General features: G+C 40.3%; 6 protein-coding genes and 2 long non-coding RNA genes across 33 annotated transcripts; 4 read left to right on the forward strand and 4 right to left on the reverse strand.

Moving 5' to 3' along the window:
* The first annotated feature begins 9,801 nt into the window (after window positions 1-9,801).
* Window positions 9,802-22,206, forward strand: LOC103722055 (heat shock 70 kDa protein, mitochondrial). 8 transcript variants are annotated; one of them, XM_008812484.5, is made up of 7 exons: window positions 9,802-10,016; window positions 11,218-11,297; window positions 11,406-11,484; window positions 11,571-12,137; window positions 12,238-12,858; window positions 13,704-14,334; window positions 19,193-20,163. In XM_008812484.5, the coding sequence occupies exons 1-6, from the start codon at window positions 9,963-9,965 to the stop codon at window positions 14,322-14,324; spliced, it is 2,022 nt and encodes a 673-aa protein (XP_008810706.3). In that variant the 5' UTR covers window positions 9,802-9,962; the 3' UTR covers window positions 14,325-14,334; window positions 19,193-20,163. The 8 variants fall into 8 exon arrangements, with proteins under 8 accessions (XP_008810706.3, XP_008810709.3, XP_088579865.1 ...); XM_008812487.5 differs by having other exon boundaries at window positions 19,451-20,163; XM_088723739.1 differs by lacking the exon at window positions 19,193-20,163 and adding an exon at window positions 21,792-22,206 and having other exon boundaries at window positions 9,805-10,016.
* LOC103722054 (protein SHOU4-like) lies at window positions 21,968-42,728 on the reverse strand. 7 transcript variants are annotated; one of them, XM_008812480.6, is made up of 5 exons: window positions 42,094-42,712; window positions 30,533-30,688; window positions 24,805-25,016; window positions 24,488-24,703; window positions 21,968-22,104 (listed from the first exon to the last, which is right to left on the reverse strand). In XM_008812480.6, the coding sequence occupies exons 1-4, from the start codon at window positions 42,394-42,396 to the stop codon at window positions 24,505-24,507; spliced, it is 870 nt and encodes a 289-aa protein (XP_008810702.3). In that variant the 5' UTR covers window positions 42,397-42,712; the 3' UTR covers window positions 21,968-22,104; window positions 24,488-24,504. The 7 variants fall into 7 exon arrangements, with proteins under 7 accessions (XP_008810702.3, XP_038982525.2, XP_008810699.3 ...); XM_039126597.3 differs by lacking the exon at window positions 21,968-22,104 and adding an exon at window positions 22,629-23,990; XM_008812477.6 differs by lacking the exon at window positions 21,968-22,104 and adding an exon at window positions 22,629-22,696 and having other exon boundaries at window positions 42,094-42,711.
* Window positions 42,729-45,676: 2,948 nt separating this feature from the next.
* Window positions 45,677-55,839, forward strand: LOC120110821 (uncharacterized). Its single transcript, XR_005511940.3, has 2 exons — window positions 45,677-46,028; window positions 54,317-55,839. It is a non-coding gene; the product is annotated as an uncharacterized LOC120110821 (long non-coding RNA).
* Window positions 54,658-55,853, reverse strand: LOC103722052 (homeobox-leucine zipper protein ATHB-12-like). The gene is made up of 2 exons (XM_008812475.5): window positions 55,274-55,853; window positions 54,658-55,183 (listed from the first exon to the last, which is right to left on the reverse strand). The coding sequence occupies exons 1-2, from the start codon at window positions 55,625-55,627 to the stop codon at window positions 54,905-54,907; spliced, it is 633 nt and encodes a 210-aa protein (XP_008810697.3). The 5' UTR covers window positions 55,628-55,853; the 3' UTR covers window positions 54,658-54,904.
* A 3,128-nt stretch (window positions 55,854-58,981) lies between these two features.
* LOC113463742 (uncharacterized) lies at window positions 58,982-72,870 on the reverse strand. Of its 3 annotated transcripts, none has more exons than XR_015988137.2 (3): window positions 61,854-72,870; window positions 59,707-60,059; window positions 58,982-59,520 (listed from the first exon to the last, which is right to left on the reverse strand). It is a non-coding gene; the product is annotated as an uncharacterized LOC113463742 (long non-coding RNA). The 3 variants fall into 3 exon arrangements; XR_003388528.4 differs by having other exon boundaries at window positions 59,707-59,842; window positions 63,089-66,806; XR_003388527.4 differs by having other exon boundaries at window positions 63,089-66,806.
* Window positions 72,871-76,578: 3,708 nt separating this feature from the next.
* On the forward strand, window positions 76,579-87,283 carry LOC120111463 (ethylene-responsive transcription factor ERF107-like). Its single transcript, XM_088723332.2, has 3 exons — window positions 76,579-77,399; window positions 87,048-87,150; window positions 87,263-87,283. Exons 1-3 carry the CDS (start codon window positions 76,618-76,620, stop codon window positions 87,281-87,283), a joined length of 906 nt encoding a protein of 301 aa, XP_088579458.1. The 5' UTR covers window positions 76,579-76,617.
* Window positions 87,284-90,320: 3,037 nt separating this feature from the next.
* On the reverse strand, window positions 90,321-106,602 carry LOC103722051 (sphingoid long-chain bases kinase 1-like). Of its 9 annotated transcripts, none has more exons than XM_088723746.1 (12): window positions 106,292-106,584; window positions 105,968-106,128; window positions 105,353-105,454; window positions 104,503-104,631; window positions 103,863-104,413; window positions 103,392-103,763; window positions 101,171-101,264; window positions 101,042-101,079; window positions 97,830-97,976; window positions 95,179-95,278; window positions 91,234-92,198; window positions 90,321-90,876 (listed from the first exon to the last, which is right to left on the reverse strand). In XM_088723746.1, exons 5-12 carry the CDS (start codon window positions 104,283-104,285, stop codon window positions 90,727-90,729), a joined length of 2,289 nt encoding a protein of 762 aa, XP_088579872.1. In that variant the 5' UTR covers window positions 104,286-104,413; window positions 104,503-104,631; window positions 105,353-105,454; window positions 105,968-106,128; window positions 106,292-106,584; the 3' UTR covers window positions 90,321-90,726. The 9 variants fall into 9 exon arrangements, with proteins under 9 accessions (XP_088579872.1, XP_088579871.1, XP_088579876.1 ...); XM_088723745.1 differs by having other exon boundaries at window positions 104,503-104,637; XM_088723750.2 differs by lacking the exon at window positions 106,292-106,584 and adding an exon at window positions 105,553-105,595 and having other exon boundaries at window positions 104,503-104,637; window positions 105,968-106,087.
* A 10,362-nt stretch (window positions 106,603-116,964) lies between these two features.
* LOC103722050 (uncharacterized) lies at window positions 116,965-129,472 on the forward strand. Of its 3 annotated transcripts, XR_015988142.2 has the most exons (5): window positions 116,965-118,072; window positions 118,686-119,237; window positions 119,326-119,457; window positions 119,558-119,621; window positions 119,919-120,124. XR_015988142.2 is itself a non-coding variant. In XM_039126592.3 (3 exons), the coding sequence occupies exons 1-3, from the start codon at window positions 117,098-117,100 to the stop codon at window positions 119,434-119,436; spliced, it is 1,638 nt and encodes a 545-aa protein (XP_038982520.2). In that variant the 5' UTR covers window positions 116,965-117,097; the 3' UTR covers window positions 119,437-119,847. The 3 variants fall into 3 exon arrangements, 1 of the variants encoding a protein (XP_038982520.2); XR_015988141.2 differs by lacking the exon at window positions 119,919-120,124 and adding an exon at window positions 129,259-129,472 and having other exon boundaries at window positions 119,326-119,621; XM_039126592.3 differs by lacking the exon at window positions 119,919-120,124 and having other exon boundaries at window positions 119,326-119,847.
* Window positions 129,473-144,179: the final 14,707 nt, after the last annotated feature.

Raw genomic sequence — 144,179 nt, forward strand, 5'->3', positions numbered from 1 at the left:
GTTGGCGCGCTCGGGCGGTTGCTTTCTGCGGCGCATGGCACGCGCGCGCGCTGGCCCTGGATGCCACGCGCCTGCGCGTGCCGTCGGTTGCCTCCCGTTGCTTCTGGCGCGTGCGCGCGCCGGTCTTGGGCGCCAAGGGCCCGCGCGCGCTGGCGGTTGCCGGCCGTTGCTCCTGGCCTGTGCGCGCGTTGGTCTTTGGCGCCTAGGGCCCGTGCGCACGGCGCTTCTTTGGCGTGCATCGGCGGTTGCCGCCCGTTGGTTCCCCCTTAACCGCGCGGCTGCTGTGCTTTGGCGCGCATGGCCTGTTGCCGTCCGTTGGCTGTCTTTGGCTTGCGCGTGCCTTGGCTTGTGCTGGGCTTGCCTTGGCCGCGCCTGTGCCTGTCCGGATATCTGTGGCCTGTTGGTGTGCGCGCGCAATGGTTTGGACCCAAGGCATCCAATCCTTGCGCGCGGCTGGAAATCTGGCTTGGCCCTCCTGGCCAATGGGTTTGCCTTGCGCTCGGTCCTTGTGGCCTGTCGGTTGGCTCGGTTGCAGTGGCACCCCGGCCGAAGGTCTGCGGCCTTGGGCGCGCCTCTGCTGTGCCCTGTCGGTGTTGCCAATGGTCCAGCCCTTGCTTGCCAAGGATGGCCGAACCTCGGTTGTGCCCCAAGGAATGATAGAAGGCCACTAGGCGGACATGAGCCTTGCTCTTGCTCCGCCTTGGCCTTCAGGATTTGGCTGATTTGGTGAGGTGAATTAGGGGGAACCTCACCACCATGGAGCCCTTACGTGGGAAAACACGACTCTTTAGCGATGCGAGACTCGACTCAATCATTCATGTCTGCGAACTTCGAATTGTGTGTGTGTGTGTATGTATGTATGTATGTATAAAATATGTTATTGGGGTAATGCAAGAACTCATAACTTGAGTATTTTTTATTATTATGTTAGAGAGAGAGAAGTAAGGGTTTGCACGTGCAGCTGAGCTAAGAATTCCTCTTCTGGTGATAGCTAAGAATTTTTCTTCTGATGAGTCCAAATTTAAATAAATTTGAAATTCAAATTTGAATGAATTTGAAATTTAAATTTGAATGAATTTGAAATTCAAATTTACAGCCGTTATGGCAGCTACGAATTTCTAGAATTGGGTTTCTCCTTCATTTGCGCAAAAGACTCGGACTCTTCTGATGAGTTTGTTCCAACAGAGAGTACCTCTCTATCCAAAAAAATCAAACGGAGCAATAGAAGGCAGAGTTGACGTAGAAATCAATATCTGCCTCCTAAAGATTTTAGCTTTTTGACTCTATTTTTACTAGTGATGTTTATTTTAGAAAAGAGAGTCCTAATAGAATTAGGAAGAGAAATCCAACTTGAATTATGCAAGGGTTGATCTCACTATTACAAATAGAAAATGTATACTATTTTTTTTATCATCAATAAAAAAAAAAGAGAACTTAGCCCTGCTTTCATAATTTTTTTATTATTTTTTTTTGAGAGATTCAAATTAAGCAAATTGAGGAAAATCTTTCTTCTTCTTGATCGGATCAGAAGTGATTGAATGAGCCTCCAAAATGAACCACAAACATTTGCCTGATCATCACTTTCTTCATAAAATTTTGAGGCATGACATTTGATAATGGAAAACTTCGAGTTCCACCATCAGATAGGAATTTGAAACTTCAAGTTTCTCTCCTCTTACATTAGTGACAATTATGAGTTCATAGATATTATTGGAGCTTCAAAAACTAAAGGAGAAGGTGCAAAAGTTCTTGGTGAAGAATTTAAAGGTTGGGATGTCACTACATGAATTTCTAACTTCAAATGTCTCCTCAATCGGTGCATTGCTCTTCAGTCAAGCTTGATCTCGATCTTGTGATGAAGCGACAACTTTGGAGAATGAGAGCATGCCATTTGAAGAAGTTCAAGATCTATCATGAGCTGAGAAGCATGGCTCGAAGTTGCTCAAACTTTTTGTCTTGTTCTTTGAAGCCTTCATGTACTAGCCTTCCTTCCATTCAAGCTAGCGAGATCCATGTGGTCCTCAAATCTTCCTTTGAAAATCAAATGCTTAATTTTTATACGGCTTGCTGCTCTCAACAAAGTAAACACCAGAGAAGTCATCTTTAAAAGATGTGGAAAGAGTCTGGATGCTGATCACTTAGAATCCTTAAGTCGTATCCTATCTGGCTGCTCTTTTATATCTTCTATCTAGGATTGTTTTGGTTCTATTTTGGGGGTCTCAATCCCCCTAGAAACTTGCAGCATCTGTGAACCAAATGAATTCCCTCTCATTTTCAGAAATGTATGCACAAAACCGTGTTAATGTGGGTGGCTACAATTCTTTGGAGTATTGGACCGAAAGGAACTCAAGAATTTTTCTCTACGAAGAGCAACCTGCCTCAGCCAACACTCTTAGAGGTGTCTCACCTCTGCTCATTTAAAGACCTTCCTAGGTTTGGTAGAGTATGGAACAAAATCAGATATATTTACTCTTGCTGCAAGTGCCTCTCGCCTCAGTCATGCTGGAATTTGCTTTCCTTAAAAGTCTTAATGAATGTTGCTGTGATGGATCGTGCTCATTTGGAATTCCAGTGGGATGGATTCGTCTGGCTGTTTTTTCTGAGCAAAAGGTGGTCCTTTGGGATCCCCCTTATCTTTCGTGCTACCTCATCATTCGGTTTTCGCTACCTTTTGCTGCATTTTGCGATGATGGAACCAATCTTCTTAAGCCTGTGCTGTGTTGGTCCTTTAGCCTTGTTGTTTCTGAGCTTAAAGCAGCCAAATCAGACTTTTCAGGGGGTGCTGGTTATGCATCTTCCGTCCCGAAATGCTTGGAGACTCGTAAGAGTGGTATTCAAGCCCTAGTGTTATCTCTCGTAACTCAATTCCATAGTCTCAAGGTAGTGGTTTTTCGATGAGAGCCTTCTACGATCTTTTTTTGGGGCATTTGGTATGAGGTGGTCATCCAAAGATCAAAGATGATGCGGATGGAGGTGATGAAAATACCATGTTTGGTTACACTACGGTGATCCTATATGGCAGTAATCTAAAATTATCTTCATTCTTTAAATCACCGCCTAACCAATAGTGGGATGCCTGTCCTTGAGACAGAAATGTAAGATTACCTTAGGGCGGCAATTTTAGGCTGAAAGTTGCGAATAAAAATGTCTCTCAGTTCAGTAAAAAAAAATGGTATATCAATAGTCATGGCTGTGCAGATAATCCTATTACAAGTCTCCTGGTATCGTAATTGAGCTTCTTTTTATAATGTAATAGATAGTCCAATATCTCATGTGCCTGCTCTTTATAACATAATTTTGGACTTGAGTCATATCTTTTACCGTTTGATCATTTTTCAATTCATGAAGTGTCATTGTTTACCAAAAATTTCTAGACTTTTAAGCATGTTGAACACGTACCCTCTCCGACCCGTGGGTTTTCCTCACTGGGATCCACGTCACCCTAGCGCCACCTCGGTACCAGCGGACTAGTAACGCTTCCACCGAAGGCATCCAAGAGTGGGGCATCCGATCCTCAAATGTAATCGACGCCCCCGTATTTCGAACCTGAACCACTCCGGTGGAAACAAAGCCCTGTTCCATCTATGCTGCTACCTTGGTTGCATTATATTTGCTTGTTCAATGGTAACAAGAAGGATATTATTTGGTAGAAAAGTATTAGGATCAAGAGAGAAGACAGAGGCAAGATCTTTCCATGGATTGAAGTTCTCTTAGCTTCTTAGGTGGTTTTCTTTACTCTAATTTTAATCTGTTGGAAGCGGCATGCTACACCTTGCTCATTGTTTTGTGAATGTCACACGGGATAATACAAAGTATCCGCTTATCTCCCTCCACGAAAAGCAGTCTTCTCGAAAGAAAGAACATCCAGTGAAGAAATAGAATAAATATAAAAGAAAAAGCGAAATAAATAGATTGCAACAAATACAAGTAATGTGGACTCTTTCAGTTTGGGCATTAAACATAAGGGAACAAGCAATAATAGTAATATACCTGTCATGTCATATATATTGTAATAAGCAGGAGGCAAACCACTTATTAAGTCAAACAACGAATGAATTCATTGACATTAGGGGTGGCAATCGGGTCGGGTCAGGCATAAACAGGTCGGGTCAAATACAGGTCCGGTCAGAAAACTATAAATCTGAACCCGACCTGTTTATTAAACGGGTCAGAAATTGCAAACCTGAACCTGACCTGTTTATTAAACAGGTAACCCGACCCGACCCGTTTAACCTGTTTAATAAAAAGGTAACCTGTTTACCGAACCCGACCCGACCTGTTTAACCTGTTTGCCCAACCTGACCCGTTTAACCTGTTTAGACCTGTTTAATCTGTCCAACCCAACCTATTTAACCTGCCCAACCCGACCTGTTTAGACCTGTTTAGACCCGTTTAACCTTTTTAGACCTGTTTAACCCGTTTAACCTGTTTAACCCGTTTAACCTGTTTAGACCTGTTTAATCTGCCCAACAGTTAAACGGGTTAAACGGTTTAAACGGGTCAGACATCTAAAATCCGTATCCGACCCAATTAATAAACAGGTTAAACGGGTCGACCTGTTTACGATCCGAACCTGTTTAGGCCAAATCCAAACCTGTTTATGGCGGGTCGAACACGGGTCGGATTGGCGGGTCGGGTCATATTTTGCCACCCCTAATTGACATGGATATAAACTAGAATTCCAATTTGTATGGCTTTTTAAAAGCATCCTTTTTGGACTTATTCTACGGCACAAACATAATTCTAACTCCACCATCGACTTACAGGGCTCCCCATGGATCTTCTTTGCAAATGTCATTTGTTTAGAACCAAAATTAGGTATGATGTGACCTAAAACTAATCCGAGATTGACACATAGTGTGCATTTTGAAAAGATGTAAATTCGAAAAAAATTGAACTCTTGACGGGATCCAAACAAAAAAGAAGATTACAGTAGATTTGAGTTTAGATAAGAAAGAAGGTTATGACAATCTCTTGATTGTTGCCTTTAAATCATAACGGATTCACACTCCCCCCTTTATATATACAAGGCCAAAGAACTCTAAAGAGAGAGAGGAATGGCCAGAGGCTCTCAAGTAGAACTGATCATGAGCCGGGTCTCGGGCCTAAACTACAATAATTTTTAGTTGGGCTTTGAGTTGGGCCTATTTAAAATTTGGCATTTTTTATGCCTAAGCCTGGCCCACAATCAACTGTATTCTCAAGTACAGATGGCAAGAAGCTCCCAAAGAGCTCTTATAGCATAAAGTTCCTAAAGAGAGACTCTCAAGCTCTCATGGGGACAAGCTCTCAAGTTCTCATAGCGAGAGGCTTCCAAAAAGAGCCTTTCATGAGAGAGAGGCTCTTATGGAGAGTAAGAGTGGCAATTTATGACCCGACCCGTCAACCCTACTCGCAAACGATCCGCTTTAAGCAAGTTTGGATTTGACATAAATGGGTTTGGGTCGTAAATAGGTCAACTCATGTAAACCTATTTATTAGATGAGTTGGGTTCAAGTTTAGATCTTTGATCCGTTTAACCCATTTTGACCTGTTTAATAATTGAGTCGGATATAACCAGACCCGTTTAACCTATTTTAAACTTGTTTAACTTGTTTCTGACTTGTTTAACCGGATCTGCTTAACTTGTTTAAATCTATTTAACCCGTTAAAAATCCATCTAATCTGTTTAACCCGTTTGATAAATAGGTTATGTGGGTTGGGTCAGGTTACCTATTTAATAAACAGGTTGGATCTAGATTTAAAATTTTGACCTATTTAATAAATATGTTAGATTTGGGTTGATGAATTTTTGACCCGACCTGCATCCAACCTAACCCGTATCTGACCTAACAGAGCCTTTCAAGCTCTCATGGCGAGAGGCTCCCACAGAGAGGCTCTCAAGCTCTTATGACTACTTCTACGTCCGACTCCTCCTCTATGATTGCCCCCAAGCTCGTCATCTCTTTGCACAGGATATGCGTCCTTAAAAACTAGGATGTGAGTTTCTGGAGACTACTTTTCGTGCCACCTTAGATACAGGCACCATGGATATGGGACGCACGATCACCGACCAGAACTAGAACGAGCTCCTAGGCCAAACTCTCATGCCAAGCACTTTAGACTGGTATCCCGTGCCAAGCACTTCAGGACAAACTCCCATGACTAGCCCTCTAGGCCAAGCTCCTATGCTAAGCATTCCAGGCTGAGCTCTTAGATCAAGGACTTCAAGTCGAGCTCCCTTGGCTAAGCTCCCATACTGAGCACTCCAAGCCAAACTCCTACATTGAGCACTTCAGGCTGAGCTCCTAGGTCGATCTCTAGTGCCGAATACTCCAGGCTAAGCATTTTAGGTCGAACTCCTACATCGAGCACTTCAGGCCGAGCTCCCATGTTGACCACTCGAGGTCGAGCTCCCAGGCCAAGTTCCTAAGCCTTACTCCCATGTTGAGCACTTCAGGCCAAGCTATCCAGGTTCAGCTCCCATACCGAGTATCCTAGGCCGAGCTGTCATGCCGAGCACTCCAAACCAAGCTCTCATGCCGAGCACTCCAGGCCGAGCTTCTAGGTTAAACTCTAATGTTGAGCACTCAAAGCCAAGCTCTCATACCAAGCACTATAAGCTGAGCACTCCACACCAAGCATTCTAGACCAAGCTCCTAGGCTGAACACTCCAAACCAAGCAGCCAAGCATTGTGCCAGCCGAGCACTCCAAGCTAAACACTCCCAGGCCGAGCCTTTTACATCCAAGCTACTAATAGCCAAGCCTCCAAGCTGAGCTCCCAAAAGCCAAGCACCCCAGGCCAAGCAATCAAAGCCTAATGATTCAAGGAGATCACTCTACTTTGATCCTACTTATTATATCTTCTCTTGCTATTTCTCACTGTTATTCTACAGCTCTACCCGACTTAAGCATTGGAGGAGGCTCGACCAAAGCCATTCCGGCAGGTTTTCTCTTTTCTTTGTACATAGATCCACGATTTTCTACGGCACATCGGCTTTCCGCCTTCCACCATCATGGACCAAGCGAATTGATTGGCGCTCTCCATACCTTCGTATCATCGGAACATGGTTGGATAGAATTTAGGCATCAATTAGGAAGAATTTTACTTAGTCATTTATCAAAATCCTGGCCAAGAAGTCACTTCTAGAAGATTTCCCGAATTGTAGCATGGTATTGTTTATGTTAGGGTACCATGATTGAGTCAATCAGTGGTCGCTTGGAGCAAGTTTGAAGTTTTTATTTCCCTTTTTCCCCTGTAGTCCTCTGAGGAGGACTGGGATTAGGCAGGGGAAGGGGGCTACATTTTGTTTATTCGATGAGGTCCTGACCGGCCATTTGTAGGCTATTCTACGGTGTTTTTCTTAGAAAAATAAAAAAAAACCCAAAAGATACGTCTGGCCCATATTTTCTTCTCTCTTATTCTTTTTTCTTTCACTCTTATATTTTAATTTCCTTCTTCTTTATTTATGTGCCGTCTCCTAAATCTGTTTTCTCTTTCATCATTTGCAACAAGAAAAATCTTTTTAATTTAAGTTTTGCATATAATTCATTCTTAAGACTTCTATTCTCAACTATGACTGTGAAATATATTCTAATTTCTTCTTTGCTGTTCACAAGTCATCAATTTCCACACTTAAAATTTCAGTTTTGTGCATCCCATCTGTTGTGTTACATGAACTCTCAATTCGAGTCAATAACTAATTGACTAACAGGAATTCACATACAATTATCCAGAAGTCTACTCCCGTATAAGTGTAAATTATTCTACTTCAGTCTTTATTGTTCATAATTGCAACTTTCTGTACTTATTGTTCATAAATTCTATCTGATTGCCTGATATGATTTCTTATGGTCCAAAAGTTTCAAATAGTTCATTTTTTTTTAACTTATGCATTGTGTATTTTTATCACGTTTCCAATTAGCAATGGCGAGTTAAGCACTTAACGATGTGCCCCATACATTTATCGGATATGAATCCTTCTCTGCTTTGTAGTTTTATTCACTTCATTTATGGAAGATCTTTGCCAAGTAGTTGATCATGTTTCGACACATTACCCTAAGTCGAATATCTTTGCTGTTGGGTTTCCACATGAAGCATGCAATTGGTAGAATATCAATTTCATTGTCGAACTTTTGGATAAATATACATAATCACTGAATAAGTATCTTAAATATCCAAAATGTATCGATACTAAATAAGTATTAATAATTTTCAAGTACATAAATAAACAAAAGACAAGTAGTGCGAACATATTCATCAATGCAAATGAAACTAATAAAAAAAATCATCAACAATCTGGTAAAATGTACAAAAATAGAAGAAGGATAAGGAAGAAATTGATACGATCTTTATTCTACTTTAGAATAGTCTCGGTGTTGTTTAAAGCCCTGCTAAATGAAGGTATGCTATTTCTTCAATTTGTGCTATAAGATATTGAAAGATTAGTAAATTGAAGATATATACTTTGAAGAAGCAGCAAGGATTTGGCATTGGAGGGAGAACATGTAGATTAACACCGATGAGCTGAATCATGGAGAGTACCCTAGGGCTCTATTACAATCTTATGTTTGGAAAGTTGATGGATGAGTCTGTTGATCTGTCTTTGTTCAAGCAGATTTTATGTGCAAAGATTTAAGATTCAAGTCCATCTACTACTACTACTACTACTACTACTATTATTCTATTTTTTCCTTCTATTTTTTTTTTCTTTTTGATGTTTTCTCCTTTGGACCATCTTGGCCTGTGGCCTGTACAAGCCCATATTTGGATATCTAAATAGTTGATGAGGTGTTGTAAAGAAGACATTATTAGCACATAAACTTTCTCAATGTACAAATGTATATTTGCTTGGACATTATGCACAAGAATTTTGCTAACAAATCGAATTGGAGGTTCCATAGAAATCATCTGATGAAGTTCACAGCTGTCCCATGTTAAACATTACATTGGTACATTTTGGATTTTAGCCGAAGTAGTCAATAATATGGATTAATTTTTATGAATAATTTTAATTAAAAGAATGCTACAAGTTTGGTAGATGCACTAGAAATTGTAACTTCACCATCATTTTGTAATATTTATTATACTTCTTTCCCATAATATGCAGGCTGCCATTGATCCAATTTCACAATCTATGGGAATTCCTTGTGAAGAAATCAAGGCATGCTTTTCCTACTGATAGGCTACTTCTCCTGTTCACTGATGCATGCTGAATATTATACAGTGATAAGGCATCATAAATCTGCACATTCCTCTATTTCTGTGGGTGGTTGCTATGGCATCTTAGTTAGATTTATTGTTTCTTTCGTCAAAGTGCCTCATAGGTTCTGTCATGTTCTTTGATTTCAGCTAAACATGCTATTACTATGTTCTTTGATTGAACTCAGCCCGATTCAATCATTTAGGCTCATTCCAAAATGACCTATTCAATACTCCAAAGTCTCCAATAGATTCATGGAGCTAGTGGGCCAATGGGCCTCAGAATATGTTTGGTTGGTTACCTGTTTCATTTGTTTTAAATTAACCTTAGTTTGACCGCTGAATATTAAATTGTAATTAATTTATTTTGGGTATCATTCATAGACGGTTTTTGTGGGGTTCGAGACAGCCCAGTTTTAGCCCAAACAAATAATTTGCAGCCCAGTTTTCGAAATATATGCAGGCGCCCGGTCCGAAGCCCGAAAAATATTGCGGACCGAGTTCGAATAAAGATGTGGCCCGGCCCAGCCCAGCCCGACCGTTTGTTTCCAGCCCTAGAAGCCGTAAGCATGTCCCAACCATGTCTTATATAAACACGGCTGCAGCCCGAGCCCGTCCGAGTCGGAAATATCGGACTCTCGGGAGGATTCCACAGTCGTCTAGAGAGCATTGCGGGCAACGTGTTAAAAAGGCCCTACCTTATCCTGGGGTTTTGCTTTCCAAAAACCCTAAAACCCGTAAAACCCTGATCGATTGTTCTACCCGCAGCGAGGCAAAGAAATGGCCACCGCGGTGGTTCTACGAGTCCTCCGCCGGCGAGATCTCTCCAGATCCGTAAGCTTCTCGATTCTTTTCTCTCTTTCTTTTAAAAGTTTTATGCTTTTTTTGTGACTATTTTCTTTTCCAAATCAAGGGTTTGAATTTGGAATTAGGCTCTGGAGTGATCTAATGAACTTGATGGAATTGTCATGTTGTCTGGGGTTTCTGATTCAATTCTTGGACATCGCGCATGTTCTTGGAAAAAACCCTCTAATTTTCCCTTTGTTCTTCTATTTTAACTCAGCGGTTTTTTATTTTTGTGGCTAACTAGCAAGTGTCGAGGTAACCATACTGTTACTTTGAAAACCCTTGGACTTTGGGACCTATATCATTTAAAATTTTATGTGAAGCGTAGTTTTTTTTTTTAAAAAGAAAATTTTTGAAGAATGTCTGATTCATGTTAAATAGAGTGATTGGGGTTGATTTTTATGCCCATTTATTTTTATTTATTTGATCCTATCATTCCTTTTGCTATTTAAATGTCGTGGTTTCTTCGTCAAGGAGAAAGCTGTAGCGCTCATCACATCTTTCAAAGCTATATTCTTTGTCTTTTGTGTCACAAGGCTCCTTCCATATAATAAACTTGGGTATCATTTATTTTTATTCCTACGAAAGTTTTCAATGATTTAAGGGCGGACACAATTCGTGTATTGGCTCTACACTTCTCTTTGAAGATGGATTATCATAGGTTACCTTATTTATCAGTGGGATTCTAAACTTGTTTTGATCTTCTGACGTGTGCTAATGGAGGGATTGGAAATGGAGGCGATATACTCCCACGGGCATGTCAAGGGTGTTATTTTATGTGGCCTTCTATTATTATAATTGTCATTATTTTTACTCTATGGATAGTTGGGCTGTTCGATACAAACCATGAGATGTGTTCTTTATAAAGATGTTCCATTTGCAAAATGTTGCTAATCACCACAAAAGATCAGAGTAAAAGAAAAAAAATTTAATGTTGTCATTGGCTGGCTATGTGCTTGTTGGACCTGTGTATTTTTTTTTATCTTGTTAGGTCTAATTTAGATATCAAAATTGATTATTCAAACTGAATTTTCTATATGACGGTATTGTTACTGATGTTTGCATTACTTGCTTAAAGTGAAAGACTCATGTTTTTATATGCATTTCCCTATTTTGTCGCATTTGGTAGTTATTTTTCACCTTATTCATGATGGATTTGATACCTTATTACTAGTGGTGTCCTATGCAGCTGTCTGGCCATGCAAAAACATGGGTTGGTTCCCATTCCCATTCAGGTTATAAGTGGGCAAGTTTGGCCAGGCCATTTAGGTAATATCTGAGATTCCGGAAACACTACTTTATGACTGTAGATGTTATCACCTGTGGTTTTGACTGTGTCTAATTTCTTTTGTCTTGGTTTTCCTGTTGTGAATACAGTTCAAAACCAGCTGGAAATGATGTAATTGGAATTGATTTAGGAACTACAAATTCATGCGTGGCTGTTATGGAGGGAAAGGTTACACTTACATTATTTTGAAAGACACAATAGTGGTTAAGCTTGTATTACTTAGCTCATTTTCTTACATACTATATTATATGCAGAATCCTAAGGTAATAGAGAATTCTGAAGGATCAAGGACCACACCTTCTGTGGTTGCTTTTAATCAGAAGGGGGAGCTACTTGTTGGAACTCCAGCAAAACGTCAAGCAGTGACCAACCCAACAAACACGCTTTTTGGGACCAAGCGACTGATAGGACGCCGCTTTGATGATCCTCAGACGCAGAAGGAGATGAAGATGGTTCCTTACAAGATAGTCCGAGCTCCCAATGGGGATGCATGGGTTGAAGCAAATGGACAGCAGTATTCTCCCAGCCAGATTGGTGCATTTGTTTTAAATAAGATGAGGGAAACTGCTGAATCTTACCTTGGGAAATCTGTTTCTAAGGCAGTGATTACAGTTCCTGCATATTTCAATGATGCTCAGCGACAAGCTACAAAAGATGCGGGAAGAATTTCTGGCCTTGATGTACAGAGAATCATTAATGAACCCACTGCTGCAGCATTATCTTATGGAATGAATAACAAAGAGGGCCTGATAGCAGTTTTTGATCTTGGAGGTGGAACATTTGATATCTCAATCTTAGAAATATCAAATGGTGTATTTGAGGTGTGCCCACTTCTTATTTGTTTCTTAGTCGTTGCAAAAATAGAAGCTCTCTTAGTGCCTTTAATTGCAATCTAACCTGATCTTTGTTTCTGTATTTAAGGTTAAAGCAACAAATGGTGACACTTTCTTGGGCGGAGAGGACTTTGACAATGCTTTGTTAGATTTCTTAGTGAGTGAATTTAAAAGAACCGAGGCAATAGATCTCTCAAAGGACAGGCTGGCTCTACAGAGGCTTCGAGAGGCAGCTGAGAAGGCCAAGATCGAGCTTTCATCGACATCCCAGACCGACATCAACCTTCCATTTATAACAGCTGATGCATCAGGAGCAAAGCATATGAATATTACGCTGACAAGATCAAAGTTTGAATCACTGGTGAATCACTTGATTGAGAGGACTAGAGCACCATGCAAGAACTGTTTGAAGGATGCTGGCATATCTACGAAGGAAGTTGATGAGGTTCTTCTAGTAGGTGGGATGACCAGGGTTCCTAAAGTTCAAGAAATAGTTGCTGAAATTTTCGGGAAGAACCCAAGCAAGGGAGTAAATCCAGATGAAGCTGTTGCGATGGGTGCTGCGATTCAGGGTGGCATCCTCCGTGGAGATGTTAAGGAGCTTCTTCTTTTAGATGTCACTCCCTTGTCACTTGGAATTGAGACTCTTGGTGGTATCTTTACCAGATTGATCAACAGGAACACAACCATTCCTACAAAGAAAAGTCAGGTGAGTTTAATGAATTATGGTTCTTTGAAAAATAGTAGTCCTTAAATATGCCACCTCGAAGATCTTGTTTGAAAAGTTAACCGTTGCTGTTCTATGATGCTAATTGGCACCAATCAGGTGAATGACAGCCAAGTCTGCCGATTCATGCATGATTTCTTGAATATTTACACGGTTTTTGCCTTTATGTGATTATTAAAGTGTGATTTTATTTTTTTTAATGGGGTATGAAAAACTATGTTTACTGCATTGCTTGGGTAGCCTTGCCAAGTCCACATTCTGGGTGTGCTTCATGTAGTTTTGTTTTTTTATAAAAGAAAAATGTAATATACTCTTGATATGGTGTAGAGCTGATCAAAACTCGGGCCGGGCCGGGCTCGGGTCGGGCTCTACAGAAGAAATTAGGCCCGATGGCTTTGCCCAGGCCCGGCCCGACTGTCGGGTTTTTGTCCAGGCCCGATCCGACTATAAATCTGGACCATCTTGTCCTAGGCCCGACCCGACAGGCCCGACCCAACAGGCTATTTTTAAAAGTTCCCAGGCCCGGCCCGATTTTTTGGTCGGGCCGCTTTTCTTGCCCAGGCCCGACCCATGAGCCTTTTTTTAATGCCCAAGCCCGAAAAATTTCGGGCCGGGCTGGGCGGGCCAGAAGGCCTGTGATCAGCTCTAATATGGTGCATGGCATGTGAGTAATTATTGTCGATTCCTTAGATGTGAGGATATATACTCTATTAGTATATCATTTCCTTTCTGTCAATCAATATTGATTTCTACTGACTCATGTTGGTAGGTATAAATACCACATACCTTGGCTTGCTTTTTATTCATCTATCAATGTCTATTTTCAGGTGTTTTCCACTGCTGCGGACAACCAGACGCAAGTGGGTATTCGTGTGCTTCAAGGAGAGCGTGAAATGGCTACAGACAACAAGCTCCTGGGCGAGTTTGAACTTGTGGGCATCCCACCAGCTCCCAGAGGCATGCCTCAGATTGAGGTCACATTTGATATTGATGCCAATGGAATTGTGACAGTCTCTGCTAAAGACAAGGCAACTGGAAAGGAGCAGCAGATTACTATTCGGTCTTCTGGTGGGCTTTCTGAGGAGGAGATTCAGAAAATGGTCAAGGAAGCTGAACTTCATGCACAGAAAGACCAGGAGAGGAAAGCTTTGATTGATATCAGGAATACTGCTGACACTACAATTTATAGCATTGAGAAAAGCTTGGGCGAGTATAGGGATAAGATCCCAGCCGAGGTTGCTTTGGAGATAGAGTCTGCAGTGGCAGACTTGCGCAAAGAAATGGCAGGAGATAATATTGACAACATAAAAGCAAAACTTGATGCTGCAAATAAGGCAGTTTCGAAGATTGGGCAGCACATGGCTGGAGGCTCCAGTGGGTCAGGTTCAAGTGGATCTCAGGGTGGTGATCAGGCTCCAGAGGCAGATTATGAGGAGGTGAAAAAGTGAAGCATGAAAGGTGATACTATCCTTACACTTAAAAACTAATTTTTGAGGCAAACATTAATACTGTAGTTATTATCTTATGCTTGATTCGGGTATGGTCCAAAATTAGTTTTGTTTCTTCTTACTGTAGAGGTGGATGATTAATTCTGGTCAGTGCCAGTAACACTTGATTATTGATCACTCAAGTCAATTCCCACCTAAAATAATATCAAATTTAGGAATTATGAAATAGGGATGTCTGACTTTATCTAATTGGTGTTTGTTTCATTACATCCTATAGTGCATTGGTTAACTATGTGAATGTTTTTAGTTGTTTGTTATTCTCATTTAATAGTAAAAGGAGTTCATTCATTGATGTAAGACATGCTGTAGTCATGTTGCATGCTTATGCAGATTTTCAAATGGCACCATAACATGATCAACCACTAGCAATTCTTTTATTTGGAGTTCAACTGTAGCAATTTTTCATTTGGATTAGTTTAACGCTTTCCCATGATCTCTTGTTTTTTTTTTTTTGTACTTTTTGAAACAAAATTTCTTTGATATATACATGTTGCATTTAGTATTGCTGTCAAATTATGAAAGTTCTTTTCTGCAACAAAAAAGCGGAAGCTTCTCACAGTTATTCTACATGGCCAGCTTCTCAGCTAGGCTCGTGAAGGAAGCTTAATATTGCTGTCAAATGTATGAAAGCTCTTTTTTGCAAAGGAAAGTTGTAGTCATCTTATAGTTGTTCTACATGGTTAACCATCTTATTCTAGGCTAGTGAGGGAAGCTTTACTTTTAGCTTCAAATTTAATATTGCTGTTAAATATATGAAAGCTCAATTTTTGCAAAGAAAAACCATAGTATCTTATATTCTTATAGTTATTCTACATGGTCAGCCATCTTATTCTAGGCTAATGAGGCAAGCTTTAGTTGCAGCTTCCAAGTGTAAAGCTCTATATATCATCCATGTGATGGCATCATATCATTGTTAGATTTCATCATCAGCCTTCATATCGCTCAACTACTAGTGAAGTTTTCCTTACCAGACTATTGCTCTAGAACACTGAAATGAACTTGTATGATGTTGTACAAATGAATTAGACAAACAAGAATTAGCTGAATTTTAGTTAATAATTGTTAAAACCTTATCAGGTGAGCACAAAATGCACCAATGTCAAAATGCGCTGGTGTGAATGAGTTGTATTATAAAATTGTGATGCCAGCCGTAACTAAGCGAGTGCATTTTATCAGTAACATGGCTAGAGTGTGGCGCATGCGTCACATGATTTTTCCATCTGAATAACTAATATATGTTAGACGAAAGACTTCAACATTTGACCTCAACTTATATATGTACATGGGTATCATGCAACCCGAAAAGAGAGTTGGGAATGTTGGGTACCTGCATGGCTGTTGGTGAAGTCATGCCAAGATTTCCCAATGTGGGGACTGAGGGAACGCTGAATGGAGAAGTTGCAAACATGGGCCCACACAGCCAAGTTATGATTCCAAGATTTCCTGAGGTAACATGTAAAGGATATTTTGGGAATAAAAAATGAAAACATATGAATTGGAGCTTCACTAGGGAAGGCGTCCAAGTTGGGAGAGTTTTGATTTTACAGTGGAATAGGGAAGGCGTCCATCTTGTAGCAAATGCCCTTTAATGTTTTGTGGGACAATGTGACCAATTTAATTGACTAGAACTTTTATTTACCATGCATTTTCATACAGTGGCCATTGGTTGGATTTGAGGCGGTGAAGAATTATTGAAGAATCTACAAATAATGTGGTGGTGATTCCACACACTTCAGTTTCCACGAAAGGGTTCAGGCTAATCCTGGTTGAGCAAAGAAGTTGACTTCTCGATAGCCATGCTATGCATATAGAAAAGTCTTAGGGTAGCTTCTGGATGGATCAAAAGTAAGACTTAGAGAATAGCTGGACAAAGCTTGAGAGGGATTTGGACATTTTCTTGCAACTGGTTATTCTTCGATATCTCTTATTGTTCTTAATCTTTGTTGCTTTATTCTTTATCCACTTGCAACATTTTAAGAGTCTCTAAAATTTTATGCTAAGGTGACATCCATAACTGCAATTTCTTGACCTTATACAGCCTTGGATATGATTGCAAGAAAAGAAGTGCATGTGGAAAACAGCACTGATTGTGGTGAATAGGTTTATGATTGACTAATTACTCAATATTGCTCAAGAAATCGTAGAAGATACTTGCAATTATAACAAAATTTCCAATAAAATCATTAAATGACTGTTGAGATTTAACCAAAGCAAGGCGATTTAAAGAATTGTCAAGATTTTGCTCTGCTGACTGATCATTTCTTGTTCTATGAATTATCGGATCAAGGCAAAAGGGACAGAAGCAAGGTGATTCAAGGATTTGTTGATGCTATTCTCTCTGCTGACTGATAACTCTTATTCTGCGCAATACTTTGTTTTATTGAAGGGAAATTGAGGAATATCTACAGCGGGTGCTTGATGGAAATTGTTCCTAATTTGATTGAAGCACTTGATCAGAAAATAAATGTTAAAACACGTGCGTGCTGAAACTGCATTTCTGCATACGCACATGGAGGTTCAAACAGATGCAAGGGAAGCCTTTGTCCTATCTAGAAGTCCTCCGATTATGTTTACTTAATGACAAGATGCGATATAAGAGAATTTTTTATAGCTACATGAAACAAATTGATGAAGACTTCAGGTTTCCTTCCTATCCTTCATGTGCTAGCATTTCTGTCATAGCAGTCCGTCTGAGACAATTTAGGGGGTTTGCACCAACACATACCAGAATTATGGTGCTTGGATTGGATAGAGATTAAGTTTTGACCAGTTTCATGCAATGAAATTACAAATTTTACTGTGACTGTTAGTAATATGATTGTAGTTTGAGTCTTATAACCTTCTTTTCTATCTTATCATTCAATTTAGTTCAGAGTGCTGGAGCGATCTGGAGACAAGTCAAGATGCAAGTCAAGCATTTGAGGCGTATGTCCGAAGTATTTTGTCAAGCCCTCACACAATCAAAATTCAGTTTAAGATAAATTTATTTTGTATAAATTGCAGTCATGCACCAAACTTGAAAGTGAGCTTTTCAGGACATACAGAAGTTCTCAGGTGAAGTCGAAATTTGGCTCTTGAGATGGTAGCTGAATTTGATCGTCCGGGTCTGAATCATGGGTGTTGTGCCTTTGAAGTTGAGTACTTGTCTGCAAGGATGTTTAGAATTAGTTATGGTCATTTTGATTGTGTGTTTCATATAAAATTAAGTATAAGTTCTTTGACCATGTAAGATTTATGTGGAGAGCATGGGTTTGGGATATGAAAATCATAATATGGAATCATTGGAAGCTTAGTTATTGGTTTATGTGCACTTCTTCTCCCTTTGACTTCCATTCATCATCTTCACATTGTTTTATTATGTTGGTGAACATGCAATCTCCCTTTCAGTACAAGTTTGGAATCGAGGCCCAAGATGCAAGGAAAACCTTCTTCCTTTCTTGAAGTCCTCAGATTATGTTATTAATGACAAGCCATGGGATATAAGAGAGAGACGTTTTTACCTACATGTACCAAATTGATGAAGGCTTCAGGTTTGATCCCAACCTTAGGATATCTAGGATATCAGTCAACCGGGGATAATCAGGGGGCATGGAACCCTATGGTTGCTGGAATTAGAAATAGAATAACTGACAAGAGTAGTTCCATGCAGTGAAAGTACAATTTAGGTTTTGAGTAGGAAACTATTCCTGTGCATGACTAATCAAATCAGGCGCATGAACAATTTTGGTTTAGCTGTGGGATAAATATGCATGTGCACCGTACAGGCTGATGGTACTACTCTGATGCATGGATGGCTGAGGTGAAATGGCAAGATAAATGGGCATGTCTGTCATCAGTAAGTTGATTAGTGCGTGAACAGTTGCTGTGTAGGCAAATGTGCAACACATGCGACTCATAATTAGGTGCGCACGTCGGTGTGAGAAAGAATCTATAAATGCTGTTTATAGTCTCCCTTTAGATACTTATGGAAGAGGGTGTGACTGCACCTAGAGGTCAAATTACCAATGTTGTTGTGATGATGAGGCAATAAGGAATCACTAGATCTATGAAGTGCATGATACAACTGACTTCCACATTATCTGACATTTTTGTTACGTGTGAATTATTTTAATATATGAAAAAAGAGTATATCATGTATAGGTTAAATTTTTATATGTCCCAGCATTATCCGGTGTTTAGCTTTAACCCATAATGACAAATTTTTGAAGGATCTATTTTGTCTTGGCGAGATAGGAGGATAACCATTCTGATCAAAGTTTTCTTGTGTATATAGCACCCTGGGCTTGATGGTGGCTTGTTGATCATTTTTGGAGTGATGGATAGCAAACCCATTCCTTGGTATTGCTAGGCCCTGAGTTTGCTTATTCCTTCAATATGATCATTTTTCTAGTGATGGATAGCAAACCCATACCTTGGAATTGCTTGGCTCTGAGTTTGCTTATTTCTCCAACCGGCTTCTCCATTAGAATTGGTTTCTGGTCACTACTAATGAGGCATGAACGATTAGATAGATGCAAGCGGCAGCATAGTTCAACTAGGACCTGTTTTACCAGTCCTATTTGATCAACTGAATCATATTAGTAATATTTTCAGACGAAAGGCAACAGATTGGTTTGTTTCAGTATTTGTTTTTATTTTTTATCTTGTTCTGATGCTGATTCACTTGTGCGATTCTGTGTGACATTTATCTACTTGCAACACAACATCTCATTTCTTTCCAGGTTAAAACAAACTACTATATGTTTGTGTGATTACATTTATGCTCGTTGAGTTCAGTCTCAGGAGATTATTGTTTTCCTGCCTCGCAGAGTTGGCGTAATGTGCTCATGCGATGCAGCATCCATGAGAGCTAGGACATAGAAATGGAGTTTCTATACCATTTTGTTGTCTACGAGCAGCAGTTTATTAAACTGCTGGAAACAGAAATTTTCCTTCTACCGTTTAGCATTTTTGTTGAAAAAACCCTGCCAATTAGCTAGGTTTTTGTTTTTCGGCATATCGATGCTGAACAAATTATGTTCTATTGCTTATACCGTTACTCTTCTTTTACCCTTCTATTTCAGCAGTGAATTATCACATCTCTAATCCAGTATTGCTGTTGAATAAAGAATGATGCTTGCAAAGTTCTTGCTTGATATCACGAGTAGGGGAGCATGACGTGCTCGAAGTCAGAAAAAGATGATACCTGTTCTAATTATTTGAGCTTCACTCAAGTGTGTGTGGTTTTCTGGTGCGATCAAATTTTGCTTGTTTCCGTGCAATATTTTCTAATGTCATGTTGTAAGATTGCAATTTCTTTAGCCTGCTGGAAGTCAGAAGATAGACCGATCATTAATCCATCAAATTTGATAGATCGGGATGTGAAAATCTGAGGAATCAAAAATTCCTAGTTTGAGAGTAGCAATGTTGGGAAGGCCTTATCACAAGGTACAAATGCGGGAACAAATATTTGAATAGGGAAGATGCAGAGATGCATAGGAAGCTATGAAGTTGTTTCTGCTAAAAGAATATTGAAGTATGGCTTTGCTGAGAGAGGTATGGCGGCTTTCCTTCATGGAGCCCAAAGACAATGCAGAGTTGTGAGGTCTTTCTTCCCACTGGTTTTTCTCAGAAATTGGCACATCTTGAGATCGTTAGTTATTACTTCCATTAGGTTCTCTTTCGCCTTCTCATCTTTCCGGAATTTGGATCTGTGCCTGGCATGGACATTTGACATGTTTGAACATATTACTGTTGTGCTTGCTTTAATATTTGAAGGTGTATCCTTGGCTTTGTCTTTGATGCTTCTCTACAAGATTTTGCTTTCTGCAGAGCTTGGCCGTAGGCCGGGTGCCGAGGAGGCCACTCCTTATGAAGAGAGGAGGGCGCAGGACCTGCAAACCGGTTGGTCCTTGATTTAGCAGAGTTATCCTCCTCCACCCTATTGGGTTCGCTTCTCGTTGCCCTCTCCTCTTATTAAAACACTTTGACCTGGTTATCTATATTTTTAGCCCATTAACTGGATAAAGTTATTCACGTCTTTCTTGATGATGTGTGGCTGGCTTGTTGCATGACTTTCATATCCAGAATCCAAGATTAGTCTTCGTGAATAAGGCCCCAAATATCTGAGGTTTAGGTGGGAGCCGAATTTAATGTGGCTGTATATGATCCGTCCATTCCCAAAATACAAGGATCTTGAGTTTTTCTGGAGAGTTGGAATAAAAATTTTGATGATGGGAAAGAAAATCTTCCTTACCGATATAAGGCTATCGACCAGGATCTCAAGTTTTCTTATTTATGATATTGGGTGAGATAAAACGAGATATCGGCCAATCTTGATCTCGACCACGTAAATAATATAATTAATGGATCAAGATTTAATGTTAAATGGATGGTCGATGCCGGTAAAGATGTTAACACGAGGTAGCCGGACGCGGCCGGTGGTGATGTCTCTCCTTTTCCCTTTATTACTGCATCGCGTCGTTTCTCTTTATTTCTAATTGCATTTTAGCTTATATTGCTTATTCTTCCTCTCCATTGAGGGAAATCAATTAAAATATTGTAGTGGATTAATACTGTAAATAAACATGTTACTGGTTCAATTTTATGGGCATCTACCAATTTTCCCAATTGGGCATGTATCTTGGATGAAGAGCTAGCAATCTTACAAGTGCACTTAAAGCTTGGCATAGGCTACCCAGTAAATTATACCAAGATTTCTAGCTAGCTAGGCGGTAAGGGAAGAGGGAGCTAGCTTGGTACAATAAAATACCTTTTTGTAGTTTCATTCAGTGATACATTGTTCATACTTCTTATTTAATATCCGGTAAGAGAGCTTTGATTGCTATATCTTTGGTGTTTTTCCGCTACTAATGTGCCATAAAAGGAAGAGGGCTCTCTGCAGCAAGGCGAGAAACTGTGCCAATCACGGAAAACCTTTTATCACAGTATTCGGGCACTTCCTTTTTTTCATTTGTGGTGATTTTGGGTTAGACCTAATTTTGTCCGAGGCTTTGAATAAGATTTGCCGAAAATGACTATTATTACGTATTAATTACAATCTATGCAAATCTTGGTTGGTTCCCCTTGTGCGCAAAATGCCCAACTTTTATCAAGTGTGGAAGCCCTGGAAACTGGGAAATGTCATTGTACGACAAACACATTACATTTCTTACACAAGATACGTCTACCTACATTTTTCTTCCTGCTTTGTATCTCTTGCAATACTAGCAATATATGTGTACACAAGAGGCAGTGTCTTACCATTAAGATCAAGAGTCCATCAATTAATGTAGTTCATTTTTCTATGATGAAATTAATGTTTGGTTCTTCAATTTCTCTTTCTTTTATGCTATTAAAATTCGGTTCTTAGCGATAAAACAAAGTAAATTTTGCACGTAGACTAAAATAAGGTTTCATAACATGCAGCAAATTCAACATGCTCTCTTTTTTTATCCGTAATTTCCGATTGATCCGTCCACGTCCCAACGGGTATAATTATCAAATGTTCTCTCTTACGCGCCCCCTCTGCAACTCCTGGGGTGGAGAACGTCTCTCTAGCGTTGGCCCGGCATGGAAAACGGGAAGAAGGATTCATCTTTTCTTTGCCTTCTACCATGGGCACCAGGTTGCGATCTCTTTATCTTCTTTAAACAATGATGGGAGTCCTTCCCACTCCGATCATTTTCTTTTGGTTTTCTTCATGACACGAGACTCGTGAAGGGGGCAGCTCAAAGGACTTCTGCATTGTAATAGTATATATTTTTATACCACACATTTAAGCAGGAGGACCTACTGTCATGTAAATAATTGACATTAGTTTCTTTTCTTTTTTAGACCATTAAACCTGTATTCAAAACCCTTCCTCACTTTATTTTACGTCCAAAACATTTCCAAACAACATTAGCTCACTTTATATTCCAATAACAACATTAACTATATTCATCAAGAAAAGGACAATAACACAGTAATCTGGAGCAATGCCTTCTGCAAATAGAGACTACTCTAAATCTGTGTAATGATATTAGCTTCCTTTTACCACAGATAAGCTTTTGTAAGTTTACATAATTGCTGAGCTTACCTCTAAATCCCTACAACGATGCTTGTAAGAAGCAAGTATAACTCAACCTCCCTCAAGGGATGGAGCTCTACCGGGAGATATTGCTTCAATTATGGAAACCTAAAAGTCATTAACTAAAATGAGAAATTAGAGGAAGTCTCGAATGAGATCTACAAAAATATCCAAGATGCGTTCCACCTGCTTGAATAAGTCCAATGCCGCCAGGCCATATTCCCACCAACACACCACGTCTTGCCCAGCCAGCACCATTTACCTGTTAGTGCCTTTAATTAGAATTTGTCAGTTGAACCTGGTCCTACAGATTGCAAGAAAACAATGTTAAAAAAGAGAAGTCCATTGCAGCTTGTTCAGAATTCTTTACACGCTTGTCCTGATCGTTATAATTTCATTTAAGACATTCTGATCCACTACTTGTACGCTGCAGCAACCTTTTCTTTTCAATCCAAGTATATAAGCCCACAGATCGTGTAGTTTAACAATGCCATACTTCATGCAGTACATTTACAAATATTTGGCATGATAGATGCATCAATTTAAAAAGAAAAACAATGTTATATCAACAAAGAGTCTCTCTTTTTAGTCAGCCTGATTGACAACTCGATCATCCTTAAGATATTTCCACAGAAAACACTACACCATCTTTTTGGGCACAACTTAGCGGGACAGCCAGGATTTGATCAAAGTTTGCTGAAATTTACCGTCAAGCTGTATCCAACTCTATATAATTGAAATTTTTCATATCATTTTTTTTCTCACTAATTCAGTCCAATTGTATTTTTGCTGCCCCACTTTTGTTGAGTGTTTCAATCTAAAGTTGAAAACTTCACCTCACTGGTCATCCATATCCTTTCATTATATATTGGCTTCTAGGATGCTCAAGTTCTTCTCCAGGACCAGCAGTAAACGGGATTCCAACATTCCTGTCCAACTTGCTTCAACATAAATTCGTATTTGAGACCAAATCTTCCAAATATGAATGTGTGCATGCGGACCCACATACACATACACACGCGTGCACATGCCACACACACACATTCATGTGCACGCGCGCATGTGCACATGGTCGGGCCGACCGAATTCAAAGTCATATCCGATTAGGTGAAATCAGAAGAAGGGGATCTGACAAGGATGATCCGTACCTCTAAACTACTTGCAAACCAAAATCACGTAATTTAGAGACTCATAACCTCTGCATCAAGTGGTCATAAAGGGGCACTATATCATGTTTCCCTTATATATGAGACAAGCTACCAAAAAGTAAGATGTTCGGAAAATGATCTGCTTTATCATCCATCATGTCTTGATTATATATGATAATTTTACCTCTCCCCTATCCATATACAAAACAAGCTACCAAAAATAATATGTCTGGGAAATGGTCTGCTTTAAATTCTAATTACATCCCTGAATCCGCATGCAAGTTGTGCTCAACACATCATAATGGGATTAAGTAACTTCTGCACCTTTGTTCTGTAAATTTTCCTTCCACAATTCCCAACACAATGTCCAACCCTTCTGTAGTTCTGACAATGGATACTATATCTTTTCTGCAAACAGATACACTAATGGACCATACCTCAAACATCGGCAATAATTGCATTACACAAGAAGTAAAAAGTGATAAAGGCAACAAATTGGTCTACTGCTGAAACTATTGGATGCAGGTGGCAATGCTTAGCTATTTAACCTGTTTAACTTGATTCAACCCAATTATTGATAGATTAGGTTACCTATTTAATGAAATAATCAGATTCAAGTTTGGATGTTTGACTTATTTAATAAATAGGGTCGAGTTTGGGTTGACAAATTTTTTATCTGTCTTGTATCCGACTCGATCCATATCTTGCACAACCCGACCTGATTGCCGCCCCTACTCTTGGATATCCATGAAGAATTTGAGGATAGGGTCAAAAGGAAATTAAAAAGAGAAAAAAAAGATGGCCCAAATTTCACCTAATAAATCTGCAGTTCGGAATATAAATATAAAGTATTTGGAAACAAAGCTATTGAAACTGAAAGTGATATTGTAAAAGCAACATCTTACCAGATACTCAGCATGGCTCATGAAAGGCTTAGGTTAGTCATGGAACTATTCTTGCCAGATGACTTTAAAACTAGGCCATCAACATCAACAGCAAGAAGAAATTTTTGCAAAAGGCAACCTGTAGAGAAAGGTTCAGGTGGTGGAACTATCATGAGGACACCATTCTTTCTACTCAACATTCCCATCACAGTCAAAGAGTTTCCCTCCTTGATGTACCTGTCAGTTGTTCAAATAAAAAGTAAGAACTACAAAGAAAATTTCTACGACAACAAACATCGTAAAAGTCTTCCACTAAAATGATCTTAAATTCTTAATACCCTTCCTTGAGACATAACAAACAAGCTCCAGAAGACAGGCGTCTTCTTTCTAGCCATTTCTTCAAGATTGACGATAGTTCTCCATTTTTACTTGTGGTGTTGACAAGCATGTTTTCATCAATCAGGGGAATCACTTTTGAATTATAACCAGCTTTCACCAAAGCTCTGGTACCAGACTTCATATCTGTTATGTAAAAGTCTGTGGCAAACCTCTGCCAGAGGCCCAGAGATGTAGAACAACATGCAGAACACAAAATAGTCAAAATTGAGAAATTGCAATGATGCTATTGCTATCAATAAAGATGCAAATGCTGCAAGTAGCAACATCAAACACTATCAGAGTACATTAACGGAAAAAAATGAGCTCTAGAATCACTTACCATTGTCTATCCAGTGTTTCCTGCAATTGAGGAAAAAGGGGGACACAAAAAGTGCTATCAAGTCATCAACTACGGGGACCATCTCTAATGAATCATGTGATCAGCCTCTTTTACTACACATTATATGCATGTAGATCCAGTCTATTCTGTAAGTTACAGTGCCCGAAAATTAATATCTTCCTAGGTCCACTCTTTAACACTTAATCAATTATATGAAGTATGAACTATGTTCTTCAACTTTAGAAATAAGTAAAGAATGTGCTTAAAATTTTGAAGTCTATACCAAGAATAAAAACATGCCAATTGAGAAATGACTGAACAAAAGTCCAAGGTCCAAGGTAGCATGTATCACTGCCACACTGTTTGTATACCATGTATACGACCCTGCACTAGCGCATAAGAGATGCATGAAAGACAAGGAATTGCTAAAGCATAGTTAAGATACTATAAAGATTGTTGAATTTTCTCCAACTAAGTTGTTTCTTCTTTCCTGTTTGAAGTTAAAAACATCTTCAAGTTCATTAAATGACATATAGCCAATCATAAATTCTGTCTTGTTCTCCTACAGGGTATTCAAAGTATGTCTTTTGCCTCTAATAGATTGCTTAAGTTTATAAAAAACAAGACATTCATTCTTGAAGAGATGACTTATCCATTCTCCTCGTAGTTCATCACAATAACCTCCAAATGTTAGAATATTGCAAATCTCACTTTACACCTCTAATTTTCACTTTAACCTCCAGCAATGTTTGAAATTCCAGTTTTCAGTTTTGGCTGGGTTTGCGAGTCTCAATTTTAGCTGTTTTGGAAGTTTTTCTGCAAGTTTCACAGAAAAATATAAAACTTTATAAAAATAGATGAAGAAAAAAGAAGGCAAGAAACTAATTAAACAACATTTTGTAGTATTTTGTGTTATATAGGTTCTTTGCATGGTCTGCCGAACCGGACCGGTCCGGCCTAAAATCGGTACCCGAACAGCATGGAAATTGGTTTCCGGACAACGTGAAAACCAGTTCTAGCTGTTTTCGGGCCGGTACCAACCAATACGCATGGGTTCTAACCGGTACGCATGCGTACCGACTGTGTACCTATCTCGTACCGGCCTGTACCGGTGCGAACCGGCCGGTTGCACCGGTACCGATTTTTTTTTTAATCACAGCGCGCGCTGTGGTGCCAGAGATCCCTCAGGGCAGAGCGCCCCGCGCCCGCCCGCGCATGGTTCCCTGCCCCGCGCGTTTCCATTAGTCTATATAATGTGTTTCAATAAGGATCTTTTCAGAGATTTTGGCTCATAAAGGATTATGTACTGAAGTAAATAAATATTTGATCTGAATATGATTGTACCACCAATACAATACTTAAAAAAACAAACATTTATAGCTAGTTTCGGCTAATTTTGTCAAAACTTGCCAAAATCACCGATCTAAGGGTGAAATCAACTAGTTTCGATCAAAATTTACCGAAAATGCTGAAACAGATAAAAACTTGAAACTGGAGGTCAATTTTGGTTCAATCTTTACCAAAATGGATTGATTTCGACCTAAACTTAAACCTTGATCTTTATCATGATTTCTCTATGCTTTTTTACAAAATGTTTTTGTAGCACTTACCGGACCACTCTCTATGCCACACAAGAACATAATCCCTATAACATTTCATTCTTAGGCCCTTTTTCATAAGTTTTCAAAATTAAGCATGAAAACCGAGACAAAAACAGGCAAATTATTCCCTAGCAGGCTAGACCAATTTATAATTGGATGACTCGGACACCTCTAATGTTGATCCTCAAGGAGCAGACCTCCTAGAAGTTGCAGGTGATGCTTAATCATTATGGTAGTCAATCATCAACTTGTCATTTGACTTTTCTATCTAGATTCTAGAGTCAATTATCTATTGATGATGATGGTCTGTTCGGTGAATTATGTTATAAAATTGTGAATATCTTCCTTCTATGGTTGATGCTATGTTATCGTGGAAATGTTTATTTTATGGTCAATGTTATGTGATTGTAGACTTTTTCATCTTATGAGTGATGTTATTATATTTGATGGATGATGATATCTGACATTGGATTGTAGAACCTTACAATATATGAAATGTTGATATGACTTTGATGGATGATGTTTTATAGCTTTGCCTAGATATTTGTTATTATTTTTTACAGGACATTGATGTAAAATATTAATTTTGATATTGAGTAAGAAAAAAAACTGACGTATTTTAGCAGCTTATTTTGGGAACATAGCCCTCTATCCACTATGAAACCCCTCAACTGATACACATCCACTATTTTTTTAACACCTTGCCCCAAGATTGGCTGAATTAGACCGAACCACCCGGTGTGGCTTGTACCGAGCCAACCCGATGGGGAACTGAGTCGTTCGGCTACTAAATTTGGTTCCGCCCCCAAACCGGCCTGAACGGGTTCCGAACCGACTGGTACAAGTTTCGAACGGACCGAAACCGGCCGGAAAAGGCCGGAATCGGACTGAACCGGCCAAAATAGACTAGTTGACCCGGTTCAGAACTTAGGCCGCTTCCCCTTTCCTTCTTTTGTTAAAAGGTGTTGGAAAGGCCGAAGGATGGTCTTTGATTCACTCAGATTCAGAGATCAGGAGCAACAGTTCTAGTGGTCATAGATTTGTTGGCTAGAAAGAGAGTGAAGGATATGAGATCACCATTTATGAGACAACTACAGGATAGTCTTTGATTCATTGATGAGTCTCAGTTTATGCATGTTACACAAAATAGAGACCACGGTGCACGATCTGGTGGAGCGCGCGAGGACACTATTGCATATAGAAGACAGGCTCCTCAGGGTCATTTAGGATGGCATAATGCAGCTGCAGATGATCTTGCACGTGGAGTAAGATCTACAGACGTATCAAGTTCCGAATCGTATACTGGATCCTATTATTCGCAGCCATAGGCAGCCTATAACCCATACAAATACGGATATGGTGTGTCTGAGGCATTTTTTGGTGGCTACTATCCTACGTAGTTCGGAAAATTTTATGAGTTGGATTTTGCTACCGGCTTATTCGGATGGACCCTTCACAATCATTTTTTCAGCCATTTTATCAGCCAGAGGACACCTCTCACAGCTAGTGCTTCAGCGAGAGATCCAAAAGTTCTCGTAACCCAGAGCGCATTTTTTATGAGATGAACATATAAGACTACAATGCCGCTTGGTTAAAAGGATAGCCTGATGTGCCTCCTAACTATGCTAGTGATCCGATATCTACGAGAGGCATCGTCATTCGACGAGATTTTAGATACCAGTGTGTATGTTGTACTTTAAATATATGTAATTGATTGTATTATTTTATATTTTTTACCTCACTACTTGATTTAAAGGTATTTCATGTTGCTTTTTATAGCATGCAATATCTCACTAATCATTTTATGTTTTGCATTATTTTAAAACAACAAGATGTATCATTTAGGTTAAACTAGGATCATAGAAATATAAAAAAAATCAAGCAAACATAAAAAAAAATCAAAAAAATATCAAATTAGACTTAAAATTATTAAAAAGTTGAAAAAGATTAATTATCAATTAATTAAATTTGAAAAACTCCAAAAAATATGGTACTGAACCGGTACTATATCGACCCATCCGCTAACCGGTACAGATCCCGGTACCGATTCGGCGGACCTTGCCTTGCCCACTGCCACTACCACTCTTGTCCCCATCTCCATCGCTAACATTGCTGCCATTACTATTATCGCTACCACCATCACCACTTATGTTTTTAACAACAATTGACTGTATGAAATATGTTCATATTTTTTAAAAATTTAAAAAAAAATAGGGTTTCAGTTTTCAGGTTTTTTTTTAAAAAAAAATGGTAGTGATGTTAGCAATCTTCACATAATGTTTGGATAAAGACCATCGCCTAGATCCCTTCAAGTGCTCAAAAATATGGGGTATCAACCAAGCAATGACTAATACATATCATGTGTCACATTACTGGAGAACACTATTATTCATCAATATGTAGAAGACTATACAACTTACATATATAAGCTTCTAGAAATATAACCAAGGAAGTAATCTTCATTCCAAGCTGGAAATTAAACACCATATACTTGCTTCCCTTCTTATGGATGCATAGTTATTTTTTTTTCCTTGGATCTTTAAATTTTCTATCAGCTATCAACACTTGCAAGTTTAGCTTCTTAAAGGTAAACGATATTTTGTGTTATAGAAACTTATCGTTCTCACAGTCTTGCATCCAAGGCCTTGAACTTCCACATTAAAACCTTAGTTAATGTGTTATCTTTCTTTGAACAACTCAACCCCCACCCCCATCCTCAAAAAATAAATAACTCTTTTCGCATTTAATGGGCAATTTGGTGTGTCCCATGGGCAACTCTCTTTTGCCCCATATTATGCCCGGGACTCGCTGCTTCCATCTTCCTAAGTATGAATAAGGCTTTTTGAAAACAATGGGAATTTCTAAGAGATCTGATGGAGATGAAAGTTGATAATCGAGAATTATTAGTTCTATTGCATGCACTGTTTGAATATTTTATCTAAAATATAACATTTTAGAGAAATGTATCATCCAGTTCATCCATCACCTTAATAGCAAATTAGTTTCAGTAAAATGCCATCAAACCCTAACTAACTTAAAAGGGCGTAAAGATTGAAATTGTGAACTTCATCGCATAATCAAATCTATAAACTCTCAAGCAGAAAGATCAAAGCAGACCTCTAGAGATTTCTGTTTTGTGAGGAATGGATAAACAAACTCCTCAAAAATTCACATCAGAAATGATTATGAAAAAACAATTAGTAATTTAGAAGTATTCAAGCTAGTATAACATTTGCGAAGAAGTGCAGAGCTGGAATACAAGTGGCCAGAAAATCCAGAGATATGCAACACCAGGTCCCTTATTTTGGAGTTTGTCCTTTGGGGATAGTTGGTTTGTTCTTCTATTTCATTAGCCTTTGTTTGCCTCTTTGCTTAGTTCTGTAGTCTTTGGATATCTGCTTTATGTAATAGTCCTGCATCTTTAATTTACTTTGGGCAAGGCTACTTTATGGGCTCTACCAAGCTGCGGCTTATGTTGAGCATTTTCCTGTTTTACTGGCCTTGGCTATTTATAAATCACAATAGTATTCTCTTATGTCTCTCAATAGAAGGAAAAGATGCAACCAGCTAAAATCTACTGATAAAATCAGCATAGACACACATAAGCAATATGAACATATGAGATCTGTTATGCCACAGACATGTTCTACAACCATTGTTATTAACTGTTAACTCTAAAGGAATAGATAGAAGAGCATGGTGATAAGTAATATTAAACTCCATCAAAATGAAGAGTGCATATTGTACCTCCACATATGCTAAATTCCACTGGAAGAGTTTACTGTTAGCATTTGCTGGCTTTGATCCAAATCCACAATATTCATACAGAAGTGTTGATGTATATGCACATCTTCCAACCTTCTCATATGAAGATTCAAGAGAAAGATCCCCACACGAAGCAAACTGACAATAGTTTTTTTTAGAGGAAAAAAAAAAAGAAAGGCAACTGTGACTTTCCAAACTAGAACAAAAATCATGAGAAAAGAATATCTTATGTTAAAACAACAAAAAAATAGGAAGAAAACCAACGTAAAAAACCCAATAAGAAAACACAAAATATTTTGAAGATTTTAAGAAAAATTAAAATAAACAGTACCACAAGTTGTTGGGGTTTTCTGAAGATTTCAATTGAGTCATAGAAAGATAAACTCAGAAAACATGCACATTCTACAGTTGCATCATAATGTCCGATCCATCGAAAATTAAATGTGGAATCATCACCAACATACAAAATTTGACTAAAGTGGTAATGACATAAGTTGACAGCAATGCCAGAGCATGTCATGCAACATCTAAAAAAAAAGGTGTCTTCAATACTACATAGCATGGGGAATTTTCATAGTACATTCTTTTAGTATTATTTAACATGAAGCTATCTCATGATCTTGACCGAAACTTCTGTTATACAACTTTCCTCCCAGAAAAATATTATATCTAAGGGACTGTTGTTTATTCACATGGTTTACAGCATATATTCATTCTTTTGTTGGGTAAGTTGGTAAAATTCCAAACCCTCAAGGTGTCCAAATACCCTTGTCGACATGCTGAGCTATGTGAACCCCTTGTACATGCCGATGATACCTCGGTGGCCTCTCTCTTCACCCTTTAGCATGAGTTATTGTAAGACCTTCCTCAAAACCATCGACCTATATCCAAGGGTTGCATGGTCACTTTTAATGCCAGACAAGAATTAAATTTAGTATGCCAAATGGAGATGTTACCACATGCCGATGTTAAGATTCATAGGCTTAACTTTTTCAAAGAAGGTCTCAATTAAAAAGGACATGCTTCCTTGTCGGATTAGTCAATAACAACATATGAGTCTTTCAGCTTTCCTTTCGCACTCAATAATTTTGTTTACGTTCTGCATCAAACTACTTATTTCGTTCAAAAAATGGCGAGATTGTTTGCCCCTCCATATGTAATACACAGCTGCAGGAAATTCAACCTTCAAATTGTTTTCTAAAACAGCATACAACCTACAAATTGTTTTCCATAAAGTGCAAGTAACATCATGAATATTGTGCTTTACTTCCAGGACCTCGCAAAAACAATTTTCCATACCACATTGATACTCTCATTTTATAGTTGCAGAACTATTGTGACAAATTAAGTAGGCAGAGGCAATTACCAGATCACATTTTCATGATTGACCTTGTGTTAGAAGTTCCTATTTCACTGCTCTCCAATTTAGATGGGCATGTTTCTCAATTCCTAGCAGAAACAACACCAGGTTATACCTGCTAACTGAAGGTCTTTATTATTTGATACTGTCACAGCAAATTGTAGAGAAGATGCCACGGAAATTTGGCCAGAAACAAAGATCCTGGTGTACATGTATGGACCTAGCTGATCCATAATTTGGCAGTACATCAAAGGGCAACCCAAAAAGCAAAGGGACTCAGTAACTACTCCAGACCTAAGTCAATGTTTAGCTGGCTATTGCAGATGAAATAAATTCTGAAGATTTGATAACCCAATTTTTTGACACAATGCTGACATTATTCCATGTTGGAAATCAAATATCTAAGGAGAGAACCTGAAATCAAAATCAATCAAAGATGCCATCAGATCCTGGCCTACAGCAAAATCAAATAATGATAAGATTCTTTTCTCATTCCTTTCCATAAGGGTAAAATCTCCTTCTAGTTCAATGATGGGCGAGTACAGGCAAATTCAAGCTCAGGTTCAAAGGGTTCTACTCTTTAGATAGGGATGTTTTGCCATTTTCAAGCAATTTCTGAATTCCTATACAGGGATAACTTGGATTACGCATAGATGGAATAGGAAGAAACTTTATCACCCCTTACTTTGTGACATTTGGTCTAAGGTTGATGAGCTGGATTACTAATTTGCTTCTCGTATATCTAGAGAAGGGAACCAAGTGGCCAACTGTTTGGTGGGATGTACAGCTGATAAGGAAAAGAAGTTCCAACAGGCTGATACTTTTCCTCCTCCTCTTGCTTCTCTTGAAATGCTGGAAGCTAGTGGTTGTGCCTAGAGATGGGCATCGGGCCGTGCCGGGCCCGGCCCAGGCCCACCGGGCCACAGAATAAACGGGCCGTGCCGGGCACGGCCCGCTTCGTAAACGGGCCGTGCCGGGCACGGCCCGCTTAGCCTAAAAGCTAAGCCCGGCCCAGCCCTAGGCCCGTGGGGTGGCGGGCCGTACCGGGCCCTGGCACGAGATGGGTCGTGCCTGGCACGGCCCATCACGGGCTGCGAAATGGGCCGTGCCTGGCACGGCCCGTAAGGCACGAGACGGGCCGTGCCTGGCAAATTTTTTAAAAATTATTAATTTATTAAAAAAAATTTATTTTCATTTATTTTAAGGGGGACGGGCCGTGCCTGGCCCGGCCCAGGCCCGGTTCAGGCCCTAATGGGCCGGGCCGGGCCGGCTCGCGGGCCGTGCCGTGCTTGGCCCACGAATTGTACCAGCCCAGGCCCTTATGGGCCGTGCCGGGCTCGGCCCGCGGGCCAGAAATTCGTAACCCAACCCGGCCCCCTTGTATGGGCCGTGCTAGGCACAGCCCGTTACTATAGCAAGCGGGCCGTGCCTGGCACGGCCCGCTTCGTGCCGAGCCATGGGCGGCCCGGCCCAATGCCCATCTCTAGTAGAGTTGGGCAACGGGCCGTGTCGGGCCGGCCCGGCCCAGGCCCACCGGGCCCGAGGTCTAAATGGGTCGTGCCTGGCCCGGCCCGCTTATGAAGCGGGCCGTGCCGGGCACGGCCCGTTCAGCACGGAACGGCAGCCCGGCCCGGCCCCAGGCCCGTCTATTGACGGGCCGGGCCGGGCACGGCACGAGACGGGCCGTGCCTGGCACGGCCCGCAACGGGCGCAAACGGGCCGTGCCAGGCACGGCCCGTCTGGTGAGGGGGGGGAGAAAAATAGCCGTTTCCAACGGCTATTTTGAAAAAATTCCAATTTTACCCCTCCCAACAGTCCAAAAACGGCTAAATTGAGGGGTATTTTGGAAAAAAAAATTTTGGGCTTCTATAAATATCCCTTTCCTCTCTCATTCTCACCACACCAAACCAACTATTCTCTTCTTCTCTACTACTATTATTTCTCTCTTCTAAAGTGCTCTTCTAGCAATTTAATTTTTAGTTTGCATTTAGCAAGTGTTCAAGTGCTACACAAGAGGAGGTTCCTGTTGAGAAGAGGTCACTCCTGTTGAGAGCACAAGAGGAAGCTCAGAATCTCGGCTCTGCCTCTGCCCTCCGACCCTCTACTCAATTCCTCCTTGTGGTTAGTTTTTATTTTTTGAATTCATCAATTTAGATATGTCATCTTTTGAGAAAAGTCAGTTTGGCATTCCTCCTGTTTCTGAGGGAGAAGAAACTAATCCCCAACCCCATGTTCCTAGTTCCTCTAGAACTAGTGAACCGAGTGAAGATCAAACCTCTTCTCGTAAGAGGACTAGTGCTGTATGGAATGAATTTGACAGAGTTATGGTTGATGGAGTCTGGAAAGCTAAATGTAAAAAATGTGCCAAACTTTATAGTTGTAGTAGTAGTGGGGGAACAGGGCATTTAAAAAGACATCAAGAGAGTCATAGGATGCATGATTCTCATGCTCAAACTCAAAGTACCCTTAATATACAAGGAGGATTACTTGTAGGTAATTTTGCATATAATCATGAAAATCAAAGAAAAGCACTTGTAAAATGGATAGTTAAGGATGAATTACCTTTTAGTTTATGTGAATCTTTTAATTTTGAAGAATATATTCAATTAAACCTACAACCTGCTTACAAAAAAACTAGCAGGCGTACATTTAGAAGAGTAGCTATGACTAACTTTTTAGCAATGAAACAAAGTTTAATTGAAACACTTTCTACTTTAAATGTAAAAATTCCATTAACTTCTGATATTTGGTCAGCATCTGTAGGTAGTAATTGTTTTATTGCCATTACTGCTCATTATATTGATAATGATTGGCAATTAAATAAACGTATTCTTGCTTTTCGTGCTTTTGATTTTCCACATTCTGGGCAACAAATTTCAAATATCATTTATCAAACTGCATGTTCATATAATATTAATGATAAAATTATGTCTATTACTTTTGATAATGCATCTAATAATAATTCTGTTGTTGCATTATTAAAAGACTCATTGCATCCCATGTTAGATGGAAATTTATTGCATATTAGATGTGCATGTCATATCTTAAATCTTTCTGTTCAAGCTGGCATGGGCATGATTTAAGATGTGATTGGTAAAATTAGAAATGCAGTTTCTTTTATTCATGCTTCAAGATCAAGACTTCAAGAATTTAAGGAACTATGTATAAATCATGGTAAACGTTTTAAAAAATTTAAACTTGATGTAATTACTCGTTGGAACTCAACATATAGCATGATACATGATGCATACCTATATAAAAACTTATTAAGTGCATATATTAATGATCGTGGATTAGGCTTTACATTGACTGAAACTGATTGGAATAAAGAAAAAATTTTGGAAGATTTTTTGCTTAGTTTTTATAATGCTACCAATGTTCTTTCTGGTATTTATTATCCAACTTTATGTTCATTTTTACAACAAGCATATATAATTAATCAAAAATTTGCAGAACATAGATATGATGATGTTTTAATGCCTATTATTGACCTAATGGAATCTAAATGGAATGAGTATTGGGACAAGATATGTCCTATGCATAACTTAGCTGCTGTATTTGATCCTAGAGTTAAATTGAATGGCGTGCTAATTTTACTTGATGCATACTGTGAAAATATGATTAAAGATCCTGAACCTGCTAAAAATGAGGTAAAACAACTTCTTTATGATATTTATGCTATATATGATGAAAAAATTCGTGGATCTAGAACACAAATACAAACCTCTATTTCTTCTTCTAGTAGTTCTCGTTCGTCATCTATTTTTTCATTCATTGCACAGAGAAGACACACACATGCTTCAAGTTTATCTTCATCTTTAAGTAGTGAACTAGAATTTTATTTACGAAATGATCTTCAGTCTGCATATGATGAAAATCAAATAGAGAATCTAGATGTATTATCTTGGTGGAAGAGTGTTAGAAATCAATATCCTGTTATGTCTGCAATTGCACGCGATATTTTAGCTGTGCCGATGTCCACGGTAGCATCGGAATCCGCTTTTAGTGCAGGTCGGCGTGTTCTTGACGAAAAGAGAAGTAGGATGACGGGCGAAACGGTGGAGATGCTTCTCTGCTTCAAAGATTGGTTGGATACTGAGGCAAGACTTCAAGATAAAGGTGGACATAATACAACATCCTCTGATGATGATGATACAAACACTACTGAAGACTGAAGAGTGAATACTGATTCACTGAATCACTGATGATTAGTAAGATTTCTTAATTTTTTATAATTGTACATTTTTATTGTATTCTGGAGGTCAGACCAAGGTCCAAACCTCGGCCCTTTCTTATTGTATTCTGAAGGTCAGACCAAGGTCCAAACCTCCCTTCATGTACCATTTTGATTTAAATTAATAAACTGATAGGGGTCTATGCCAAACCCCCCACCATTAAGGTGGCTTTATATTCATAAATCCTTAGTTTTCAATATTTATTAATTTATTAAAAAAATTTATGAAGCATTAATTTTTATCGGGCCGGGCCGGGCCCAGGCCCGGACCGTGCCAGGCCCGCGGGCCAGCCCGGCCCAGGCCCTTATGGGCCGTGCCGGGCTGGCCCGCGGGCCGGGCCGTGCTTGGCCCGCGGGCCGGGCCGTGCTTGGCCCGCGGGCCTAGAGCGGGCCGTGCCGGCCCGGGCCTAGAGCGGGCCGTGCCGGCCCGGGCCGGGGCCGGCCCGGCGCGGGCCTAGAGCGGGCCGTGCCGGCCCGGGCCTAGAGCGGGCCGTGCCGGCCCCGGCCCGAAGCGGGCCGTGCCGGGCCAGGCCCGAAGCGGGCCGTGCCGGGCCAGGCCCGCGGGCCAGTAACCTGTGACCCAGCACGGCCCCCTTAAATGGGTCGTGCCAGGCACGGCCCGGCACTGTAGCTATCGGGCCGTGCCGGGCCATGGGCGGCCCGGCCCAGTGCCCAACTCTAATCTCTAGTTGTGCCCCTAATTATTTAAAAAAAAATCAATTGAATTAAATTGTTATTTCTCTACTTTTCTTCACGAGTTAAGTGTGACCATTGTTATCTTCTTGTTCAGCTGTGGATGAATGTGAAAAATTCAAGATTAGGTTAAGGGGTTGTACATCTTTAAATATAAGTGCTTAGCCACCATAAACAGTCGTTGAAGATGAATTAAATTGTCAATTCTATGCTCCCTTTCGTAAGTTATGAATGATATTTCTTTTGATTGATTCCTACTATATTGCTACTCCAACCTTATTGGCTAAATCTTCTTCCCCTACAAAGGAATCTCCACATGCACCAAATTCACGTACTTAGATATGAAATCTATTATCTGTTTTGCACGTGTTTCATAGACAATGTTTTTTCCATAATTCTCATTGATCAAACCTTTTTAATCATGCAAATGGGTTGGCCATTTTAAGATATCTACCTTTTTCAATTTCCACCAAAGGAAATAAGAAGCAACTACCAGAAATATTTCAGTGAGGCTGCCAACATCCACTTTAAGATTTAATGTAATGTCAGGGGCCCCTCTTTCATTGATCTAATAAAATTCTAACTAGTAGTTTGTAGTATTTTCTTATTGAAATGTTTCCAAGAGAGAGTATTTCAGATATAGATCGCAAATAGCTGAGAAAGAAGCCATCCAGCATTCACCATGAGATCAAAGCACAGATCTTATCGAAAGGTGCAACCTGTTCTGGGTCAAACTGCACTGAATTTGACCCCACCTGTAGCGTCGGTCAGGTTAGGCCTAACATTGCTTGGCTGGGTGGGGTTTGGATTGGTAAATATCAACCCAAATTAATGCTGGATTGAGATTTGGTTGAAGGCTCAAGCAAACTGACCCAATTTTCTTCTACCATCCTCTTATACTGACCCACTCCAAATATGACCCTTCTTTTTCCTTCCAATCTACCCCATCCAACAGTAGCCCACGGAATATTTACAGAAGGTATCTTCCCCATCTGATCAAATGGATTATATTAAGTATCATTTAAATTTTAGAACCTGAGTCAATGTTGATAGACAAGATCCAAGTACAATCTTTGACAAGTTAAAGAAAAATAGACATTACCAGTTATGGTCCCAACTCCCAACAATCCAAGGTCCTATGAGGGGTAAATTGGGAATAGTCCTAAACTTTGGCTCTTTTTTTTTTTTTGCTACACAAAGTGGCTGCCCCAGGATTCAAACTCATGCCCTGCACTTGTCAATCCAAGCCTTTTACCATTGCACCAAGCAATGACCCCTAATTTTTGACAAGTTAAACTAAGAGAAAATCAACCAATGCATCAATCCCGAGTCAACAATCAACCTAAGTCATGTTTTGGCTTAGAAATTATGAAGTCAAATTGGGTTTGGGTTAGATAGGTTAAATTTTAAGTCAGATTGGATAAAGTCAGGGTTGGATTGTTTAGAACACAGATTGGGTATCGTCTATGCGCTAGCCCACTCCAACCTGCTTCAGTTGCACCCTTATTTCATTGGTTCCAATTTGCCTTCCAGGGATTACAATTTCACAAGATCCTCTTATTTAATTTCCTATTAAAGGTGACTAATGCAAAAAAAATATAAAGGTTTGGTTGATACAGGAATTCCCAGATATCTGAACTATAGCCAAAAAAGCAAGTTTGCTATTCAAATTCTAGAAAGTCCGATATAACAATATGACATTTTTTTTAAAAAAAAAAGTCAAATAAGAGAACAGAGTTAATCAGGTTGCACAATGTAAAAAGCACATGCTACTTTAGAAAATTATAAAATATTAAAAAAAAAGTTAAATGATCACAAGCAACAAAATGTGTGGGTAACAAGGTTAGAATCAGGTGCCAAAAAGATCCATCAATGCTGAATTTTGTAACTGGGAGCATAAATAGGCTAAATGGGACATAAGAGGAACATCGAGAATCGGATGTTGTATAATCCAAAGTTTAACCAGAAGAGATGCAATTAGTGAATGCACGAGAAGATGAGCACTTTGAGGTCATTTTATAGCAGTCAAGAACAAATAATTTATTGCATGCAAGGTGGCAATAACTCAATTACAGGGATCAACTGTCAGGTAATGAAATAAGCATTATAGGTGAATTTGCTTCTTAACAAGATTGGCACACAATCAATATCCAGTCTGTTTCAAAAAAAACAAACTGGTGTTAAGACAAAAGAATAAGGAGGTCAGAATAAGCATAAATAAAGTGCTGGTGCTACAAGAATAGAAATCTGCAAGGTTTGATGTAGGACAACAAAGACAAGTGTCTAATCAACAACTTTAATATTGATGTATTTTAAGATGTGAAAGCGGACCTATGACTTGTTTGCCAATGAATGGCTCAAAGTATATATTTATATGCATCAACAATTGATATGTGGTGGTTGATCTTAATCAAGACTGCAAATTAACCTAGTGGTTTATAAACAAACAGCTTGATAATAGGCTCAAATGAACATGTTCAATTAAGATACAAAATTACAAATTGAGCTTAAATCTTGTCTAAAGCTCAACTAGTAATTCATGGATAAGCCGAGACCAAACACTTTGGGATCACAAAAATAAATAGAAGCTTAGGCTTAGCTCAATACTAGGCTCACTCAAGCTCATTCAATTAAGAAATGGACCAAGTTTGAACACTTGCAATTAACCACAGCTTGAGCTCGAATAACCCTTTCATATGACAAGCCAAGCCTGAGCAGCATAGAGCTTGGCTCAGCTCAGCTTGTTAGCGGCCCTATTTGATATGTACAATTCTTGAGAATGCTACAAGAACCAGTTTGGTGTTCCATGGATGCAAGTTAATATCAAACGTCCATGCCTACAAATCACAACACAGAATTGCTGAATGATGAGATCATCATTACATGTCAAGCTGCAGTCCTAGATCAATTGTGCTCGTGTTTCTTGTTGCATGTAAAAGTAGCTAGAGTATATGCATAATCAAGTCAAGAGTGGACATGACTGGAGAGCAACAATAGCCATAGTATGACTACCCACAAATAAAGCAAACAAAAATAACCTTTGAATCAACTAAGGCAGAGAGATGCAGATCATGACCATATAATAACCATCAAGCTCAATATCAGTACCACCAATAGATTCAACAATACAAATATCATTCCAAGAAAATGAAGAAACTAACAGGTGTTGCATGATATGTTGGACAAAGTATTGAAAAACACAAAAAAAAAGATGGTCCAGAGATCTACAACAGATAATCAAAGGAGTGTAAAATAACTCCAAAAACAAATAAAAACTTCATCAACTATTGCTCAAAAAAGAATGCCTAAAAACAGGGCCTAAACTGGTCATCTAGGAGCTTAAAGTTCTTTAAATAATTGGGGAAGATGAATGACTGAAACAGGTTACGAGATAGAAAAATTGTTTGCAACAACAAATTGATTCTGATATTCTCTGCTCTGCGCCAAGATGCAAGAAAAGGGAAAGGGAAAATCATCAAAAAGAAATGGACTTACCATGCAAAAAATAAAAAAACATAACTAACAAGAATTGAAAAGTTCCTGAGTTATTACAAGACACATGTGATTTCTCTCAAATGAAGAACAAAAAAAATCTAGGAGTTCAATGATAGATTTGTGCTCCTGAAACAAAGTTAAATTTCGAAGTCCCTTAACATGACCAAAAGCCTGATAATAGGTTTCAAAAGAAGAAATAGAAAAAAATTGAGATAAGTCATCTCAGAAAGCTTTTCACTCCTAAAGCGAACTACAATAACTTTTGTTAAAGGGGATGGAAACTACTATCAAAGCTAAGCCTCCTCTTCATCCCCAACAGCTTTCAGGCCACTCGGACGCAGCTGCAGATTTTGTAGCCACGGCAGGCGCTGGAGCAATTCCCTTATTATCACAGACCACCTGGTCAAGAAGAATCATCAGGATTACCCAGTCAATAACCAAGTCTCTGAGTAGTGACTTGTCCCCCTTGATGTTGTGGCATTGATTAAGCTGAGTAGTAAAGTGTGACACCTAGCATCAAGGAACTAGTGGAAAACGACAAACCGGAAGAATAATCCAAACCTTGTAATTCATAATCAAGATATTTTATTAAAAATCCAATCCTGTATACAGGAAGAGCTCAAGTAAAAGATGCAAAAGCATAGGAAATCAGCATCCTTATCGGCATTTGGATAGTATTAGAGGGGAAATCAGAGCAGCTGTTTTCAGCAACACTACAATGTCATGAGCCTAGCTGATAGGTGGATCAATCTATAGGCTCTTGAGTAACAGTGGCATATCCAGAAACCAAGGGTGACAGAGTGAATTATATACCAGATTAGAATAAATGAACATCAGGAAAGAACCATAATGCAACTACCCACTTATAGGAGAACAGGAACAAGGTTTCTTTATTATGATTTCCACAGCAGAAGAATATTATCTTATAGAATACAAAGTGGAATACAATATAAAGTGTGCTCATAAATGATGCAGGTGTGCATGGAAACTTAAACTATTATCCACCACCGCAAGAGGCCCAAGGATAACAGACATAACATCCATAAGCCTGGCCACCTTCAAGGACGCATCATATTTCAGAAGGTATGCAAACTTGTGTGGTTTAGAAGTATCTGAATATCAATTGGCATCTTAAGTTGGAGACATTGCCCACATCGGGAACCAGCAACCATGGTTGTGAAACAAACCCAAAAATTAGTCAAGATTCTCAGATGCAGATTGATGTTTGAGAAGCACGATCTGATTCAAGCATCAGGAACCATGCCAGATGTGATAGACTGCAACATGGCCAACCAAAAACCAAGATTTACCCCAGTCAAATACCCTCAGTAGAAAGTCTTCACCCCGATCAATGGCCTTTTAGGGTCTAAACCAAACCCATGATACGCTATATTACCCCAACAATTCGTGGATGATAAATAGTCTTCTCCCAGACTTCTTTGCTCCTCAAGAAACCTGACTACGTTTTGAATTCCAGCTCATTAAAGAACACAACAAACAAAAGAGGACCAAATCGAAACATCGAGGCTGTACATTCTGCATTTAAGGTATCTACAGCCTTCACGGTAATATAAAAGAAATTTTTACCAAGAAATTTTTACTGCTTACAAGAAAGACGGGAAAACAAAGAGATATAAAAGCTGGCGGCGGATCAAAGCGCAAGCAATCCAAGAAACACGCTCGTCTAATAAAAATCAAGAAAACAACGTACCAAGAGTTGAAAACCAAAAGGAAGCAAGAACGAGCCTTTGATCATATTACCCCGGTGATCTTGATGAGCTGGCCGTCCCTGGCGGTGACGAGGTCGGAGGCCGGGAGGCGGTCGAGGAAGACGAGGAGGGCGCCGTGGTTCCGGAAGCTGGCGGCATTCCAGAGGAGGAAGGAGGCGGCGGCGGCGGAGAGGAAAAGTACGGCGGCGAGGAGGAGGGCGTTGTGGACGACGACGAGGATGAGGAGGGAGACGGCGAGGCCGGCGAGGAGAAGAGGGACAATGACACAGGGTACGGCGGCGGGGACCGGGGCGCGGAACCGGCGGCCGACGGCGGTGCCGGAGAGGTCGTTCATCCCTCCTCCTCCGCCCGCCGGGTCTCGTTTCGGTGCATCCGCGAACGACGAACACGAGAGATAAAGAGAGAAGAGAGTGAGAGAGAAGAGGCGGTGGACGGGGTTTAATACTTCAATGTAGCTTGGGGTTCAGCGAAGCGGATCCCGGACGCATCAACCATCACAAATAATGAATTCAGCTTTCTGCGCTGGTCGGTGGACGCTGACGCTTTCTGTTTCCGTTGGTATGCAGGGAAAAAGAAAAAGGCTTTCCGAAACCGACGCCATTCGGCCAACAAAACAAGGAAACAAATAAATAAGTGGTATTGATGGTTGTTTAGGATGCTAATGGTATAGTGACAAACGTCGCGGACAACCGGCCTGATGGCTTTAGCAATACTTAATACACCAACTTTACCATCAAATCTGCCCACCGGTACGTGGGCGGAATTGGAGAGGTGGTAGCATATTAGAAACAGGGCTTTATTTTCGACGGAGTGGCCCTGATTCAAAATGCACGGACGTCGATTAAATATAGAAACTGAATGGCTACTGGTCCTCTAGTACTGAAGTGATGCTGAGGTGATGTACTCACACGCGGGTTCGCCGATGCTGATGAAGAGAGTATGAGAAACTTTCTATCTACATCGGGCATTTTCTACTGAAAGAGAGGTCCAGTGGGGATTGCTACGCTGAAAAAACCAATTATTTCTTTTGGTGAGGGGCTGAATCTTATTATAACTAGTTGTATCTCTCTCAAGAAATAGATGGATTGTGTTTTTTCTTTTTTTTTCTCTGAGCAATGCTAACTCAGAAAAGCTTTCCTGCCATGCAAGAGGATTTGTGTAGATCGCAATGTTTGATATGATACTCTGGAATAATTTAATATTGATTTTCCAAGCGAGATTTGCATACATAATGGGACTTGCAAAGTATCTTCCTCCTTTTTTTCCCCTTTGTAAGGAAAAAAAAAAAAAGACTAAGGGAGTAACCAAGCAAGTACCTTTGGGAATCATATGCTCACTTTATTGATCTCTTTTTTTTTTATTATTTTCTGCTCAACTAGTATCTCATTTCGTAGAATAGTTTGGGTTCATGTTTAAAATATGACTACCTAATTTATAAAATTATACACGAGTTGCAACTTTCTCTATTTTGAGCTAGTTCACAACATATTTTGTTCTCACATGATAATATAATGAAATTAAGAATTATATAAAATGACAAATCTTATTTGTCAGCTCTTGCTTCTCTTCACCCTCTTTGCTCCGAATGAATCAAAAAAAGAAAAGAAAAAACTTATAAATTAAAAATTGACATTAAATTGCATAAATTGACTAAGCAGGTCAATAAATTAATCATGGTCTATAATAACTAGCTCGATTGCTAAAGTCATTGGAGTCCATGATTTTGGCCATATTTTCTCCCATCTTAATTCTCATATATGCCAATGTGCATGCACACACACACAAAAGAAAATAATATAATAATAAAAAATAATTTTAAGAAAGAAAAATAACAATGATGACAACTATGGTATAAGACTTTAGCAGGCTCTTAAAACAAAACAATTTTAAAAGGAGAAGAAAAAAAACAATGAGGGTAGAACCATTGCCTAAGGTATTGGCATGGTAAATTATTAGGCTCTTATATGCATCTAATTGCTTGTAGAAAAATTCTTGTTAGTCATTGTAGTCTATGACCAAGCACTGCTGTGGAGACCATGTTTGATCACAACCATTTAGGCATTGCATTGATGTCATAATTGTTAAAGTAAAAATTACACACAAATTGTTAATATTGAAAGTAGCACAGATGAAAACATCCAATATCTACTATAACGGGTTGTAGAATGCAATAATAATTTCAAAATTTGAAGGAATAAAATGAATTAAGAGAGGCAAGTTGACAAAGTTCATGGTAAGAAGGGTTAGCCACTGTATCAACAAACTTCAAGAATTGAGCAATAAAGTTGGTTGGGTAAAGTTGATTGTATAGCCAAATTTTGCCGATCAAGCTATTTTCATTACACTTGGATCTACCAGAAATATGGAATACCCATCTTAGCACGAGTCAACTTAACATGGTGATAGCTACTCCCTGTGAAATGGACACCTCTACATGACCGTAAGCTTCTTTTTTTTTTGCATTAACAGGGGAGGGCGATTTCACCAACTAAGACCTCATGAAAGCACAATCAGCAGCATTCATCCAGGTTTCTTTTAAGGATCTACTTTTTTTTTCTCTCTATAATATCTAAATGCGGATTGTAGTTCAAGTTCAGCTAGGTAAATAAATACTTGTTATCATGATATAAGCACATGCATAAAATTAACGCTACTTAGATGGAATTTAGAATTGGCTTGTGTTTTAAGCTAAACTGAATGAGAAAGGTAATTTCACTTCTATTTTTATCCTCAAAGGATGGATCATTGGGACTTTCATGTTCTTGAAAGAGAACACATAATGATCTCAAGATAAGTATATAGTTGTGTAACATAAAGATTTTATATTTTTTTCAATACATCAGTTGCATGGTTGCACTTTAATTAAGGAGTAGTCCTCAATTCAGCATGCACAAAAGCACAATTAAACATATCAGCATCTCCAACCAAAAGAAAACATATCGGAAGTCATGGAAGCCATCAATCTCGAAGGGAAATCAACATTCCAAAGTAGGGGAGATAGAAAAGTAGAAGATTGGCCATGAAGTCCACTGGCTAGCTACCCTCCAGATTAGGTCTGAGTTGGGTCATGGGAGTATAGGACGCCAAGTTACCATCCAAAATTGGACTTGGCTACACCTCCACCAGCTTCACCCTCACTCCTCCTCCATTACCTCCCAACGACTTGTTTGGATAATGCTGTAAACATAGATCAGACCTGACCTATATTCATAGAATTTATTGAAATATTTTTGGAATAGACTTGCTTGAATCCCATGCCCTTAGCAGGGCCTTTTTCTCCTTACAATAATGGACTCAGAAGAGGTCTGAGAGAGCTTATTGATCCGCTGGTAGCCTCGGTGGTGTTGGATATGACGTAATCACACGGAGGATAACCATGCCGGAGCCCAGAGGGGTAACAAGTCGGGCCCATGGATGAGAAGGCTATGAGTAAAACCGGCCGGTGTGCCCAACATACGGTCATTTCTGTCCGCACCGAACATTCTTCCGGTGGGGTGGGAGCCCAGTGGAGGCTGCTACGCGGGGGTGGGCTTGTCCCTTCCTCCTCCTTTCCCCTTTTCCTAATAATAATAATAATAATAATAATAATAATAATAATAATGGACTCAGAAAGGTTTGGTTGATATGAGCTCACCTACAAGGACATGCCTCAAGAATTAGGGTTTTTATCCTACATAGATCAATCCTGCTGGATTACCTGAATAGATCCCGGTAATACTACAAATCTCATTTCTAATCAACAGGATTATCAGGCCCGACAAGCGACAACTCCCCCCTTCTCACCTCTTCCCTCGACTACTTGCTCGCGTCCGCCTCCATTCTGACTCCACTCTTCCTCCTTGCTCTCTCCAGGTCCCCTTCTTCACTACCCTTTTGGTGTCACGATTCAACTTTCGGTGGGAAGAAGTCATGGCCTGCCACATTGCTGAGAATCGAGTCACCAAAGGCAATACTCCCGGCCTCAAGGTACCTCCTCCTCCATTCCTTGCAGCACTAGCATCAACATCTGTGATGCCGTGATGCTGTGTTGCGTGGGGGTTTTAATTTTTAAATGGGTCCACGATTTTCTCGACGCCTTATTTTAGAGGATGCACTTGTATTCATCTGGTACGAGTGTTCCAAAAAAAAAAATATTTCGACAATTTAAAAGAACAGAAGAACTTAGCTGTTATCAGCAATTATCTTCTAGATGGGATACCGCTTCTTTTGCAAAATTGTTCTTCCATTTCTTAATCTCATATAACTCAGATTAACTACGGGTACCGTAGTTCTTTATTTTTTTCATGTCGTTTTTTTGGTTGAACTCAATGAATTCTTATTTGAAAAGCGTTGCCATTCATCTGGGAGCAGTTGTTTCACCCACTCTTGTCTTGAATAAATACTGCCCAATCCGAACCTTGGATTGTGCATCAAGTAGCAACCTCTGGAGAACTGAAAAGATGGAGCAGTTGTGAAGAAATTGGAACACAAGAGGGTGAAATGGATGTGTTCTAAAGTGGATGAGCTCTAAATAAAGAAACAGACAGCATGGCATAGGGGTCATGATGAAGGAGGGAAAATAAAAAAGAAAAACAGATCCATTTTCTAATTTGACATTGGTTTGTCATACACTAGGAGTTGGAGCACCAACCAATTTTGGTGAAGAGAGCAGAGTATAGAAAAGCCTAATTAATGTTGAAGAACGTGTTCTTCAATCAATAATCGATTCTATAATATATTGTATAACCACCAAACCCAAAGTTTTGCATGTATTTAGGTGAATCACTTTACATTGTAATCCTCATAAGCAAGTAGTCTATACTCGAATTTTTAACAGCAATTTATCTCAAAGAAAGGATGCCTGGATACACACTTACTACATTTCTATCCAAAATCAAGTTTGTACTTAATTAACTAAAACTCTAAACTGCTTACATTATGAAGTTATAAAACTACCATGAGTTTCTGAAAACCTTAGTAATGTTAACTATTTTTTTCGTTATTAACATACAAAATAGAATAAACTCTGTTGTTCCTAAAATATAAGTTTTATTTATTTATTACTTATTTATTCTTCATGCATCGGTATCCTCCAGTTGGCTATAACTTGTTCCCTTGTCCTGGCTTCCTCAACTTGCTTGTGCACCTGAGTCTTTGTTCTGAGTATTTGGAAACAGAAAAAAAAAATTCCGGTAAAACTATAATTTGCTTCACTACTAAATTGATATGACTTGAGGCATAACAAATTCATCATTAGAAAAAAAAAGGAGCATAAAAAGCAGATGAACCTACCCAAGGGGAAAAGGCTGGATGCATCTATGGGCACTACAGATTCCCATCAAGTACTTTTCTTTCCATTCAATGTATGTGGATGATATGAGAAAAAAGAATATGAGTTTTTGGTTTTAGATCAGAGAGTTGTTAGGAGAGTAATGAGAAGTGGAGTTCCAGTCCCTTTTAGAGAAAGAAAATCTAGCAGAAAGAGGTAGGTGAAAGCACTTTTTCTTAAACAATACTTATGCTGGAAGCTGCCATCAAGTCCCCAAGTTCGTTGATAAGAAGGGTCCTAAATAGATAACTAAATCATTTTCAATTATTATGCAACTTTAGAACTACCTCAACCCAAGCTACAGCAAAATTATAATTTTTTTTGCGCTGGTCATACTTGAAATTTTTAGAAAGTTAAGTTCTACCTTGAATTCAAAAGCAAATGGTTAGCCAACTAAGAAAATCATCTTATCAAGTTAAGAAATTTAAAACAAACTATAATCTACTAGAAAACTGGTTCAGAAAGCTCTAAGTTTCTTCTATCCATGCAGTAAAGACAACAGACTACTAGATATTCCCTCATTTAGTTGCTGTATCTGATATTCTCTGTATGGATGTTGTTATTTTACATCATTGTTTCTGTAGTTCCCATTCATATGTATTGGTGCTTTTGCTATTCTAATTTGCCTTTCACATTTTCAGTAATCTGTGACTTAATGGATATCCTTTTTTCCTTTGGAATGTTAAAAGTGCTCAGTCTTATCCTTTGTAAATTGTTACTGTGCTGTATATCTTGATTCTATGCGAATAAATAAATTTTGTTTAATGTTGGATACTCATAATATTGTAATTCGTTTTTGAAGAATGTCAAGATTTAAGTGAACTTGAAAAACTTATGTGGGATGACTAGAGGCCCCTCTTCCTGTTCAATTTACGTTTGGACTTGCCTTTGAAAAAGCCTTCTCATACATTATCTAAAATGATGGTTCATTTGGGCATTTCTTTTCTATCTTTTTTGTTCAAACTTTGATGCAAGGAAATCCTTATTGTGACTTGGTAGTCTTCAGAATGTGGCTTTGACAACTATTATCAAACTTAAAAGTTATCCTAACTATTATACTTCATCACATATAACACTTGGAATTAAGTATTTCTCTTGTCAAATTATCTAATATTGATTATGAAATGACGCTTCATCTTGTATACAGCATGCATATATGTACTTGTTAATCTAAAATTTGACTGTATTGGAAAAAAAAAATCCATTAAAAGGAAGAGGGATTAAAGTGTGAATTCAATTCATATTAACTTTGATTTATCTTATGACAAAATGATAGTATTATTGCCATACAGCAATCTGGGCTACCACTTCATAACTTACTTTGTCCATGACTATCTTCCCCTTATATTGGTTTTAAAGCCTGCAGAGGCAGCTTTTAGAGATTCTGAACACAAATTTTCTGATGAAATGGAAGCTTAAAGAGAATGCTTTGCAGCAGGAAGCTTTCAACGTGTTTTAATCTCATTTCTTGCATGGTTGTTGACAACAAAAGATGCTAGTCCACGGAGTTGTTCTTTTACGAAGTCTCGTGGAATTAATTCATTTTATATTGTTTATCACTGTTCAGAAATGTTAGTTACATTTTTGTGCCTGTACATACACCCAGCCAGGTAGTTAATTCTTAGTAACTCTGTGACATCCGGGTTCTAGTTAATTCTCCTCCATTTTAATGTGTTATCAGGTGCAGATATAACCATATAAGTTGTCTATGCCTATCGATGAACATTGAGAATCAAAGGCTTCTTATTGCGTAACAAGAAAAGCACTTTTTCGTTCTTTCATATAGATGCGTTGATGTGAAGTTGTGAACCAAGGCATAAATCTATTTGTCAATTGTGAATAGGTCCATTAAAATTAACAGAAAATATATCGTATTCTTGTATGTCAGAATTCCATGGCCAAAGTCTAACATAAAGCTAAAGGATACACAAATTTTTCATGAAACAATCTGTCTGTAATTTTCTTGAAGAACATATGAAGAAAGTTGTATTTAGCCTTTCAGAACATTAGATTCCTAATTTTGTTTCTTCTATCCTCTCAGATATTATATCTGATAAACACAACTATTTTTATTTTCCTAAGAAGAATTATGAGCAGGATCGGCGGAACCGTGCTGAACCGGATGGTTCCGGTCGTACCAAGCTGTCCCAATGACGGATCTGGACAGTTTTGGCAATGGAAAATAAACTCGTTGCCAGAGGAGGAGAAGGAAAAGGAAAGAGAGAAAAAGAACGAGCGAGTGAGGGCAGAGGCCGGCGGAGGGCTGTCGGATGCCGGCGCCCTTTGCCCTCTCCCCCGCCTCCTCTATTGTGTCGGTACAAGCCCGGCACGGCGTGGGCCTGTGTTGCCAGGCAACCGATTTAGTGCCCGGTACCGGCACAACAGACCATGATTATGAGTTTGTTTAACATCTTGCGGCTTAACTCATAAAATAAATAAAACTTTTCTCAAGGTCAATGCTAAGCAACAAAGCAACAGACTTTTTCTCCCCTTTCTTGTTTAGCATAAAGGACTGCTTTTGAGAAATCTTATTTTTTTGGATTGTGAACTGCAATCTACTACGTGGCATTAGGTTGCCGAGCCACCTGATCAAGTGAGGAACAATATAGCACTTTTGTGCATTTCATCCACAGTAATTGTTTTCAACGGTTGTGCCTTTATTTTAATGTGAGCTAGGGAGGTGAACATTAAAAGTTCACATATGAAAACAGGAGCATCCAAGATGCGGAGCATAAACCGTACCATTGAGGTTCGGCTTTGGGATTGATATGACAAGACCACAAATTCACAATTTGATGTAAATATAGGAGAATTTCAGGAAAATATTGGAGGTCAAAATTTGCAAATACAAAAAATATGAGAAGCACCAATGGAGTTACTAAACTAAAAAATTTAGGAAAAAAGACTGAATAGTTTTTTTAAAGTGGAATAACTACTAAATTATTTTCACACTCGCAACAAAATTTCAAAGAATTTTGTTTATTGGATTGTTATAAATGATGAATGGGAATTGTGAATGTAGCGATTTGAAAAGTTCAGAATCCTTAAGAAGAGTGGAGAATTTTGTGGCAAGGATGTTAACTTATTGTATGTTTTAGTCAACAAAATTGTGATGAAAAGGAATGAAAGTGGTCGGTGCTAGGACAAATGAAGGATGCTAGTGCAGAAAGTGACCTTCTTGATGAGCAATATTTCAAAATTTCCCTGTCAATCCAAGTAGACAATATAAAAGGGAAAAACAACAAAACAATCACTTACAATATAGAGCTTGAGAGTGGAAAAGTAAACTTCATTCAATCAAAAGGGCCAATATGTGAGGTTATTCTATAGGGCTCAAAACTCCTATCCTTCCTAAAAGAAGGCATCCAAATCATATCTAATCATGATCTTTGTGATTTACAAGATCATTACAAAAGTAGTATATAAAATTGCAAGATGCAAGAATACTTATTAGAGCTAGTGTAGTATATCTGAACCATCTTGTTTTCCATATGAACTTCTAAACCATATCTCAGAAGCCACTAAAAAGAGGCAAAAAATAAAGAAAACAAAGAGATTTGATTCTAGCAGGAAAGATAGATTTTTCTGTCATGAAGATATCTTATTTTTTGCCCCATTTATGGTCTAAGGAGAATTTCGATATGGCAGGATTTGTATTTGGATTGATTTTTCTCTAATGACAGATTCTGGTGAGTTCTACCAAAAATGTTTTATTGTGTTTGATTTTTTTTTTCGAAATCAGTTATTGTCACATCATAGGCATGTACAGTTTTGTTTGTTTAGGGCCTTCTGGGATCTTTCCTTGAGCTGAACTGATTATCTGGGCTTTAAGCATGGATTCTTATGGAAGGTCTTAACTAGCTCCTTTGCACCTGCATCACATGCAGCGTTAGAGGGAAAGGGAATTTTAATTGTACTTGGAGTGCATTTCTTAGGTTTACAGGGAGATTCTAGTGTGGTTTCTACTAAAAATCTTTAAGGAGGCCATCAATAAGATTAAGCAAGATATAAATTGATTGGGATGGGAGTGCCTGACTTAATTAGGTTTGAATTGGGAAAAAGAAATGAAGTGATTTTTTGAGATGTAACTGTTAAGAGTAGGTTCAGTAAGTCATTCATTCATTTTCAATATAGAGGGGATAATAGAATTTTTATGCCACTTATATGAGTTCAAGCTAAAGACTAAGCTTGCCGAAAGGGCAACAGTTGGGGTGTTAAATTGTTTGCACTGTTCCCATTTTGAGTAGTATGGAGCAATAAGGAACTTGTTCACTTATAGGGGGCATACTAGCATCTGGAAAGTAAAGATGTGGAAAAGTTCAAAGATTCTGAAACAATAGGCTTTGGGCCTTGGGGTATTGGCAACGTATAGTAAATCAATAATAATATTTAAAGAAAGGAAAGCATTGGAAAGAATATTATTGTATGAGGAAGAGGGAGATAGAGAGTCTTTGGATGGAAAAAGGAATAAAGGATAATGATTAATCAAGCACCTTCAACTAGATGCAGGATAATGACACCGACTTCCACAAAAACTGAAACACTAAAGAGCTAAAGATAGAAAAATTTTGGGGGCATTTTCTAGGCTAAGATTTGTTTATTCTTGCTCCCTCTAGCAAATCAAGGGGTAGCATTTGGGAGAATGTGATAGCAGTAGGTTAAAGGTGTTTGTTGACAGGCCTTGCTTTGTTTCTATGCTTGTTGGTCTTGCTGATATTCATATTTTGGGCATTAGCTGGCTGTTGCTGTGGCCTTGCTGGCTATAGTGTCGTTCCACATCATATTGCGGAGCGGTCACATTCTTTTCCTGGAGAGCTGAATGGCTTTTAATCTCTTGTATGCCAAGCCTTTGCCCTGGAAGTTGCTTCCCGTTTGGGTCTCTGCATGCTGTTCACAGTTTGGTAATTGCTTAGTTGATGTCTTTTTCCCACTGCCAAAGAGTCTTTGTGTGGGTCCTGTCACTTCTGTAATTTTGGCTAGTGGCTGTTGTGTCATTAATGATGTTGTGTTTGGCTGTGGTTGGTCCATTATGTTATAGTAGCCGCAATCCGTGCTTTTGGCTTTAATAATTAGATTTTTTTCTTAAAAAAAGACTTAAGGTTCAGTCAATTTAATTTATGACAAAAAATCATCTCTATTCAGTAGCCAAAAAAACCTCTATTTACATTATATAGACCCAAAATCCCTATCCTTGGTTTTTGCACTACTGTCCATTACATCACACTGCAAAATGGTTTCAGGTGTTGGCAGTTTGGTCTGGCATAAGAATGATCTTCATACAGTGCCAAGAAGTGTCATGCTCTGTCATGTTATCTCTAGGAGCTTAGGGTATTTACAGTCTAAAACATCTTAAAATATGAATCACCTCTCCTTTGAGAAAACCAAAATAATAGTATTCAATTAACTAAGAAACCCTGGCAGAAAAACCAAAATTAATCCATTCTAGAATTCTAGCATCGCCCAACTTTCTTCAGGGGAAAAAAATGGTTTGCTGTAATTATATGAAAGAACTTAAAATTCAGTTGTGCCCTATTTGCACTTCTCTTTTGGACCTTCTAAGTTCTTCGCTGGAAAGATATGCAAATTGCTGATCATTCTTTGCTTGAAGAGTTGACAAATTGGCCTTTATATATGTTTCTACATTTTGTCGTTAACTTTGTCATCCTTACCATCTGCCAGCTTTAGCACATTGTTTGTGCTTTTCATTCAACAATATGTTCTACATAGTTTGCCTCTCAGTTTCTTCTTTTGAGAAATAGCTTCTCAATTTCGTTCAATTTCATCATGTGCATGTTCAATAAATGATCAGCATTTACACCTTTTTCACACATTTGGAAGCTGCGCCAGCAGTCCAGTAATTTATTCTCTATATTAATCATGTCCATCACATTTTTAAAGAGCTGATATGTATACCATGAGCTAAGCTGCAACTCTTTAAGACTGTTCAAGCGTTCAGTCCAAGTAAGACAAGAAGAGGTCGATCAATAGGAGTGTACTTGGAAGAAGCTGGATTTAGGAGCCTTTTCCCTTGAATGGTGGATGTAATATATGATTGGAATGCCTTCTAGGACTTTATCTTTATATGGTAGATCATGGGGAATTCATGGCCTCAGTTTTCCAACATGAGAGAGGTTGGATCATAACATGCCATAGATGATTGTTATATGAGGGTTTTATGAGGCATCATGGAGTCTGCTTTGGCTTTAGGGGGCCTTGTGCCTCATAGTTATGAGATGACAGATCCTCATTGGTTGGACCTGATTATTATATAGTGTTTGTGAAGGATTATGGTCATGCTTTACTTGAGATTGATCGAGAATTTCTTTGCTTGCTACCATTGCTTCCCTCTGCCTTTAGTGAAGATCGCTTGACCTTAGCCCTCATCAACCCTGTACATGCACTCAACCAGGAGCTTCTTCTGCTCCTACCTCGTTCGATTTGTCATTTTCACTTCTACCTCGTTGTCTGTCTCTCAAAGGAAGTTAAAACTCAAAAGCGGCCCATTCCGAGTTTAATCAGACTATTGTTTGTGGGATCTCAGGTTCTCTAATATTTCTTGTTTGCCCTATTATAGATCCTTGGCATGCACACTGTGTACAATAGTATGCAAAGGCAACCAAACACTCCCTCAACAAATCTAAATAGCAGAGCTGTCAAGATTGGAGTAAATAGCATAGCTATTTACTTACTGTCAAGATACTTACTGTCATAATGGTGTGCTTATAATGCTATGCTGAAGACTCATTTATGAAATATATGTGATCATTTTAGCAGTATTCCGCTAATCCTCACTCTCTCTTTCCCCCCTCTCTCTGTGTTTAGGATATGCAGCAGCATTCCTTAATTTTTTTTTACGCGTCTATGCTATGTAGGATTTTATTTATCTATCCCCCTTTTTTTCTCCTTTCTGGCAGTAAGTATCTTGTATTATGATCTGGTGTTGCAGGATACAACCATCAGAGCTGTCAGACTGGGAGTCACTGATATGATCGTGTCCTAATTCATAAGCTAATATTATGGTTAGTCAAAAAACTCGACAGCTTTTGCTGTTGTTGCTTTCGTTCACCTGAAGCATTTGCAATATACTAAGAGTTAAATAATGCCCTTGATGTTGATGATTCTTATGAGAGGTCAGGAGTCTTGACCGATCTCATTCCTGAAGCATCATACACTTGCCGTCAAGGTGAAATTGCTTGCTTGCTTGCTGCTTGCTTGAATTCGTGCATCTGCGCTTCATTGCAGAAACATAAATAGATATTTCATGGCAGACAGAATAAATGTAGTCGATTGTTTGAACTCGATGCTTACCTGTGTTAAGAGTGGATTTGGGAAACAGTAGACACATTACTCTCTGTCGATTCTAAGTTTATTCATTCTGATTACATTGGGATGACGACATAGCATCAGAAATTTCATGCACTCCCTGAATCATAAGCTATTTTACATGAGCATCTGGAACTCTAATCTGACTCCAAACAGCAGGCTCACTCCATCAGCTCTACTATGGTTCACATGTTCCGGCGACGACAGGGTTCTATTCTGTCAAGGGCCAAGACTCCCACCACTCAGGAGGAGTGGTGCAGCGCTGCTCCGGAGAACTACTGCAGTTCAAATCGCACGGTTGCTCAATTGATGTCAGGTAGCTACTCTCAGGTTCTCCCATGTATAAGTATTCTGCTTCTTCCCGATTGAAAAAGCCTAGGTTCTTCTCTTCATCACCTGAATACACTAACAAGCAGGGCCTCGCATCCTCTTCGCGCTTGCCATTGCTCTCTTCTGATGGATTCTTCAGCAATTCAGTGAGCTTTTGCGACTGTATGAACCCAGAGAAATTATATTATCACAGGCTTCGCAAGACAAAGCGGGGTTGGAGATCCTGAGAGCAAAAGGAAGTGTTCGTTACCTGCTTCACGAGAATTTGCTTCTCTTTCTTGAGGGACTCCACGCTGGAGAGCAAGGTGTCATAGTTTGCTTTGAGGGCTTCATACTCTCTCTCGAGCTGCTTCGACTTCCACCGGGCTCGCTTGTTCTGGAACCATATGGCAACCTGGCGAGGCTGGAGGCCGAGTTCCTTGGCCAGCTGCAGCTTCTTCCGGGGCTCCAGCTTCGCCTGGGACTCGAAAATGGATTCGAGGGACTTTACCTGCTCCTCGCTGAACCTTCTCTTCTTGTCACTCCTCGACTTCGCGAGGAGGGGATCCATGGAGATGTAGGAGGACTCTGCTTCCTCCGCTGCAGAGTAGTCCTCGGTCTCCATCTCCAGCTATTATTTTTTTGTTTTTTTTTTTAATGGTGGGCTTATCCTTTGCCTCTCTTTTGTACTGGAGTCTGCCACCGGAGGGGAACGAGGGGGGGGGATTCGATGGTCTTGAAGTGCGGCAGGGGGCTTATGGAAGGGCCTGCTACCAATGGAATTATGGAAGGTGGATGCTTTGTTTGAAGAGAGTTACATGACTGGGTTTGCTTTAATTGCTATGATGGAGCCTGTATTGCTTTAATTTCTATGATGGAACCTCTAGCCAATGAAAACATATCCGTAGGGAGGTCAGCTTTTCCGACATCACCATCAAGGAGCCAGTTGCTTATGAGACTAGCTCTCTATCTCGTAAAGGAGCTTTGTCTTTTTCCCTCTTGCTGAGTTAAAAATGCTTCTGTGATGTTTAGCTGATGTTGGGGTGATGTGTGCCCGGGTGAGCTTAAGTGACCACTGACATGCTTAGCTTTTGGTGGGGGGGGGGGGGGGGGAATTGTAGAGCCATTTCGTTTTGCTGGAAAGGACTTCTTAAATTCTGATATCACGGCTATCTCAAAATAGAACGGGGATCCTCCGTAGAGTTAAGTACCAGCATGGGTGGCTACATCATCCACCTCAAACATGGGCAACTTTGTTTATCTCCAAAATGGATAACATAGTAGCAGAGCTCTGTCGTGCAAAAGTTGCACCGCTAGGAGATTCCAACTCCTCAGAATATTGAGAAAGAAGGGAGAAGAGAAATAGTATGAAGACCATGGTGGTAAATGACTGGGACTTTGAGGTAGTGAATGAAATGTATGTATATTGCCGACGAGTAATTAATATCACATCATTACAAACCGATATTGGCGTTGTGCAGGATTTTACCGGTGGAACAGTGGCGAGCGATGAAATTTTACCTTGTTGGAGGGGGAGAAATTAAGGAGGTGAGCCTAAGGAGGTGAGAATAAGGGCACGCGAGCACTGGCATCGCTCAAATCGACGAAATACGTTAAATATATTATTATTTTATTATTTTACATTTCGGTAGCGTGTGCGGTATTCAGCCGATGACAGCCACTAATCCGAAAAGATGCCAGATCGGCGACGTGGACAAATGGTAGGTAGACGCGTGTACGCTGGTCCGGGTCCTGGGGGCACGTGGCAGCGAGGCTTTCGGGCACGCTGTCGCGGTCAACTTCTCGCGGTTGGTGCCGGGTTTCCGCTTGCCCTTCGTCTCTTTCTCCTTTTTTTTTTTTTTTTTTTTTTTTTTTTTTTTGGTAAAGTCGTCTCTTTTTCTTTAATGTCGGCACACGCATCCCCGTTCTCGCTACATGTACACGCAAAATGTTGTGCACTTGGTAGCGCGGACTTGACAAATAATTTGCACATCTATTACTCCCATCATCACGTGGAATTTTGCCAATAGGGAGTCCCACAGCGTGATTACGGAGAAAATGTTATATATTAAATGAGGTTGATCAAATCATGTTTGGGATTGGTGCATGAATAAGAAAGATCGATTGAATATGAAATGATCAAATCAGTTGGTTCAAGAAATAAGAAAATGATAGGGATTCCATTGTGGCTCCAAGTGTTGTGGAATTGGTAAGTCGCATGAAAATTTGAGTTAAAAAATGATTATATGTTGAATGAGGTTGATCAAATCATGTTTCAGATTGGTGCGTAAATAAGAAAGATTGATTGAGTATGAAATGATCAAATCAGAATGTGTTGGTTCAGGAAATTTTCATATGCACGTAAGAAAATGATAGGGATTCGATTGCGCCTCCAAGTGTCAGTGGAATTGGGGAGTCGCATGGAAATTTGAGTTAAAAAATGATTATATGTTAAATGAGGTTGATCAAATCATGTTTGGGACTGGTGCAGATATAAGAAAGATTGATTGAGTATGAAATGATCAGATCAGCATCCGTTGGCTCAGGAAATTTTCATACACACGTAAGAAAATGATCGGGATTCCATTGCGGCTCCAAGTGTCGTGGAATTGGGGAGTCGCAGGGAAATTTGAGTAAAAAAATGATTATTGAGGTTGTGTGGAGATCTCGCATGGCAGATGATGGACATCATGCAACTACTTAAATTGTTATTTATCACAGACCTATTAGGTGGTAATAGAAATTAATAAAGGCACTCTTTGTTTATGGGACATGCAATACTATTTTTTTGCCGTTCTAAAAGTATTATGGGAGAGAAGGATGAGCATCTAAAAAGCTTTTTTTTATTTTTTAGATTAATAATGGAAGAGATTTTATTTTCTATTTTTTTAGAACGTATTCATACTAGATTTATACGATTTTTCTTCTTCAATCTTTAGGTGAGCCCACGAGAGTCACCTTTGTAACTATAAGCGCTAAATTTTTTTTTTTGATATATAATTTTTATCTTCTCTTTTGTCTAACAATGTCTCTAAAAGAGAAATTAGAACTGTAGACCTACCAAAACCTAGAGTGTATCTGTCATATTCACAAGCTTCAAAAGAAATATCTCATTCAAAAACTTAATCTCAAGCGATTCATTACAAGAAAAAAAATCACAATCATCCATAAAATTCTTTCTTTTTGAATAAGTCATATGCACCACATAGTATTTTCGATCGACCTTCCTGGTGTCATAATGAAAGAAGTTGTGCCGCATAATTTATTTAATGTTTGGCTGTCATATCTGGAGTTTGCTAGTAATGCTTATCTCTGAGACCTACAAGCACCTTCCAGTTCTGTAACAAATAAAAGTGGGACTTGGCCCTTGGATAGCGTATGAAGGAATTGACGCGCAAATCTAGTCTCGAAAGACGCTATCAGCACGATTCTGGTCCTATTTCATTAGGATCAAGTTACTAAATGAGGGCTACAAATGAATTGGATAAATCTTTTTCATACTTAGGTGAAGGGGACCATTCATTCTCTTTTTCCTTCACTCAAACGAAGACAATGGTTGGAGAATTTAGACCCCACCTCTAACACATTGTTATCCCATATTAAGCTTTTTGGACTAATCCATCTCAAAGCAGAAGCAACCTAAAAAGTTCCCCACCTCCTGGTTCACATGTATTAGGTTATGGTCGAAAGCAACCCACGGAGGATCTAAAAGCAACCAGGAATTGAACAGGGCACAACAAAGGTTGAAAAAAATTGGACTCTAAATTGGAAATACGATTGAGTAACTTCTATTCAAGCTATTTGGTTAAAAAAAGTTTCATTCCTATCCTTTTTCTAGTATTCGAATTTTATTTCGATTTCAATTTCAGTTACATATCAAACTTGTCTGGCGATATGACCATTCTGATTTTTATTTCAATCCATTCGGCATTCAATTTCAGGTTTAATCCGGTGGGCAACCAAACATGCCTTAAAAATAAAAGAAATCTAGAGTAGATTGCATGACCTTTGGCCAATGACATTGCTTCGTTCACTGTAATATCTATACGGCATGGAAACTCCGAGAGCTGGTGTGGGATCCCCCATTCTCCACAGGCTTTCGTCAGCTCTCGGCATCGAACAGTTGCTGATTGGACTTGTCCTCCTTCCTTTGGAAACGTGTGGTGGGGCTCGGTGGGAGGAGAGATTGTTCCATGATTTCCGAGATGACCCCATGACTTTTTAAATGCGTGTTTCACTTGGTCACTTAATCCTTATAAAACGCGTATGAACTGGTTAGCAGCCAGCATCAATTATTTATGGTGGTAAAATGATATTTGTGAACTGAGACAACCAAGACAAAGCAATGGCAGGAACACAGGATTGGATATATAGACTGTTGAATGAAAGAGCATTTTGGACCGAAATAATTGAACTGGTTGGGATCTTTGGAAGGTCATGTATGGTTGGAGCATTTCTCGGACTAATGCAATTTGGATTCAAGAGACTGCTTCGGCTCTGGTCGTATTCATTAGTACCCTGCTGACCAAATAAATAAGACATTAATATATATTTATCATAATCAACTGTACCAAATAGCGACATGGCATGGTTATAAGCTATGCATATTCACATTTGGTTAATTTTATTTTACATTGTTTCGGCAAAGTTACTATACCAGCTATTATTTTATGCCTTCACGGCTGGAGGAGTTGGTTACCATACCTGCTGTTATTTTGTTGTGAGGTAGATGCATAAGATCAAAGAAGCTGTTGCTGCTGCTGCTACTTATAATAGAGAGTGAGAGATACCCCGACCCGATGGCCCTAGCCGAGCAGCCGTATATTCATAGGGTTTAACCCTACAAGATATGCAACGCCTACTTTTTTATTCATACACATTCATATCATTCCAAACTTAGGTAGTAGAAAAACAAATACTCTAATATACTTATGCAAAAAAACAGTCCCCAATCACTAATAATAATGAAATCAAATTATTCTAAAAAAACACTAGCCAATATTTTCTAGACCCTAAGCTCCTCACTGTTTGGTCCCAAATTCCTCCTGTGGCTGCATCTGTAAAAAAAAAAAAAATTATAAGAGAGGTTATGAGCTTCATAGCCCAGTAAGTTACTAAAACCTCTAGTATGATCAAATATATTGTAAATAAATTTTCAGTTTGCATGATTTTCCATAAATACAACATACCAATAAACATATCAAGTCTATCACCATATATTTGAAGATATATAATACATTAAACCAAAATAAATTTTCAAACTAAATATGGATGGACAATCCACTCTCACTCTTTTAGTCTTTATTACTATAGCCACGATCGGTCTATCGCAAGCTCCGAAAGAGACTAAATCCTGACTATAATACGTTGTCCACTAGTCATGTGCCAGTAATCGCCCTAATGGTGGCACAAAGAAAACTAGCTCTGAAATCATACGAAAATATATGCTTCCATCAGCATATGCCAGTGATCAACACCAACTAGTTAGGCCTGAAAGAAAACTAGCTTCTAATTATAAAACACCATCAGCCGGCATGCGCCACCGATCGCGCTACTAAAGGCCCGAAGGAGGCTAGATCTTAAACATGTGAAATTATAGTCGGAATAAAGAGTAGCAAAATCAACATATAAAATATACAATATCAGCATATTTATCGATGCAATAAAATATAGTTTATGTCCAAGTAAATTATATTATACTTGTCTAACATTTATAATCATTTTTATGCAGAGCATATACGATACTTAATTTAAAAATAATCAAATAGCAATAGATTAATTTCTAAATAATGTAGATCAAATCGTATGTATGATTAAATACTAGGAGTAGAGATAATTTGCAATCTTTGCTCTAAAATTTCTCAAAATTTGCCAATTAGAAAAATCGTCCAAAAACTTAAAATTATCAAGTATCTTAATAGACTTCTACAAGGTATTATATAACTTGAAATATTCTATGGTAGATCCAGTTTATGTCTAGACTATTGAATCTAGCCTAATGTCCAAAGATCTCGACCACCTCTTGGATCTACAATTAATTATAACCTAATACTAACGCATGTATTTCGTGAGGAGGTGGGATTCGTTGTTACCTGAATGCAAATGAATTGGTCTTAATCATGCCTTCTCGCTACCTGAGTCTGGATTTCCATCTTATCAAATTAAAGTTCCTAGGTTAGATTTAGTTTATCAATTAAGAGAAAAGTAAACTAATTAAAGAAAATTAGCCTTGATCTGAGTGAACTAATAGAGATAGAAAGAAATGAGAGACTTGGTCTGGGTTCAATCACGGCTGGGGTTTGATTCATTGGTGATGTGGATAAATCACTATACCCGATGCATGAGCCAGAGAATAAAAACAACAAGGAGAGAAAACAGAATTCTTCTAGAAAATAATAAATAAGAAAAAATGGGAAGAAAAGGGAGAAATAAGATGACGAAGAAGAAGGTGGTGAAAACGGAGAGGAGGAACAGGGGGAAGAGAAGGAAGAGAAGAGGTTGCGGGAGGGGTTATGGAAGCCTTCTGTGATGGTGGCGGGCGGTGCTCAACAAGTGGCCGCCAGCGACAGTGGTGACTGGCGGAGATGGCAAGACCGAGAAGAAGGTCTTGCTTTAGCCAAAAAATAGAGGGATGGGCTTGGATTTGAGTCCACACAAAAGAAGCAAGAAGAGGGAAACGGAGGGCTAGGGTCGGGCAGGACGGCCTATGACAAGGCGGCCACGGTCTCTATATGCAGTGACACTCCGACCGTGCACAGAATAGAGCTAGGAGAGAGGAGAGGGGCAGCACCCCAAGTTGCCTCGATAGTATCTTCCTCGATAAACGAGATTGGAGATGGTGAGGGACTCACTAGTGAGCAGCAGTGACAGCATATCTCGGCCAATGACGGTGGATTCCGACGGAAAAATGAGTGGCAACACTCAAAACAGGGTAAAACAGAAAAACAGAGGAATTTTAGGAAGAGAAGAATGGGGGCGATGCTCGACTATGGTGGCATGGCGGCCATCGGAGATGAGGAAGAAAGAGAGAATGGGGCTCAATGGTGATCAATCACAGTGGATGAAGAGGATTTAAAGAAAGGTTTTGAAAGTGGATGGACTCGGCAGTTGTTTGCACCCATTCGCGATCTCGGTGGCGGTTGTGGGTAGCCCCAACAGCCAACGGCCATTGGTACCAGCCATACGGAATTGTCATTGACCATGGCTCTACAATCTTATCTCAATGGTGAGGGCTCAAGCAAGAGAACACGATTCCTTTGTTCCGATCCCAATTATTTTTTAAAATTTTGAATTGAAGTTGGTTGGGCTTGCCAACTTCAATTCATTTGGGCTGATTCACACACACACACACAGCCAGGCCTAGGCCGCCCAGATGAAGCCTAGAGACCTTTCGGGCCTAAAATTGGAGGCCCAGGTCAAGGATGCCCATTATCAGCCCTGATTATTTTATTCTTGTGTTCCTCGCAATTTTCATTGAATTTGTTAACCACACATTGAAACTATGTTAGTAGTACAAGTTTGAAGGATCTGAAGGAAATTGAGTTTTTAATTAATGGTACCTTCTTGAGACCATGACTCAGACCTGCACCTCGTATGTACTTGATTCAAATTGGGTCCACCCTATTCCAGATCCATTTTTTGGATGGACAGTACTTGGATTAAGATGTAGGCTTGAACTCCCAATAGATCCAAGTCATCAGGTACTCAGATCAAGCTTGACCTGACCTGACCTGACCAGACCAGTAGCACCCCTTCCCATGGATGGGTCAAAATCATGTTGTAAGTGTAACAGCTTTGATGCCTGAAACTTGGAGGACCAGGACCGACCAAGGTCTAGTTGAATGGGCTTTAGCCTGGCCCAAGCCCATTATCAACCTCATTTCGACCCATGCGAGATTATCAGCCTCATCTTATTAGGGCCCAAATGTTTTTACCTATGCGAAATTAGCTTTGGTGTTGTTAATTTGATAAAGTAACAATTCTCCATATGTCAATTTGGCAAGCACGGTTAATCCTGTTCCCCTTTATAAAGATTTTAAAGAAAGAAAAATGCTCCTTGGACTTCAAAAAATTGGAATCTATGTACCTGTACCAATGTGTGTTCTTTTCAGATGCTCTGTTACATCCAAATCTGCTCGGCCCAACTTGGGCCCATCAGCCGAATGGTGAGATGATGAAACCAGTGACAACACAATCACTTCCACATCATTCTGTACCTCGGATGACCTGCATGCATGGTTTGGTGATCAAGTACCGTTGACGTGCTGCACTGCCACTTTGATGATGGTCTCAAATTTATCTGGAACAAATCAAACAGGCAACGACCTATTAAACTTCCAGCTTGATATGGTAATCTAGTTCATCTCAAACCAATAGCCACCGCAAGTAACTGAAGTCCAATTCATTACCATTATATCCTAATCCTTGCCATCTCCATAGTCCCATAATTCATAATCAACCTATAACGAAATAAATAACCCAACCAAATCAACTAATCCAACTTAACCCAAACAATCTAACTTAACCATCATGGCTCCATGCAAGTAAAACATAGATTTCGCGTTCTGCTAATTTATCTTTGATAAGTTTTAGAATTCAAAAAACGTAGAATGGTAATTTCTAGGAGTTAGAAAGGTAGTACAATGTGATATTGGGTGATGAAATATGGACCTTAGACCTCTCAGTACAAAATCATAAATTAACTCCATCTTTTAACTTGCAATGGTATTTTTGTCATGCAATCACAACCATTTGAATTCAAAACAAACTTCCATAATTTGAGCTTTTGATGCCACCTCATTAATTTAAAGGACAAGTTTGTCTGCAGGTAGCTACCGTCCTACTTCATGTCCATAATGTTGAAGCAACATCCCCTTGTCCCAAGAGATTAGTACTAAAAAAAACTATGCAGGATAGGTTAGGCCTGTCTACTTGTACGATAAGTAAATTTTCTTACCAACTTGTGACTATAGTCAACTAATTCACACCTCTTGGCTAGGATCTTGGAGGATTTAATTACCATATTGGCCATTCTTAATCTATTGCTCATAGCATAGCTGAGATACCAAAATTAAGTTGAATGGTGAAGAAATTAGGGCTTTTGGATGTGGCGAGGGAAAAATTATACAATTTTCTAATACGATCAAGCAATAAGCCTACATAAATCTGAAGTCTCCATTCGGAAAATGATTATGAAGTAGTTTTTGAAAAGCCATAATAATATAATAATAGCACAACTCTTTCCCACTTAGTTTGCTTTTTCTGTTTTATATTCTATACTATCTTTAATTATGTAAATTTCACTTTTAAAGAGATAAAATTTAAACGCCACCATTCCTATTTTCTGGATCTTAACATCTCGTACATATGTAAGTAAAGTAGAAATCAAACAAGTTTTGATAAATATGAAGAGCAGAATCACACTTTTTATACCAAAATTTGTTTTCAAAATTGAACTCTAAATAGTATCTGTTTAAGGACAACAAATTTAAAAAATATATATATAAAGAGATGTGTATAAAAAAATTGGGTTAAAAAAAAAATATAGTTCCAATAAATATTTAAGACAAATAAGCAATGAGTTTTGCATTCCTCATACCGCGTTGAGCAAAATGAAGCTTGTTCAAGTCATATATTTAAAGGCTCAGGATATGAATCCTGAAGTTATTTTCTTACAGCACAGGTTATCCTTGGAAGCACCAAAGTGAAACAGAACCAGACAAAAAGATGGAGAAGATGGGAGTTGTGTGTTCTGTGTAGAATTGGAGAAGAAAAAAATAATAATAAATGAGTGAATATGCCTATGTAATTCTACAAATCATATTATGTAATTTAACTTTGGGCCAACCAAGTAGCTAATTTATGTTGTTCTTTAAGAAAACATTTTTGAAACGAAATGTTTCTTCACTTGGAAACATGCTGTGTTTTTTTCAGACACTTTCATATTTATCATGACATCTTCATGAGTAAAATGTGCCACATTGGCAAAAATTGCAAATGGAGCCACCTATATACTGATGTCCAGTTCAACATGGAGGTGGAGATAGTTTTACATGTGGCAAGATGCCTGTGCTGCAAGAATTTCTTGCATGTCACATTGAGAACTTAGAAATTAAACTCAACAATCCATAAATAATTTCGAGTGCATTAGGCCTACAAACACAAGGAAAACATTCATGAAGCTATGAATTAATGCCCCTTCGCCATTTTAATCGATAACCAAACTTGTTCGAATGCCAGAGTTCGAAAGTTTTATCGAATAGATCATGTTTTCAAAATAATATTCCAAAGCAAATATTAGAAAAAGGCTTTGATGCATGGCATTTACACTAAAACAGGGATACGAAATGCGACTAGGCATGACAAAAAGAGTAAACCCATTTCATTTTATTATGAGTCATAAGATGTCTGCAACTGGTACAATACTACTATATCAAATTTCAGATTCCAGCATATTATTGATTCTAGCTTGTTGCAAGATTGCACATATTAATTTTACTCTAAGAAAAAGATTGCATACATCCTTATACCCTGGTTGAGTAATGGTCATAAATAAGAGCGAGATAATGGGAAACTGTGGGGTGCAATATGAAATTAAACGGACAGTGGATGGGTGAGGAGAAAAAAGAAAAGGTGGAGAAGATCATGTACCTGCATGGGCACACCAGATTCAAACTTTGCCTCGGAAATATCTACTAAGATGAAAGGTATTTAAGGCAGCTACATGCTTGCCTTTCGTCAGAAAAAGAAACAGACAGCTGCATGCTTCTGACTCGTTAGAATTAGGAATATCACATGACAAATGGCAAAAGAAAAGCATATCAAAACAAAGTGATAGAGAAACACTTCTACTTTTTTTTCCATTGAGCACCAGAACACCACCGCGACAGATCAAAAATTGCATGTCCACAAAACTTAATTAGTAGTGAAGCAAAGAAAATAAATTTTTTTTATTAGGAGATTAAATCAATTGCTTTGAATTAATTTACCAAAATCTAAGGCATCAAAAGGTTCCATAGCAAAATAAGCACCAAAAAGAATAGTCCCTCGAATTTCCCAATTGTAATTTCCTAGCTATTCTTTTCTTAGTACTTCTTGGCGAAAAGGCAAGGGAAATAAAGAAGGAAAACCGAAAAGGAGGCAAAAAAAGGTGTGAAGATTTGGAAGCAATCTTCAGAACCCGATCAAATCTCAAATCCCTATGAAACATAAGAATGTTAACGGAGAAAGGTTAAGCAGCATTTTTGGTTCTTTTGAAATAAGGGAAGAAATCGAACAAAAAGTTCCCTTCTAAAAGGCAATGAACCCTTTCTATCGGACTGGAAAAGATGGGAAAGAAAAGGAAACAGAAGAAAGGAAGATAAGATAGGCAGGAGGTCAAATTCGCCATCATTACACCAATCTGCTCCCTCTCCTCCTCCTCCTCCTCCTCCTCCTCTCAGATAATCATCACAAAAGAACAAAAGCAACACGAAACATAGCTGCGCATCAGCAAATCGCAACACGAAACAAGAAAGAAAAGAATAGCAAGTCCGCACACCTGCAGATAGATCCCTGAAACTGTTTATAACTCTCAAGAGAAAGTTGGCGATCCGCCGATCTCGGTAGAGGAGATGACGGAAGCTGCTGTTGGGGGGAATGAAGCCTGGTCCGAGATAGTCTTTCACTGGGAGACATCATCTACTGGGAGAAAGGCCTCGAACCAGACAACATTCCCCTCAAAAGAAAAGCTTCCTCTTTGTACCGCTTCTAGCTCTTTTGGTCCTCAGAGAACTCCCTCTCTCTCTCTCTCTCCCTCCCTCCCCCCCCCCCCCCCCCCCCCCTCCTCGCCCACAAGTTCCGGCTTCTTTCAAGGGGGGGAAATGGAGGTGGAGACGAGGGGAGGTGGGAAAGGGCGGTGATGATGGATGAATGATTACTGTTGGGGAGAGTGAGTGAGGAGGGGTGTGGGTGGGGAGGCAAGAAGAAGATAAAGAACAATAAAGAGAGGGGGTAGGAAAGGAGTAAAGACAAAACAGAGCCGCAGGGCCCGACCCTACGGCTGGGATTCCAGAAATGACCACGAGTTCATGCCCCCTCTCCCTCTCCCTCTCCTCCTCTGCCCCTTCCATCTCTTTCGTAGGTCGGAAACTGGACGCCTTCATCCACCGTCCAGTGCAATATAGAGGATGGGTACAAGGTCTCGATAAAACAGAAGCTGTTATAAATGTGGTTCTAATAATGGCTGTTATCTAGCTGATGTCTCCTTGTAGTTAGTGTCTCTTGTGTTTAAAAAAAAAAAAAAAAAAAGGATGTCATTATTTGAAGTCATTCCAAATCTTAGAAAATTAAATATTTTTAAGCTACTTTTGAAAATACAGTTTTATTGCATGAACACTAAGAACTTGGTGTGGTTCGAGATTGGGACACAAATATAATTTTTTTGTAAACAAGATATTATATGGTTCGCAATTTCCATTGCAATAACAGTGAGAATATAGTAAGCATTCATGTCCACCGTTAGAAGGGCGCAATGTGTGACTCATGTTACATTCATAATTTCTAGGTGTTTCAAAGTTTCTAAAATTTTATATCAAATATCTTTTGCACTCTTTTCCATAAAATTTTTGCCGTGTTAATGCACAAAAGAAGTAGTAGGAAAATGTTTTATGTGCTGATTTTTTTTGGCCGCATGCCGGTTGAACGGCTCAATAGGTAAAGGAGCTTCTATTTTATTATCTATTATATGTAACGAAAATAGATGCTCAGCTTATACTGAGCTTTTCATTCACCATGTGGATATCTATATTAATAAAATTATTAATAATGCAGTTTTTTTATTTTTGATAATAAATAAGGCCCTAATTTAATATGGTGCTTTATTTTAGCATTATTAATAATGTCATTTCTATGGTTCTTTATTATGTATTATAAGTATTGTTCTTATTTAATTTGTTTTTTTTTAACTTTAAATAGTCTATTATATATCTAAAATGACTATAGTTATTCATCAAACTTCCTACTCTTGATGGGAGCTGATTATATTAATCAATTTTTTTTTGTTCTTAATAAGCTTATAATGCATAATACCTTACTTCTTGACAAATATTTTTTTTTTATTTATGACAAAGGAATATTTAAATCATATTATTGAGAATTACAATAGTTGGTTTTGATGTCAACGACAACCATTATTTTCATTCGCATCATTTTTCAACTAAATTTTTTTTAAAAGTTTGAGATATAATAGTTTTATCAAGTGAAAGATGATTAAAAAGGTGCTTTCATTATTTTTTATTATTATCTATTACTATTATAATAGACATCATTATATTGTTTTTAGATATAAATTAATAAAATAATATATTTTGTAGCAACTAGCAGTTGTTGTTTACTTTTATAGCTGATACAAGAGGAAAATAGGTCTATAATGATGACTTATTGATTGTTATCTCTCATAAGTGAATATCATATTCTCTCTCCCTTAATCATAAGTAAGTCTAAGTTATAGATAATAGAGTATCTTACGATTATCAAATTAAGTATCAATTAGAATTGTTGATACTTCGAGTTAATTACTTAGTATGTAACAGCAATTTGGCTATTGAAATTTTCTATATGTTTTGTATTTCAAGAATAGTTGAAAATAGGAAAAAAAAAAAAAGTTGTACCTTGCATATCACATGACTTATGCATTAGTTAAGTTGCCCATTCCTACAAACTTGATTGGTCTCTAGCGTGATTCAACCTAATGCAACATAAACACCAGCAAGCCTGGTTACACCATTAAGTTGAACATTGGTGATTAGTCAATCAATTCCCAGTTCGCTATAATTAAAAAGAAAAATTATGATGATAATAAATGTAACATAAATTGGATAGACATGAACAATTCAACTTACCTGACCCAAACAAGAACACAAGCTACAGACCCACCCCAAGCCCTCAAAATCTGACTGCCCAAATCTGATACAATGGCTTGGGCCTAGGAGTCCGCTGGTTGGAATGGGCTCTTGCCTTACCTACACGTACGTCATGCCTAAAGTTATGACCCTCCTACACATACGTCATGACTAAAGTTTTGGCCCTCATGGAACTGATAGGTAAATACCATCAAAACTTCTCATATGACAGTAAAATTAGATGTTAGCCTAACTTTCTTTAGATTCAACGATTGATATCTGAGATTACTGCAAGAAGTTACAAGTGCTTCAGTACACAAGTTGTTTTACGTGATCGTTTTATTGTAGCTGCTGAGAACCTCCAGTTTAGAGATTTTGCCTTACCTACTGAACGACAAGTGAATTAGTGTTTGCTTACTTCAAAACCTTCTTCCAGTTTCTACCAAAAAAGGAAAATAAAGTTATCTTCTGGTCACGAGCCTTTTTTTTTGGGGTACAATCACGAGACTTTGAGAGGCACACTTCAATTCCTTCTCTTAAACGAAGCTCATGCAGCCATAACAACAGCAAAAACGGGCAAGTTATTGCTCTACTTGGAGAAGGCGTATGAATGACATAAAATGGGAGTCAATCTGTTGCAATTTATTTGACGAAGTCTACTATAGAAACCCCACTTGACTGGATCGCTTACTGGAATAAATTGCAGTAGCTTTTCCAGAATACAGGGGCTTTTTTGAAGAAGGTTGGCTTCATGTTTCTTATCCAAACCCAGTGAAATGTGTGGAGAAGACTTATCTCCATGAGTAGAGGTTTACGCATTTTGTCAAGGATGGTAGCTCCACCAATTTTGGCTCCACATCTAGTGGTCTTTGGCCCCCGAGCATGCCTCCTTTTTTCTTTTCTATTTTTTTTTGATTTTATGTAGACTATCATTCAGAAGATAGAGCAACCAAAGATAACCACCAGTCAAAAGAAAACATCAAAGGTACCCAAAAAAAATGAGTAAAATGTTATTAAGAGATGGAAGCAACAGCTAAATTTTGTGCATAAGTCATACCAAGCCCTTGAAATAGAGTAGCTTAATAACTTTTCACCCATTTATATGTGGCACTCATGCAACATTCGAAGTAATGAAGTGTTGAAAGCGAGCTGAGCATCACACAAACCACTTGTTCTTGCGGTTGTACCATTCCAATTTCTTATGTGGGTGTAGAGTTGCCATCAAGCATGGAAAGTTGTGGACACAGGACTCCCAAGGTAAAGCACCAAAACCAAGATAAAGTTTGTATTCCCCAAGCCAAAAGGCATCAACTCCCAACCCAAGAACTAGTAGTAAGAGAGAGAAAGTTTTAACCATTAATAATAGCTGATTGATTACTTGATTCCAGAGATTGTTGCATTAAAACTAGCGAACTCTTCATCCTCCCAAAAGTGGTTGCGAATGGGATGGGTTTTCTGGAGGCAAAGGCAGCATTAGAAAGACTGTCAGGTGATGGGAGTGAGAGATGGGATCCAATGCATGGCACAGCTGACGTTGGTATTTCTGGTTTGAGGGCGGGTTGGGGAGACAGGCATTTGGATGTGGCCTCCTCTTTTTCCTCCCAAGCAAACCCTAGACCACCCCTCCCTATAAACCCTATGTCTCCTAACCCTGTTGGTTCTGAACACTGGACGACAGCAGCTCAAATTGACCATTCCCACGAGCCACAACCCAACACCACACGTGTCTCCCTAGCTTTGATGGCTCCTCTTACGCAGGATAACCACCATCTGACCTAATCTTCTCTTCTTCCTCTGCTAAATCGAGTCTCTAGTCTACTGTCCTATATACCATGCAGTAGAAACAAAGTATAGTGCAATAAAACTAAGAAGCATAACAGCGTTACTGCATTAATGGTAATAACAGCTCAAAGAGAAACCCAGGTTAGAACAAACAACGTGAGTTTGTTTTACTAGTTCATGTGGTGCAAACTAAACCCATCCGCTGTAATCTTCCGAACCCCATGAGGGTAAGACATAAGAGAACTAATATGGCATCTTTGTATTTAGTGAACAAACAAAGCATATATATATATTGAATTCAAAACATCAAAAGAAAAAAAAGAGAGGTGTGTGTGTGTGGAGGGGGGGGGGGGGGGGGTGTTGTGGTCAATCTTTAACTTAACCTTCATGTTAAGGTGGTGAGCTTGAAGAGTGCCTTTGAAAACCTAGCTTGTGCAGAAAACTATGAGAATCCCTAGATTGTGGATTTAAACTTGCAATATAAACGAAATAATGAAACATGCATGAAACAAAGGACAAGACCCATTTCACACAAAGAGTAAACCCATAGTGATTGCCAACAACTAATCACGCCCATGCTTGTAGCCAAATTGAATATTTCCTTCTTTTGATGGTGCAATGATCGCATTATCAAGAAAGGAATTATGCAAAGAGATGTAAATAATGTACATGAGAGATGGGGGGAGGGAAGAAAGCGATCTCATCAGATAGTATACACATACAGAGATCTTTAAGTTCCAACATCTGTCGCACAAAAATCTCATAAAATTAGAAGTATTGACCACAGCTGCATGCATGTGACTCCTTTTAACCAGAATCGCATCACATGATATACAGGAATCGAAATAAGTGCATCAAAGTAAAGGGTCAGAGAATACTTCCCTCTTTTCTGATCAACACAAGGCCACCATAAACGTAGGAGTATATCGACGATTTCTCGTTTATAGTAAACCCAGGAATGGTTTCATTAGCAGGCGATATTGTTTATATAAAAAACCTAAATCATAACATCAGAACATCTTCCTCTACTCGAGTCTAAAAAGCTTTAAAACAATTTATAGCAAAATGGGCCCTTAAAAAGAAAGAACACGGCTGGATTTCCCAGCTGCAACTAAGAAAATATGCTTCTCTTAACATACCATGAGTGGAAGAAAGCGAGAAAAATAAGTACAGAAAATCTAAGGAATAAAAAAAAAGGTGAGAGAGATCATGGAAGCAATCCAACTAGATCTCAATATCCTGTGCATGTTAACCAAGAAAGATTGCGCTGCTTCAGCGAGAAAGGTTAATAAAAATCAAAGAAACAGAAGATCCCTTCAAAAGTAATGATGAAAACCTTTTTTCCCAGTTTCCTGTCAGACTGGAAAAGAAGGAAAGAAAGGGAGCAGAAGCCAGAATGGTAGAGCGGGAGTCAAACCCCACCATCATTACACCAATCTGCATCCCCTCCTCCTCCACAACACAATCATCCAAAAAAAACAGCAGAACGAAAAAGGCAGAAGCGCTAACAAATCCACAAATGAAAAAAAAAAACAAAAAAAAAACAGTTCAAAATCACAATCCAAATACAAGAACATAAAACTGACAAACCAGTAGCCAGACCTGCAAATATATCGAAGATTTGTTTGAGGCGATTTCGGAGTCGGAGATGACGATGGAAGCTGTGATTGGGGGGAATGAAGCCTGGTCCGAGATCTTGTCTTCGAGATCTTAAACAGAAAAAAAGAGGAGAAGATCTCTAAGAATTGGTGGCCTCGAGCCAGACAACATTCCCCTCAAAGAAAAAGCTTCCTCTCTCCTTGTTTCTCCCCCACAAGTCCCGGCTTCTTTCCAGGGGGAGGGAATAGAGGAAGAGATAGAGATGAGAGAAGATAGGGGAAGTGGTGATGATAGCTGAAATGATTACGTCTGAGGAGCGAAAGGGTGAGGAGAAGATATAAAAACCATAAAGAAGGGGTGGAGTAAAGCCAAGAGAGAGAGAGAGAGAGAGGAGCAGGCCCCGGCCCTCCAGCTGGGCCTCCAGAAATGACCACGACTTCATATGCTTCCCCCTGCCTCTTCCTCCATTTCTCTCTCTTTTATAGGCAGAGCCGCTTTGGCCGGGGACCATGGGATGGATGGCTGGAGGGGTCGCATCAGCCGTCCAGAATGCGATGGACGGTGGAGAGAGAAAGAGAGAGGGAGACACCGAAGCCCTAGGTTTGGGTCGGGGAAGAGGGGGGGAGCAGGGAGTGGGGGAGTGGTTGAGTAAATGCGCGCCCCGATAACGGCAAAACTCTCTCCACCCACCCCATCCCCCGGGATTTCCTGTGCGCTATTTGTTTGTTGTTATTATTGCTGTTATGATGCCATAATTATTGGGGATTTACTATTCTCAGTGTATAAATATATTCCGGCTAAGGTGTTGCGAATTGGATGCACGTGACCGCCGGTGGAGCCTGGATCAGCAGCGTCCAATAAGGGGGACTTGGGTTCTAATTGTATTGGTTAGGATCCGGTCCAGTTCTGCTCTTCTAGACTAACATCACCCCAACTGGTCGAATTCAAATTTCACAGGCTAAAAGCCTGTTTACATTGGAGAATCTTTTTTTTATAATATGTTTTTGAAGTCTGAAGTGAGACCTATGTGTTGGATAAGATTTTGTTGAAATTAGAAGGACGCATGCCAAGATTGAGCTAGGCATAAACCGTCTTGCCTTCAGGATCATCAACTGCGACATTAGTTTCATATAGGATGTAGAACTACAAGAGCTAGCTAGGCAATTTGTTGTCTATTGAACCATGACACTGGCATGAATTATCTCATAAATTATGCTATCATCTCTTTACTACTGAAGTAGGCAGAAAGATCATGCCAATTATTGATCACCTGCTTTTTGAATTTTCGAGTTTGCGTGTTCTAGGTAGCGGAAGAAAAATAATAGATAAATTATAAAGTTAAAAGTTCGATCATGCCACGCCAAAATTTTCATGTTTTCTCGCATTTATCAATGCTATTCAACAAAAATATTCTTGAAAAAATCCCATTCGGCAAAATAATATTATCATAGAGTGATCTTTATCTCTAATTCAAACTACAAAAATGGGTTTCAACCATCGTCTCTTATCAGGTCAGGTCCAAAACAGTGGACTGAATAGCAGATCCCGTCTACTTATACAAATTAGCGCAAATCCATAACTTGAAATCATAAACTATTATCAATGAAGAATCTCCATCAGTGCCCACCTCTCATAACTCTGTGTTTTTGTTTGATGTTTTAATCCCTCCCCCAATACAGTCACGTAACAAAGAAATACTAAAACAAATATAAACCAAAGAAACCAAAGTCTACGAAGGGAGAGAAGCCCCTCGTTTACCGCGACCTTTTTTACGTCGACGGGGATTCCAAGATGGTCGCGACACCGACAGATAGGCGTCAGGTCAGGTCTACGACTTTACTACCTACGGCCCTCCAATTCCTCGCCAATAAATCGCCAGTGGTCACGCCAACTTCCTCAGCCGTCTGATCACCATCATCATCCTATTTCTCCATCCAACCGCCGAATATTTGAATGGACCAATTCGAGGAAAGGCAATGAGAACGATGCATAAACGGGCCGGTATTTTAATACAGACTACGAGGGCGACAACTACGGTAATCAAATAAATTTGGAGTCAGATGAGATGGGCTGGATTTAGAGTCAAATGAGATTAAGCATATCAACCTGAACATTGCTGTGGATTAGGTTATTTTGTATATGAGGGAGCATTCTGTAAAATATTTTTGGACTCACTCAGATATTTTATTTTCTGAATTTATTAAATATATTCATACTTGACGTGTATGTTCTATCTATCTTATAAAAAAAGAAAAAAAAAAAAGAGGGAAAGAAAGTGGTGCATAAACTAGAGCTTTATCAAAGATGAGATAAGCAAGTGAGACGATGAGGTGAGTGGTTGGGAGAGGTCAAATATTTTTGCTATCTCTATGGCCTTCTAGTTCTTGTGGGGATTCAAGGAGGGCATTCTTTTTATTCTTTTTAGCCACCTGAATTTTGAAAGTTCTTAGTGCGTGATGGTGTCAATTAGGTTGGCCTGGCTCTGTCATGCTGGTGACCAAGGCTTTTCATTAATGGGGCAGGTTTAATGGGGGTGGCATGGTGGTGTAAGGGTTCCAGGGGCCATGCAGTACCAGAATTTAAGAAGGGGTTGCCATGGTGGTGAGTTAAAAAGGTTCCAATCCAAGAAAAGTGGTGGCCTCATAAAGGTTGGTGATGTGTAGTCATGAAAAAGGATGCCAGAACTACGTGACCGTATGGGTGAAATGCATGTAGTAGAAAGAATGCAAGTTAAGTGGTACATTAATTTCATTGGAGGCCCCCACAGCATGAGAAACGGCCACCTGACATGTTGTGTGGCGTTGCAAGCTAGCTGGGAAAACTTGGGCCAGCTGGTGAAATAATCCAAGGCGAGACACATGCAACATTAATGTCTTTGCCCTAATTATGAATCAAATGCCAAAACGATTTAAAGAAGGTAATTAGAATTGCGACATGACACACCTAGGCATTATAAATTCCTACGAGTACTACTTTGCATCCCATAAACTTTCACATCACCCATCCATGAACAATATTTTTGCAGGCGATTAAATGACTCTGTGTAGAACTCACATCTTATGATCTCACATCATATTTTCATTTTTATGATTTGTAGAACGCACTCAAAGAATAATAGATGTAAATGTCACTAATTGCATGTGACATCAATCTTTCATTTGCTATGGCCCGTCATATATGTTTATTCTTAAGCATGTATCTGAAATCTTATAGAAATTTATCATTGATGCACATCTTTTGCTCTTGTTCTATTATCAAGCATTTATTGCATCTCACATTGTTCACAGATGTGCTGCGCCAAATGAATGTGATTGGCATATCACAAGTAGGTGATATCATCTAAAAGACCATTAATATGGATTTAGTAATAACCAAAGATAGTTGATCAGTTTTTTCTATAAAAAAGGTGGATCACTAATTATATCTTGCTACACTGGATAATCTAAATCATAAGATTTTTTAAACAGGTATAGTTGCTAAAACAGGTGCATCTCACTACAAGAAGAAGGAGCTTTCCCGACTTTTGTCTGCCGACGCTAAGTAGAAGCGTCGGTAATTTTTTTGGAAGTCTGGCTTCCGCCGACGCTTATAAGCGTCGTCGCAACCCGTGGCTTGGGCCGACGCTTTTAAGCGTCGGCGGAAGCAAAAATCATTTTTTTTTTAATTTTTCCTCCCAACGACGCTTTAGAAAGCGTCGTCGGAGGCCATTATCCCCTCCTCCCTGCAAATTCCTCCCGATATTTTTCCTCCCAACGGCGCCCCCCTCCCCTTCTCTCTCCGCCGCTCGCCCCCTCCCCCTGCAAAGGTGGGAGATCATCTGCCACAATCACCACTGACTCTGCCGCTGCTCCGAAAGCCTAAAGTTATCAGCTGCAGTCTTCCTATTTCAGCGTTCTCGTCGCCACAATCTGGTTCAGCTGCAACGAAGAGCTTCAAGAAATGGAGAATTCCAGCACAAACAGCCCCACCCTGCTTTCCACTCCTTGGCTCGCCAGCGATCCACAAGTCTTGTGGTGAGGGGAGATCTTCTGCGCCATCAGATGAGTTCAACATTCTTAGAAGTCCCGGCATGAAGCTGCCTGAAAATGGAGTTCCTCTGCAAGTGTAAGGACTCTGAAGAGCTTGATCCTCGAGCGGAAGAAAACTTCAAATGCGGGGTATTGTGCTTGTTTTTGCCCGCTTTCTCCAAGAAGAAACAAGTAGAAGCTAGCCGAGATGAGCAAGGAGAGCAGAGAAGCACCGTGTCAATCCCCTCCCCTCTCCCGATCCCTCAAACCCCCTCCCTTACAAATCTCTTTTTATCAATATTGGCTCTTCTATCTTATCTCTCTTTTTGCTTTGCCGGATTCTTATCATGGCGTCCATCGTCGACGATGACTCCACCCTCGACCTGATCCGCGAGCATCTCCTCGGAGACCTACCCCTCTCCCCTCTTCCCCCGCCCTCCGCCCCCCACGGCATCGCCGTCTCCGACTACCTTGACACCACCCAGCCCTTCTCCGGCAGTGGCCGCATCGATCCCTACGGAGTGCTGGAAGCTTACCGCTTCGCCGAGCCGGTCGACCCCATGATCCGGTTCGGCGGCGACTCGCAGCAGGCCTCCGACCTCTGCCTCCCGTCGCTCACCATCTCCCTACCCCCGGTCCGAAAGTTCGAGATCGAGTGGACGGAGGCGGCAGCAGCCGTAGGGCCGGCGGAGCACAACGACGGGCGGCGGTACCGGGGGGTGCGGCAGCGGCCGTGGGGGAAGTTCGCGGCGGAGATCCGGGATCCCAACCGGCGGGGATCCAGGATATGGCTCGGGACTTTCGACACCGCCGTCGAGGCCGCGAAGGCCTACGACCGCGCCGCTTTCCAGATGCGCGGCTGCAAGGCGATCCTCAACTTCCCCAACGAGATCGGCAGCTCCGGCCGCTGCATCCCGCCCCCTCCACCGCCGCTCGCGACGGCGGGGAAGAGGAAGAGGGCGCCGGCCGCGGCGGAGGAGGCGAAGGAAGGTGAGATGAGGCCGATCAAGAAGGAGAGGTCTCCGGAGATGGAGGAGTCTGCGGAGGAGAATATTCCGTCGGTTTGCCCCTTGACGCCGTCGATTTGGAACGGGCGTGCAGCGAGGAGTTCCTCTGCAACGAGGAAACCGTTCTTTTTTCTTTTTTTTTTTACAGGGGACAGCAAGGTTTTCTTGGGTATTTTTATATTTTTTTTCCATAAAAACAATTTATGACGACGCTTAAAAGCGTCGCTAAAAATAACCTTTAGCGACGCTTTTCAACCGCGTCAGTAAATTTTTTTCCACTCCGACATAGCCGACGCTTTGGTGACGCTTTTAAAAGCGTCGGGAAGAAAATTACCGACGCTTATAAGCGTCGGTAAAAGCCTCAAAAAGCGTCGCCAAAGCTCCTTTTTCTTGTAGTGTCTATGCTCTGTGATGGGCCTAAGAGATGATTTTTTTTTTTTTAGACCTTTAAGCATATCTTCTATTATTTTTGCCTAGTAGACATTTTTTCAAAATACAAAAGACTTTTGTTCCAACCATAAGCCTTGCATCTTTTGGTATATCTTGGTAAATCAACTTCGAATAATTGAGGAAACAAATTCACTATACAAGCATCAGCAATTTACCACACAATCAAACATAACAACCCAGGGGTCAAAAATCTAAATAATAACTTCTAGCTAGCTCTCTTGGATTAAGTCCTAAGTCGTTTACAACCTGTAACAAAGTAGACCTAGGCCATGGTCTATCTAGACTGAGTGATACTATAACGTCTACTCTTTGTGGGTTAATCATGGTACTTTTAATTACATTTGATTGGATTTAAACTCTCATTATGGTAAGCATACTAGGCCTTAAACTAAAAAAGTATGTGAGGATCTATGCGGATATATGCTTGCACTCATATCAATTAGGCATTGAAAAGATCTTGAATACTTATACGGGATCAAGAAATCAAAATAATCTTATAGCTAAATATTTTGGGTAAGGTCCTAGATCATTACAAGTACTGATGGGGGGTAAAATGGATCGTCCAGCCCATAATAAAAGGGCCACCTCAGTTTCAGCCTAACAGACACCAACGCCGACTAGACGAGTTCTTAGTCCGGCCTAGAATCAACCCGACCTCGAACTTCGCCGAAAGCTCCTTCAGCCTCAGATATTCGCCGACGCGCCCCGGCCAAACTCGGAGCACCCTCTCCAATTACACGCCTCGACCCCTGAGCTCGGAGCACTTCGCCGGACACATCTCGGCACCCGTCAGGCCGACCTTGCCAAATGCGTGATACGACCTCTCAATGAGTTCGGCCTTGCCGATAGCCACACCTATGTGCATGCCCACGCCCTCATACGTGGCCATACATCGCAGCACCACTACGCCATGCTTTGCTAGCTGGCCCACGACAGTCCAAGAACAGCGCCATGCTACTCCGGCCATGCCCTGCTACGACTGTCAACGCCTTACCATTCCCAACAACGGACTCCACCGCATACCACAAGCAAGCTCTGGTTGCGCGCCACTCTCCCTCATGATGGGAACGGGCCATACCTCCGCTACTTGAGTACCCTAATCGGAACTATAAAAAGGACTGACATGTAATATTGAGGGGACTTCTTGACTAGACCTATCAAGCTTCACTCTAGCTTGATTGTTGGAGAGCCCTCACCGGAAACTCCGGTGAGGCTTTGTGCAAGTACCTCGGTCCGTTGCGGGAGGGGGGCTCTCCTCGTCATCATCCGCACTCCGACAGTTCCTCCGACTCCTCCGACATGGTCACCCTCAGGCCAGATTTGAACCACAACAAGTACTATCAGAGTAGACCCAAAGTGTAACCTATGTGGATCAAGGGGCATTACAATATGGATTATTTTGGAGCTGATTAACCTATTATGATGTTTGTGAATTGGATTGAATTTGGATACTTAACCTCGCTAAGATACTAAAGCTTAAACAAGAGAAGTATATGAGAACCTGTATAAGCATGTGTTTTCTAAATTTATTGTTTACCTAGGAGATCTTGGATACTTATACGTACAGAGTCAAGGAATCAAAATAATAATTTCTAGCTAGCCTCCATCTCCTTGCTAAAATGAACCTGGCATCTGCAAGGATGCGGCCTTAGTGAATGATTGGTCCAACGGCAACTCCGGTTCACTATATAAAGTTTAAAATTTTTGCCTATATACATGAGAACACTCTAAGAAAAAAAAGGAATATACTAATACATGGGTTGAAATTTACATATCTATCTTACAATATTCATCTACTATACATATATAAAGAGAGAAAAGAAAGCTAAACCGGGTTCCTCTCAACTAGATTTCAAGTCGAATTCGATCAGTCCTGACTGAACAATGGATGTCCAATATCAATGACTGATCTATTGGATGTGACCTAATACCTTTAAAATGCTTGTACACTAAAAATTACATGATCTGGAGAAGTCTAGCCTATACATGGGGTGGTCAAAAATATACATTGTTTCATGTTATTTAAATAGACCATTTTTTGCGCACTCAATGCATGTCAAGGAGTCTCCAAATCATACGATATTTTGTTTGTAAGCGGATTCGAGGTAGTGGATCGTATCCAATAGCTTAGATTATTGATGTCTGGTCCGATCAGAAAGATAAAAGATTTTTTTCAACCCGCCAACTCGAATTTCTCAAAAATAAAAAGAAGAAGATGGAAGAATTGCAAAAGTACGGCTTAAATCCTCTTTTCTTTTATTGATGATTTAAAACTAAGGTACACAACCTCTATTTAAAATGGTGAGGTCTGTCCTTACACAATTCAGACTAACTTTCTCTTCCTAATTCTACTAAGAAACTTTTTACTAAAATAGTACAAATAAACTCGAAAAAAATAAAATTCTTTAAGAGGTAGGCTTCTACATCAACTCTTTCTTTCTGCTGCTCCGTCTGTTCTTTTTAAATTGAAAAATATATCCGGTCAAAGTCTTACCTAAAAAGAAAACTTTAAATTTGACCGATTCATTTTAAACATCAAATGATAGAATTTTGGTCCAATCGCTAGGGGCACCATTCTGTAAATGGCGACGTCATAGCATTGATCTCAAAAAGTTGACCGATTTTTTTCTTAAAAAAATCATCCTAATTGGATGTTGTATGACTAAATTATAGCCTTCTGAAGTTTGACTTTTTATTCGATTTTTCGATATGGTGGATCTTGCTTATGTACTCTATCTAGCCTTATCTATAGTGGCCTAAATGATCCACATCAAGTCCAAAGATCCTCCTTGGTAAATATTGGATCACCACTGTCTGGTGAAAAGTTGACCAAATCTGACTGACAAATTGGTCTAGTTCACCTATATTATGTATGCGTATGCGCGCGCGCGTGTTTGTATATATATATATACATATATACATATATATACATATATATACATATATGTATATATACATATATACATATATATATATATATGTATGTATGTATGTATGTATGTATGTATGTATGTATGTATGTATGTATGTATATGTATGTATGTGTGTGTGTTGTGTATATGTGTGTGTATATATGGGCAGTTAGTAGATTGACTAAAACATGCGGACCCACTTGTGAGACTGAAGAAATTGAAGCTAAATGACAATCTGAATCTACTTGCTTACAGGATCCTTAAGGAACTGTGGACTTTTGCAGCTGTTCCCTTCTGTTTCCGCCGCTGCTCGCCGTTGGGCAATTTTCGATCTCCTGTGTCTACCAAATATTTTGCTGACTCAACCAGTTGGCACGCACTAGTTATCCACATTTATCTTCCATCAGTTTCGTTTGTCTTTCTGATCTTTATGAACACATCTTGAAATTATTGTCCCTTGTTCAATATTAATCTATTTGCAGCCGATATATACAATTCTATGGCATCTCTATGTTTTTTTATAGTTAATGGCATCGCAGTTTTTTGTTAGCATATTAACGCATAATTATGTTCCTTTGATTAGTGACGTGATGTTGCCATAAATTCCTATGACCAAATATATTTTCCAAAAAAAGATTGTTATATTCATGTGCTATTGAATTTGCTGGGACGGATTAATACATTTCGAATTGCAAACACAGATGCTCAATTGATATATCACAGGACCATAATCTACAAGTTGTAATCATTTTTCTTGTAATTATTATTGGCATCGAATTTTTGTTGAGCAAATAAGCAATGGGCGAATGACATGGATCCGGTGTAATCGCTAGGGTATATATTAAGAAAACTAACAATTTACTCCTCCTGTGGTTGAAATCTGGCATGAGGGTGACCACGCCGGAAGAGGACGAGAAGTCGTCGGCCGGGATGGAGAAGGGGAGCTACCTCCTGCGCTCCTGAAGATCTGCACAAAGTCTTCATCGGGATCTCGGCGAAGGTCCTCCGATGGCTAAGTTAGTGAAGTTTTTGGAGAGTCTTTTTGGTAGGAAAGAAGAAAAAATCTATAAGTGTTGTTGGTGTGGCCTATTTATAGTCCTCACGAGGGCGACCAAGTGGCTGCCATATAGATCATCCTCATCATGGGAGGGAATGGTCTTGGCCAGGTGTGGCAGAGTATGGCTTCTAGTAGGTATGGCCCTTAACCGATGTGGCAGGGCTCGACTCTTGGCAGATGTGGAAGGGTATGGCCCTTGGCAGGTGTGGCAGGGTTGGCCCTCGGCATATACTTGGCGGGTCGGCTCGGCCCTTAGCGGGGTCCGAGGTCGGCCGGGTCTCTGGCCGAGATCGATTCGGTCTTCAGTAGGATCCGATATCGGCTCTGTCTTCAGTAGGATCCGAAGCTGGTTCTGGCTCTTGGCGGGGCTGAGGTCTGCCGGGCTCTTGGCAAGGCCGAGGTCAGCTTGGCTCTGATCGAGGTCATCGCTCGCGGTCGAAGGAGCTCTTCAGCCTAGCTACTTGGTTTTGAGGTTTGCTTGGCCGGAGTTAGGTGACTCGATCCATGCCGGAATACGGCGGCCCATTTTGCCTCCCATCAACTCCTATCAGAAAGTAACTCTAACTCGCCATAAATCTGGAGAAAGCATTGGACGGTAGTTGCTAAAAGAACTCCTATCACACAACCACTATGGCTGAGCCACGTTCAAATGTATACGAACATTCATGTATGCATGTGTACATGCATGTGTGGATGCATGCATGCACGAACATATATCTATATTAATTTCTTTGGTTAAGATAGAAAATTGAGTCACGTCATTTTATGATACTTTGAACGTGGTCGAGTTCAAAGTTTCACCAGCGGCAGCATTCAAATAGTCAAGGGCATATATAGCTAGTCTAGCAGGCAAATAGTAGACGTGGCCCATCATCCATCCCCTCAGTCCGAATGGTAACAGCTCTCTCTCCTTCGGGGGTGCCAAAAACCAATGTCAAAGTCCCCATCTCTCTACAGCGCCGCTGTTCAGCAACAGGCGGAGCTTGTTAATGCCATCGGGAATCTCCGTTCCAAGCACTGTTTGATGGAACGTCGACGAGCGAACCCCGTTGGCCATCGACCGCGTCCTTTGACTCCCAGCCCGCCATGTCCCTCTCCTTCCCCGCATGTGCTGCGGTTTGCCCGGGATACGTGCTGCCACCCTCGCCACTCTCTCTATCTCTCTCTATCTATCTATCTGCGGTGCTTCTGGGGAGCGAGTGAGAGGACGGACGGACAAAGGAGAGAAGACGCTACGTGCTCCGCTTCTCCAAGCGGCCCAGGCAGCGAGCACTGGCTCTTCTCCTCGGAAACGCAGCCTCCTTTCCAACCCCCACCACCCTCCCATCAATCCATCTATCCATCCATCCCAAGGCCAGCCACAGCGATCACAACCCAACAAACACGTAAACCTCAGTTCTCTTTCTCTCGCCACCAACTCTATACCGTTCAAACTCGCTGCACTAGTACCTCAATATAATATTGTATAGTATAATAATGATAATATGCAGCGGTATTAGTATATGCTGCGGTATTAGTATGCTTTGTTTATTTGTGCCACCTCTATTTGTCTATTGATGCCTCCTACAAAACGTAACAGCGTTCAAACAGGACGTCCTTTCTCTCTTGGTCTGTTTTCTCCCCCCTCGCCCGGAACCCCAGAACGAACCTCTCCTTGGAATCCGTTCCCCACCCCTCTATAAATAACCTTTGTCCGTTCGCTGATAAAAAGCTGGGGGAGTTGTTGGAAAAGAGTGGGTGCAGGAAGGCGAGCAGGCACCCCTCTCTCTCTCTCTCCCTCTCCCTCTCTGGCTATCTTCCTTATGGCATTTGGACGTACCGTGCCAGTAAATAAAGGCTTGTCCTCGGGTTTGGGATTGGATGAGCGGCTTACAGAGCATGCCTTCCCTTGGAGGAAAACCATGGGGGATAGAGAGAGAGAGAGAGAGAGAGAGAGAGAGGGGGGGGCCGCGGTCCACTGCCTGTTTGTTTGACTCGTGTTGCCTTGCTTTCCGTTCTGTTTGAGTTAGAGGGGACTGGTCAAGTTTGAATTTAATTATTTATTTTTTTTTTACATGAAGTCATGAAGGCTGGTGTAGTTACTTTTCATGTGGTCTTTATAGGCGGCAGCTTTTGTAGCTTTTAGTTTTAGATGCTGGATCTGACTCTAATAAAAGTTACTGACGTGGAAGAATGAGAAAAAATTACTGTTGGTTTTTAACCAATCTCTCGTGGATCAATTCTTGAAGGGGTTAACAACAACAATGGAAAAGGTAATAAACAGGAAGACCTATCGTTTCTCCACTTAGCAATGCCATGCGACAACTAGCTAGTCTGGAAAAACTTGAAAAAACACTCCAAATTCATACCTGCGAGGTCCAAAATAGACATCTGAAGTACTCCACCTGAACTAAATCAGACGTTCAGGATGGGTGATTTGGCCTCGCAAAGGCTATTTCAAGCGTGGCCCACCTTCATGACGCTCAAGATAACTTTAGCCTACATAAAGGGGGGTCAAAGACCCCAAAAGGAAAGTACATGAAGAGAAGTTACAATCGAGGGAAGTGAACTGCATCCATTTCAGCTATTGTTAGAGTTTTTATTTGCAGTGGCAAAGTGGAAGCAGGATGAAAAACTACATCGTCAGCAAATCCTGGCTAAATCATTAGCCGGCTGATTAGCTTCCCTAAAAACATTGGTGGCCATGAAAAATGTCCAAAGAACCAGCTCAGGAGGCAATGTTTAAGAGGAGAGAATAAATATGGACTAACTAAGATCGATGATAACGATCGATGATTTCTTCTAACCATTGCATATATAATGACATATATAAATTTCCGGCATATATAGAAGCACCCTAAATATGGTGTGAATCACAGACCACATCAATGCAGGACTAGTCTACATAGACATATCAAGATGTTATGGTGTTACTTTTGTTGTGCTTCGGTGATTTTCTCCTCCAGGTGCATGCAAGTTGATCCAGCACCACTACTTCACAAGTCAATTTAAGTAATCCATTCGAGCCATGTCTCAGTTTGGTTTTTAATTTAGTCTTAGACCAAGAAGTTATACATAGGCCATTTTTTGATGTTCGCTCGGCCTAATCCACCTCAAATAGAAGTTAGCCCATGCAAACTGCTAGAGCAGGAAAAGGGGTCGTGTCCCTATGTCCGCTTTGGGATGGTTTCAAGCCTTCCTCAGGCTTTGTCCAAAAGGCGCTTCGCAAAGGAAAGAGAATGGAGACCCCTTATAAGTACAATTCTTTCCACTACTCAAACAGTATGGGACCAAAGGGTATGGCCCCCCTCCACCCCATCACTAGTCCCCCTAATAGGAAGGATTTGTGCGGGGTCATGGTGGGAAGGTCCACGCACCTTCGGGGCACCCCATCTGTTAGAGCAGAAAAGGGATTGTGTCCCTGTGCGAGGTATTGTCCGCTTTGGAATGGTTTCAAACCTCCCTCACGGCTTTGTCCAAAAGGCACCTTGCGAGGAAAAAGGAATGGAAATCCTTTATAAGCACGATTCTTTCTGCTTGAGTACTCAAGCAGTATGAGACTAAAGGGTATGGCCCCCCTCCACCTCCGACACAAACCATTTGTTTGCCACATGAGGAAATGATAAATGAACGATGAAGTATACATGTGTATATTTAAATTATGTGGAAAACGCGCGCGCGCGCACACAAATCAAACAAGACAAAACAGTATTAGTCAACCCTTAAAATTTGGCTCTATATTAATTCTCAGATTCGGAAAGAAACTGATGGGACTACATGAGTTGTTCAACTTCTTGTTGATTTGACAAATTTGTAATGTCTACATCTGATATATTGCTGTTGAATTTAGGTTGTAGATCAATTATGATACCAAACCCATATTTGAGTGCACTTAGGAATTCCAAATATTGTTTATTTTTATAGAAATTTCAAGTTTCATATGCATAGGTGAATTCCCACATCATCGCCAAAGCACTTTAGAATGTATAGGAGATGATTTGAATCAATGAGACTTGCTATGCCACCGAAATTTCAGAAAAGGTGAAGAAGATCGGAATCATTGAAAAGTTCGACAATGATATTTAACCTAAATGGAAGTCTTCTATGGAAATAAAAGTTTTGAAACAAAAGAAGGATTTATAAAAAAAAATTTGGCCACTGTTAAGCATGTGCGATACTTAGCAACTTAGATGAAGGCACCAAAAATACCCAAAAGTGACAAATGTTCAGATCGACATCTTCAAATTTGACTTACATGGTACTAATTGACATGCCTCTTGCCTTGTGATACCAGCTAGAGCATCCTTAAGATGGAAAATATCATTCTTATTGAGAGGGCTAAGTTCATAAGAATTATTATATAAGAATTGGTGTTCACATAAGTCCTTGACGACAGCCATTTTAATTTTTATTATGACAAGAGGTCTCCTGCCTTCTAATATGTCTATAATTTTCCTTGATTTGCCTTGCTGAAGTTGATGCCCACGGCCCTGCTGGTTTAGTTTATCTCTGCTTTGAGAAAAAAGTGGGACCCATGTCTGTAATGTATAAGCTAACTCAATACTCATCCATGTTGCAATATATTATAATTAAAGCTCTCAGAAAGTGCTGCAAAAGCTGTGAGGGTGTTTTTGTTGCCCTAAATTATAAACACTCCCTGTCAACAAGTTGACTAAGCCCAACGTCGCATATTTGTATCTGTTCGCATGAACATTTTAATTTACAATAGCCTAATTAAAAAAGAAGTACAGTGCTTGTGTTCACTTGCATAGTCCTTTCCTAGTGATTAGAGAGATGTACATGCAGCAACAAAAAAGAAAGAAAAGCTCCATTTAGGACTGAAGTTTGAAGAAGCCCGAATGGTTTACTAGACTTGATTTAAATGGGCCGTGTGAGCTGGGCTGAGCCAATGTTCCCAGATCCATCTAAGCGGCGGTGGCACGGAGACGGTCCCACGCAGGCCACCCAACCTCACCTGAAATAGCGGGGCAGCTGCGGCAACCCAAGAGCAGACGCAAGCAAAGATTCGTCCCGAGGACCGACGCGAAGCAGCTCTCCTCTCCTCCCCCGTCGTATAGGCGATGGGAGTCGCCCCACCGCCGGCCGGAGAGAACGACAAGGACGCGGAGCGAGGCCTCGTAGAGGAGGCCGGCTGGCTCGCAATCGTCGCCGGCGAGCTCGACGACTCCGCCTCCACGGTCATCTCCCGGACATGAAACATATACAGGGAATGGTCCTTTCATAATGCCATATATTTATATAATTCACGGCATTCTCTTGCACATCTAGTGTCAGTGATCGAAACGCGTACAATTTCTGGGATTGTATGGTATGTACAATGTGCTGATGGTTGCTGCGAATTTGGGGAACAGAGGTTCCAAGAACATGGCTGCTCGTTTTGATGCTTATGGAGTAAGGAATGAGCACATCTTCGGCATGACTGATCGTCTCTCCCTCAAGGATGACTCGGCTACGGTGATCGAATGAATCAGGATCGGAGAGGCACTGCGAAGTGAAGGCCGATGCTCTACGACATCCGCAGACTCATGAAAGAGTGTGACTTCTATATGGCCATGCATATTTCCAGGAAGGCAAATGGTGCGACTAATTGGGTTGTTTTCTTTGCTGGACACTACTCCGGTAGCTTTGTATGGGAAAACCAAAGCTTCTTGTCAGAGCCCTTTTAAGGAGCTACTATTTTCTGATTTTATTGACTGCATCCACACACGTTGTATATGAGCTGTCGTTGTACCAAAAAATAAAAAATAAGAAATGGCCATAGGCAATGATGTAGCATATAATAAAAAATGCCATATCACATGATTTACTATTTAATGAGAAAGTAAATTCTGAACTTCGATCCCACAAACTGGATAGTGTGCTGAATAGTAAGGTCTTACAGAAGACCCACTCATTTTATTGATGTTTCCATCATGCCTGTCGTTCTAATAGTTTCTGATTGGGGTAATGTGTAACTTCGCATTTATCATATCAAAAGACAGGTTTCCAGATTTTTTTTTCCTCCTCTACAATTGCAATCAGGACAGTTCAATTGTGGATTGCCTCCTGTTACGGGATCTTGTGACTATTTCCTCCAAACCATGTCCTTGATATTTTGTTCTTGCTTCTGTATCTTGAGGAACCTATGCTGATCCTTTCTTCTGGATATTCAGGAAATTTATTTTCATAATTTGAATGGGATCTGTTGCAGGGACGGCTTTTGGCCGGAGCCTCACACAACAGCATAGCCCACATTAAGCTAGCAGAGAAAGAGTACTGCATTCCTCCCGAGGTATTGTCCGCTTTGGGCGCTTCGGCCCGCGCGTCCAGCGCCGACGGGGGGAGACTGGTGCCCTCACGGTTTTGTCCCACAAAAGGGCCCTCGAGAGAAAAGGATTTCCACCCCCATTTAAGGCACAGAACATTTCCGCTACTAGCGGATGTGGGACTAAATTCAAGGCCCCCTCCCCCCAGCGAGAAGGTCCTGTGTCGGATTTTACCCGCCAGCCCCCCAGGCAACCTGAGGGGTAGTCAATGGAGAGAGGAAGCGCCCCTACCTGGCGCGCCATCTGTTGCGGGGACGATCTTTGGTCGGAGCCTCACACAACAGCATAGCCCACATTAAGCTAGCAGAGAAAGAGTACTGCGTTCCTCCCGAGGTATTGTCCGCTTTGGGCACTCCGGCCCGCGCGTCCAGCGCAGACGGGGGGAGACTGGTACCCTCACGGTTTTGTCCCACAAAAGGGCCCTCGAGAGGAAAGGATTTCGACCCCCCATTTAAGGCACAGAACTTTTCCGCTACTAGCCGATGTGGGACTAAATTCAAGGCCCCCCCCCCGGATCTATAGGATCAAACCCTACTAATATCTTTTCTACTAGATTCACTTGGCCTTCAAATTAATAATTTTTAAGTGTCCATCCCAAAAATGAATATTGTTGGTCCTTGATTGTTCTGCACAAGTCTTGAACCAATATTCGTTCAGGCTTTGTAAGACACAAAATGTTGCACGCTTTTTTGCCCATTGACCTTCACAGTAAGCCAATTGAATGGCACTATAAATAGCACTATCCTTCTCTGTACTTACCAGTTGAGATCACCATATCAAGGTGTCAGCCTATTCATGAATTATGTTTTGCTTCTAGCCTCTATTTGTTCCCTATGGCACTTTGTTTTGTGTGTGATTGAAATTTATCATGAACCCCTGCCCCCCGCCCCAAAAGAAAGAAAGAAAGAAAAGGGCATGAAAAATAAAAAATAGATCATCTTTGCTCGTGCTCCCTTTTTTTGCTATTTGCTTCTTTTCTTCTATGGCGGCATTACCTATTTGTGTGGCTTGATTATGGGGATCAGAATTCCTCGTATGGAAGTTGACTTGAAATAAATTCTTGCAACAAGAAGCCTTAATCTTTTTAAAAGAAAAAAATATCGACATTGGATGAAAGATGAAAAGAGCTGGTCAATGACATCAAAGCCAACTGCATCCGCCAGCAATGGACATCCCACAGCATCTCTTGACCCACCGCCGGGGAGCTGACGCTTACATGGAGAGTGATCGCCAGTACATTAGTTATGTTAGTCGAAGTAGCGGCATTCAGAACAATAGGGGCTTGTCTGGTTCGTAGAAAAAGAAGAGAGGAAAGTGTGGTTAACGGAAAAGTAATGAGATGCCTCTTGTTTGGTTGGAGTTTTCAAAGGAGAGAGACGGAAAAGTTGTATTCCTATAGAAATATGATTCTCACATTTCATGAAAAAGTCTTTCCCATGAGAAACATGGAAAAGTTACTTTCCCATGAGGCGGGAATTACTCAATTTTTATTTTTTTTCCAAAAAGACCCTTCAGCATTAAAGACCTAATTTTTTTAAGGGCATAATAGGAATTATATATAACTTTTTCGGAAAAGTGAATGGCCAACCAAACATAAGCACTTTGGAAATTTGTCACTTTCTCATGATCAACCAAACATGCTAAAATTACTTTCCTAAATATCCATTTTCTAGGAATTTGTTTTCCATGAATTATATTCCTAGAAGAGAAAATGCTTCCCGCGAACCAAATGGGCCCTAGAAGAACAAGTCTGATCAGCCTCTTAGAAAGCCCCTCTAGAGGCCGCACGCGCAGGAGATATGTTATATTTCTTTCTTTTTATTTATTTATTCGGGCACAGCGAAGGCAAAAACAACAGGCGAGTTTAGCGACCGTGATCAAAGCCTTTCATGTTATAAATTATTATAAAATTATTCGCCCGCAATACATGCCATCCGCAGCGTCCGGTGCTTTATGGCTACTTCGCATGCCTTTGTTTTCGCCTTCAGCTTTTCCTTCTTTGAACATTGGACGAAGTGCAAAGGTGGAGAGGAATTTGGGAAGCTGAATAGCGCACCCATAATTCAAAACACGTAATAGAATATATGGTGAGTAAAATTAATATTTCTTATTATACATCAATTACTAACATACAACATAAAATATTAACCATTCATCAAATACAAACATACGACACAGAATTATTATACGCACAAACCTATGGAGGATTGAGATCTGATTTGACACATTGAAAAAGCCAGACAAAACTCCAAAAACCCAGCAGATCTAATAATAAAAACAACCTTGAATCATTAAAACAACCTCGAAAGCAGCTAAGGCTTGTAAAAATCTGGAAATTAGTAGAATATTGAAATAATGGTGATACAGCTAAAAAAGAAATATTGATACTCTGGTACTCTATGATACAAGTGTGTAGAAATGAACTCCGCCGAGGCCAAAAGAAGCATCCCAAAACCCTGCATGCCAGAATGGACACACGGCAGGCCGCTTCAAACGACAAGAGAGTGGTACGTCAATGAAGGAAAAAAGATAAAAAAATCATCACGGCTGATGGTCAAGCACTCAAATTTACAGAGACCTCTGGAATAACAAAGCTGGTCTGGTACAAGTTTGGGATAGTGAGTGCTCCGAGTATGCCACGACCGCGTCTCATACAGGTTGTTAGCAGTGGAAATAGAGCACACACCTTCAAGGTAGCGTCGCAAACTTTAAAAGCTTACGGCCCTTACATACAATCTCTGACAGGACGACCAATCAGTCTGCATTGCTCTGGAAGCAAAGAACACAAGACTTGTCCTTTTACACGAAGAAGTTCCCCATCAATTCCACAGCCATTGTGAGTATTAATTCCAGGCCTAAGCTTCACTGATTTCACCTGCAATGTCAGTGTAGCTGGGTCAGCAATTAAAGGATTGGATGCAAATGGAGGTGAAGGCCAACCTTATGATGCTAAACAACCGTGCAATCTACAATACTGCAGAGAGCAGTAAATCAGAGCCATTGAAAGAAAATAATATTAAGAACAAACTCAAAAGAACATATACAGAGCATGCAAAATATGCTTATACTGTAATACAGACTGAATTGAACTATCTATCAATTTAATTATGATGCACCCAGAATTAACAAGTACCCTGTAATATATGGTTGCACTTAAATGGCAAACAGCATTTCAGTTATTCAGCATGAGAAATCTTCCCTTCTCAACAGAAGGAAAGCAGCAGAATAGTACCTTAACATACTCCACATAGGGCAGAGAAAGATGCCGACCAAATTGAAGGCGCACAAAGAATCTTAACAACCTCATTCTTCCACTTCCATTGACCAATAGCAAGTCCAAACTGTTATCATCATGTTCAGCTTTTGGTGCAACAACCTGGGAACTTAAACTCTGGACAGTCTTGCATGAATGGTTGCATACCAAAACGCCAAGATATTTCCCCTTCTTAACTACCCACTTCTCCTCCAACTTTGGAACAAGTTCCTTCTTTATCCCTAATTCTATGTCATCCAGTGGCCCAGGCAGCTCAATGGAATTCTCAGTTTCCCAGTTAGCTTCAGTATCCCACTTTGGCTCGGTATCCCACTTTGGTTCAGAGTCCCAGCAAGGTCCAGGATCGGACACTGTTGAGGAAATATCTTCTTTGTCATACAATGCAGTGGCTGCCCAAGGACCCCTGGAATCATTTGTAGCAGTCAAGCCAGTCCAACCTTTATCTGTCCGTGACTTTAACCTAGTCCTTGGCCAGTTAGGGTTGGAGGAAAGGTGAGGCTGAGGGTGAAGGACTTCATCTGGTTCTGCCACTAAATTGTTTCTCCCTAGGGATAAACGCTTTGATTTGGGATCAAGACCACGAACATATTCAGATGGCTCATTGCTTGCAAGAGTGCTACCTGAAGTGTCGAAGTCACCACCAGACATCCTACTAGGCGACATAATTGAATCAATGCTGGACAAACTGGAAGCCCTGGGGATGCCTTCAGCTTTTTTCCGCATTATGTCTGTGTAGAGGTCTGACATACCAATTTTTTCTTGATCTTCCAAAACCTTGCCTTCAGAGTCGGCCACCTCCTTTGTCATCGGAAGATATTCCAACTCAAAGTTGTACTTGGGCAAGCACAGAAATTTAAGAAAACCAGCCACGAAGTACCGAAGAGGACCAAAACGCTTCTGATATTTCTCAGAGAGTTCCAGAACTGCAGCAAAAGGGTAAAAGAAATAGTTTAATATCTCATAGATAAAGAAATGCACTTTCCATTGCGTCAGTGAAAAACTATACAAAAACAAGATTGGAGCTGCTTTTGCAATCAGCCACACAAGCCAATATGATTATGCAGCTCAAAAGATAGTGACAGATATATTGCACAATCAACAGAGTTGACGAAAAAGCAATACACAGTAGTTTCAATAAATAAGATTTCAGAAATTCAAATTATACTGGTTGCTTTCAGCTAAAATCCATGCATCATACTTGAGTAGAAACATGATGTTGCCAAGATTGACAAAAAAAAATGAGCACAAAAATATTCAATTAGACATATCTGTTACGGTGGAATATCTATTAATCTATGCCTTAATAGAAAAAACAATAAGGATTTTTAGCCCGCAAGAGAATAGGGGCTGCTTCATATGTTGCACCGAAACCATAAATTCCATTTAACCCATATAGAACAGCAAAGAACAGATGGCCCCAAAGGTTGTTTAGTTGTTAATCAGACAACTACATATGTATATTTAAAGTTACCAGAGAAATTCATCATAGAAAATGAATGTGCAACCCACATAAAAACCATACTTAGAAAGACCTAAAACTATGGCAGGCTACAAAACATTGAAACACTATGGGGCATGTGTTTTATGAGACCAAACACATGGGGAGTAAACAATAGAACATTCAGGTTGCGTTTGGCATCATTGTCACTTTTCATTCTAAAAAAATCTAGAAATAGGAATTCTACTTCTATTTTTTTCAGATTTCTGATAACAGAAGACAGGTTTGATTCGTTTTTTTTTTTAAACGAGAGGCAGCAATGAGGGAGAGGGAGGGTGATGGGCCAGCGACGTGGTTGAGGACAAGGGAGAGCTCAACGTCGGACAAAGAGGCAATTGAGGGAGCGGTAGAGAAAAGAAAGTGAGAATAGGGCTAGCGACGAGACCGGGGATGAGGGATAGCTCGGCATCGGGCGAAGAGATGACCAGCAAGGCCCGAGAAGCTGGTGTAGTTGGGCGGGGGCAATGGTGATGAGGGCAAGATTGGGCAAAAGAAGAGGAGTTGGAAGGTGAAGGGTGAAAACCACTTTTAAATAAACAGAAAGTGAAAATTTTTCACTCACTTTTTCTAGAAATAATGGAAGTTATTTTAAAAAAACCAGAAACAAGATAACCAAACATGTTTTCTGCACTGGATTCCGTATTTCTGTTTTTAAAAGAAGCAGGAAAAAAAAAAGAACAGTACCAAACAGGCCCTTAATATGTGGATGAAAATTACTGATAAAACATCAACATGCATGAATCCACACCAAATGTGAGTTCGTCACTATTGTTATACCCTCTTAGCTCAGTTGCATAACGAATCTGAAGCTTGTCGATGATAAGAATCTTACAAACACAAGATAACATCCAATACTACCAGATACAAATACTCCAAGAGAACTCCAACATGTGAAGGGCAGGACCATCTTTTGATGATTATCCATTCCAACCAAGTGAAAGATGAAAGGACAAAGCTCAACAAGAGTTCAGACAGATCTGGTTTACTATCTTTGTGACAATAATGGTGACACTCTATGCCATAAGTGTGAGAACCCATGCGAGTGTGTTTAGTCCTACATCATTTATTCGCTAGGTAGATCTTAGGTACTTATATAGAATCAAGAAACCCAAATAATATCTTCCGGCTAGTCATTTTGGGTAAGGTCCTAGGTTGTTACAAATGGTATCAGAGCGAACTCGGCCCATAGCCTATGTAAATTAGGGGATACTGCAACACGAATTAATGGAGGCTGACCATAGGCCTATCATGGTGCATGTGATTAGATTTGAATAGATTTGAACCCTTAGCCTAACATGGACGTCAGGGCTTAAACAGGGAGAGTATGTGAGAACCCGTGTGGGCGTGTTTAATCCCACGTCGGTTATTCGCCGAGGAGATTTTGAGTAATTATACATGACTAAAGAACCCAAATAATACCTTTTGGCTAGCCTTTTTGAGTGAGGCTCTGGGTTGTTGCAGTAAGAATTGTTTTTACCTAACTACTGAGCATCTAGACAGCATTACTGTATCAACAAACGTCCTCTTCATCAACCAGCACCCTACACATGAGCAAGTACTAAAATCATCAGACATAGCTTGACCATTTAACAAGATTTGAAGTTCATGGCCCTGCCTTGAATTAGGGAGCAAATAAGGAGATCGTTCTGGCATCTAATCAGAAACAAATTGGTATACCAGGTAGGCAGGTACTATGTAGAAGTTCATATCTTTGATGTTAACTGGATTCGGTGGGAGCCTGGGACCAGATGTTTAATCTGGCCCATAGCCGGATAAATCGACTAACGTGATTCTAATGATTTAACTGTCAAAATGACCACTGCTGGAAGAATTTCTGCATCTCTGCAACTAAGATGAGCATTATCAGTTCAAATAATACATCTGTATTCCTATTCCTACTATTTCAGATGACCAATATTTTACCAGAAAAGATGTTTATCAGCATTTGTCATCTTCAACATTAATATAATGCCTTCCAATATGCAAGCTATCAAATGGTATCCGCACATCTAGTTTCCATAGATTTTGAACTTTGCATATTTAATTGATGAAGGTGGCTACCCAAGACTACCACACCGAGGAATTTATCCTATGGGTGCTAGCTTGATAATCGAGGTGTATTTTTCAGAAATAGATACTGCACAGTTACAGCTGCAGACTAGCTTGTTAGAAGCCACGTAATGAAATTACACAGGCAGAGACCCTTATATTCATTAAAGGTTTTATAATGCTGCTAGCAGGCATCTTTCAACACCAGATTTCAGCAAGTTTCAGCCACAAACATCTGAAGACCAATATGCCATGCACCACATTAAATAAAGGTAATACTGCATGATTAATAATAAGAAACAGGACCAGAGGAAACCAAATAAGGATATATCTACTATGTTAGTAATTTGAATTACCATCACTGACAAACCCAAAGTATGTAACTGTTGTGCCAAAGTGTATAACCCCCGTCTGAATCCATTCAACAGCAAAAACATCTGTAGCTGTCAAGCCCCCCTGTACCCAACAACAACAACAACAAAACATAACAAATAGTGGTATAACCTTCAGACAGGGAAAAAATGGTCTAATAGATATAACAAACACTGAAGTGGAAATCAATGTAACACAACAGAGTTTAAAACTATTGCAGCATGAAAGTTAGAAAAAATAATAAGAAAATCACTTTAGCATAACCTTTACGAGAGGTCCTTATCCCATCTATTTGGCATTTACAATCCCATTTCACAATTTACACTTATAAAAGGTAAAGGAAGAAATACTTGGAACACCAGAATTTCTTTCCCAACCTCACCAGGCTCTTTGGATCTCCATCTCTTCTATTCTACCAAACCACAAGGATAAATGTTCCTCTTCTCATACAAGGCTAGAAATGTCGTTGTTGCCCATGACTGCGCCACATGGACAGGTTCTCAGTTGCCTAATTCTCCATTAGTAGAACTCCAAAGCTTCTTCATATACACTACTTTCTAAATTCTCATTTTACACCGTAAACGAGCATTCATCTTAGCATTCCATATTCACTATGCTCATATGCATGCACTCTCCTACCACAGGACATTTAAATCCATGCAACATTTTGAGTTTTCCTGTGCTATTAGCATTTCCTCGACTGATTGAAATGCAACGACCACATGATACTCCAAAAGCATAGCTCATTGTAGTAGGTTTCAGGAGGGAAAACTCTATTAAGAACAAACAAAAGGCAAATCATAGTTGTTACAGGTGTCCGTCTAGGCACCAAGCCCAGCCCGGGTCGCCTAGGTGAGGCCTGCCTTGACAGCCCAATTCATGAGCGGTCTCCCACCAACCCAGCCATGTGCTTGGGTCACCCAACTTCATTGGATGCTCGCCCAGCCAGTGGGCCCAGCTTTTTGACATGACCCAACCCAGTTGGTGGGAGCCAGGCTCAACCCAACTGAGAGAGCCCAGAGTTAAACAAAAAAAAAAAAGAGCAGAGAGTCGAGATCCTTCGTTCTCTCTTCTGTCCACCTTCTCAATTCCATTCCTCTCTCCACTCTCTACCTAGGGCATCAACAGCGCTTCTATTCCACTATCTTCTTGGCAGCGACAGCAATAGAATGAGAGCAGCAGGGCATTCAATCAATGGGGATCTGCAGGGATTTGAGGTAAACTGAGACTTGAAAGGCCTCAGATAAGTCTGCTTCTCTCTCCTATTTGCCTCCTCAGATTAAGGAAAGGAGGTGGCTAGGGCTTTTGCCGCCTCACCTATTTGCCTCAATCCCCCCACTAAGCCACCATGTCCGTCTCCTCCTTGAACCGACCTGACCGCGACGGAAATATTAAGGGTGCATCACAGCATGCAGTAGATGCACTGGTGCCTGGTGGAGCACTACAGCTTTGTGGAGGACATCGTCGTCCTCATCGACGCCGACAAGGCCTACCCCCAGCCCACAAGAGCCAACATTCGCCGTGTCGTCACGAATCTCGCTGCCTCCACTCGCCCCAGTGACTACCTCTTCTTCCACTACAGTGCCCACACCATCAGCCTCCCTACCGAGACCAGTGACAACGACAACACCGGCTATGATGAGGGCATCATCCCCTGTGACATGAACCTCATCACTGGTCCGTCCAATCCATCTAAATTTCTTCCACTAAATCCTTTTAGCTTGTTTTCTTTTTCGTGATCGGAATGCTTAATTGGTTATGAGATCGTGGACACATCAGATCCCGATCTTGGATTAGAATTACTGTAACATAATAATTAGCTAATTTGCTGCATAAGAAAGTGCTAGTTGATATGTATTAATTCATTCAGATAACAATTTTAGCGCAATGTGAAAAATATAAATGCCTCATAGCAACTTGACAGGTTGTGCATTATCACCTTGTAGGATTTCTAATGAGCTTGTATTATTGCTCAAAATCAAATAGACAAGCTTATATCCAAGGCCATTTCCCACTCCCAAGCATGCAGCCACTTGGTCCCGAAAGCCCAAGGCCATTTCCCACTCCCAAGCATGCAGCCCACTTGGCCCAGTAAACTTGAGACTCGGCCTAAAGCCCGAAGCTACTAGGCCCAAGCCTAGGAAGTAGGCCGAAGGCCAGGCTCTAGCCTGGCAAATTTTGGTCATATCTCGGGCTGAGCCTGACCTAGCCCGACAAAGTACTGGTGCATATATGGGTGATGCTAATCACCATCCATGAAAGCTCCTTTTGGAAGCAAGCAGATTAGTTTCTGTTGTGATACACAAACAGATGTCTGCATAGTGGCAAATAGCTAATTGGTAAAATAAAGAAAATGATAAAACTTATATTGCTCACAGTTCAAAATGGCAAGGAAACATTAACTGTGAGAGGGAGCAGGACTACAATTCCTGAACAGATTTAATAGCATATGTTGGGAATGCTAGCTCTCAAGAACTCGATAATAAGTTTAGTTTGTTTAGGAATTTATAATTGAAGTCCAAGAAGCTAGAGATCACATTTTGAAGAAAGCAACAATACAACTTTACTATATCAATTATGTTGACAGAGCAAACATAGTAATTTTCTTTACCTATGCAAGAAAAACTGTAGTTACCTTCACAATAGCTATCGCAGCAGAAATCGGATCTCTAACTCCCAGAACAGTCCAAACAAGTGAATTGTCAGAACCAGCAGGAATTATGCCAATAGGAATGGAAATTGCTTCCTTCTGATCACTTCTACCAAGAAGACCATTGAGCACCTGCATCATCACAAAATTTGCACTGTCAAAGGAAAAAAAAACACAAGTGTTTGGTCAAACAGTAGCATGTAGCTACAGATACCTGGCTTAAGCATTATTTTCATGTTGAGTAATCTAGCAATAACAAACAAGTCTTATTTATCAATATCCCAACATTATATAAAACTAGGAATATTTCCACATTTTCTAATCCTAAGACTATATAATGGTGGGAATATTTCCCAACTTTTCCATTTCCATATCAAGCTCACTACGCTCTTCCTTATCGAAGACCTGTTGTTACTAGGATTAGTTGTCAATCCTAATCTCTCCCCCTCTCTATCTCATTCAAACAATAATGCTAAAAACTCAACTTTTTTGGTTCGACAACTCCTAGCCTTTCACTCACAATTTTTTAAAAAAATTATTGCCTAATTAATTTTAAGCTTTAAAACCAAAATTATTTAAATTATTTTCTATTCAAAATCTCTAGCAGCCATGTGCATTTACACGTCTTACATCTAGGTAATGAAAAGTAACATATTTAGCCAATTTTATCAAACTAACCCACCATTACCCCATTACTGAATTCATCACAAATTACAGTATAAACTAGTTTTAAAAACGGGATGAAAAATTAAGACTTCATTTTTTAGGTTCCTTCCATTTCATTTTTGATGTGAGGCTCCACGATGATCACTAAAAATGACAGTCACAAGGTTAACTGCAGTGGTAGCAGCAAGTGGATCCACAGAGCAGAGGTGCAACAATCAAGACATAGATTTATTATCTCTAAATGAGAAGCAAGCAGTAAGTAGCCTATAAGTACAGTAAAACAGACAGCGACTAATTCCTGAAAAATGTAAATAAAATCAAATTCATAAAGTAAAAGACAGGAAGCACAGAATATACACCTAAATGTAAGATAAGCAGCATGTAGCCAATGAGGGCAGCTGAGAAAACAAGCATAAGCAAAATAGAAGCTGAAATAGCATATTAGTTTCCGCACAAGAGTTAAAGAGTAACATAGAATTAACAGTTCAACAAAGCAAGTGGCCCTATTTGAGAATCAGGGCTAGAAACCTTTATCTACCTGGTAACCAACAACTTCCAACTGGGGAACATCTACACCAACTCAACTAAATTAATGAAACAAAAAACTTATAAAATATATTAAAATGTACCACAGATACAAGCATGAGTAATTTAAAAATAACATAGTAACATGAGAAGAAGATTAGATAACCTTTGCCTAGTCGGTATCAATGATCCACCTTGAATCAAAATAAAGACCAAGGCATAAAGTGTGAAATACAAGCAGCACTAGAAAATGAACACATTTTTTTCTAAAAACGTGAATAGACATTAGTACACCGAAACCAGTTAAAAAATTATATTTGACTTCAATATTTGAAAAAAATAAAAAGAACAATTTTAAAAAAAAGATAATTGAGTGAATACATTATACTATATTCTTTTTATTAAAAAAAAAGATAATTGAGTGAACGTATCGCACAATGAAAAAACAATAAAGAAGAAAAATTCTAAAAGGCATTCAGTAGCATATTTCACCTAAAAGGACCTCAATTAAGTTCAACCAAATGTCTTTGACCTATAGTGAAGCTGCACAAATAATACACTCAACAACAGGTATCATTGTTGGATATCTTGTGACATGCTGTAGTAATAGACTGGCTACAAATCTTACTTTATATAGGAATTCTGTTAACAGTGTCATATGTATTCAAGCATAAACCACTTAGTGTTGTGAGATTCCTAATTCGAGTTAAGATTCACTGCTTCAGAATGCAATATAATACTTTGAACCAGAGGCACATAGGAGTTATGCGATCTTGCAGGATTACCTTGATGCTTCAAAAATGTATTCACAGAATCAAAAATTTATTTTCCAGTATAATAAGCCCTTCCATTTGTATTCTTTACCACACAGACAGAAACTAAGCCAACAACTAATCCTGTTATCCTTTATTCTTCTGAGGGCTGTCAATGGACTAAGTAATGTGGGATCAGGGCTTGCACATGCCAAAAATCAGAGAATGAACTGATCTGAAAATCATGACAGAAATCATAGGCAGGTTGATTGTGTAAATCTTGAAGATAAAAAAGTTCTTTGAAAAAAAAAGGAACTCTGTAAAAAAAAATACCATAGAGAATAATACGTTAGCAAAAATTAATATTATAAATAACTTAGCGAAGAGTCAAAATCAGATAATCTTTTTGAAAATTGAAAGGATGATTCCTTTCCTGGTGAGAATTGTGGAAAATCTTGATTTATATACTCGTTGAACATGACCTGGCACGGCAAACAAGCAAATTGATCAAACAAAAAAAATTAAGTATTAAGAAAGAAACTGAAACATAACATGCCCCATATAATTGGTTCGAAAATCCATCTAAAAAAATTTTATGTGATTTTGATTTTAAAAGGTAAAAGTTCAAGCAGACTTCCTAAGAAAGCCTTCTTGGAAAGTTTTGGAGAATGAAACTATATATCTCACTTTGGCTTTCAATAGAAATTCCTTGAACATTATTTTCAAAACCAGGTAACATTACATATTGTTTAGAAACTCCTAACATGACTATGTTTCCTAATTGCTTCAGAATGAGTTATTAGTTGAAACACCAATGTTCAACTATACATGTCTTATGTCTTATAAAACAAATAATTCAAATATATAATTGAAAAGTAAATTTTTGGTAAAATAAAGCTATAAGCAAGCTCAGCTCAGGGTTTGCACATACATGGCCCAAAATAACAGAGCCATTCCCAATCTTTCCAAGCCCAAGCTGATAGGGCCCTCAATTGGAAGAGACAAAGCTTAGCCCTGATCTTCACATTATTGCCTCCTGTATATATTGAAAGGAGAGCCCATGGTTGCAAATATCCTGCACAATTTCAACTAGCACCGGCTTTTTCACATTTGATTTACACTTAAAGCCAAATAAGCATTCCACTGATTTTCTCGACTCGCAAATGATTAGATGCAAATTCTTTAAACAAGTATGCCAACGAAAGGTAAATGGTTTAAAAGAAGAAGAAGAATTCAATAGAGGAAATAACTCACCTCATTTACAATTCCATCACCACCAACGCATATAATTCCTAAAAGAGCATTATAAAAAAAAAGTAATAAAAATTGTGAATAGAGGAATCAAAGTGCATGGTCAAATGAAAATGAACCACTGGCACATACCATCCGGGCACGTGCTGAAATCAACAGTAGAAGCAAGCTCTTTCGCATGACCTGCATATTTCGTATTAACTACCTCCATCATAAAACCTGCAAGCTGTCACCAGTTCATTACGCAAGTAAGCAAACAATAAAGATGCACAAAATAGAGTTTGGAGATAGAAAGAGACATCAGAAAGCAAAATAAAATGAATTACAAACAAACAATATGCAGTATACTAACAATATGGAAGGCCTTTTAAGTGTCAAAAGAGTATAGGCAAACAATTCTTTTGTAAATTATAAAGAAAATGTGCAAATAATGAAAAATCTTCACACTGCATATGCACGAAAGCTCTATCATGCCATAGTCTAATGCAATTAACTTGCATAACCACCAACTTCTCTGAGATGATGAAACAGCAATTCCCAAGGGAAGTAAACAGTTTTATTAAATGTCTTCTGAGTTTCCAAATTGTTGACATGATGAATATGATACCCAGTACAGATGACAAGGTAAAGCCATTAGATTGTCCAATTTAGAAACTATTGTTCCATGTAAATTTATACACACAATTATATACATATACATATCCAACATATGTGTGTGTGTGTGTGTTACATCCACTAACTGAATTTGATCCTTAGTAGTCGACTTACAAATATTATAGACAAATGTATTATATTTTCTATCTGCTGCAGAATTTCTCTCTTAGTAAATACATCTCTTGCAGCATTTATTAGATCTAACCATCAACATAAAGAAAGGGACCTCTTTGACATCAGCTCTATGGCACAAGTACGACCCATGAACCTTCAAGAGCTTATGCTTACCAGCAAACAACCTGATGTTGATCATCAGCATATTACTGCTGATTTCTTAAACAGGAAAACGGTAGGCAAAAGAGGAGCAATCATGAAACCTGAAAGACAGGTTGAAAATAATAAAAGCATATATTATCAAATATGCAGTTTAGGCTCCTGTAACCTGAGAGCAACCCTCTAAGAATCCACACACCTAGTAAAGAATCTAGACAAGGGAGATGGAAAGATCACACAATGATGGAAATGCAATTCCATTACCATTTAACTACTATGCCTTAGTAATAAAATTCCTTCCAAGGTATGTTGTCTCGGTACCGAACCCCATACCGGTGACACCCTGTCACTGTATCGATATGCCTTGGTATGGGTGCTGGTTCAGCATACCGAGTGTCGATACATATCCATACCATATATCAGTATCAAACCGGTACGGCATGCCCCATACCAGCCGGTTCGGTACGAGATGGCATAGCATGATTCCTTCCTCTCACAGAACCATTCATGATAGAAAAGGAAGAAAAGGATCTAGATCTTTGGAGTGTACCATAAAGTTATCAAAATGTTCAATAACTTTTCTTCTTTTATGTTGCTCGGCCAAATCTGATTTATAAATTTCATGTAGAAAGTAAAATTCATATGCTGACTTAGATATATTTGTTTCGCAGCTGTTCATCTCCATGCCCATAGCATGCACGTAAATACCAAGCATGATATGGCAGAACTATAATGAGAACAATTTGCAAGATTCCTTTACTAGGTGAACCCCCAAATTCTAAAAGACAGTAATGCCTTTTTTATCCCTCGGTACTCAAGACACAGTCAGTATTTACTTCAGTTTTCTTCATTTTCTGCTAAGTTAACTTTCTGCACTGATTTTCCTTTAGTCCTTCTGAATATCCATTTAACTTATCCACCAGCTTAAACTTGCTATGCCTTCAACCATCATAAAAAATAGCTTTTGTATTGATCTGATACTGCCTCATGCCCCTCAAATTACAGAGTTCTATAATTTCCAGTAAGTATGACTCCTTGTTTTCCAGCAATGAGCTTCAAAAAAATAAGTTCCATAGTTGTAACTATACCCTATAATTCTACCTTGGTATTACAAAGTCCTGGTCCCTAGCCAGCACATGTAAGATTCTTGAATGTTAGTACGGTTCCTTGTGTCCTTTGCAACATTCATGCTGTAGTAATATCATTTATACCATGTAATCATTTGATAACATGCATAATGATGATGTCATGCAAAATATGTATTAATAAGTAAAACCGTATTTTTCTTCACAAGCAAAATAAAGAAACTTACATACAGCATTTAAAAAAAGAAGACCTTGCATATCAAGTAACACAATTTGGTTTGCAGAATACTACAAATTATAGGTTGAAGAAAATCACTATTGATTCACTTAATATAACACACCTTGAAAATTGGTTCCACTTTGCCATGGAAAACTTTACTTGATCGACCATGTCCAGATCGAGGATTCAATATCACAAGAACTTTTGGAGGACTTTTACATTTGAAATGCAGCTGATCAAACAGAGGCTCGCTTGTGACAATATCAGGGGCCTGCTTCTTACCTGACACCATGGGATGAGGTAAGTAATTTATAAAGCACTGCTGATCTGCAAAGCCACCAACCCACTGGATAGCTTCCTCTGTATTAGGAGCCAGGAAGCGAAAATCCTTTCTAATTCTTTGTGGCTTCAAAAAACAAGAAAATCCACATGACCTCTTTGTTACAGGGTATGCATGTACAATAAAATGCCGGAGACCAGAATTATACGACACCTGCCAGAGTTAACATACAGCAAGAGAGTAGGGCCTAATCAACATAAATTGAAAGCATAGTTCAGACAAAAGAATTCTACCAATCCTCTCAAAACTTACAGATATGACATCCTCAAGACTTAGCATATGAGAACCCCAGATCAGGGTTTTGCTCGTAAGTCTTGCATCAATGCTATCTGAGTTTCCAGTTCCTGACCCCATCCGCTCATCAGCACTCGTTATTTTAGCTTTCTTATCCAGTGCAAGTTTCCCACAGAAAACATCATACCCTAACAGATCAGAATTCTCATCTCCAATATCTATTCTGTGCTCATGTGCCTTTACCTTTTCGGGGTCTTCATTGGCAACACCAGCATCACTCTGCTTCAAAGATTTGGTCTTGCCTCTTTTTTCTGGAAATACAGTTGGAGAAGAATGCTGCCCAGTTCCTGTTTGAGAACGTTTGCCGCTCATACGACGAACAGAATGCTGGGCTAATCCTCTCGGTGAACTAACATTCTGATGGTGGGCAGATTTCAACATCTTTTTCTTCTAAGTGAATTTTCAGCGCATAAGTACAGATAACTTATACAAAGTTATCAAGTTCCTATAAGCTACAGGAAACCTCAGTTCCAAGACCCCATGAGAAAATGTCAGCATAATAGTGAAACCTGCGGAATTAAGCATCAAACAAATCAAATCCAGGAACTAGCTAACCAAACATTAGGTATGTGAACCAGATGGAGGTTTCAATTAGTACATTCTTTAAGTTCCTGGTATAGATATAGAAAGAATGATCAATGGAAAGGATCTGTGTGCAGTTGCATCAGTAAACAGGGAAGCTCAGCCTTTGTATCCCTCTCTCTCTATTTGAAAACCACATCACAACCTGAACCTTGAGAGTGATAACAAAATTGATATGATTCATTGTTGCAGTATTTGTATGATATGCATTGTCTATATGCAATAAACACGGTATCTCTTATCAAGGCATGTAAATAGATAGTAAATCTGATTTCATTTTATATCTTTTTCTTTTAAATCCATCCTCTTATAGCATTTCTCAAGACAGCTTGACAAATCAATGGAACTAAGAAAAGAAGATTCATGGCACAAAAAATGGGAAAAGGAATGTACTTCTAAAACAGTAAGAAGTAAACCAGAAGACCGACAATTTAAGCACTAAAAACAACTTCCTAGCACTTCAACAGGAATTTTCTCTCTCGCATGAGAGTTATGATAACAGATCTCTAAATGATGAACAAAGTTTCTTCCTTCCGCTTTAAATCTCTAAGAAGAACAGTTAATGCTACTTTGTTTAACACTTAATCTGCTTTAGACACTACATCATATTTAATAGAACCCTTCCACTAACAGAAACCATTTAGATCAATCCCTTTTATCCAAGCTTGACAAAGGCACGACTTGATTGCATCCATTATATTATTTAACTAAGAAGACAGCATACCCCTTATAAAATAAATTTCAATGACAAAAAATTATGTCTATTCCAGTCCCAACGCTGAATGCAGCACATTTTGTTTGATGTTTCATCTGTCAATGAAGATCTTTACACAGTTTTCATTTAACTACTTTGAATGATTTCTTACCCCTTTGAAGAAGCCAAATCACTTCTCAGGTATCCATGAATGGAGAAGCACCAAACTCCTCTAAGTAACAAAATATCTTCCCTGGACGGCAGATAATGGTTTCTGAAAGAAACAGCATATACGAAATAATTAATAGTTGCAGAACTCTGAGTAAAAGACTACTCGGAAACGAAATACTCTAAATCATAATGGTTTTCTACCTGCCTCAACCTACCTCCACCTACCAGCAGATTATTCTTTTTCCTAATAAAGAAATTGAGTTTTCTTCTAGCCAATTCAGTCGGATTAAGGCTTCTTGATTTCAAACATCAAGAAAAAAGAAATAAACTCTCTCTAAAGCAATTCAAAGGTGACAACACCCGTAACGCAAATAACAGCTACAATTCACTAATTAGCTGCAGCTTGTCGAAAAATTCAAACCAAACAATCCAATCAAGTCAATCATTTCCCATTCGTCAACAAAATACCTTTTTGTTTCCCCAAAAAAACATAAACAGCTCAGATCTCATACAAATCCGAAAATGCCACAGCTCAACATCCACGAAAAAAGAACAAAAAAAATCACAATCATCTCTCGGAAAAAGAAAACAAAGGCACGGAAACGAAAGAGGGCACCTGCGAGGGAGCCCCGAACAATCGAGCGGATATCGCGAGATCCGATGCCGAATTCAAGACACCCTCCACCTACGATACCGATCGGATTAAAGAAGCAACGACTAATATCAAAGACAAGGCCGGATCGCCTGCCCCTCTTTGCCAAAGCTGGAAGAAGAACCCTAGGGACCGTGAAAGTCAAAGAATAAAAAGAGAAAACGAGCCCTAAGAAGAAGAAAAAATGGTAAAATTGAAGAATTATCGGCTATTTATATATTTATATATATATATATATATATATATATATATATATATATATAGCGTGTTCGACACGAAGCGGCGTACCGGGCCTGTAGAAAGGGACGATCTGGTCTTTTCTCCGTCCTCTTCCCCACACGCTTTTCTTTCTCTTTTCTTTATTTTCCTTATTTGTTTCAAGAGAAGACGAAGGCGCCGTCTGGTAGCGTCGCCATGATCTCCTCTCTCGCGGCCGGTCTCTCTTCCTCCGTCAATCAAGGGGACGCGGATAAGTTTACCGGGGGAAGGATTATATCATCCGGAGAGAAGGTACGGGGTCTCGTCACTCACCTCCGGTAAGCTAAACCGCAGGAAGGAGCCACCGTAATCTAATACCGCGTGATGCTGCGATGAATAGCACGTTTTGGTTAATACCAGGGCGCCAGGTTATCCACAGCCCACTCTCCTGCCACGTTTCACGGCGCGATTGGTCGAAGTAGGCCCCAAGGGAACAAGAGAGTTTAAGGACTGCGACTGCTGTAAATCCAATTGCGAATCGTTCCGCTTGCCCTGCGAGCGATCGTCATCGTTTAAATCTCGAGAAGAAATTCCCGTAATTACGTAATCTTAACGTGTTCTAGTACAGGAGTTGGTACTCTCCGGCGCACGTGGCACTTTGTTTTTGTCGGATCTGATAAGCTTAAAAAGTTCCGCGAGGCCATGCAACATGGTGGCTCGTGCGATTTTATTTGATGGGATGTTTAAAAAGTACCTTTTTTTTTGGTTTTTTTTTCTTTATTTTTTGGTACTGAAGTTCCAGTGCCTTCATAACTCCCAAGTGCCCTAGGCAAATATTTGCTCGTTTGCTTCGAGAGATTTTCTTTTCACTAAAATATTTTAAAAAAAATTAATATTAATATATATAATATTTAAAAAATAATTTTATATATTCCGTTAATTATAAAAATAATATATTATATAGTAGTTTATATTTAGTTGAGTATTTTTTTTAAAATATATAAAATATCTATTATAACATTGATAAAAGAAAAGATGTTGCGGTCTAAAAAGAATATTTTAAAAAAAATACTTCAATTCTCAGGCAATGAAAATTAGGCTTTCCATATTTTAAATAAATTTTTCTTTCTTATAAAATATAAAAAATATTTTTTTAATAAAAATACTTTTTTTTTTGAAAACTCAAACTAAATATGGGAATTTTTTTTATTAACCATAATTTATCCCTTATATTCCTTTTATTCCCACAAACCAAAGAAAACCTTAATTGATTTGCTGAAAAGTAATGATTGATGGAGTCCATATTTGGTCGTATTGTAAAAGTTATTTTAGACACTTTCAATATTTAGTCTAAACATAAGATACGTGATCACCCACGAAATAAGGGATAGAATTTACCTTTTTTTAGTAAATTAGTGTACATTATAACTTTTCTATTAATTTATGAATATAGCATGTTCCTGCATCTATTATCTGGTTATCCCGTAACATTATGCATGCAGTTCGGGGATAAAAGAGGCATAACATAAAACTAGCACAAAACATAAGATACAAATTTTTTTTCTATTTTTCGGACTATTTTTAGAATACAAAATAATATAATAAATTATAATAAATAGAAAACTTCAATAACTAAATTTATATTAAATGTTAAACAATAAATTTTAATAATTATCAAGTAAAAACTCTTATTTTTAATGTTGGCATCGGAATTAAGAATACTACAAAATGAACCTTCATGCAAAATCTTCCATCATTAATATCGCTGTCATTAACATTAGCTTTATGCGATGCACGAGGTATGTTTTTTTTTAAAAAAATATATCTGAAATGCAATATGGCAAGATAATAAATTATAATAAATAGAAGACTATAATAGGCAAATTTCTATTATATGTTAAATAATAAACTTTAATGGTGGTTTAGCATATTAATACTAGTCATTAATATCTATTGCATAATAAGTAATAAACTTTTATTATAGCTGAGCATATTAATATCAGTGTCATTAATACTGCCATTAACATGGTGAATAGGGAGCTATGTACATCCTGGGCCTCCATTTTAGATACATACCAATTTATAACCCGTGATGTGCAAGGTACCAACTTTTTCTCTTTTTTTTCAACTATTCTTGAAATATAATATCACATAGACATAATAAAATAGGTAACTGAAATAGAATAGGATATAATAGACATAACAACCTAATTATTTTCTAAAGTAACTTTTTGATATTAATATTTTGATATACTATCAATATACAAAATTTCAATAATATATGTATAATTATAGATATAGTAAGAGAGTATATTATTATAAAATAATAAGATCATATCCAACCGGCATAAAAGTAAAAAATAGAAAAGTATATCATATAGAGGATATTTAAGTGCAATATAGCGAGATTATTAGAGGTTGTACTCTCACTTTTAAATAAGAATGTGATAGCAAAAATATAACAAAATTAATAAATTATTAGTGTAATATAATGAATTATGCAGAATATAGGTAGGGTATAGTAGTACTAAAAAATATTTTTTAGTAATGTGAGCACATATTAAGCAAATATAATTATTAATAATATAATTAATTTCTATATTAATTTGATGATGCTAATGAAAAGTTATTTATTTAATATGATTTAATAAGCTAATAAGTTTCTTGTTAATGTATTATTAAACCTCTTATTTAATTCGGTATTAAATAAGTGCTTTATTAATAACCCATGGAGAGCTATAATATCTGTATAAGTGGCAGATGGAGAGCTCTAGTATATGTACAGGTCAGGTCGGATTGAGGACCCAATGGGGTAAAGTAAATTATCATCCCTATGTTTTTTAGATTACGATGCCATATTTATAAGTGGCTTTTTTAAACTAGTAATATAGGTGCTATTGCTCATCTTGAAAACTTGTTCTCATTATTATAGACCACAAAGCCCACTATTGCAAAATATGATAGGTCGTGCTACCGTAACTTTCACATCTTGAGTAGTATGAAGTTGGACATTGCTATTTATGATTGACATTTATCCTTACTATTATGCATCAGATGGGTCACTATTCCCATGTATAGTAGATAGTTTAACCACTACTTCCATGTATAAATAGTTGTAATTGTTGGTTGACCACCATACACCACATTCATTCATCCTTCACTCTTGATGTTTCAACTGGCACCTTCTTTTTGATTGTGGTTGGTTAAGATATAAACAGTGGTTAACACCGAAGTTTGACTCATGGTATTGTGAACCCCCCCCCCCCCCCCCAAAAAAAAAAAAAGCGGATAAGCTGCAATGCATAATAAGTTGACGCTGGTGATCTATCTTAGGTTGAGGAATCAATCAGGAAAGAAGTCCTTCAACAACAAGCAGAGATTAGATCCAGGGGTCTAAGCCTTCTAAGAAAAAAAAAGGAGTGGGGGAAGAGCAATAGAAGTTTAGAACTAGCGCTTGTAGTGTTAAACTGCTGGTTTTTTTCTTTGAAATAAATGGATTTTGCTCCTTTCGAAAATCTATGTAAAATAAATGGTTATTTTCTTGATTGTTCTTATGGCAACCGATTACCGCCGGTGAAAAAAATCAGGTGCCTATTGCAAGTACCATAATTTAGGCAAAATTTGAGAGTCATAATTAATACCCGTAACAAAACTTCTCTCTAGAATATTTACCTACAATTGAGGTAAACTTCAAGGATCATAATTGATATCCTTTACCTCATGGTTATAATTGACAATCCTCTTGCAAAACCCTACAACTTCCTCTCTCGCTGGTTTTGCTACTCCAACAGTTGAGCCTAAAAGGAAAAGGACCGCCGCTTCCTCCCATGATCTCAACCAGCCATTGGTTCGTCACCAACATAATAGAATGAATAGGATGAGCTGATAAAAAAAAATATAAAAGAGCATGATAGTAAAACTACAAAATACACATTGTTGATTAATTTTGCTAGCTAATGCGGGTTGGAACTTGTTGTGGGAAGGGCATGAATATAGTCCCACATCGGCTAGTAGCGAAAAAGTTCTGTACCTTAATTGGGGGGCAAAGCCCTTTTCTTTCGAGGCGCCTTTTTGAAGGGCAAAACGTGAGGAGGGCTCCGAGTACGCTCGACCCCCAAAGCGGACAATATCTCGGGGGGAATGCGGTCCTCTTTCTCTGCTAGCTTAATGTGGACTATGCTGTTACGCGAGGCTCCGACTAAAGCGCCGTCCCCGCAGCAGAACCGGTCCCAGACTTCCAAGTTGGAAGTAGATAAGATGGTTTCATGAGTTTAGAGCAGTGGAAAGTCTTTGGTTGATGCAGATGAACCCATGTCTCGCACCAAGTCTCTTAAAATATGCAAAGTCTCTTAATTGAAGCGAGGCGGTACCTAGGCCCATGACCCAGGCCCAACCAGGACGAGGGCTTGCCTGTAAGGCGATAAGAACGAGAAGACTCACTCCTCCGCTATCGCTCCATCTATTCTTTTCCACCCCCTCCAACTCTCTCCATTCTCTCTCTTTGCACTCCCTCTTACTACTAATCTACTATCCTACGCTCTCTCTTTCTCCTTCTATATTCTTCTTCTTCTTTTCTCGCGCTCTATCTCCCATGCTCCTTTCTTTCTCCCCATTCTCTTTTTTTTTTTCCCACGCTCTCTTTCTCTCTTCATGCCTTTTATCCCTTCCTCCTCCTCTTTTCTCTTCCTTTCTCTCTTCTACTCCGCTATTTTCTTTTTATCTCTCTTCTTGCTTGTTCTTCTTCTGCTCTCCCATCCTCGCTCACTCTCTCCTCTCTCTGTACTTGCCCCCGGAGGGGTTTTACCGTGCCATCTCCTGTTCCCGCTCTGTGATAGGGAAATGGGTATGATTAGTAACTTGTTTTCCCTGTTACGGTGATAGTTGTTGAAAATCGAGACTTTTGAGAATTTTATAATTTTTAGAAATTATTTCAAAATATTAATGTGTCGTTAAGTCTGATATATGTGTATGGTTTTGGATTATTAGATCTTGAAGCATCATGCGACCTGATTTGCTTTTCTGGATTTTTAGATATCTATAAAGTTAAGTGGCTTAACCCTTCGTAATATGGTTTCTTAGAAATTTTTTTAAAAAATATAGACTATATTGCTTGATGAAGTAATTTTATGATTTTGCATTTGTCTGATTTAAATAGTGGAGCATGCTATATTTTATTTAAAAAATAAAATAAAAACTAAATATGTACATAATATTTTTGAAAATAAATTATTTTGAACATGTGGCATGTTGAATATAGATTCTGGAATCTGACGGAATAACTTATGTTTGCAACTATATGTTCAACATGACTATGATTTGATATGCACTACTAATAAAAATTATACGTTGATTCTGTCGATTTATAATCTGAGAAACGAATTCGATACTGTACTACTGGTGATTAGAATAATAGTTATGTGAAAGCCTGTTATCTATTATCTATTTACCGACCATGCCACAAGGTGAGGTGGCCATAACTAAATATTAGAATTAGTATTATTTTGTGAAAAGTATATGATTGAAAAAAAACAAAAATATTATTCTTTGATATTTGATAAATACAAAATTTTACTCTGACTATTATTCTATATGATTTGTTATGTTAATTTGTTTGGACCTATTTTGAAGTATTTTGTTGCTTACTGAGCCAGTGTAATTCATTATTTTTCTCTCTCTTTATTTTTGAATTTCTAAACTGTAATTGCTTGGAGGATTTTGAAGGGTGACTTGACTCATTGAATCAAGTTAAGCAACGTTTATACATCCACACAGCTATCCACTGCCACAGTACAGAGGCCATTTAAGTGTTTCAGACTGATGTACCTTTTTCAGCCATCAAAATACATGCACACCCAGTGATTCCAGCCTGACCTACCTGCAATTCAGTGTTCCATGAATCTACTCTCTTTAGTAGGTACATGATCATAAATAACCCAAGTCGATGAGAGAACTTTTTATTTACCAAAGTTGTTTTGTTAGGCCTACTTAGATTGGCCGAAGTAGACGAGGGGGGCAGCAAAAGGGGAATGGTCGGAGGGAGGATATTTACAATCCAAGCCCAACCTTTAAATCCATGATCCAATCAAACTTCTTCTCAAGAAGCCATTACCATCTTGACCTGTACTTAGGCATGCTCATTCAGGGATGAAATAAACCTAACAAAACCGTGCCTAGTAGTAAAAATCTTTAATCCAATCAAAAAATTATTGGTGCTAGGAGGATAGGTTATGGAGTACCGAATACACAAAAAATCTTTAATCCACTGTAATTGACTGGATCCAGAAAGCAGACAGGTATGAGGATGGCCACCCGTTGATACGGAATATATGCAGATTGGTATAGGAGTTGACCTCCTGTCAGATAGCTCATATGCATCGGGAGACGAACAGAGCAGTAAACTGTATCGCCTCTTATTTTGCCCGGTATGCCAGAAAGTAGGGTTGGAAGTGGGCCGGGCCGGGCCGGGCCACACCCCTACCCAAGCCCGGCCCGATATTTTTTTCCGGGCTTCGGGCCGGGCCGAGGCCCGAACAAGTTTACAGGAACGAGGCCCGAGCCTGGCCCGAGCCCATTTGGGCCAGCCCGTTTGGGCCAGCCCGGTTGGTCCTGACTCCTGAGAGGGTGGTTCTCTGAATGTGGTTGCCAATTTCTTAATTCATTTTCCTAATCATCAATCCATAATGATGCCAACTTAAAATTGCAGCAAGCAAACCAACTGCATCAAAATAACATTAGAATCACAGATCAACCTCTTTATAAACACCATGAACCACGATATCAGTAAAAGTTTGAACCAAACCGAACAAGCAAGTTGATATAACAGAGGTGGTGGGAACCAAACAGAACACCATGTCCTGTATATAACTACTAGAGTTTCTTTCTCTTTCTCTTTGTGTGTGTTTCTGTCTGTGAAATATATTCCCCTTTCTCATTGTTACTCAGGATGCCTTTCTGTGTAGTAAGCATCATCCTCCTGAGACAGGGCAACTTGAGAGTACCAGGAATACTTGGAAATTATGGCAGTATTCGTGACCCAGGCTCACGAAGCTGGTGAATCATAAAAGAGTGTCCCCTTGTTTTTTTTTTTACTTTTTTTTCGGTGCTATATATCAAGCAAATGTTATGTTGCTGATGATTGTTCTCTTAGGGAACCATATGCATCTAAACAAATTGTATCTAGAGGGACTGGAGATCAAACAATCATTCCTCTAGATACAATTTCGGCATAAAGCAAAGCAGAAAGCAAAACAGAGATTTTTTGATGGACAACAAAGCAGAGATCACATAGATACCAGAGGGGGGGGTGAAAGCCCTCAAATCGCGATGGGGTGAAAGCCCTCAGATCGCGATGGGGGTGAGAACGGAAGAACCGAAGAAGATCATTCCCAACCAACACGAAGAATGGAAGAACGGAAGAAGCCCTCCGCCGCTCGTCCGCTCTGCGCCTCTGCAAATCCCAACCAAAATGAAGAACAGAAGAAGATCATTCGTAAATCGTAATCGTACCTCAAAACCTAGCTTGGCTGACGATAGGATGGTCGGGACTCCTCTTCACCACTTTGCCGAGCTTGGACAGTCGACGACGACGACGACGACGACGACGACGACCGGAGAAACCCTAGCTCCACGCCTCGTCGCCTCCACCGCTCGTCCGCTCCGCGGCTCCACCTCTGCAAATCCCTAGCTCCAATGGCAACTGAACTGGGTTTAACGTTTAGGTAGGGCTGGCAGCGCTGCAGCGGGCTCGGGCTTAGCTGTGATTCGGGCCTGCGAGTCGGGCTGGCAGGGCTGGCAGCGGGCTCGGGCTTGGACGGGCCCGGGCCGGGCCAATGAAATACCCGAGCCCGGCCCGAAATAGATATGGGCTTAATCATTCAGCCCGAGCCCGGCCCGAAATGCATTAAGCCTAGCCCATAGCCCGGTCCGTGCGCGGCCCGACCCGATGGGCTTCGGGCCGGCCCGAGCCCACTTCCAGCCCTACCAGAAAGTCATCGGGACAAATCCAACATGTATTCCACACCCATTGTTTTGTCTACTTTCACTTGATATGATAGATTGTACTCACGTTAGAGTTACAATATGAAATGAAATGCTGTTTTAACACAAATAATTGAACATACAGAGAAAATGTGATTTTAGAACTCATCTCGACCATTTGAAAGGGAAAGGTTTTATAGCTGCATTCCCTGTAAATATACTCTCTTTGGAGAGAAGTAATTTTGTAGCTCAGAATATGCACGGTCGAGCACGAGAGACAAGGTTAGGATGAAGAAACCATTATCCCCACTTCGATTAGAAATTTCGGGTTTATGTATTGCAGTTTAAATCATGCTCTCACTTTATTTCAAGATTTCAACAATCTAGGATATTACACTTCTAACTGAATCTTCTTCTTCTTCTTCTTTTCAAGGAAAAAAAGAAGTCAAAGACACTCTAGTAAGTACGTTAATCCTATTAAGCGAGGGATCACAACCAACCATACTTATTAGGATGTTAATTGTAGTAAGGAGTTACTCCTAGTATGGCCATTGCCTTTGTCGTTGCATCATTGTTTCAAAGCGCACCATATTTAAACATTAGACGAAGATGTGAAGGGAAAGCATGGGCGCCTCCCCTTCAAACTAGAACTTTGAATTCTAAAATACAAGAGCATTTTGACGGTCTAATTTGGTTAAGAAAATTTGAACTAGATTTGCTCTCAAACTAGCATACTTAGACGCGACCCGAGCCCAATTTAGACCATAGTTCTTTGAGTCGAGCATGGGTCTAAAGTCAAATATACCGCAATCTTCAGATTGAGTCCAAGTCCGACAACAATATAATTAGGTTCGACTTGACCCAATTGGATCAAGAAATACAGTGAGTTTTAAGTTCATATTTCCAGACCCAACTCAACTCAGTCTCAAATTACCCAATCTATGTACACACATACATTTATATATGTTGTGCATGATATAACTGTATACTTAAAAATTCCATTGAGAATGACTGAAGTTCATCTACATGGAGCCTATTTGGTAGTTTGTATATATTGCATGTAATGTATATGATATAACAGACTTTATTTATAGTCCGAGACGCCCGGTTTGTTCATGCAATAGTTCCTCGTGATATCACTATAATTCTAAAATTTTGTTACATGGAGTCTGTTTTGGCTAACACACAGGTGACGTGAAGGTTAAAGTTTGGTGCTCATGTACATATATTATCTAAGATTCATGCAATCCTCCTTATTGAACTATGGTTGGATTTTTATGATCTATTAAATTTCTCAAAGCTCGATGAATTATAACTCAATCTATATTTTTTCATATCCCACGAGGACTCAAACCGGACCCATACATGACCGAAACAATGGGACAGCCAGCTTCTCACCTTGCACCCCAACTTGTAAAGATGCATGTCTGAGTCAAGCATCTTGTTAAAATATTTGTAGGAATAGAAGAAAACAAGAGAAAAAGAGAGGGTGAAAACTTTATTTCTTGGTTCCATTATATTTGGTACATTTCAGGAGTTGTATATATTTGTGTATAGACTCCATGTATAAAAAAAACGATATAGATTGATATAAGATCACACTAATAATAAAAATATTACTAATTAGTACAAGTTGTTATGTGATTCCTAAAATTATTCTAACAAGATTATGCTAATAAAGAAAAATAATATAACTTGATACAGAATCACATTAATAAAGAAAAATATTAGGGACTATCACATCTATTTGAATAGTGCCAATGTCTCGTTTTCTAGCCCATGCCGAGCACAACTTGCAATCATTGAATTGAGCGAGACACTTGTGACGTCCTGTCATCCACTTGAACAGTCCACGAGCAACCTTGAGGTTCCCCTACTGCGGGGAAAGACAAAGCACGGATTCTATCATGGAGAGATACTGATGTGTAAGTCAGGGAAAGTATTGGGAGCAAGTAAAATAATCTGCATCTTCTGAGGTTTTGAGCCATTTTTATTAATGAAGAGTTCCATACAATCAAAATTGGACTCTTCGAAATCCGAGTTTAAGTAGAAAATTATCTTTTAATTTTTTTAATCCAAATTAGTCGAAGAACAAGAGTTCTATTGAAATTAGCCTCCTGCCAGGCAAAATATCAGCTAGGTCAAATTTAGACCACAGGAATTTAATTGTTTGAGAGCACAGACACGACCGCTGATGCATGCATTTGCTTTGCTTCGGATGGTTACGACCGTTTATCCTTCAGCACCTCTCGAAATCAATCGAATCGAGAGCCTCCTCAATAAATCATTATTGAAAGAGGTACCCTGATATTAATTCCACAAAACCAAATTGGGCTCATGGACCTCGTCAAACACCTTCCTCGCATCAAGGATCCCACCGGACTTTAGTTGTTCCGGCGAGGACAATCGCGATGATGACGGCGACGGCGAGGACGCCGAGGAGAGCATTATCGCCCGATCCATTTGCAAATGGTCCGCTAGGTTCCTGGCCGAGTACAACCACGGCCCACCCGGAACTCGACAAGCAGGCCGCCCCATGGACCGGTTCAGACCCGAACCAACTTTTTGCCCCCGATCAAGTCCACGCCGTTCTTCGTCCCAAACGGACGCAAAACTATCGTCCCACAGAATCCCAAAGGTGACAACTCGACGCCGCTCCAAATAAAGCAAGCCTTCGCTGTCGGTTCTTCCTCGGAGCAGCGTATCCCTCTTAAAAACCCCCTGCGCTCTCCCCATGCCCCCCCACCTCCGCACCCAGCTCACAGCCGGTAGGCCCCACCCTCCTCAACAAAAACAGGCTCCTTTCCATTGTTGAACCCCACTTCCGCTTCAAGCCTTCAACCTCCTCCGTTCTTTACTTATTATTCTCGTTTCCGTCATAACCCTGTCTCGCCGTCGTGGAGATGAGCGTTGCCGCCGATGACCACCACCACCACGAACCCCACAGCGAAGCCGATGCTCCCCACGTCCTCCGCCGCTCCCGCTGCTAGCCGCCCCAACCGCCACTGCTGCCCTCGTCCCCCTCGCCGCGGCGGGCTCGCCGCCTCCGTCGCCGCCGCCGTCGCCCTCCTCCTCGCCTCCTCCGCCTGGCTCTCCCTCGTCTTCTCTTCCCTCTCCCCCCTCCCCTGGCACCGCCTTCGCTCCTGGGACACCTCCTCCTTCTCCTCGTCCTCCTCCGCTGCCGCCCCCTTCCTCTCCCCCAACTCCCCATCTCCCCCTCCCCATGACTCCACCGCCCGCGCCTCTTCTCCCGGCTCCCCCTCCCTGGAGGACGACTCCGCCGCGCCGCTCTCCCTCCGCCACGTCGTCTTCGGCATCGCCGGCTCCGCCCAGCTCTGGCCGCGCCGCCGCGAGTTCCTCCGCCTGTGGTGGCGCCCGGGGGCCATGCGTGGGCACGTCTGGCTCGACGACCGCATCCCCCGCCCCCGGAACGCCTCCCTCGCCCGCGACCTCCCCCCGGTCCGCGTCTCCGAGGACATCTCCCGCTTCCGGTACACCAACCCTACCGGCCACCCCTCGGGCCTCCGCATCTCCCGCATCGTCGCCGAGAGCTTCCGCCTCGGCCACCGTGGCGCCCGCTGGTTCGTGCTCGTCGACGACGACACCATCTTCTGCCCCGACAACCTCGTCGCGGTGCTCGGCAAGTATGACTGGACTGAGATGGTGTACATCGGGGCCCCGTCGGAAAGCCACTCCGCTAACACTTACTTCAGCCATTCGATGGCCTTCGGTGGCGGGGGGATCGCCATCAGCTATCCGCTGGCCAAGGCCCTCACCAGGATGCAGGACGAGTGCCTCGAGAGGTACCCCAGGCTTTATGGGAGCGACGACCGCCTCCATGCCTGCATCTCGGAGCTCGGGGTCCCGCTTACCCGGGAGTTTGGATTCCACCAGGTATATGTATATATCTTTCCCGACTTTCCATAATTTAGTCTTCCATGGGATCGTTTATTACATGCTTTGCTTTCCTTTCATCTTTTACGTCTTGAATGGTGATGAAACTTGCGGGTGTTCGACACAATGCGTGATTTTTTTCCAATGAGGAACCTATTTTATGAGGTTATTAGATGATATTTTTGTTGCATTTCTTTGTGTTCTTGTCTTGATTATCGTTATTCATATTTTTCATTGGTTTCTTATAAATTCTCAAAATTTGCTCTTTCGAAATATTTATGATGCAGAAAGTTATATTCTTTGGTCGAAATAATTTCTAAAAGTTTTTTTATAATGGAAGTTTTTATGATGGACTCACTGTCTGTTACTGTTTTACTTTCACTGATTTTGTACCTTCCTGTTCTTAATATCAAAATCATTATCCAGTGTTCTGTTAACTGGTACTGATTTGCATTATTTTTACATTGCCAAATAAATCCTTTTTATCATATGATAAGTGGTAGATAAATGCTTGGATCATATACAGATGTGTTATTGTCAGTTTACAGCCAGTGAATTCCAATCCATGTGTATTTTTCCATTCCTCTTATTTTGTTTCTTTGTTTTTTTGCAGTGGGATATTAGGGGGAATCCTCATGGCCTTTTGGCCGCTCACCCTATTGCTCCTTTCATCTCAATACACCATGTTGAAGCTGCGGATCCTATTTACCCTGGCTTGAGCTTACTTGAAAGCCTAAAGCTTTTTACCAAGGCTATGAAGACTGATCCTCAGAGTTTTTTGCAGCGTGCTATTTCTTATGACAGAAGGAAAAAGCTTACATTCTCCGTCTCATTGGGATATGTTGTTCAAGTGTTCCCTAGCATTATTCTCCCACGGGAGTTGGAACGTTCTGAGCAAACATATGTTGCTTGGAACAGAATAGGTGACAGGAATGAGTTTGATTTCGATACAAGGGATGTTTATAGGTCAGTGTGCAAGAAGCCAGTTCTGTTTTTCTTGAATGATATTCGGAAGGATGAAAACATAACCATGGGTTCGTACTTACGAGCTAAGGGAAGGGATGACCTTAAAAGGAGGGTTTTCTGCTTTCCCCAATCGCCTCCTCTGCATGATGTGGATGAAATTCAAGTACTGGGGAACCCATTGAGCCAAAATTGGCATTTGGTTTGTTCTATTTTTTCCTGCCCTTCTTTTATCTTTTGATACAGTTTATTATCGCGGCTCTTTAAATAACAAAATGTTTTATGAACAGGTGCCAAGGCGGCTGTGCTGTAAAGTAGCTCAAAAAAGTAATGGGACTCTGAGGATAATTGTTAAACAATGTGAGCAGGGAACTTTTGGGTCAGCTGCTGATTCTTTATGACAACCGAGGGAGAGGTGGCATGTACATCATCTCTCCAAACATGACAGCTTGAATATGAAGTTTGTTATGAACAGAAGGCTCATTTTTCGTGTGCATTAACTATTTCATCTCATATTTGAAGCTGGCTTTTGACATATTGGAGCACTCAGCATTTTGGAGGCAATGCTTACAAACTTTATTCAGAGGTAATTTCTTATTTTCTAGGTACACAGTCGATGAGGAACTCATCTTCCATTTGTTAAGCATTGGAAAAATATTCTTTGCCTTCAAATTTTGTTCAGAAGGCGTTCCATCATAATCTGATTATGAAATCAGTGAGTAGACACAGAGCTATAGCCACCTGTCTCTCTTGTTGATATGATCAATGTCCAGATACTTAACTCTCTTTATTTAAAAGAACTAGTATGATAACCCTCGATGTGTACAATTTCTTATACCTTTATTTCTCCTATGTTTGATTTTCATGATAAATTGGATCATAGGTGGTGCAGTTTGACTCTAATGAAGATGCGACTAGTGAAACTATAAATGTTAACAAGATCAGATATGAAGTTTAGCAGAAGTGTTAATGTTTCATGTATTTCTTGGATTTAGTATTTATCATGTATATACATGGAGATGTAACATATACTCTTCCCCTGGGATACTAAATATGCAATGACCACGTAATGTTGATCTTTAGAAGTCACATAGTTTGTTAATATTTATATCTCATTCATAAGAAAGACTGAGTTCTTAGCGTTTTTCAGTTCTAAACTGAACATGTGAATAGGAATGATTTTGCATTAATATGTATGGACTTGGTGCAAAATTTTATTTAAAACTAATTATGATAGAAAATCATGTTTCTGGAAACTTTAGTTGAATTGGTTTCCTTTGAAATGTGTGACAACTCTTATGAGTGGTTACCTGGTTGCAGTTTTTAGGTTATAGTTATTGTCTCATCAAGTATATGCAATCCTCTTTGTTATGATGCCACAAGTGTATTCCTTTTCAACCTGTGTCATGTGTATCTAGATGTGAGTAGGCTGCCCTATATTGGTTTTAGTGTTCCTGCCATGTTGTGTAAAGCTTCATGATGCGGGTTTAGAATTAAAAACTGTTCAGTTCTTTGATGAAATTTCCATATAACTGGGGACAGCAAAACCCAAGAGGTCCCCAACTTTTTTTGGCTTTGACTTTTCATTGTAATTATATATACAATGAAATTATAAAATGTGCATTCAACTCAAATTATTCAGCTCATCAGTGCATGATAAACCCGAGTTATAAAAAAATGTTTCTTGATTCTCAGTGTCTAAATTTAAATGTTCTAATTGCTGAAAAAAGGAGTATTTTCCATCCTGAAGTTCCATTCAGAAGTTGAAATAGTACTAAGTGAATTTAGTGGGATATTAATTTTGTTATTATATAGTTGAAGAGTTGGGCTGTTGCATGTAAGTATGTGTCATCTATGTGACATCTATTCCTTTGTGGTTGAAATGGATTATATATGAAAAAGATTGGGCTATTGCATGTAAATATTGGAGATGGTCTATGGTTTGAACATGGGTAATACAAAGGTCAAAAAAAAAAAAAAAAACTAAGAAGAAAACAAAGATGGCAGGTGGTACGAGTTTTTTCACCTCTTAATAGATAACCAACCTAAAGCTCAAGATAATATCATAATTAGCAGAAAGGATATGGTTGTTGTAGATGGTTCTCATCTTTGTTGCCTAAAGCAGGAGCAAGTGTAGGAGTGGACTTCAGTTTGGTCATAGGGTGGCAGATGTCTCCAAAAAACCTCAGAATAATGAAACTTGAGGAAGTGGGTGTAGGGATGGGTTTCCAAAGCTGGTGCAACACTCTGATAGGACTTTCTTGCTACTAAGGTTCTTACTCTTATAGTTTCTGATAATGGATAAGGTTATAATTCGTTCTGGCTTGGTAACAAAGTAGAACACTTTCAAGAATAAGGACAAAGTCTTATTCTTGCTTGATTGTAAGTTTTTGTTGTTAGTTTTGCTGGAATCTTAAGTTGAGAAGCACAATAAATAGTACCTTTTGGACATTATTGGGAGGTATTTGCTATGCCTAAGAATGAGTGTCATGTCTTGAAACCCGGCTTTGCCAAGTCCCGAGTTTGATAACAATTTTGATGCCTCAATGGTCTGATTTGTCAATTTATTCTCTCGGAAGCACAAAAACACCGGTTGAAACTTGGAGGCAAGTAAGTGTACAATAAATGGCCATTTATTCAAACAGAGCAAAGCTAAATCTCATCCAAATTTATTTTTTTCACAATACATAACCTTGAAGCCAAACCAAGATCCATTTCATTTCATCTTCTTATAATGCACAAATTAGTTCATTATACACACATTTTCCATCCTTTGCTATAGGTTTATTACAATACTCTCTTTATTCATAATACAATAGTAATCTATAACACACCTTACTTTATAATACAACCCCAATATGATAATAAGTCTTTGAAGTAGGCTTTGATATGCACACCCAAAATAACTTTGAACTTCTATAAGCTAAGCCAACAAGTCCTTCACTCTAAAATATGATAAGTGGGTGAGCTACATGGCTTAGTAAGTGGTGGAACATAGGGAACAATATAGTATCACAAAACATAAAACAATGGAAGTATTGAGTATTCATGCCTATTAAACCTCAATTAGTCAATTAACAATATCGTAAATGAGGTATCGAATAACTACATTTATTAATGTACCTTTGATCTAATATACTTGAATGCTTTTGAACAATTAGTATCAACAAAATACAAGTCGTTTGTGCAAAATTATGGAAAATACTCATTTGGGGAATACTAAGATATAGTTAGAAACACTTTAATGCACTAGAACACTTAAAAATGCTTGAAGACATTGAAAACTTTAAAATATTTATTATGGTCATTTCAACACCAACTGTCCAGTAAGCAACTATAATACCGTGATCATGGGTGTGCTGATCAATAGGCTCATTAGCTAAGTATTCACTTACACGAACTATTGTACCCTCCAGTTAGGAGTTCAATGATGCCAACTACATAACTGCTGTCTAGGGTTCATGATGACCAATTATTACACATGCTGATTCGGTGTTCACTGAAAGAAAAATGCCGACAGAGGAGTCAATATAGATATTAAAAGAAACAAATTGACATATTCATCCAGCAATCATAATATAGAGATGCTGAATTTATTGACAAAAATCTAAGAAAATTAAACAATATCAACAGTGAGCAATATGCAGAATAAAGAATAATTGAGTAGAAATAGAAGAGGAGAAGAGAAACTGATAGAGATAGAAGGAAAAGAAGGAGGAGGAAAGAAGGAAATCCGGCCAAACCTGGCTCTTTTCTTCTGACAGAAAAATCACATACTTCATTGTTTTATGAATGCCCTAAAATGTCACATTACATAAACTAATTAACAGCTAATCTTTCTTAATTTTGAGTCCAATTAGGAATCAATTACAGCAGCAAATAACTTTTCCCAAATTCCCTTGATGCCCGAACTAGTTAGCCACTTGTTTGGCACTTATAATGACTCCTAATGACCCATGGTACTGTAGCACAGCATTGATCATGCTACATTGATGTGAATAGTAATAAATCCCTTAATTTGATCAAAATACTCTTCCTAAGCTACCCCTAAACTCGATTAAATGCCAAAGAGAATTTTTTCTGAATCATTCAAATATATTTTAGATTTTGTTTTGCTCCTGCAAAGCACCCATTGGATGGATGTCCATCTACACCTTCGTAAAGTGATGACCATGGGATTTCAACCCTCCATTGCTCGGATTGGTGATTAGAAAGCCTTCTAGGCTGATTCTTCCTTCATCCTCCCTTAGACCTTGAAAGCTTCTTTTCAATAACAATGGCATTACATGTATAATGTGATTGCCTAGAATTGGTTCACATGTTCAGTAAATAATTCATCGAACCTTCTGGATAGAGCATCTACATCTCCTTGGCGATGTGAACCATCCAACTCATAATGATGGTAAGCTTCAAGTCATTAGCCAAATCTTGAAATGTATTGATTTTAAAATAATCTAGAGAGATGAAAATTGATTAAAAGAGTGTGGCCAAGCTTTTCTGAATACAGATATAATTATGCAAATTTGGGCTGTGATCGCACAATAAAATCTTCGAGAAGTCAGAAGACAATTAACAACGACATACTCTTCATATTACTACATCTTGAACCTAGGAAGAGAGCATCAAGAAACAAGTAACCATAGTAGATGCTCATAAACTACATTATCCTTTATTGCAGGAGCGACTCTTTGAAATATGCACATAATATTGAAGTTGAGTGGAAGACCTTGAAGTAACATTAAATGAGTCCAGAAAAGTTGAAAGGGCATCCTGTACTGAAGATGTGTTTAACAACGCTTTGGGCTGAGTTTTTTGATGAAAATTATAAAACTAAAATGAGTTGCACAAATGGACGGAGTAGGGTAGGATGAATTTTGAAGATCAAGATTGAAGTGTTTTAAGTAGGCTACGCAGGGCATGGTTGGCTAAGGTGGGTTGGTTGATGAAGGCGAGCTTAACCTGTTCAGTGGAATTGGAATGAGTTGGGTCGGATGGGTGATATGAGTTCGGTTTGGATTGGTAAGATTAGTTAAATTTGGTTGTTGGAATGAGTTGTGCTTAGTTGTGTAGGGTGATCTAGGTTACTGGTGAATTGTCTTAAGAGTAACAGAGTAAGCTGGGTTTGGATGGATAGGGCTAATTCTGTTGAAACTGTTGTAATTAGTTGAGTTTGGAACTTTTGATAAGTATGACGACACGCGGTTCATTGGGTTGTTGCGATTTGACTTTGTTAGGTATAATAACTAGGGTTTTTTGGGTGATTTGGGTTGGGAAAGTATGAAGAGTAGTCTTTTTGTTGTTTATATTGGACTGATGTAGGTTCTTGAGGAGGATGGATTACATATGACTGTGTAGTGGATTAAAATAAACGTAGATTTTATGATTTAAGTGTATGTAGTCAAGATGAGTTGGTTGGAAATAAAGGGGTTGTGGCGATTTCACTTGTTACGAATAGGATGAATAGAATAGGTTGGATAAAGGCGATCACTATTAGATCAGGAAGGGTGTGAAGAGGTAGATGTAGCGAAAGGGCGACCTTGCATGCATGTTTCGCAAGATGTAGAATGGGTATGATCATTAGCTTACTTTCAGCTGCTTAAGGTAATAAGGTTGGTTGTTTCTGTTGTGAATTATGGCCACAATCATCACTTTTTCTTAAAATATTCTGGATTATATTCCTCATGGATGTATTAGTATGATGATTTAGAACTCCTGAGAAAAGCAGAATTAACATGGCCCAACATGGACCTAGGAGCTCTTAGAAAAGGTTGGCCTAATTTGCAGCTACCACAAAGGTGAGTAGAAAATATACATATTCCCAAGCAATTACCTGTTCAAAGAAATTAAATGCAAGAACAGGACGCGAGGATGAAGTCTGACGGGTTTGTGCTTATTTTAGCAGATCCTTCAAATTGATAGTGAGCTAATGTTCTATAGTCACTTGGGATTAAAATTATTAGTTTGATCAGAACGCAGAAGCCATGATGTCAATAGGATTTGTCCAATATAATGATCCAAACTCCAGCTTTCAGGAATGTCAACTAGCCGCATGATTGTCACCGTAGGGAGACATGAAGAAGAGGTAGATTTCTGATTATATTGTAATTCATTTAGAACTCAAATTAATGATGATTTGAATGGGTTATGAAGTGACCATGGTGATATGCAGTTTGCAAGCCAGAGGGATGGTTGATTCTGATCCTTAATGAGACATTTTTATTTCAAGGATAAGATCTTGCGACGGACTAAGCGGATGACAGTAGATGAATGAGGTGATATCAGAGGGAATGTCAAACGCTTCCTTCTAACCTGTTAGTTAAAAAGGTGGAGAGCCAGCTCAAGTTTATTCATGACTAGTGACTCAAATTGCAAGTGAGAACCAATGATGATACTGCTTGATATGGGGGTGTTGGAATTCAAGAAATGAATGAATTTCTGAATAAATTGCGGTAAGAAATAAAATGCTGTGCAATGTTTTTGACTGGCGAATCACTAAAGAAGCATGGAGCCAAGTTCACAACAAATGTTGAGCAAATGTTGTTTGCAGCATATGCTTGGATATCTGAAGTTGAGTCTGCAACAAAATTCTGCTGCCCAGATGAATGGTTAGATGGATTCTCGTATGCCACCTATATCCTAGTGGTTGCCTCCCCCACTTCCGTTTCATATCATTTCTTTGACATGAACCATTGTTCTTCTCAAAATATGGCACCTATATCCATGTAGAGTATAAAAGGTTTTGGCAAAACAGAGAATATCTTTTTAAGAATCTTCGCATGATAACTAAGACACCAAGCTTGGAGTCTAGAAATATGACATATCAAGACCCTGCGAATCAGGAAGCAAATTAGGCATCTGAAACAATAACTTTTAATGATTCAAAATATTATTAAGATAAGGAAAGCAAAATAACTAAGAATATAAAGAGGCATAAGGGAAAGCTAATAGCTGCCAACTTCCCTGTCAACTGTACCCAGTTGGTACTACCAGCTTCATGAGGTTTTTGCTCAAGTGCCTAAACTTAGCACCAAGATTTTATGGATAAATCTGCATTTTCTCACTGCAGAAAGTTCATTGAATCAACATTTGAAAACTAGTAAAATTTCATTCATCATGCAAAATATTGAGTGCATTAGTTTATATATAGGTTCCTGTTTCTTGATGATTCTTTCTATTATATAAACTGTTTAATACAGATAGAGTTCTCCCTGTTTCTTGATGTCAAAATTCTACGGTAGATTATAAGAGCCAAATGTCAACTTTAATGCCCTTAGGACCCTAGAGCACTCAATAAAATGCAAATATCTTAGTTGCATCTTTATTTGCCCCTATTTTTGGTGCAAATGAGGTGTGCAAATTCCAAGGTTACCTTTTGGAAAATGAAGCCCGGCGAGAATTGCATAAACTTAGAAGTTTTCGTTCTTGCAAATGTTTCTGGATACGAGGAAGTTTTCTTGTAGTGTCTCTATGGAGATGGTAGAAAATGGTTGGTCAAGCATGGTCTGCCAAAATGTGTTTAATCTTGTAGGGTGAAACCAATGAGGCAAAAAATATCTTCTGGTGTTGATATAGAAGGGATTTTATTTGTTTTTTTATCATTTTAAACTTATGATAATATGGTAATTTGGGGGTAGCTTGATGTTGTCAGGAATGGCAGCAGGTAGGGTGTCCACAAAATTTGCCCTACCCACACTCGAACCTGTTTAAAATTCTACTACTTGAACTCATTCCAAATTTGATTAAACATTTATCCAAAATTTCAAACCTATTCCATCAAAAAATGTGTAAATACGTTGGGTGCCTGAATCTGCCCAATTAATCTTTATTCGAATTGGGTTATTTCGGTCGAATCGGATGCCCGACTAGGAATTACAAAAAAAAAAAAGAGGAAAGGGAGGAATAATATCAAGTAAAAATAGGTATAAATAATTTGGCAAACAATCTAAATACAAATATATTTTGTAGCTTAGCTCTAAAGGTAGAGTTTACATAGATGTATGTATATATTTAGGGTTGAACTCCTCTCACAATGTATATACATAATTTTGTAAATTTTTATAATACACACACATACATACATACATACATACATACATATATATATATATATATATATATATATATATATATATATATATATATATAATTGGGTTTAGGTAGGGGCAAATCTCAAACCCGTCCTAAACCATATATGGTTTTAGTGAACATATATCCTTTTAAGGTTCGGGACAAGTTAAATATCTGAAAAAATCTGCCAAGCTCCCATCCCTAGATATTGTAATAAACATATGCAGTGATAAACAGAAGTACAGAACAGGTCTATCACACCCCAGCAAATGATTGCATGAAATCAAAATCAAGCAAAATTTTAATAATGCAATAAACAAAGCGTTCCAGGGAATTTGAAATTCATTGGTGCTCAATGCCCGGTGAAATTAGTAAACCCCCAAGCAATCCTTATGATTTTCCCAGACTATATAATTTTATAAATAATAAGGTTTTATAAGCCATTCCTCGGGGTTCTATCCTTTGAGCACACACTCTCTCATTTGAGTCTTAGTTGGAATTTGACATTTTTAATATTATGATTCCGTTGCTTCTGAGATTCCAGGGGATGTTTGGTAAGAGAAATTTACTCAAGATTTTGCTTCAAAATATTTTTTTCCCCAAAACCAAAAAAAAAAAAAAAAAATTGCTTGGAAATACGTTTCTGTCAACTTTTCGACTAGCAAAGCCATGCTGTCTGAACTAGGAGTTGAGGAGGCACAGGTCTTGAACTCAAGCCTCAATGCCCAGGGAGCATATTTATGTGAAGTATGTTGGTGTTACACTACAGATAAAATCCTGCATACATGATGTCATTTCATCAAAAAGTTAATTGTGTGGGTATGCTTGATTGACTGGTGGTCTGAAAACATCAAGAAGCGAGTGCTGGACTAGAAATTTGGATTAGATGTGGCAACCTTATTATAAAAAAAAAAGTTTGGCTGTTAGTTACTCAACAATCATGTTCATGCACCTTTGTTAGGTCTAGGATTAAGCATTCTGCCTCTGGGATTTGGAAGTGAAGCTTAATATAAACAAATTAAGTTGTTCAAAAGGGTTTGGTTTGTGTGTGCAAGTGAAACAAGAGCACCATTGTAAAGCTCAGGCGAGAACATCAGTAAAATCAGAGAATACAAATCATCAAAAAATTCGAGCTAGATTATGTTTTCTGAACAAAATGGATTTAGCTTCAAGGATGATTCTATTTTGTGGCTGCATTTGATCTTTCCACAAGATGATTCATCTGATATTATGGGAATCTGATTTATTTCAACAGTCGCAATGCCTGGTCTTGGGTCTGATTTAGCTCATTCTTGGGCGCTATTCTAGCTTTGGGAATAGCCCCTCAGTGAACAATAATGGCATCTAAAATCTCTCTTGAATAAGACATCGGAGCAAGCTGTCAACATGGACTGAAATTATTCTTCAACTCCTAAATATAAAGTAGCACTAGAATTTTTTGCGTCGTTCATTAAAGGTGTCTTCAGAGTGTGGCAACCTCAGCTAAGATTCCCCTGGGTGGCTGCCATGTTCTACATTAAGTTGTCTTATATTATATAAGATGAGAGTGAAATAGGATATGACATTAAATGATATTATTTGAGATTGTTTTAACGTGTGCCATACGCCGATCTAGATGACATAAGAGACATGCCATGCATTAGATTAAGCTGGAAAAGAAGAGCAGATGAAAGGAAACATGGATAGAGGTAGTGTACAAATTTCATTTAATTAACATCTTATTTTAAACATTTAATTACCTTTTGGTATGAATACATACAGCTACCCAAATTGAATGATAACATTTGTTCTTGATTTCAAAAGTATATTACATGTTGATTCAGATGCAAGGTTGATATACTTTCCACAATTTGGCAATTCTTATTTTATCTAGCACATAAGTACTTATTCAATGACAAGGGGCAGTTTTGGCCATACGGTGATCGATCTATGATAGTTATGGAAACCTTTTTTCTAAACTCCTTCTTATAACATATTTTTTTCAAATTAATATAAAAAATTGCTGCTAGGGATCGTATTTTTCATGCAGACAACTTGAGAGTACAATATTAAGTTAAGGAGACTGCCAAATGAATCTCTCCAGCTTAATGCTTCTTGGCTAACCCTTGGAGTACTCGGAAGTTCACGTCTTTCTATGTGACGTACGTTTGGTGCAGGAGTTGTGCAAGAATACGCCCAGATATGGCAAGGGCAAGGAGTGAGTTGAAGATATCCCAATTGAACATTCAAAGATAACCATCAACGAATATATCAAAGCACCAAATTTGTAAAAGTAAAGTAAAGGGACCATGCCTTGTGATTATGACTTCCTCTCAAAGTAATGAAAGCATCCCACTCACACGTTGAAAGTGGAAAAAAAAAAAAAATCAACTCAAAGCTTTTTATCTAATTTTACAATTGTAAGATCATTATCATTATGGGATAGGCTTGTCTCCAAAGTCCCAACTGTTCTTACTGGAGTTGGGCTGGCAAAAATGATTGCTAAAGCTAGTTTGCGAGTTCATCTTTTCCATGGGGCCCACTACCTTTTACCATGCCAATGGATGACTTTGAAATACCCTCGGCCCTGCCCAACTAAACAGCGTTTGGAAAAAGCCAGTCTTGGTTTCTTTTTTCCATGCAAACACATCTTATCATCATTGCAACGAAAGGCATTGGCTTTGTTTTCCCGTTTAGTAAGAGCCAAGATTTATTTATTCTCTTCTTTTTTTTTTTTTTTTTGGTAAAACTGTCACTCACATTAATCTAGCATGAGTACAACCAACTGAGTCAAAATACAATACCTGGCATAAAGATGGGGGGTACAAACTCAGACCATGTCCATGAGACCTCTCCGTAATGATGGACAGTAAAGGAAGCAATCCAATCAGCCGCACTATTTGCCTTCCGGTACACATGAACAAATTGAAAGGAGCCACAATCTCTCACTATGTCTCTTCATTTCAAAGTAGAGGAATTAAAATATGTTGCCATACCTCAAGTACATGGAAAAGTGGGGAACGGAATAAGAAGACACGGAGAGAAAGAGACCGAGAGAGAGAGAGAGGAGGTGGGGGTAGTGAGAGGGGAGGGAGAGCGAAGCCATGTGCAAGGATTGCAAATGGGGAACATTGGGTGAAGAGAGTAACATGGAGCAATATCCCGCTATGCCTCCTGTGTATAGCTATCAACCTGGCTGGACTCCTCTTTATCTATTGTCTCTAGACGTTGTTACCTTTCCCTTTGGGCATCCCCCTAGCTCGATCCTCTCAGCTTTCAGATCCATGTACGTGGTTGTCATGGTTGGACCTCATAAACCCAATTGTTCCACATGAACACAGTGAGAGAGATCATAGAGAGAGAGAGGTAGGTTCTGCAAGAAGGGAAAGAATAACTAGTTCTCTCTTTCTCTAAAGAGGCTGGCCAGCAACAATGGAGCTGGCTGCTTGCTGGTCCCATGTACTTTATGGAGGGGTCTGAAGCTAGCATGCCTCCTGCAATCTTTGGACTGCATGGTTGGAAAGAAGGAGAGCAGACGGATGGAACGAAAGAATTTTATCAACCACGTTCTCCAACTTCTCCCTTAAAAGAAATTAATATAGGGTGGGTACGTACGTACCTTTCGAAAGGATGGATGGGACATCTTGTATTGGTTTCTGATCAGTGAATGGGGGAGTCCTAGTGGTGCAATTAATTAAAGGTTGTTGGTCTATTACTGCCATGGGTTCAGGAATCTTGCTTGACGAGTCATGGCGAGGATGGTATGTGCGAACGCCCTTCACCCACATCTACAAAGAGTACCACTCGAGTCATGGCTACGAGTTGATTAACGTTTTTATTTTAGTGTTGAACTTGATGAGAATAATATCTATTATCGTTTAGGCGATGCAGGTTAGATGAGACTAGGCGGCGGATGAAGTAAGGTGGGAGACGATCTACAACTTAAGTCGAAGGTATCGAACAAATTTTGGTTCGCCGATGATGCATCTAAGTTAGATTATTTGTTTATATTTCAAATTTTTCATGAGTTGGCTGGTTGAGTTGATAAAATCGTTAGATACCGGATGTTGATGGTTTTGATCAGATTTCTTCCCTTTTGCAGGTAATAAATTAAAAAAATAAATAAGAATTGCCCCGTGAACAAAATTTTGCCACGGAATCTGATTATAGAAACTTTCTATAGGAATGGGGATTAATTTTTTGCACCTTTAGAAGAAGTAGCCAAAAAATTCTATATAGAGAGTTTTTTTTAAAAAAAAAAAATACTAAGAAAGGCCTAATTTTCACTCCAAGCCAGAGCCTAGGCTTTCAAACAATCGCGATCAACTATTAATCAGGATTGAAATAAACACAGATGCTGCTCATAATTGAACCCCGTCCTCTTGCCTAAGGGATAAGAGAAGATATCACTTGAGAGAAATTAAGCACTTGCTCATTATATGAGAAAAAATTGACAATGAAGAATGCAAAATAAATATATGCATCAACATTCTTTAACGATTGCTTGCCATTAGACCAATCCGATCAACTTTCCATGCAAGTGTAGGCTTGCAAATGAACTGAGACATCAATAAACAGCAGCGATATGCTCAGCTCATTAACTTGCTAGCTTAAATTTATTTCTAAGACACTCATCCCCTCCACGGCCAGAAGAAGAACGGCACCACATCCTACACCACTGGCAAGGATCCTAGAATCCAACAAGCGTTTGTTTTCCCTTCACGTAAGATCACTGCAAGCTCTCATTTTGCAGCCTTTGAATCTAGTTTTGTCCCCTACGCTGTGTATGCCAGGAGAAAAGTGATCTACAGTTCCAGAGGTCCCTTTTTTTTTTCATCAAAAAGAGGGAGAGGCTTTTTTGTGGTTGTGGCATTGATGCGTTGACCGCTACCCAGTTGATCCTACTGTTTGAATGTCGTGCACGGTTCATATTGGTGACTGCAATAGTTGTTTGATTTCATCGCCATCTTGGTGGATCTTTCTTTCCTCGGATCTTTTACTGGAATTCACAGTTTGAAAAGCTAATTCATCGATCGGGTGGTTAATAACATCGATCGCTTTCGCCTCATTGAATTCATACAGTTGAACAAAGTACTGTTCAATGAGCTTGCATGAATCATTGGTGCCGACGAACCTCCTTTCCAAGACTTAGATAAAGTACTGTTGTAAAAAAAATAAAAGTGCACAGTGAATATTTATATAGCCATTTGATTTGTCCTTTTTTTATAATTACATTTCCAAGCTGCAGATATAATTAATTGTTCAATTTGTTTAAGACTATGTTAGAAGTCGTTGTGAATTAGAACTCCAAGGCTGACCAAGCAAGTGCTGCCTTAGGGAATTTCTCCACAAGAAAGAGGTGTGCTGTGGACTAATCCCTTGCAAGTCCATGGGGCACTTCAATGTTAATAATTTTAGAGCATGGAAAATAGGCTTTTTTTTAAGTTCAACAAGCAAGATTCAGTATAAGTCTCTCATGTAGTTTAAGTATAATGTTGCACATGTTGAGCATATAGGTTTTTTTATTTAAATAAAAAGTCAAAACTAACAAAATTTGTGCGAGCTAAGGATGCCAACTAGTGTAGTTGATAAAATATTTGAAGTTTGATACTAAGGATTTAAGTTAGAATTCCATCCTCAACCAGATTTCAACTAAAATTTCTCTGCTATACTTCTTTAACTTGTATTACCTTTTTTTTTAATTAACATCAAATCCATGGATTGAAATAAATTTATAAGGATTTGTATTATGAAGAGATTAGGAAAAAAAGGTTGTAACATCAGCTAAACAAAGTATTTGACTCAATAGCTGTTAAACCATCTATAATGGTTTCTCACCTAGAAAAACTTCAATTACAAAATTGATGTACATAGACAGTGGGTTATGACTATGAAGAGAGAATTAAATGAGCATGTATTGTTATATTACTTTTGCCTATGTACATCTCAACTTTGACAAGTAGAAAAGTAGGAGTTTGGATAAAGTTTCTTGTTGTCCAATGAATGCTACTATATAACAAGAAAAATAACTTATCCATCTAAGACCTTTTAAAATCAAAAATACTACTCGTTCAAGCTCTCCAATGCTTTTGTTTCCAACTACACTAATTGATAATTTTTTTTTTGTTTCTTCTGCTTCTAGTTGTGATGAATTTGCTAGAGAAGATCATAGGCATGTTAAACCACTCTGTACTAGCCTGATATACTTGTCATAACCCATGCTAAAGAGATGCAAACTACATTGGGATGCAACCAATTATGTCCAAGCCATGTCAGACCAGGCTAACCTCTGATCGAATTGAACCAGATTGGACCGGCTAACCCCACCAAACCAAAAATTAACCCAGATCAAAATCCTAGGATATATATGATATATGAGGGGTCAAAAGCAGATTCTTTGCATCCATAAGCAAGGGCGCCAATCATAGGTCTACATTCTTGATGGCTAAAAATGGCTTTATTTGATCAACTAGAAGTAACAAGGCTCTAGCCAGCTGGGCATGGCAACTTAATTTGAACATGGATAAGCTTAAAAGATCAAGTCAAGCCCATTGCCGGAACATGCAAGCCCATCTTAGACATGGGCAGGTTGTAAATTGGCCCACGTCCACCCTTAGCCTCCTTGTTTTCGTCCAAAGGGACACTTTAGTGCTGGATGTTGAGAAGAGAAGCTGAAAATGACCCTCCCCTTATATAATAAGAGTTCCATTGATGCTAGTTGCTTCCTTGCTTGCTGAGAAGTTTGGATCACCATGCTTAAGTGGAAAGTTGGAATGCACTTCAAACTTCTTTATTCCATAAATGAGCTCATCATGTTGTCTTATCAGGCAGCATGGAGTCATTATACTAAGGTTCAACCAATTCCTTTCTATCTTACCCTTTGCATCCCAATCCAAACTTAAATACTAATATCCCCCCCTGTTCCATCGTCACTATTTGCTCTAAAGAGATGACGCTAGTTGTAGTCCAATTAAACATTTAGTTATTGGACTACAGCTAAACAACTGCAAAGATATTTTAGGTTGAGTTGTGATGAGTTTAATTATTGATGCTCTAGTCTCATGGCTTTGAGTACTGCAAACGAAACCATTTATACGATTTATGCACTATAGAGTACAGTACGAATATGGATAGCCATCATATAATTCATCTCAAAAATTGGCAACTCTTTCCATCCCCATCATGTATCATGTATTGTGCTCAATAGTACATAGATATATTTTTAGAATAAATAAGATTTATTTATCTCCAAAATAAATGATATGGTAGCTATTCATAATGATATGGAACTTTGCGGTGCCATCGGAGCACCAGTGCGAAGTCTTTGAAAGTGAGACATCTTTGCCGAGCGTTCACATTAGGGTCCCATGATTACGGAGTGAGCAGCAATGGGACCTAATCCTAATCCTAATCCAGGTGAAGTTGGTTGTTCCGCGGGACACCAGAACGTTGATGGAGGTCTGATGGCGAAGGAGGGTTTTGGAGGATAACGACCGAATCTATGATTGCGTGTAAGAAAAATAAACTTTTATCGATTTGCGGTACAGAAAAATATCTCATGTTCTTCGTGATATGAAAGGTGATGGATCAATCAAAGGGGGGTGTCGTGGTACTTTTGGTTATCTGAGTGACGACTGGCTGGAGAAGGTAGAATCTAGCCGTTACCTTAGATTGACTGACGTTGGGAAAAGAGAGAGAGAGAGAATCTGCGATTGACTTGTACAAATAACCTATAATTGTGACAGGTGGCAAATTTTCAGAGGGATGCAACTTGGGCTTGCATCAAGTTTACTGGATTCACCTATGGTACATCAAAATTTTGTCACATTCTAAGAGTATCAATTACTTACGACTTGATTGCTGAGAATCCATTCATTACATAGCTGGCCGGTAGCGACGCAATCCATGAAAGATCACCCGATGTGACCTGGCTATTGCCTTTTGGCATCCATCCATTGCATCAAATATATAGCATATTGCTTGTGAGGGGGTAGAACACTGAGACAGGATGAAGATTTAAGAGCTAATTTTATTGTGGGATTCACATATTATGCAAGTAAAGTCGTGTTACTGTAGGCACATTTTATTCTGCTAATTATCTTCACACATTTTGAATAAGATACATAGAGCCAGAGATTTGACTACTTTCGATTGCATGTTGAATTTTTTTTTCTTTATATAGAATTCGAGTCGGTCCATTTTAAAGCTACTTTTATATATTTATGAATATAAGTCTAGTTCAACTTATAATTTTATGATTTTCAGTCTAATCATCTCAACAAACCTTAAATATAGAAAAAAAATTCATCACTGAATGAACTAATTGCCATCATACTTCTTGTACAAATCTTTAAAAATCAACTTGTATCATGTCAGATGATAGTAGAAGATTTTGCAGTCATTGTGAAAATTCCATTCTTGCTGTGATTAGTATCTTTTCTCAAAGAAAAAAAATACCAAAATCTCAGAATTTGAATTTATGATCTATTCATTCAACATTTTCAATAAATTATCGCATTTAAACTATGTGCCAGATATACTAATATCTTATCCCATCCATCTAAAAATCTTGATTCAAATTCTTCAATTCTAGATCCAAGATGTTCCTTCTTTATATTTATTGCGATTCTTTCTTCACGAATATTATACTCTATTAAATCCCAACCTGAACTTGCCTTCGACACAAAAGTTGAAAGTATAAATTAAAACTGATGAGGTTACAAAATAAGCTTTCCACTAATCACTAGCTAGCGTCATCCAACACGTGTCAGGATGCATTGGAGGATAGAATGCATGGCCAGCCAGCCGGCTCGACATGTATCTCAAGGCAGGTTGGAGGGACGGCGTTCGTGGACGGTGCATTCCGATTGACACGTAGCCAACCAACCAATTTGGCAATGACACGAGAGGGGAGGCGGAAGACGGTTGGTACGGTAGAGGGACACGTGTGAAGATGAGGGTGTGTGCGGGAACTTTTATATTCTCGATTCGATTCCCTTCCCTTCCCTCGTCTTTGTTCGCTCACTGCCCTCGTGATTCGTGCGAGCCGTGAAGTCTCCGCACATGCTGCCGGCCAGTTTCTCACAGTTTGTCACCTTGCGTTCTTTTCTCTCCCGGATGTGCCCTCGGCTTTTTCCCATAATGCCTCCACTACACCTCGGATACTTTTAGCCAAGGCATTGTACCCGGTGCTATCCGTTACCCTTAGTTGTGTATATATTTACGCTCCGAGCTAGGCTTGAAATCACTGACCATTATGGGATCATTTTCTCTTATGACCAAGTATTATCTCTTTGTAGGCTTTGGATAAATTGACCTATGAGAGACAGTGAAGAGGCACGGACGGCCATCATGGAATAACAATACTGAATATTTGGTACATGGAAATAGATCGAACTTAGCATGAACATATAAGTCTTGCATGCAACAATGATTATCTTAAAATCAAATATAAATGTAAGATTGGATTCTAGTTGTTGAGTACTACTGGTCTTTGCGCTAGGAGTTATTTTAAGCAGCCTCGAATTTCTTTTTTGGGTTCACTATTGCCACTAATTCAAGCCAATATATTCTCCATGTAAGTAATCATTGTAGAAGTTGTTCAGCTATTGGATCATTGTAGATATAGATCAATGGAAATTTAGCTACCCGTTATCTCATTCTTTACCTTAAATGGATTCCAAGAAGAGAATTTAGAACCAAAATAGCGAAGAGGCGATCGGTTTAACATTGTTAAAATGGAAAAGGGGACACTACATATTGTTACCACATAAATAGCTCATCTAGAACTAAAATCTAATTCACAAGAGGATGCCTCCATAAAGATACAATCTACCCTAATTGCATGCCCGGCGTACATCTAGTTTATTGGCCATATATAACTTTAGTTACATTTTCTTTTTGTTTGCTCATACATCAATTTCGTGATATCTTCAACAGCTTAATCATGCGTGACACTTGTCAAGAAGCTTTATCTTCGATAATTTAAGAACCTTTTAAAGGACTGAGAGTGAAGGACCATGTGATGGCTACGAATGGATTTACTAAAAAAGATAATTTGAAATACCAAAACAATGGTGCGCATTTGGTGTGCATGTTTTCCAATTTATCTGAAGGAGATTGAATGATTTGATTAAGAATATCCATATACAAACCCACATATTAAAACCAAGAAGGAATTGAACAAAGAAAATGTAATCAAATCTGTACAGGTAGCAACTGAACAAGCATAAAGTACTAAGACATTCAGAGAAGATGGTTTTATTTGGACCAACTTGCAGAAGGTATATATCCCCCAAGGGCATTACGGCAAACGAAAGGATATTGCATCTTAGAGTCCTAGTGAAAATTGTTGCTGGTGGTCCAAACCGAGAACGATTGACACGACGGTGTGAACGGGGTTCCGCCTGAGTTGTCTTGGTTGGTGCTGGTTGCGCTCCACCTTCCGCCAAGGAACCTGCAAACAAGCCTTGCACCACCACCAGGGTGGTGATGGCCCTCCGACGGTCAAGTCAGAGGAGATTGGAGGAGGAGAGATGATAATCACAAGTGGGAGAGAGTGCTCTGGGAGGTATTGCTTACCCCCCCCTTCTCCCCCCAGCCGCATATATACCTGGCTGGAAGGTCTCTCAGGGGGGTTTGTCGTCGTGGGGCACGATAGAATGGCCACTGACATGGCCGTTATGGGGCGTCGTGGAGCAGCGCTGGGTACGGTCATGGCAGGGCGTAGTGGAGCTCCGCTTCGTACGGTTGATACAGGAGATCGTGGGCAGCATCGGGTACAGCCGTTGCAGGGAGTAGTGGAGCAGGAGGCCGCGGTGTGCCTCTGGAGAATAGCCTGTCGTTATCAAAAGATCTCCGACTCGGGGTCGGAATGCTGGATCATAGGGCAGCCGACCCGGGGTCGGGCTGCGGAGCCGAGGAGGTCCGACTCGGGGTCGGAGTGCTGGATCATAGGGCAGCCGACCCGGGGTCGGGCTGCGGAGCCGAGGAGGTCCGACTCGGGGTCGGAGTGCTGGATCATAGGGCAGCCGACCCGGGGTCGGGCTGCGGAGCCGAGGAGGTCCGACTCGGGGTCGGAGTGCTGGATCATAGGGCAGCCGACCCGGGGTCGGGCTGCGGAGCCGAGGAGGTCCGACTCGGGGTCGGAGTGCTGGATCATAGGGCAGCTGTAGCTTCCCTGGATACGCGTGCCGGTCACGTGGGGCATGGCGGCTCAATTCCCCCATAACAGTAGCCCCCCACTTCCGAGCCTGGAACCAGAAGGGGAACAGGTGAAGGGAGTGATGTTTCGAGATTGCCGCCATCCTTCGGAGAGGCGCGCGCGCTTCAAGCTTCCCGCCTTCTTTATGGCGTATGGCGGTTGCTGCTGACCTGGCAACCTGAGGACTTCGGCGGACATCCTTCCTTAATGGTGTCGATTCGCCTTTGGGGTGCGAGCGACCCTTCGGCGGCCAGGCGTCTTCTGGCGTCATCGAGGTGTCACTTGCCCTTTCGCCTATTTAATCGGGGCCCCTCCCCCGTCCGTCTTCTTCTTTACGGACATTTTCGAGTTTCTCCTTTGCGCTACCATTGTTGCCGCCGAAACGTTCGCTTGCTTTTCCTTTGACGCTCTCGGAGCCGTTCTTCCTCCTCTTCAAGTGAGTTTCCCACTCTTCTACTTTGAGCTCTTCATACTTTTTCTTTCTGTACTAGTGCACCCCAGTCGTTCCGGCCTTTCCCTCCTTCTTGACCCCGTCCTGACCGTAGATTTATCGGCCATTAGGGATGGGCGAAGTGGGAGCAGATAGCATCCAGTCAAAACTGGTCGCCGAGGACTTGGACGGATTTGTGGCTCGGTACCACCTTCCCGAGGCCTGCAATGTCATGCTCCCAGGGCCTGAGGAGAGGATGTCTCATCCTCCTCGAGGGAAGATCGCCATCAATGAGGGCATCCTCCAGGCCGGGTTCCGCTTTCCCCCTTCAGACCTAGTCTTACAGGTGCTCCGGGGTTTAGGAATGGCACCAACGCAACTGGTGCCGAACTCGTGGCGTGCTCTGACGGTCTTCCAAGTTCTCTGTCGCTTGCATGCGATTCCCGCCACCTTGAACGTTTTCTGGGAGCTCTACGGCCTGAGCGGCCACCCTCAGGACAAAGGGTGGTGGTGCTTCGCAGCGCGGCGAGGGTGCGGCCTTGTCAAGGAGGGTCCTACCTCCATTCACCACTGGAAGGAGCGCTTCTTTTTCGTTGATGCAGACCCCTCCTGGGAAATCAGGGCAATCTGGGGGACGCCGGTGAAGTCCCCAATTGGTCTGTCGAAGTTGTCGAGGGAGGAATCCGAGGGCGTCGCCGCCTTGAAGGGGTTGGTCGCCGAGGGCCAGCTTCCCCCGGTGGGCCGCCTTATTTCTGAGGATACCTTGGTGAACGTCGGTTTGAGCTCGGTCCCCACCGACCGTGAGTCCGCCATTGTTTCTTTAGCTCTTTTCTTCTCTTTCGTTCCTTCTTCCTTTCGGTTTCTCAGTCCCTGACTATCTCGTCCTTCTTGCAGAGGTCGACGACGTCATGCGGTCGGTGAAGTCGAAGGCTGTTGGTAGGGCGTCCCTGCTGGAAGCAGTCCGGAGGAGGAAACGAGCTCTTCCGAGCGGGGCCCCACCGGCGAAGAAGTCCCGTAAGGAGATACCTCCGATGCCGACCGACGAGTCCGGGCCCACCGGTCAGGGAGATGTCGTGGGCACCGACCGGCAGCTGACGCTGTATCAGCCCTCCGGTGGTAAGGTTGCCGCTACTCCGGAGGTGCCACCCGAGCCTGCTCAAGACGGACGGGTCGGACGTGATCGGTCCCCGACCCGGCCTTCGACTCGGTCGGCTCCTGATGACTCGAGGAGGGACGCGCCGAGGCCCCGGCCGAGCGGGACCTTATCAATTCCTGGGGCGACCCCCGCCCCGAGCGCGATCAGCCGGACTCTTCCCCAGGCGATGGATAAGGGTAAGGCTGCAGAACCACCATCCGGCTCCGGGGAGAAATCGGGGTCTGCCTTCACTACCGATGGCGCCCGAAATCTCATCGAAACAGTGTTGCTGGAGAAGGACCGTCGGCGGGTCCGGGAGTTGGATGTCTCTGACGTTGGGGCCGCCAGCTGCGTCTGTCTCATGTCGGTGAGTGTTCTTCTGGCTGTCTTTCACCATTTATTGGCTCTGTTGTTCTCCGCCTGACTCCCTTATTTTTCCTATTTCTTAGCTCGCCCAGTACATGATCCGTCTGGAGGAGTGCTACAAGGAACAGGCGGGGCTTTTGGCGAAGGCCGAGGACCGGCTGAAAGCAATGGAAGAGGGAGGCCGGGCTGCGGCAGGCAGGGCGACCGGGGACCTCGAGGCGAGGCTCCGGGAGGCCGAAGAGCGGGCACTCGGCTTCGCCGCCCTGGAGGAGCAACTGTCAGAGGCTCGGGAGCAACTCAAAGCCGCCTCGGGCCTCGAAAGCAGGGTCAAGAAGGCGGAGGAACGGGCTGAAAAGCAGTCCCGGAAGATCGCGGACTATCGAGAGCGGTGGGAGAAGGCCCAGCGGTCTGCCGACAACGCCCGCGACCGCATCCGCTCTTTTGAAGCCAAACTAGGCGAACTGGAGTTGGCCCTGGAGAAGTCATGCACGGACGTCCAAGAGCTCCGTTCGCGCCTGAAGGAAGCCGAGGCCGCTCGGGTTGCTACCGAGGCGAAGCATAAAGAGGCTCAGGCTGATCTGCTGAGGGTCTCCTCTGAGGCCGAAGGCCGGATTGTGGCGAAGGTCTTGGAGGCCAAGGCTCAGATTATGGAGCGAGCTGAGGCGGAGCTGGCCGAGAAGAGGGCGGAAATCGGGCGTCAGGCGGTTGAGGCTTATCGCCAGTCCGCCGAGTTCGCCCATGATATGTCGGAGGCAGTGCGGACCTATCGCCAATCTGACGAGTTCGTCCGTGACGCGTCGGACGCGGGGGCCGAAGCCTTCACCTTGGGCTTCGAGGAGGGCCTGGCAAGGGTGTCGGCTAAGTATCCCGAAGTCGACCTGAGCGAGATCTCCCTCCTGGACTCCTCTCCGGCGCCATCGCCTGCTGGTTCTCCTGCCGCTTCCCTACCTCCCGCGGACGAGCCCGGCGTTCCCGACCCGGGAGTTCCTCCAAGCTGACCTCTTGTACCTTTCATTGTCTTTTTTATTTTTGTATGTCGGCGTTTTGCCCAATTGTATGGGCCTCGGCCCTGAAAATTAATGCACGTTGAATATTTCTTCATCTCGCCCTCGTCCTCTTTTTTTTTAGCTCTTGGTTGCTTCTTGCTGACTTTTGATTCCCGAAGTTCTTCCGGCGCTAGGCCAGGCATCCGAGGGTTAAACCTCAGGAAACTCTTCCGGCGCTAAGCCAGGCATCCGAGGGTTAGGCCTCAGGAAACTCTTCCGGCGCTAAGCCAGGCATCCGAGGGTTAGGCCTCAGGAAATTCTTCCGGCGCTAAGCCAGGCATCCGAGGGTTAGGCCTCAGGAAACTCTTCCGGCGCTAAGCCAGGCATCCGAGGGTTAGGCCTCAGGAAACTCTTCCGGCGCTAAGCCAGGCATCCGAGGGTTAGGCCTCAGGAAATTCTTCCGGCGCTAAGCCAGGCATCCGAGGGTTAGGCCTCAGGAAACTCTTCCGGCGCTGAGCCAGGCGTCCGAGGGTTAGGCCTCAGGAAACTCTTCCGGCGCTAAGCCAGGCATCTGAGGGTTAGGCCTCAGGAAATTCTTCCGGCGCTAAGCCAGGCATCCGAGGGTTAGGCCTCAGGAAACTCTTCCGGCGCTAAGCCAGGCATCCGAGGGTTAGGCCTCAGGAAACTCTTCCGGCGCTAAGCCAGGCATCCGAGGGTTAGGCCTCAGGAAATTCTTCCGGCGCTAAGCCAGGCATCCGAGGGTTAGGCCTCAGGAAATTCCGCTCGTTGGTCGGCCAAGGCTGGCGCAAGCCGAGGCGACCGGTCGGGGCTTCCGGCTAGTTTGCTCCCGGGATGATCATCGGGTTAGCCAGGCATCCGAGGGCCGAGCCTCGGGAGATTCCACTCGTTGGTCGGCCTAGGCTGGCGCAAGCCGAGGCGACCGGTCGGGGCTTCCGGCTAGTCTGCTCCCGGGATGATCATCGGGTTAGCCAGGCATCTGAGGGTTGTCAAGCCTCAGGGAAATTCCGCTCGTTGGTCGGCCAAGGCTGGCGCAAGCCGAGGCGACCGGTCGGGGCTTCCGGCTAGTCTGCTCCCGGGATGATCATCGGGTTAGCCAGGCATCTGAGGGTTGTCAAGCCTCAGGGAAATTCCGCTCGTTGGTCGGCCAAGGCTGGCGCAAGCCGAGGCGACCGGTCGGGGCTTCCGGCTAGTCTGCTCCCGGGATGATCATCGGGTTAGCCAGGCATCTGAGGGTTGTCAAGCCTCAGGAAAATTCCGCTCGTTGGTCGGCCAAGGCTGGCGCAAGCCGAGGCGACCGGTCGGGGCTTCCGGCTAGTCTGCTCCCGGGATGATCATCGGGTTAGCCAGGCATCTGAGGGTTGTCAAGCCTCAGGAAAATTCCGCTCGTTGGTCGGCCAAGGCTGGCGCAAGCCGAGGCGACCGGTCGGGGCTTCCGGCTAGTCTGCTCCCGGGATGATCATCGGGTTAGCCAGGCATCCGAGGGCCGAGCCTCGGGACATTCCGCTCGTTGGTCGGCCAAGGCTGGCGCAAGCCGAGGCGACCGGTCGGGGCTTCCGGCTAGTCTGCTCCCGGGATGATCATCGGGTTAGCCAGGCATCCGAGGGCCGAGCCTCGGGACATTCCACTCGTTGGTCGGCCACTTGTCGCTCGCCGCCCATCGGGGTTTCTCCGTGCCCAGCCGCGACCGTGTTTCTCCTCTCCTCCAAGCGTTGCCTGGGGGGAACACGAGAAGGGTATTAAACGCTAATTAATGCGTTACCTGGGAAATCAGATCGCCAGTTGCTGCTGGTGAGGAGTGTTAGTTGAGCGGCCGCGATACGCGGGTTCTTCGAGGAGGATGCGGCCTGGGCGCGAGCGGAGACACGTGGACCTAGGGGTATACGTTACCCGGATCGTCCTGCACAAAGAATGCGATTTAAGGAGAATGACGCTTAGGAAATCGCGGGGAGATACGCCTCGGGAGCCGGAACGGCTCCGGATTCAGTGCGCCTGCATTTATTGGAGCCACCCGTATCGGAACTACCAGGGGGCCGCAGCTTGGCTATAAATACAGGTGCAGGTACGATGGAATTTGCCAAGCCGGAGCTGCAGGTTGCCATGGATCGCGGACCTCCTCCTTGGCATATGACTGAGAGACTCCTGTCGAAGGAAAGGGGAGGCGCTCCCCTTACAACTTCAGCCAACTAGCCGTTTCATCTGGGATCAACAAGGAGGGTCTCCCCGGCGGAACTCCGCTCTAGGCGTTTCATCCGGGATCACATCTCCCCTCCTTGAAGTTCGGCCCCCCGGTTGAGCTCTGCGCCGGACGCTCAATCCGGGACCGCGCCTCCATATACTCTTCCCCCTCGAATCCCTTCTCTTCCCTACCACTGGGGAAGATGGGAATATCCTTTGGAGGCGGCGTTCCCCTGGGGGCAGCGGGAGCTTCTTCTGCGGCGGCTCCTCCTCTTTTTGGTGAGGTGCTGGATGGCGCCTCCGGTTAGAAGCACCCACTTCTGGTGGGACTGCAGCCGCCCTGGGTTGAGGGTTTGGGTCCCCACCTCTTCTTTACTTTCTTTACTCCCTAATTCCCCTCTGGGAATTTCTTGTAATCACACGAGCACGCCATTGTAACCAGAAATTATTGAAATGAAAAGTATTGCACCTTTTTAAATTGTCTTTCTGGCCTTGTTGTTCTACTGGTAATACATCCGCAGGTTAGCGGAATTCCAGCCCCTTGGAATTTCTCGGCCATCTAGGGCTTCCAACTGGTAGGAGCCAGGTCGGTTTACCCAACGAACTTTATACGGGCCTTCCCAATTTGGCGCTAGCTTCCCACCTTCCGTAGGTTGAGATGCCTTAGCTCGCCTCAGCACCAGATCTCCAATTCTGAAAAGCTTCGGTCGGACTTTGGAGTTGTAATATCGGGCCACCCTCTGCTGATACATTGCCATCCGAACCTGAGCCATTTCCCTTGC

Source organism: Phoenix dactylifera, chromosome 6 (assembly GCF_051530095.1).
Source record: "Phoenix dactylifera cultivar Ajwa chromosome 6, Ajwa_hap1_PhDact_Kaust_v1.1, whole genome shotgun sequence".
Taxonomy (NCBI): domain Eukaryota; kingdom Viridiplantae; phylum Streptophyta; class Magnoliopsida; order Arecales; family Arecaceae; genus Phoenix; species Phoenix dactylifera.

Bases quoted from the DNA above. Each gene is read 5' to 3' on its own strand.
- LOC103722051 (XM_088723747.1), bottom strand. From the start codon at position 104,285: ATGTTGAAATCTGCCCACCATCAGAATGTTAGTTCACCGAGAGGATTA. The intron at 97,977-101,041 runs GTGAGTTATTTC...GTGATGATGCAG, and splicing joins GTGATGGAATTGTAAATGAG to GTGCTCAATGGTCTTCTTGG. The intron at 92,199-95,178 runs GTAATTCAAATT...CTTTTGCTGCAG, and splicing joins CTTTGGGTTTGTCAGTGATG to TTCTGGAACTCTCTGAGAAA.
- LOC103722052 (XM_008812475.5), bottom strand. From the start codon at position 55,627: ATGGAGACCGAGGACTACTCTGCAGCGGAGGAAGCAGAGTCCTCCTAC. The intron at 55,184-55,273 runs GTAACGAACACT...GGGTTCATACAG, and splicing joins AGCAAATTCTCGTGAAGCAG to TCGCAAAAGCTCACTGAATT.
- LOC120111463 (XM_088723332.2), top strand. From the start codon at position 76,618: ATGGCGTCCATCGTCGACGATGACTCCACCCTCGACCTGATCCGCGAG. The intron at 77,400-87,047 runs GTTCTTTTTTCT...TTTGGGGAACAG, and splicing joins TCCTCTGCAACGAGGAAACC to AGGTTCCAAGAACATGGCTG. The intron at 87,151-87,262 runs GTGATCGAATGA...GCATATTTCCAG, and splicing joins TCAAGGATGACTCGGCTACG to GAAGGCAAATGGTGCGACTA.
- LOC103722055 (XM_008812484.5), top strand. From the start codon at position 9,963: ATGGCCACCGCGGTGGTTCTACGAGTCCTCCGCCGGCGAGATCTCTCC. The intron at 11,485-11,570 runs GTTACACTTACA...TATTATATGCAG, and splicing joins TGGCTGTTATGGAGGGAAAG to AATCCTAAGGTAATAGAGAA. The intron at 12,859-13,703 runs GTGAGTTTAATG...GTCTATTTTCAG, and splicing joins TTCCTACAAAGAAAAGTCAG to GTGTTTTCCACTGCTGCGGA.
- LOC103722054 (XM_008812480.6), bottom strand. From the start codon at position 42,396: ATGAACGACCTCTCCGGCACCGCCGTCGGCCGCCGGTTCCGCGCCCCG. The intron at 25,017-30,532 runs GTACAATATGCA...GGCCTCTGGCAG, and splicing joins GGAATTTAGCATATGTGGAG to AGGTTTGCCACAGACTTTTA. The intron at 24,704-24,804 runs GTATTAAGAATT...AACAACTGACAG, and splicing joins TTGTTATGTCTCAAGGAAGG to GTACATCAAGGAGGGAAACT.
- LOC103722050 (XM_039126592.3), top strand. From the start codon at position 117,098: ATGACCACCACCACCACGAACCCCACAGCGAAGCCGATGCTCCCCACG. The intron at 118,073-118,685 runs GTATATGTATAT...GTTTTTTTGCAG, and splicing joins GGGAGTTTGGATTCCACCAG to TGGGATATTAGGGGGAATCC. The intron at 119,238-119,325 runs GTTTGTTCTATT...TTTTATGAACAG, and splicing joins TGAGCCAAAATTGGCATTTG to GTGCCAAGGCGGCTGTGCTG.